Source organism: Andrographis paniculata, unplaced genomic scaffold (assembly GCF_009805555.1).
Source record: "Andrographis paniculata isolate CXL003 unplaced genomic scaffold, ASM980555v1 Contig51END, whole genome shotgun sequence".
NCBI lineage: Eukaryota > Viridiplantae > Streptophyta > Magnoliopsida > Lamiales > Acanthaceae > Andrographis > Andrographis paniculata.
Genome location: NW_026137586.1, coordinates 3,492,909 through 3,596,370, shown reverse-complemented (window position 1 = coordinate 3,596,370; position 103,462 = coordinate 3,492,909). Strand labels below are relative to the sequence as shown.

The window sequence follows — 103,462 nt, the reverse complement described above, 5'->3', positions numbered from 1 at the left end:
AGAACAAGGCATTTTCAATTGCTATTTTTGTCTCTTTTGGGAGATATACGGTAGCTTTTCCTGAGCCTTCACTCATTTTCGATGCACCACTGATAGTAACAATTGTGTTCTTTCCCATATTCAAATGGGAGAAATAAATTTTATTTTTCAAAATGCTCTGAGTCGTAGAACTGTCGATAAGGCAGATATTGTCATCGGCTCTAAAAAATTTGGCATCCATATCTTGCAGAAATAAAACATATAATCGTATTGATAACCTGTTGTAATATTATTATAGGAATAACCAATATAAATATTAATTATTTCTACCGTTAACCACTATTTTATATATATTGTATTATATTATATATATTGTGTATATAAATATATGTAAATAGATATAAGTGTGCGTGTGGCACTGTGTATGCTTTAATATATATATGTGATGTGTGTATGTTAGTGTATTGATATATGTATATATAATATGCTATGCTTCTTAATTTGTAATTATTTTTTATTTTGAAGTTAAACATAACATAAATAATGAGAAAGTATTATTATTTGTAAAATAACAGTGTATTTAAAAAATAATAGACGAATTAGATTTTTCAATGAAGCCACTTAAACTCGCATTTTTACATAAAATGCGACTTCCAAGAATAATGAAGTACTAATAGCAGCGACAATGGCTTTTGCATAGAAACTCTTCTTGTCAATTTAGAGGTTTCGTAGAAAAAAAAATTTCAGACACTAACTCTAATATCGATTGAAAATCGATTGTGCCTCGTGTAATCGAGACACAGTTGAGGCAAATTTTTTCTTCTGCTCTCCTCGCTGCTTCGTTCTCTACTCTTCTTCCCCAAATCCAATCCTTTTTCCGCTGACTTCCTCCCTCTTCTTCTCATTTCACGGAGATCGCCAGCCTGCCTTCATCGACCCACTTTTTCTCTCTCTCTCTTCTTCTCCTCCCTTGGCATATACCAAAATAGAAGGAGACAAGCGGACATGGAGAAATAAGAAACAAGAACTCACTGGAGATTGTTTTGAAAAAAACTTTTCCATAACCAATTTTTCCGACACCGAAAATCGCATGTCCGGTAGAGGTTGTTAGAGATTCGTGGGCTGAATTTTGATGAAGAAAGTAAAGGTATTGAGCAAATTATGGTAAAGAAATGATAAGTGTGCAAAAGGGGATTCTTGGGGAGTATAGGAGAGCCACTGCGATCATTAAATTGAAAGGGACCTTTACACATAAGCAATAAGGGTAAAATGGAAGTATTTTTTTATTTTGGTCATTGTGCGTACAAGAAGAATCTGAACTCACCAAGGAATGGCAATGGACCAACGGTCGTGGGTTTCTCTTGGAATATACTACGGCCTCGATGTTAATAACGCGTTCGAATTAAAAATTTTATATTTTGGTGTGGATTATTATGAATTTTGATATTTCAAAATTGATCATGTTCAAGATGAATTAAAATTTGATTAAAAAAGTATATATTATCTATGAAGTCCAATCATATTCTAGATGCACTTAAATTAATAATTGTGAAAATTAATATCATATATTTTGATGATTATTATAAATCATAATTTTATACTTCTACTTATCTTTAATTTTTATTTTTAAATTTCAAATTTTTACAATTTTCATTGTTTTATTTTCAACAGTACTATTATTTTTTCCAATTAGACGGAGATTCAAATTTTGAATAAATTTAACAATAATAAAAATATGGTTAATTGTTGATAATTTCCTAAATCCTCTAAAACCCCTTTATTTTTAGTTTTTTACCCCTAAAACTCCCTATAAACATATTTACATTAATTTTTAACTTAAAATATCATTTTTATTCTCCTACAAAATACCAATTCACAAAATTATCAAACCCTTTAAAAATCAAACAACCCTTCTTTATTTAGCCCCCAATCACCTTAGTACTCATGTTCTCATTTGACCTAATCCGCAACTACACTCTACACTCAAAGTTATTCCCACTAGCTCGCGGAAATATGTTTTGTTTCTGCTGAGAATAATATATTTTAGCCAAGAAAATACATGTTTTGCCAGAAACACAATATGTTTTTGCGAGTTCGTAGAAACATGTTGTGTTTTTTCTAAAAACAAGTATTTTCAAAATAATAACTTATTTGATTTTGAAGTAAAAGTTTCTTCTAATATATGTAATTTGTGGGGTACGCATTCTTTATTGAAGTATACATATACATTTTTTCTAGTACAGGTACAAGATTATGAAAAGCCAAGTGCAATGTGATTACTATGTATGTACAACTTTGAACTTGCCGGTGCAAATTGTCTTGTATTGTAGGTATAACTTTTTTGTACCATTTTTTCGAGATGATTACACTGTCTTATCGTGCTCGACCAATGATACATGTTGAAAATAGTTTCTTCTGATGTCCCACATGAAAAGTGTGGCAATAGATGTGGGTTTTTGGATTGTGAAATGCATTTGATATGAAAAAGGACAATGTATTGCCATGGGTTTTTCTTGTAATTTAAGGTATGTGTTCTCCTTGTTGAAGTATATGTACAATTCCATTAGAATATGATGACAAAATATAAAAATACAAACTTTGATCTCAAAGTACAAAGTTTTCTTTAGTAAAAGTCTATGATTGGGAAGAGTCAAGTGCAACTTAATTCCTATAGATGTACAACTTTGAGTTTATATGAGTACAAATATCTTATAATATAGACACAACCTTCAGCGTACCATTTTTCGAGACGATTAAAATATATGTACATATATGTATACATTAATATATTATCGTATATACAATACTTATAAACAAATTTTACCAATAGATATTCATTTGTATATATATTTACATTTATACTTCACTAACATCTATAAACAACAATTACATTTACATTTATATATAATTGCAACATATATATATTTACACTTGGCATGAAAGACAATATTGTATTGTCGAAGATTTTTCTTATAATTTGTATAATATGTGTGTTGATGTCGATTTTCAATAATAAAAAGTAAAATTCGAAAATATATTCCAAACTTGAAATAACAGAGTGTCAGAGATCAAAAATCCCTAAAACAAAGTATATAAAGAACTAGAAAATGCGCTAAAAATGAGAATTTAAAGGAGTGATCTCCAATAAGATTCTTCATAAGATGATTGAAGATCCCCTGCTCATTCTCCATTGGATCGTTTAAATAAAATACAACCCGAACCGTCCGAAACTGTTTCTTAGTCGGTTATCAAAATTGTGTACTGAACCGTCGTTGGTTACCCCATCCACATATTGTCGGTTTCCTTTTCGATACATTCTTCCGACACGTGAAAATTGTAACCACATACAACCAATCCAACAGTCTTCAGTCGGTTCCTTCAAAACCACCCAACCCAGCACTCGAATTTGGATAGGCCCCTCATCTGATGAATTGACCAAACAAACCTGATGGTCTGTTGGGTTCCGTCAGTCAGCCCGACTGAAATTCACTCTTGGCCCACCACTGGGCCCACACCTTTTTCCCTTTGTTTGGCCAAAACCCTAATTTTTAAAGTTTGTGCTCAACAACTTGCCTCTCCCCTCCTGACTTCCAAATGTCATACATTGATCGTTGTGAGATGGGAAGTTTGAAAGTCTACGACTCGAAACAATAGTGCAATCATTACGCCTTTTCGAGTTAAATCATAGGGTTTTACAAAAAAATTTTCATCACAACAAACTACTTCTTCGTCATTTGTAAAACCCAGTTCTTCGTCTTCCTCATCGTAAATCACTTTCCTCATCATTTATTTTTATCCTCATGGTCAACCAATACGTTCATGCTCTTCCTTTCGATGTCTTTGATCCGGAAACCCCTTTCGTTTGTTCCAGAGTTCTAACCACCACCATTCGTCCCTACTGTACAACCATCGAAGATGTGTCCCGAACGAGAGATATTCTAGAACTAGAAACACCCCTAACCATCAAGAATGCTGCTTTCAACCCCTCTCGTTTTTTAGACACCATTAAAACTCATCTATTTGACCCTAAGGATAACTTCCGCACCTGGCATTCCAGGCTACTACCCCACTTCCATGAGCAATGGAAACGTCAGGGGATTGACAAGGCCATTCTTCTTTCCACCAAAGCACTTCACTGCCATGATAAAGTTTTGCTAGCCATGGCTGCTTCTGGAATCAAGAAATTGGCGCCTTTCTCTTACATGCTGGTCCCATAGGTCCAACACTGATGGATGTGGCTATGATCGCCCATCTCCCCATCGTGGGTGAAGACCCAGTGGTCAGCTCCCTTAATGGTTAGGAACCCGCATCTGACCACGTTGGCCGGTCGTTGTCCAACCTTCAGGACAGATGATGGACCAACTTCCTAACCGACTACCAGGGCGAATCTTGCGCTCTTGTGAGCGACCGCGAACATACTACTTTCATACTATGTTGGCTCTGTAGGTATGTCATTCTTTCTTCCTCTAAGTGCATTCTTCCTTCCCACTTGGACCTAGCTATCCATATTGTTTCCGGTCGGTTCTCCTCGATTGGAATCTTTTTTTTTTGCCAACCTTTTTGAAGGTCTATCCAGAGTTAGCGACAGTCTTTCTGATGTCAAAAAATTAGATACGGCCCCCTTAGGCTCTTTTGGTTTCTCGAACTTTGGCTTTGTCTATACTTCACAACCGTCTTCTATGGCCGTCCGCCCATAAATCTAGGACCCGAATGTTTACTTGGCCTGATCCTTGCTTCCATGTCCCTAAAGAGATCCGATTTAAAATCTTCCGACCCAATTATTCAACAAACTACTTCCAAAAACCGTAGAGACTCTCACTTTTATGCCTATTAAATTTTTGTGCAATATGCTCCCAAACTCTTTTGGCCATATCCAGACTCTGATTACCCTTTTCCATACCCGGATCCAATACCTCATCCGACCTACCTCTTTTCCTAGGATGCTGCCTTAAAACCGAGATCTTTTTTTCCTAGCAAAAGAATGGACAAAAAGGAAATAAGTCCTTCTATACCTTTAACTACCAACCTCAATATATGGCATGTCAGTTCGGCTGCTGGCAAGGTCTTCCCGGTCAGCTTGCCCGTCCTCATCTAATAAACCAAAGGCGAGACAGCCTTGTCATCCCTGAACTCATACAACCATACCTAACCCAACTCTCAATCTATATTAGCGCTAATTCCTATCTCCTTTTCAAAACTCAACCTCAAACCATTGAACCCTTCAGAGAATGGTGGTCGACCACATGGGCTTTGATTGCCCCTTCATCCGGCCAAATACTGCCCACTCTTATACTAACACCAGCGTTAGTCTTAGCCCGCCCCTTGCCCGCATTGCAAAAAAGACGGATGGCTGGCGCCGAAGCCAGCTTCAGCATCCCAAAAAAGAAAAAGACGAAAGCAACCGCCCAATTCAAACCAGCGGATCGTCAGGTAGTGGAAGACTATTTGGTTTCTTTGCTCACTTACACACAATGGATGCCTCCCATATCCGAAGCGGCTCCAGTAAGTCCCAATTCCGTATGTTTGTATCATTACATTTATTTTTTTTTCTAACAAACTGTATTTGTAGTTGTCATGTCTCTGCCTCCTCACTCGACTCCTACACCAACTACTCAACCAATCGGACCAACCGACAATCCACATCCTAATCCTGAATCAACGGTACTTTACGTCCTTCTTTTGCAAGATCTTCAATAATTCAAATATCCATTCTCACAAATTTATTATGTAGGTACCTGCACTGATAATCCAAACTATCGTACCAGAAACAACTCTTGCTCTTTCGCAAAGGGAATTGTCAATGATCGGTTAAGTAGATGAACTAACCGAGAGGCAGACTCCTCCTCTATTGACGAATCTTGAAACCCCGATTGTCACATCGCCGAACACAATGAGTATTACTTTGATCGTTAATTTCAATATTTTGAATTTATCTAATCAATTCTTTTGGCAACGTCTTATAGACCCAAAACATCCCTGATACTACAGCTGTTAGAGCAACTACTGTCGTTGACCCACCTCGTGTGGCCGACCCTTCCGAGATCGGCCCCCTTGCGGTCGTCCCTTCGACGGTTGTCCCTCCAACGGTTGGCCCTTCGGCAGTTGCCCCTTCGTTGATCGGCTGACCAGCGAAGGGTCCACCCGTAGCTGACCGCCTTGAGATTTTCATTGAAGAACTATATTATTCCGAATCGGGGCAAGCTTCCATCAATAAAAAACTTGAAAGAAGTTGTGGAGTGAAACTTTACTTTTGAAAATTTCTAATTTCCACAAGTCTCATAGTCCTTAACCATCCGTGCATACAGGGCCCCGAACCAGTTTCCGCTGACCCAAACTGACGTCCAGCAGGGAGAAGTCCGGTGTCGGAGCTTGGGCATTCTGGGGTCCACCCCCACGGGTACTCCAACAAATTTCTTCAATTTTGGCCCCTTCCGAAGCGACCTCTGTCCCGGGTTAGGTAAACATTCCCAAAGATTTCAATTTGTTTACGAAATTTCAAACCTTATTCACCATTTGTCAATTTGATAGAACAATCTCGATTTGTCCTTTCTCTCCCGAGTGGCAATTCCAGCAACCGTCCGACCAATGGTGACCCATTGTGCCACGTTATCCTTTGTCAACCTGAAGTCTGAAGACCTTCAAGCTTTGGCTCAAGTCACAATCAATTTTCCAATTCAACATCCCGCTGAGTCGGTGGCAACTTCAGTTCTCCACCGACTGATGTAGCGAATTACTGACCTTCAACCCGACCTTCCAGTGATTTGTACTCCAGCATGTGGCCCGTCTTAACCTCCGTCTGTGACCAAATCAAATGCACTTGAGGCAACCTTGTCAAAAACAAACGAGGACCTCAAACAAGCCGACATGAGACTGAGCAGCCTCTTTCAAGCACAAAGCTTCATAACCAAAGACATCAATAGAAGGCAAAAAGAACTTTAGCGTCTTAAAAAAGAGCTGGAAAATCTACAGAGGGTGCAGACCCCCTTGGACGGCTGCATCGAGAAGGAGAGGTGTTTGATTTCCGATTATAGCCAAAGCTGATCGAACCTGTACCAAGAGTTGCAAGCATCCATTCGTTCGTGGCTAATCCATGAACATCAGATAGCCTACCAACAACGATGGGCGGCTGGGTCCGAACAAAAATGGACGGACCTTCGAATTGCCCTCAATGCTTTGTTATCTCGTCTGTAACTTTTATTAATTAAATAACATTTGTTTTGGCCCAACAAACATGTTTATCTTCACGGATCAAAACATGATTTGCACACTTAATAACCACAAAAAAAATAAAATAAAATATGAACTTCAAACTTTTCACCCATAAATAAATCAAGCCTGATCAAATGAAATTTACCAAACATTTTTCAACATGATTTACCAAATAAAATCCCCGTGCATCCATGTTTCATCCAGGAATTGGGAAAATTCCCTGCAGCCTTTCTTCATAGAGCAACATCCCATTGGTGACCATGCTGAAGACCTTATATAAGTGCTCAAACAACTGGATTTCAAATTCAAATTTTCCCAAGAGGCAGAGGGACAACGCATCGTGTAATTTGCCTAATGGAACGTGTCTCCATTGGGTACGAAACACTAAGCGATATCCTCAGTTGCATCCCTTGCCTCGATCAGCAGATGAAGCTGATAGAACACCATGTTATGGCGATTCTACCTGATCTTAGTTGGAACAATGTATTTTTCTCAACAAAGAGCATCATTCGCACGATTGAGTAATCTTGTGGATCGAGAACGCCAATCCTTACGAGACATGAAAGTCATTACTGAACAAGATCTAGAAGAAATGTAGGAATAATGGGACCGATATCGATCCGACCTTGAAGATCTCCTGAATGAGGAACTAGAACTGGTCTCCACTAGCTGGGATAAAGATTCCGAATCGGAGAGAGAAAACCACCCTTGGATCACCCTTTCAGATGATGAATAAACCCTTCAAAGGGTTTGAACCCTTGACGGGTTTCAAAATAATTTTACTGGATAATTATTCACTATAACCTGAAAATGCAACATAATACCTTTTCAGATACTTCATGTTAATGTTATCATATACCACCTTCCCTTCTTGTTCCATAATAATAAATGCTCTATTTCCAATTTCTTTGCAAACTACGAAAGGTGCCTCTCAATTAGGGGACCATTTTCCTAACTGATCAAATTTTTTATAAGTTGGCAAAATGGTGTTCCAAACCATATCTTCTTTCTTAAAAGTCTTGTAAGGAAATTTTTTTTCCATAATGTCTGGCCAGCATTTCACTTTGTTTGACCATCTGGTCAATCACCTTTAATCGGGTAATGCCAGATCCTCTAACTGTTGTATCATACCTTTATGACATTCTTTGTTAATATCTAATGTGGTGTTAGCAGTATGAATCAATGGTACATGAAGCTCGGTTGGTAGCACTGCATCTTGTCCAAACGTGAGCTGATATGACGAAAATCCCGTGGCTGAATTTCTGCTATTGTGATGTGCCCAGAGAGCTTGAGGCAACAACATATGCCATTTCCTTGGATTCTCACCAATCATTTTCTTGATAATACCAATCATAATATTATTTTCTGCTTCTACTTGACCATTTGCTTGTGGATAATAAGGGGAAGAATGATGTAATCGAATATTAAAACCGTTCAAAAAATTGACGAACTTTTCCCCAGCAAAAGCTAAACCATGATCCATAATAATAGTGTGAGAAACCCCAAATTGGTAAATAATTTGATTTCAAAAAAATTCAATTACCTCTTTATGTGTCGTATTCTTCAGAGGGATAGCCTCAACCCACTTGGTGAAATAATCTGTTGCAACTAGAATGAAACAATGATGCTTTTAAGAAACCGGATGAATCTTACTAATAAAATCCATTGCCCAAACCTTGAATGGCCATAGTTTGACTGAAGTCTAGAGGTCAATAGACGGCAGATGATTCAACGGCCCATGGCAATGACATTCTTGACATTTTTTGGCGAACTTAATACAATCCTAAAGTATTTTTGGCCAAAAGAATCTCAAGCGTTGAATGGCCCACCTCATATGTAAACTTGCTCGATGGGCCCCGCATATCCTACTATGAACTTCCTGCATAACCTCTAATGACTCTTCTAGCCCCAAACATCTTAGTAACATACCGTCAAAGGTCCTCTTGTACAGGATTCCTTCAATTAACTGAAATCGTAATGCCTTCAACTGAACACCCACGGGTACAACCAAACTAGGCTATTTAAGATATCAATGATATATGTCCTCCAATCGGTTAAGACTTCCACCCCAATGCTGACGTCACAAACAGCCGCACTTAACACCTGCTTATAAGCATCTTGAGCTAAATCATCCGCATGACGATTCTCCGTCCTTGGGATATGTTCAAAAAGGACTTATGAAATTCTTGACAAAAGTCGATGCACCAAAGCCCTATATCATCGTAAATGAGGAAAATTGCAAGCATAACGTTTTGTTACCTGATTGATTACCAATTGCGAATATCTTTGGATCACAAACCTTCTTCGCAACCAAAGCCTCAAGTCCTAAAATCAAAGCTTCATACTCTGCAGAATTATGAGTCATTGCTTCCAACTGTAACTGTAAGTTAACCTTCTGACCGTCAGGTCCTTTCAAAATTACTCTTGCTCTCGATCTTTCATTTGCACTTGATTTATCAAAAAACATATGCCAAGTCCTAGTACCTATGTATGACGTAGGCTTATCCTCGGCGAATTCTGCGAGAAGATCAACAACTGTTTGTCCATTCACAACCTTTGGAGGTCTATATTTTAATGAAAATAAAGCTAACTTAATGGCTCATTTCATTAATCTTCCATGCATGGTGGGTCTATGCAGGATCAACTTGATCAAATCTACCTTGGATATGACTTCTGTCTCTCTGGGGAGGATATAATGTTCCAGCTTGGTACATGCAAATACTAGTGTGTAACACATCTTTTCAAGCATGGTTTAATTCAATTCAGACCCGGCAAGAGTCTTGCTCAAGTAATAAATTGCCTCTCCTTACTATATTCCCAATCCTATGGCAACAAACAGCTTACCACATCATGAGTGTTTGACGAGTAAAGCTTAAGGGGTCGGGGCTCCCTATTGAGGCATTAAAACGGGTGGTTCGGCCAAAGCCATTTTGATGGCTTCCAAAGCCTCTTATTGTTCGGCTCCCCAAACAAAGTCTGATGTTTTCTCCCATTAAAATTTTGTAATTGGATTTATTTTCCCAATGGCATTGGTGATAAACCTTCAAAAATAATTTACGTTCCCAAGTAGACTTTGAACCTCTTTGACCGACTTAGGGGAACAAATCGTCAGAATCGCCTGGGCCTTGTTTGCATCGATCTCTATCCCTCTTTCATGCACCATAAAACCCAAAAAGTTTCCCGCGGACACTCCAAAAGCACACTTAGTTGGATTCATCTTTAGGTTGTAATTCTTCGTCCGCCGGAATGCCGGACTAATGCAGATCCTCAAGCCTCAATGGAATGGACCTCTTCAAATCATCCAAATGACTTTCGAATAAACTAACTTGGCAACCACATCATCAATATAAACCTCCATGGATTCACCGATAAAATCATGGAAAATTGCATTAATTGTCCTTTCATATGTAGCTCGTGCGGTTTTAACCCAAAAGGCATTACTGTCCATTCGTAAATTCCTAGAGCCCCAGGACATCTGAAAGCCTTTTTGGGAATATCTTCCTCTGCTAGAAAGACTTGATTATAACCAGCATATTCATCTATAAGAGTAAGGATCCCGTGCCCTGCCATTGAGCCAATTAACATGTCAACTATAGGCATCACATACTCATCCTTAGGGGTTGCTAATTGAGATTACGAAAATCAATACATATTCGAATCTTTTCATTCTTCTTGGTAACTGGTACTATATTTGCTAACCATTCGGTGTATCGACACGGCCGAATAAATCCCACTTTCAAGAGCTTCTTAATCTTTTCTTTTATTTGGGGCATCAATTTGGGACTGATACGCTGAGGCGGCTGCTTGTATGGCCAAAAACCGGATTTGATAGACAATCTATGCTCGATCAAAATCTTTTCAAATCTTGGAATTTCTGAATAATCCCATGCTAGACAACCCATGCTATCTCTTATCAAATCAACAATATGCTCTTGTTGTTGTTTAGACAATAGACTGCTTATCCTGACCATCTTTGGAACCCGATTGGTTCCCACGTTATACTCAATAAAAGGATCTTGTGTTGTAATGATGGCTCTGTCTTCTCGAACAAATCTGGCCACCGAAATTGTCCAACTTCGACATCTTCCATAACTCTAACTTCTTGCAACCTATTTAATAATTTTCCTAAATAATACTAATTAATTATCATACTAAATTCATTCACATTGGTACCTTCCATAATAACTCTAATTAGAACAGTAATAATGTTCTGGCTGTCAATGAGTCATAAACACATACCCTTGGCTGGTGAGCTTATAGCTCTACCACGGGTATTCGCTAACTAAAGCAGTTTGCGAGATTAGAGGAATATGCCCTGAGTAAAGTACAGACTCCTCCACAATTTCTGAAACACCAAACGGATTATCACTAGCTTCCATTTTAAAAACTTGATTTCCCTCCCAGAACATTAATTGCTGATGTAATGACGAAGGTACGCATTGAGACACATGAATTCAGTCTCTCCTCAGTAACACTGAATAAGTGGTATCCACATCTACCATAAAGAAAACCGTAGATATCAATTTCTGCTAATAAAATATCGAAGATCTCATCTGATTTAGAACTGTCAAATGTCGGCTGATCCTTTCCTTATATTCTTGGAATTGGTTTCAGCTTTGGACAAACATACGGCTTCCCACTGACTATCTCTGCCGCCATTTCTTTTGTTTCTACCATCGGGTCCATTTCTGGAGTATATAATTCTATTTGTATACTGGCCATCTGTTGGACGTTGTTGCGCCGAAAATTTTGATCTTTTTCTTTGAACAACGATTTTAAACGTCCAACCTTAGATGCTAGACTGGCCAGATCCTCTACATCGTGGACGGTTAGCGCCTCATGTAATATCCATGCATATTTCGGACCACGAAATTGGTCATTTCTTTCTCCTCTATCACATAAGTGCCTCACTTAATCATCCATGCAAATTTTGGACCATGAGATTGATCATTTCATTCTCCTTTATCATAGTCGGGCACCTACCATTCATTATAGAACTCCTCTCTATAAACTGTGTAGAAGATTCCTCTGGCATTTGTATAATTTCAAACAAATCAGTCAAAAACACTGTTGGAACATGATAGAAAAACCTGGCATGAAAAGCTGCTTCCAACCTTTCCCAGTTATGAATTTGCCCTGGCGGCAGATTGACGAACCAAGATAATTCCGTTCTGGTCAAAGATAAACCAAAAAATTGTAGCTTGTAAAAAGAGTTGTTGCCGATTTCTCCCATTTGAGCCGTGAAATGACCTACGTGCTCAATAGTAAACGAACCATCCTCTCCGGAAAATGCATGAAAATCAGGTGGCTGATAATTCCTTAGGAGAGGATGTTTATTGATGATTCTCTCTGGAAATGGTCGTTCAAATATGGGTCGGTTGGCAACCTAGGAAGTCATACCAAAATGGACCCTCAGGATGTGTGTTACATCTTCTGGGTCCAATCTGAACGGATGGTGATTCGGCACCGGGATAGGATGATGTGCTTGCCCCCCCGGTCGCTTATCTTTCTGCACATTTGCAAAAGGATCAGTCTTTCATCCCAAAGGAATATTGTTAGCGTAGGTAAGAGAAGATTTTCCCATTTCTGCCCTACTAGGGGCGGCATCACTTGGAATGGTGTTGTCCACAAAAGATGGCCCTGCAAAATTTGTATGTAGACGCGAAGGTGACATTCTTGGAGGCGTAGGCACGAAATGCAAAGTGATCCCCGAAAGGGCATGATATAGCATATTCTGCATTAATTTTTGTTGATTATGCAACATTGTCTGCATGGCTGTTATTTGTTGGTTGTTCATTTGTTGAACATACGTTAAACATTATGCTGGTACTTATGTTGGTATCTGAAAAACACCTCTGTAGTCGGGATAGACGACGAAATCCTTGTGGTGGCTCCGACGGCCGCGCTGACTTAGGGACTGGGAACTTGTCATTAGGTTCCTTGCAACAATTCGACCATATCGGAGTCGTATATAGTTTTTGTTGGATATAGGATCAAAAATTTTGCCTCGTCTCCCACTGTGGTCGCCAAATTGTTGATGTCGATTTTCAACAATAAAAAATTAAATTCGAAAATATATTCTGAACTTGAAACAAAAGAGTGTCAGAAATCACAGATCCCTAAAACAAAGTACATAAAAAACTAGAAAATGTGCTAAAACTAAGAATTTGAAGGAGTGATTTCCAATAAGACTTTTCAATAAATGATTCAAGATCCTCTGCTCATTCTCCATCAGATCGTTTAAATAAAATCCAATCCGAACCGTCCGAAACCGTTTCTTAGTCGGTTACCAAAATCGTGTACTGAACCATCGTCAGTTACCCTGTCCACACGATTTTCGTTGCCTTTTGGAGAACTTATGCCAATACGTGGTCAATTGTAACCACAAACGACCTATTCAACAGTTTTAAGTCGGTTCCTTCAAAATCATCCGACCCAACACTCAAATTCGGATGGGCCCCTCATATGATGAACTGACCAAACAAACCTGATGGTCTATTGGGTTTCGTCAGTCGGCCCGACTGAAATTCACTCCTGACCCACCACTGGGCCCACATTTTTTCCCTTTACTGGGCCAAAACCCTAATTTTTAAATTTTGTGCTCAACAATGTGATTTTTGTTGAAGTATATATAGGGTTACATCCAAGTAGGTAAAATATAAAAATATAGACTTTGTATTTCACTTTGATTTCAAAGTATAAGTTTCTTTTAATACAGGTACAAGATTACGAAGGATCATGTGCAACATGATTCCTGTGGAAGTACAATTTTAAGTTTGTGTATGTACAACCTTCCGTGTACTATTTTTTCGAGGCGGTTAAAATATATATATGTATGTATACATTAATATATATAATCGTATATACAATATTTATAAATAACTTTTACGGATAGATATTCATTCATATATATTTATATTTACATTTGACTAATATTTATAAATAACACTTATATATACATTTATATATACAATTACAACATTTATATTTACACTTGGCATAAAATAAGACATTATACTATCTAGGTTTTCTTGTAATTTATGAGATATGTACTCCTTGTTGAAGTGTATGTACGATTGTATCTGAATACAGTGAAAAATACAAAAATATCGACTTTGCTCTCGAAATACAAGTTTTTTGTAGTACAAGTACAAGCTTAGGAAAGGCCACATGTAACATGATTCCTATGCACAATTTTGAGTTTGTGTAGGTACAACTGTCTTTTAGTGTAGGTGCAACCTTCTGCATACTATTTTTTCGAGGCGGTTACAACATATATATATATATAAATTAATGTTTACATTAATATAAATAATTGTACATACAATATCTATAAACAACTTCTATGGATAAATATCCATTTCCATATATATACATTTACACTTGACTAACGTTTATAAACAATAATTACATATACATATATAATTGTAATTCTTACATTTACATATACATTTACACTTGATATAAAAAATAACATTGTATTGTCGAGGATTTTCTTATTTGTGGGATATATGCGCTCCTTGTTAAAGTATATGTACAGTTGCATCCGAATACGGTGGCAAAACTCAAAATATTATTATTTTTTTTATCTCGAAGTGCAAATTTCTTCTAGTACAAATACAAGTCTAGGAAGGACCAAGTGCAACCCGGTTCTTATATAGATATAACTTTGAGCTTGTTTAGGTACAACCGTCTTCTATTGTAGGTATAACTCTTTTTAAAATTCACTATTTCTCTCGAAAATATACAATTTTTCCGCAAGAATATATCATCCTGGATAAAAAAAAAAAAATTCCAGGTTTCTGTTGAAAATATGTATTTTTTTACTCGCGAAAACATCTCTAGTTTATGCCAAGAACATGTATTTTTTGGCATGGAAGATAAAAGTTTTGGATTACACACTTTCTTCATTTTTTTTTTATTGACATTACAATGATCTTTTTACCAATAGTTTTTTATATATTGCTATATCACGATAAAAATATCAACAATGTATTAGAACACATTAACTCTAAAAATTTTATCAATAACAAATAAATAGTATAAAATTTATCAATAATTTACATTTTCAAGTGTAGAAAATATCCGGTTGATGAGAAAAAAGTCGAGCTATGAATTTCAAATGAAAACCAAGTGCAAAACGGCGACCTTACGTGTGACTATGCTCGATGAGAACAGTAGAATAATATTTTTGTGTTTGTTTAAATTTAAAATTCTAAGGGCGTATAAGTCTTTTAATATGTTAGGAGTACTTAACTCTTTTTAGTAATAATAAGAGTTGAAAAAATAAGTAATTTAAAATAAAGTTAATGAGAAGAAAATCAGTAGTTGAGAGTAGAAAATTAACTTGGTCAAAGGAACTTATACAAAAGTATTCCATAAAAATATAGAAATTAATATGGCGTCGGTGAAAAAAGAATAAATATTCAATGGAATGTCTTTTTTTTATTATTATATTTAAATACTGTGATAGATAATATTCCATCCATCTTGTCCAATTATGCCATATTTTTTTTAGTTGTTCCATTCCATTATGTCATTTTTCTGAAAAAATAAAAAATAATTTTTTTTTATTACAATTAAATCTTAACTAATTCAAATTAATGTATTTTTTTTTTACTCACAATTATTTCAAGAATTTATTTTTAATAACGTTTAGTTAAAATTGATAAAAATAAACATACCATAAAAGTATAAAAATTCAACTCGGGCATGATATGAAAACTATGGCATAGGCATACTTATCTGAATTTTTTTAAAAGTAAAAATAATTTAAATTTTTATATTTTTTAGAAAATATTTCATAATAATAAAAGTTTATAGTTTAAATATGTTGTTTGATATAATATAAATATGTATTTGGATAATATTTTGAATGTAAAATATATTTTTAATATAATATAAAAATATAAAAATAAAAATTTAATTTGATATTTTGGATCGAAAAAATCAATGAATAAAATTTACCGGTGTATTTCATTGGAGATTTAGATTTGGGTTTGAATTTTGAGTAGTATGATTTTTAAATTTAAATAATTTTTTATGTTATATAAATAATTATTGATGTAATATTTTAAATATGAAATTTATTTTTGTATGATATAAAAAATAAAAAATAAAAGTTTGAATTGATTTTTTTTTTTTTGGAGAAAAATCGTTGAATAAACTTACCAATGTGTTTGGTTGGGATTCAAATTTTTTATTTAAGTATTGATAGCAAATTTTTTCAATTTGATTAATTATTAGATGTTACATGAATAGATATTAATGTGATAGTTTGATATGAAATTAATTTTTAATACTCCCTCCGTTTCATAACAAAGTATCCATTTTTCCATTTTAGTCCGTTCTATAACAAAGTATCTATTTCTTTTTTTAGTAACTGTACTATACCTAAAATTACAAATACCTTTACAATTTACAATATATTACACAAATGCTATTACATTTATATCACACCGTACTAATAAGGTAATTTTAGTCATTTCTACTTTATTCCTACTATATTCCAATATAATACTAATATTTCTAAAACTACGTGCAAAAAGCAAATGGATACCTAATTATGGGACGAAGGGAGTAGTATAATATAAAAAATAAACAATAAAAGTTTTATTTGATTTTTTTAGAAGGAAAAACTATATGAATAAACTCTAATACCGTGTTTGGTTTGGATTTTAAAGTTTGAATGTTAAAAAAAAATTAATTTAAAAAATTATTTGATATTATATAAATATGTATTGATGTTATATTTTTTAATGTAATTTTTTTAAATATAATATAAAAATAAAAATATAAGTTTTATTTGATATTTAAAAAAAATAAAAAAATTGGTGAATAGTAGATTCCAAAAAAAAAAAATTCAACGAAACACAATTTTTTTAATTTATAGTTTAAATAATTATAAATAATTTTTGATAAATAATTTATTTATTTATATTAAAAAAATAGTATTATTACAAAAATTACAGAAATTATTTATGTCAAAATTATTTAAAATTTATTTCACTCATAAAATATTAAATAAATATATATTATAACTATTAAATCAACTAAACTAAACACAATTAACTTCATAATACACATATTTTTAATGTTAAAAAGGCTAATTTTATTAATGGTTAATTTAGTATTACTTTTATCATATAATTAAGGGTATTTTAGGAAAAATTTATAATATTATATTTCATCCGTCCAATTAAAAGGTTGTTGTTTACTTTTTGCACGTAGATTTAAAATATTAGTATTATATTTGATTGTAGTAAAAAAACAAAAATATCCGTATTACTATTGTGTAATATAAAAGTAATGAAATTTATGTAATATATTGTAAGTTGAAATAGTATTTATTATGTTAGTTAGGTAGTACAATTATTAAATTAGGAAATGATAACTTTGTTTTGGGACGAACAAAAATAAAAATAACAACCTTTCAATGGGATGGAGGGAGTACAATAATCCATTAAAGGAAACATCGTATTATTTTATCCTATGATTACATAATTCATTAAAAAAAATACTATGTATTATAATCCTATCTCGTAAAATAAATGCACCCATAGCATATTACAAAATTAACACATTAACTTGAAACAATTAGCAAACACAAAAAAAATAGCATATATTGTGTTATATGGAAATATATATTGCGTAGGTTATATTTCGTATTGAAATTTGCATATATTATTCTAGGCGAAATTTCTCATAACTCATCCGTGGTTTGAAAACTCCGTGTAATTCTTCCAAATATTACATCAAACCCCCTCTGTCTACACTTAACACAATGTACGCGACACACGTCAATAATGTAATGACACGGCTCCGGATCACCCGAACCCGAACTTAGACGGACCGATTGCAACCCGAACCCGGTCGAAGCTACTTGTTTGCTTGGAGATTGTGATCCTTTGATCTTAATCAAAATGTGTGGTTTAGATTAGCTTGCCATTTAAGATGTGTGGCTTAGATTAATTTGTCATTTAGTATATATAGCCTTGTTTATTTTCTTGATGGACACAACTTAGATGAGAACATTTTTTAGAGAGGGTTAACCTAGCTTTGGAGAGATTCCTTAGAGTTGGAGTGATTCCATCCGCCGAGAGCGCAATTCGATTGTTGAGCTTCGGATGCAGTTGCGTGAGAGACGGAAGATGCATCGGCAGCCTCGGACAGTCCGTGGATTCTCGAAAGTGCTTGCTCGAATATTAGATACTTGTCTTCGAGTTTGATTCATGGAGATGATCCTAATCCATGTCATAAATTGGTATAAGAGCGGTTGTTGATTTGATCATAAGATTTCGTAGCAATTTTGTTCACAACATGTTCGATAATATGTCTCTATGTCCTGTTTGATCAAATTTGTGTTAGAACATTGGTTTAGTTCATGTTATTTGGAGATAGTTCATAGTTTCTGGAAATAGCCATTTCGTTGCTGCAAAAATTCCCTCTCTAGTGGAAATGATAACTAGTTCCAATCCATTGTTAGTTGCCAAACATGAGTTGCGTTGTTGAATTTGTCTCTCAAGAAACACAAGTAGTAGTGATTATTGGCCGGCGCTAACAAGCTTTGTTCGTAGTTTTCTAAGTGTTCTTAGACCTTGATTGAGTAATATGGTTGGTTTTGAGCCTAAACACATCAAATGATCATGGAAATGAGTGAATTGAGGGCTTAGAAGTGTGTTTTTGTGAGTTTTGTCGGTAAATCGTATTTTGGCCGTAACTTTTGTATACGAACTCCGATTTACTATTGTGAGGAGGTTTCGGAATCGGCATCGAGTCCTCTATACAGTAGGCACAACTTTTCTGTGCTGTGATCTCAAAATCGTCAAAAAACACTTGGAAGACAGTTTTTGGTCAGTCTGAAAATCTTGGGTCCGGCATTCTGCTTTCTGTTTTGAGCAGTCGAATTGTTCGATTTACTGCTCTCAATTGGCTGGGAATTATTGAGTGATTCTTTTCTTTCCTGTTAGGTAAATCCTTGAATTTGATTGAAATTTTTGGAATTGTGAGATTTGGTTTTGAATAGCTCTCTGAAATAGCATTTGAATTTGGTTATAGTGCACTGTGTCCTGTTTTTGAGAAGTGTGGAAAAAGTGCAATAAAAGAGCCAAGATGGTAATATAAATTAGAAAAAGGCACACTCTAAACATTAAGTAAAAGCCTAGAGCATTAAAAAAACAAAAAAAAAAAAAACAAATTGAGCAGCACACTTTCTCTTCTTTTTATAGTGCTTTGTCGATCATTTAGATAATTATAGTTGAGAGTCACTAAACCAGTTTTGAGGAAGTAGTTCTATCCTTCTGTGGGGGTTCTTTTGAGTTAGGAGAGATTGTCATGATCAAATGATGTGCTAGGGATTTCGATTCTAGCTTGTTGCTTAATTTTGGAATAAGAACTTGTGTCACACTTTCTTTACATTCTGCGATTATAGTTTGGCGTCGAATCCTCTAGTTTGGTTCCTAGTTGATGCGCTTGTTTTTGTCTGACATTACATCTCCTTGAGTATTGCATTTGAAGAAATTCCGACGTACTGTTTGAGGTATTTGCAAAACGCTTCTTCTGTTTTGATTGTGGTTGCTTCTGATTTTCCTTTCTGAGAGTTGTGAGAGAGAGTGAGAGCACTTACCTTTCGATATACATATATATAGTTTGTCTTTGTATGCAGGATGGCCACTTTCGAACAATTGAAGGAGCTGTTGGAATCGAGTATGCAACAATTGGAGGCCAAAATTGAAAAAACTTTATCCATGCAACAAAGGGCAACTTGGGATCATGTAGAGTACACCGTGAATAAGAAAATGGAGGACTTCAATCACAGGTTGACATCTTTGGAGACGGCACGGACTGAGGTTCCTTCTGGAGTAGCTGATATTCGGGGTAGATATGATGCAGCTGAAGCTTCTCGTCATCATGATGTGAGTCCTTCAATGAGGTCAGACACACACAATAGTCGTAACTCAGAGCACTCATTCCATGAACGAGACCGAACTTATCATCGACGTGGTGAAGTGGATGACGATCTTTCTACCATTAGGATTACCCTTCCCACGTTTGGAGGATTAAGAGGGGCAGAGGAATTTTTGGATTGGACAACGAAGTGTGATATGGAATTTGACTGCCATAATTACTCGGATGACAAGAAATTCCGAATGGTGATTTGTGAATTCAGGGATTATGCATTGACTTGGTGGGAGAAGGAGAGACGTTATAGAGAACGGTATCAACAAAATCCGATTGATACTTGGCCCCGGTTGAAGGAAATCATGAGGAGGCGTTTTGTGCCACAAAGTTATGAACGAGATATGAATATCAAGTTGCAGTCCTTGGTGCAAGGTTCGAAATCGGTGGAGGAATATTTTAAGGAATTGGAGATTTTGATGATGCGATTGGATATTGATGAGAGCGAGTCATTGAAAGAAGCTCGGTTCATTAAGGGTTTGAGGCGTGAGATAGCTGATACGGTTGAGCTGCATCGTTTTCGTTCTCTTCGGGAAGCTGTGGATTTGGCTATCAAACGCGAGGAGCAGCTTAAGAGACCAACCTCAACTGGATTCTCATCTCAAAGGAAGTTTCCAACCAGTTCTGTAGCTCCGGTTGTATCTTCTACCGGATCTAAAGGAATTGTTTTCGCTAAGCCCTTCGATAAAAATATGGATAAAGGCAAATATAAAATAATTGATAAGAAGGATGAGACTGCGAAGTTCAAAGGAAAGGATTTTGGACAGCAAAAAGAAAAGATTGTAACGTGCTATAAGTGTCATGGACAAGGGCACTATGCAGGTCAATGCCCCAATAAACGAACCGTTATGATTTTGGAGAATGGCGAATGGGGATATGTCGATGATGGTGAGGGCGATAAGGTAGTAGAGGCTGAAGCAGAGGCTGGAAGTGATGAAGACGTTGAAGAAGTGTGTGATGAGGATCCATTAAGTTTAGTAGTCATGCGTTCCTTGACATCTTTACCGCGCTAAGATAAGGATGCGGGACAGCGAGAAAATCTATTCCATTGTCATTGCAAGGTAGCAGGACATACTATATCCATGATAGTGGATTCGGGTAGTTGCACCAATATTATTAGTTCCTATGTGGTCGAGAAGCTGAGTTTGAATACCACCCCACACCCGAAACCATATAACCTACATTGGATGAGCGATGAAGGAGCTGTCCGTGTCGATAGACGAGCGATTGTTACCTTTTCGATTTGTGGTTTCAGCGACGATGTCCTTTGTGATGTGTGTCCCATGACTGCATCCCACCTTCTTTTGGGACGACCATGGCAATTTGATAGACGTGTTTTGTACGATGGATATAAGAATCAAATATCGTTCACTAAAGGTCACAAGAAGCTGAGCATTTCCGCCCTTCCACTCGAGACCGTCCGTCGTGATGTTGAACATTTACATAGGACTATGTGAGATGCGGAAAAATCAAAAGGGGCTGCTGTTACCGTTTCGGCGAAACCTTCCAAGGGAGACGATAGCAAGCTGATGCTTAGTCTCAAAGAGTTCAACAAAGAAGTTCGCCAAAACAGTAACCAAGATGAGGGAAGTTACTTTTATATTCTCTTACTAAAAGAAGTACTTGTTATTGACGATAATTCTTTTTCTCACTCGTCTCGTCCTTTTGTAGACTTGCTTAAAGAGTTTGAGGATGTTTTTCCGGATGATATACCATATGGATTACCACCATTGCGAGGCATCGAACATCGTGTTGATTTTGCACCGGGTTCATCAATCCCCAATAGGCCAGCTTATAGGTGTAATCCAAAAGAAAGTGAGGAAATTCAAAGACAAGTCCAAGAGCTTCTTGATAAGGGATGGGTTCGAGAATCTTTATCTTCTTGTGATGTACCTGTTTTACTTGTCCCTAAAAAGGATAATTCATGGCGTATGTGTGAAATACCGACATCCAATCCCTCGATTGGATGATATGCTTGACGAGTTGAATGGAGCACGATTGTTTACAAAAATTGACTTAAAGAGTGGGTACCATCAAATTCGTATGCAACCCGGAGATGAGTGGAAAACAACTTTTAAAACTAAGTTTGGGTTGTACGGGTGGCTAGTCATGCCATTCGGGTTGACAAACGCGCCCAGCACTTTCATGCGGTTGATGAACCATGTGTTGAGAGAATTTATTAGAAAGTTTGTGGTGGTATACTTTGATGACATACTTGTCTATAGTACTTGTTTGGAAGACCATCTAGGACATGTTAGGCAAGTTTTTCATGCATTAAGAAATGCTAAATTGTATGGTACGTTAAAGAAATGCATTTTCTGCACTAATGAAATTATTTTCCTTGGCTTTGTTGTAGGTGCAGATGGTCTTAAGGTTGATGAATCTAAGGTTGCTGCAATCCGGGAATGGAAAAAATGTACAAGTGTGGCCGATGTCCGGAGGTTCCTTGGAATGTGTGGATTCTTTAGGCGATTCGTACCACACTTTAGTGTGATAGCAGCCCCATTGACCTCCCTTTTAAAGAAGAATGTTTCATTTAAGTGGGAGGCAAGTCACGAAGCATCCTTTGAGAAGCTTCGGGATAGTTTGACACATGCTCCGGTTTTGGCACTACCCGATTTTGAACGAGCTTTTGAAGTCCAATGTGATGCTAGTGGAGTTGGTATAGGTGCAGTACTATTACAAGAAGGACGACCGATTGCTTATTATAGTGAGAAATTCAATGGAGCAGCCCTTAATTACTCAACATACGACAAGGAATTATATGCGGTTGTGCAAACCCTGAGAGTTTGGCAACATTACTTGCTGCCAAAGGAGTTCGTGATTCACACGGATCATGAGACCCTCAAGCATTTGCGTGGGCAGCAGCAACTCAATCAGCGTCATGCTCGGTGGGTAAGCTTTATTGAGCAATTTCCATATGTGATTAAGTATAAACAAGGGAAAGAGAACGTAGTTGCTGATGCACTCTCTCGGAGGTACGTTTTACTTAATCATACTCGTACACATTTGGTTGGATTTGCACATATTCGTGAGTTGTATGAGCATGATGTAGATTTTGGTGATATATTTAGGAAGTGTGAGAAGCATGGTTTTAATGATTATTATAAGCATGATGGCTATTTGTTTCATGGTGATAAATTGTGCATTCCTAGATGTAGCATTAGAGATGTTTTGATTGAGGAGAGTCATGGTAGTCATATGCTTGGACATTTTGGTAGACATGCTACATTTGATGTTCTTAGCGTTCACTTTTACTGGCCTTATATGTGTAAACATGTTGATTCTTTTGTTGATAAGTGTCTTGCATGTAGAGTGGCGAAGAGTACTTTGAAGCCCCATGGTATGTATACTCCTCTTCCCACTCCGGAAGGCCCTTGGTTAGATATTTCTATGGATTTTGTTCTTGGTTTACCTCGGACACCGCGTGCTAAAGACTCAATTTTTGTTGTGGTTGATAGATTTTCCAAGATGGCTCACTTTATACCTTGTGCGAAAACGACAGATGCTAGTTATGTGGCAAAGCTTTTCTTTCGAGAGGTTGTGAAATTGCATGGGTTCCCAAAAACTATTGTATCTGACAGGGATGTAAAGTTCGTATCTTATTTTTGGAAAAGTCTTTGGCATGAAATTATGACGCGCTTACTTTTCTCTACCACGTGTCACCCCCAGACTGATGGCCAAACGGAGGCGGTCAATCGTACCTTAGGTAATCTTCTACGTGCCATGGTACATGATAGTGGTCGAACATGGGATGAATGCCTACCACATGTTGAATTTGCTTATAATAGGAATGTTAGTACTACTACTAAATTGTCCCCGTTTGAGGCTGTTTATGGTTTTAATCCTTTAACTTCTACCGATATGTTGCCACTACCTAGTAGCGAGCATTTGAATTTTAGTGACAGGGATCGAGCTACATCAATCAAGGAATTAAATTGATAAGGCGGCCGCGACATACGCACGCTATGCCAATCGCGGAAGAAAACGCGTGATATTTCGACCCGGAGATTGGGTATGGGTACATTTGCGTAGAGAACTCTTTCCGGAGCTGCAGCGTGGGAAACTTTCTCCTCATGGAGCTGGTCCATTTCGTGTGTTGGAGCGCATAAACGATAACGCATACCGGATTGCACTTCCAGAAGACTTGGGCGTGAATGCGACTTTCAACGTTGCCGATTTGAGCCTTTTTGATCATGCTGAAGATGCTACTTGCCTTGAGTACAAGGCAGCCGAAAATGCTACTACTAGCCTTGAGGACAAGGCAGCCGAAGGGGGAGAGGATGACACGGCTCCGGATCATCCGAACCCGAACTTAGACGGATCGATTGCAACCCGAACCCGGTCAAAGCTACTTGTTTGCTTGGAGGTTGTGATCCTTTGATCTTAATCAAAATGTGTGGTTTAGATTAGCTTGCCACTTAATGTGTGGTTAGATTAGCTTGCCACTTAAGATGTGTGGCTTAGATTAATTTGTCATTTAGTATATATAACCTTGTTTATTTTCTTGATGGACACAACTTATATGAGAACATTTTTTAGAGAGGGTTAACCTAGCTTTGGAGAGATTCCTTAGAGTTGGAGTGATTCCATCCGCCGAGAGGGCAATTCGATTGTTGAGCTTCGGATGCAATTGCGTGAGAGACAGAAGATGCATCGGCAGCCTCGGACAGTCCGTGGATTCTCGAAAGTGCTTGCTCGAGAGGAGTGATTGCTTTTGGAATTCAACTTATCCTATTTCTATTTCAATTTTCGATTCAGCATTTGTAAGTTCTCGAATACATATTAGATACTTCTTTTCGAGTTTGATTCATGGAGATGATCCTAATCCATGTCATGTAAATTTTAAAGTTGACACACTTCATCGATACAATATTATTGATGTCGTATACATTTTATTAAGTGTAGACGGTGGGGGATTGATGCAACATTTTATAGAACATGAAGGAGTGTCACACAAGTTTTATACCACAAGGTAGAATTACATAGAGCTACATACAATTAGCAATTTTTTTATTATTCTATAGACAATTATATAATATATTATATTGTATATTGTATTAATATTTTTTGTGTGTGTTATATATTTTACTGTATTGTATAATATGCTGTGTTGATATTTTGCTACATATAGCTATATAATTTACTATTAAAATACTTAATAGATACAAAAATTTAGGTAAAGTATAATTAGTAATTAATTAAAAAATATATTAATAAAAATAATGATTGTATAATAAAATAATTATAGATTAAAATTAAGAGAACTAAATAGTTTAATTAAGATTAACAAAATTATAAATTATAAAATTTAAAATATTATTAAAGTGTATAATCATATTTTTAAAAAAGAAAAGGACATTATATGAGACGAATCGAAATAAAAAAAAAGTAGACATATTTTGTGAGATTAAGGAAATATTAAAATATATGATATTTTCTTTATAAATATTTGTTGATTTTATCAAACAAGCAAGCACTATGCCAAATCAAAATTAATTTCGCTACATGCAAATATATAATTTACTATACAAATATTGACTATAAATTATATTGATATATGCTACTTTTTTTACAAGGATTTGCTGATAGAGTCAATCAGTTTAAATAGTGTTGATGTTCGATTTGAATCTTTATATTGTACTATATAACTTATTATTTATAAATGATATAATATAGAGATTCAAAAGGATGAAAAATATGAAAAAGGAATTATGACTCGAAAAAATTACCTCTATAAAAGTAAAGACTAATGGCCTCTTCTCACTCACTTTCTTCTTTTTATCTCACTCATTATAGATACTCACGCTTAGATACTTTACTATAGCAAACAGGGGAATTTTAAATTCGAATGGTATACTTTATTCCGATATCACTACTGTTAGGTCTGGCAGACGGAAAATATAATACAAAGAAGATCTCTAATGTTCTTACAGGTTTTTTCTCTCAAATATCTACTCAATATGGTGTCTCAGTCAAAAAATTCAGAACTGACAATGGGGGAATTTATTGGTACAACTTGTCAAGTTCTTTTGCATAAACTTCATGTTATCCATCAACACTCATGTCCTTATAGTCCTCAACAAAATAGCCGTGTAGAAATCAAGCACAAACACCTATTACAAATCACTAGAGCACTTTTTTTTCAAGCCAACTTACCTAATCGTTTTTTTAGGAGAAGCTTTGCTTTATTCTTCTTGTTTACTCAAAAGATTACCCTCCAAAACCTTAGGATGGATCTCACCTTATGAGAAACTTCATAATAAATCACCTGATCTTATCATTTTTCAAATCTTTTGGCTGCCTAGCATATGTTGTGAATCTCTCACCCATAAGAATAAACTCAGTCCTAGATCAGCTAAATGCATATTTCTTGGCCTACAACAAGGGCTTAAAGGTTTCAAATTGTACAATCTGGATACTGATAAAGTATTCATCACTGGAGATGTACTCTTTATGAAAATATATTCCCATTCTCTTATCCCTCATTTGCTTCAAAGTTACCAATACATTCCAATCCTCATCTCATTTCTTACTCCAATCCACCTCATATCCCTTCACTTCAGCAAACTCTCTCCATGACCTTTTCCAATTCCCTGCCTCTTTCAGCTACTAATCCTGAGGTGTCCACCCCTATTGTGCTTACTTCTCCCACCTTCACTTCTCCTTCCCAATCTAATATTTCCCCTATTCCTGCAGACCTCCAAAATAGGCCTGTAAGACAAACAAGAAAACCAGAATGGCTAAATGATTTTATATGTTCCACAGTTCATCCCTTATCTCATACTCCTTTGTACTTGTGGCATGGTGTTTCCTCTGTTGATTTGCAAGTACCCTCAATATATTCTCAAGTTAGTAAGGAAAAACACTGGAGGAAAGCAATGGATGATGAATTACAGGCCTCTATGCCAATCAAACTTGGGAGTTTGCACCCTTACCTGAATGTGTCAAACCAATATTGTGCAAGTGGATTTATAGAATAAAAACCAATGCTGATGGATCTTTTCAACACTGCAAATCCTGACTAGTAGCTAAAGGTTTTCTCCAAGTTTCGGGGAAAGATTACACCGATTCTTTTTCCCATGTGGCAAAACCAGTAACTGTGCGAATATTACTCACCCTTGCCGCTGCTAGAAAATGGAGAATCCACCAACTTGATGTCAACAATGCATTCTTACATGGTTGGTTGGATGAAGAATTGTATATAGTACCTCCCCACGGATGCCCAACACCCCCTGGTTCGGTTTGCAAGATTAAACGTTCTTTTTATGGCCTAAAACAGGGCCCTCATCAATAGTATAAGGAATTTTCGTCAAAGTTGATATCTTTTGGCTTCATCAGATCATCTCATGATCATTGCTTATTCACTCTCAGTTCCAGTGCCCATTTCACTATTTTTCTGGTATATGTTAATGATATCCTCATTACAGGACACTCGAAAATCATTAACCAGGTTCTGCATTTACTTGGGTGATTGCTTAATCTCATGGAAATCAAAGAAGCAACCAACTGTATCTCGCTCCTCAACTAAAGCAGAATTTTGCGCGCTGGTTGACTCTGTTTTTGAACTTCTTTGGATCACATATCTGCTCCAGGATTTTCACATCTCCATTATCACTCCAATACCATTACATTGTGATAACCTTTCTACTATCCATTTGGTCCAAAATCTGGTTCACCATGAGCGATCGAAACATATTGACATTGATTGTCAGTTTGTTCGACAACATTTCACTCAAGGACTCCTACACTTAGTAAACTAGGGCCCATTACTTGTGTTATAGCCCATCTAATATTATATATATGCATAGTTAGAAAACTGTAAAACCAATTCAATTCAATTATATTCTGAAAGCCTGAAAGCCTAACTGTATTCCTTTGGTTCTTCTTCTCTTTCGAGAAATTCAACAACTTCTTCAATTATCTCTACTTATATAAAGAAGGAAAAAAAAATGGCTAACTAATGTATGCTTAAGTAATGAATATCATTTTTCTGTTATTGAATAGTTTGATTTTATAACACAATTACCATTAACATTTACTGCTAAATGTTGTATATAACGCATATAGAACATCATGTTCGCCTCATAAATAACATAGAGTGAAAATACACTGCTCAAACACATTAGGAATACATGATATATGCATATGAACAAAACACACACTGTCAAACTTACAACAAGGAGCTTGGATTTGTTATTCCATCCTCTTTGGAGAGTCATTTGGCTCAACTTCAGACCCAAGACCGATTTCAATTAATTGAAGCTTGTTCAATTTATAAACCGAAAGGTAATTCATAAACAAATTTTAAAAGGTAAACTGTTTTCATTGTACAATAACTGGACCTTTATCATTTTAGTCTCATAATTGAAAATTGTCTTAAAATAGTCATGTAAGTGAAAAATTTTCACACATGTAGTTCCCCGGCGTCGAAAATGCCTGCTTAGCATGCCAGATGATATGCGTCCGTCAGCGCCATCCAGCGGCATGGATATTTTTTTATTATTATTATTTTCTATCTTATTTTTTAAAATATAAATTTTTTTTTATTTTTTTAAAAATTAATTTAATTTTTTATTTAATTTTAAATTTATTTTATTTAATTTTATTCATTATTTATTTTTATTTTATTTTAATTTTTTTAAAAAATAAAATAAAATAATAAAAATAATAATAATTACGGCAGACACATATTCTCCGGCCTATTATGCAGGCATCTTCGACGCCAAATGACTAAATGTGCACAAATTTTCTACTTACTAAACTATTTTAAAACATCATTTCAGTTACGAAATTAAAAAAAATAAATTGATTCAATTAGACTAAAAGACAGTTTATCCAAATTTAAAACAGGTCATCACTTTCCCAATAAATTCTAAAAGTTCATTGTTAGCTGCTTCTCGTGCTGCAGTAACTCACTCGAGCATCATCAGTATTTACTCTTGCGGTTAAAGTGAAATATATAAAAATAAATAAGTGATGACTTATTAACAAAAGCTATCATGTAATAGTTATGTAATAGAGTTGACCTTAATCCATCATAGTAACCCAAAATTGGTAAAATATGTTATATATATATATATCAAAAAAAAAAAAAACAAAAACCAGTAACATGATAATTGAACTATTTTTTTTTTCTTTTCTTTTTTCTTTCGGATGTCTTAAAAAACCCTTAATAGATACCCTCTCCCATGAGTGGCATATAAAATACAAAAATATATGAAGAGAATGAATGCAAAGACGAACATCACTCTACCGAGAAAGGGAGTGAATGCCATTGTAGTCCAGCAAGCTTCTCATCTCCGATAATTCAAGCATTAATCTAGCCATAATATTTTATATCTATAAACTAAAACAAAGCTAATGATAGTGTGCATACCTTTTGATGTAGAATCCTTGAATTTTGGTGAAGTGAAAAATCCAACGAAATTGGCTATGTGAGGAATTAGTGAGAGGTATTATCAATCGGTCAACAAGCCAATTCTAAAACTAAGATGCATTCAACCGAGAATTGGGCATCAGACAATTCTAGGCCGATTTTCATACCCGATCGGTCAACGCAGAATCAAATCGGCCAGTAGATTTGACAAATCGTTTTTGGCCGGTTGTTTTCGTTCGAATTGACGGTTTGTTGTTTTTTTAAGAAAAAATATATGTATTAATCTAATCGACATTAAGCAAAGGTGAGTGAAGTGGTGAAGAAGGAATAAAAGAAAAAAAAAAAAAAAAAGAATGGGAAAGAAGAAGAGAAGAGAGAGAGGAGAAGAACATGAACTACAACCCCTTTGTTGATGTGTGATGTTTTGATTTTATCAAAATGCAGTACAAATAAGTAGGGATGTCAACGGGGCGGGTTATGCAGGCCCCGAGACCCGCCCCGCTAGAAAATATTAGGCTCCCAGACCCGCCCCGCCCCGCTTCCACCCGGCCTCAAGACCCGCCGCCAACTCGGCAAACCTGTTTTTTTTTAAAATATATAATAATAAATATTTTTTTTAACAATTAAATATTAAAACAAATAGCATTAAAAGCACAAAGAAAAAATAATCTAAAAACAATCAAATATTGATTCATAAAAATAAGATAAATAAATAAATAGTATATTTTTATTATATAAATATACATATATTATGTATAATAATTTTAAAAAATTATTTGGAACAAACGACTAATTGAATTTTATATTTAAAATTTAAGTAAATAAATAATATATTTTTATTATATAAATGTACATATATATTAGTTATAATAATTTTAAAAAATATCCGGATTCGGATCCGGGTCCGGATTGAGGCGGGTTTTAGTAAAACCCGTAACCCGCCCCCAACCCGGCCGGGTTTAAAATTTTAAATCCACAACCCGCCCCGAAACATATTACTTAGACCCAAATTCGCCCCATTAAGAGCGGGTCCGGGGCTAATCCGTCCCATTTGACATCCCTACAAATAAAAAAAAAATTATAAAAAATATTTTTATAAGTGTCTTATAATAGTAATATAATGATATTTGTAAAAAAAAATATAAAAATATAAAAATATTTTAATGTTAAATATAATTATACAAAAAATAAATGTAACTCTTATATGCGGATTGAAAAAGTAATATAATACAATGTCTTTTGGCCATATAGTATTTTCGGGAATATAGTAGAATTTATTTAAATTATATAAATACTTTCATATGAATATATATACCGATCTCATGACAAATATCTTTATTTATCATTTTTTTTGCAAAGAATATTGTGGATGGACGATGCTGCTTTTACTTGTGTAAATCACATAAAATAGTTTATATGTCCTTTTGACGGACGAATTTCTTTAGGGACTTCCTTCACCCAAAACAAAAATACATATATTATTTTAAAATTAAAATAAAGAACTACATCAATATGCCCTTCTATAAAGAATTTTTTTTGCAATAATATAAAAATATATACTTCCTCTATTTCACATAATTTGTCCCTATTTTCGTCCATCTCACATAACTTGTCCTTTCTATTTTTGAAAATATAATTATGCACTTTAATCACATTTTAAATTTTATAATTTTTTTAATTTTAATTAAGCTATTTACTTATGTTAATTTTAATCTATAATTATTTTTACTAAATACTAATAATTATTTTTACTAATATACTTTTTAATTACCTACTAATTATACTCTACCTAAATTTTCATATCTACCGTAATAAGCCGAAAATATCTAGGACGGAGAGAGTATTTAAAATAACAAAAAAATATAAAAATTGTTTTGCACAACAACACATCAACAAATTTTATATACTCCCTCCCTCCCAGGAAAGATGATGCATTTGGCTATGGATACCGTATTTTAGGTAATTTAATTTAGTAAGTTATTAATAATAAATTATGATATTATTTTATTATTTTTTATATGAGTAGTGTTATTGGTATTTTAAATATTTTTAGTATTATATCTCAATAAAATATATGCAATATTGATATCATTTTGTAGATAATAAAAATTCTATATAATACAAATAAATAAAAAAATATATTTATTTATTTATAATTAACTTAAAAATAATATTATAAAAAAATGATAAGTTTTAAATATAGATAAAAATATTTGTTTATTGAGGATGAAGATAAAAATAAAAGGGTTTTGAGTGGATCCTAAGTTCATAAATTTAATTAAATTGATTTATATTTGTTAAGTATATTTAAAATAATAAATTTACTAAAACTAGAAAGTGATCATTTTTGTGGGATAGACAAAAAAGGAAAAAGGATCATTATGGCGGGACGGATGGAGTATTATTTAAAATATGACCGATAGCAATTGACCGATTGCAAAGATTGAAAGAAATCTGCATTGGGCGATTAGAAAGAGGTCTGCATTGGCCAATGAGAATTTAGCGCGAAACCTCACGTTACGTTTTACTCATCTCTTCAGCAAGAGTTGTTTAAGGGAAAAGGATGTACCTAATGATCCTGTTGACTGAACCATAAGTTTCTAACTCCATCAGATATATCTGTTGGAACCTAAAATTCAGAGGCTCTAAGACTGTTCTCAATTCCGTCGGTATGGGTTTCAGAAGTATTCCAAAGAACCTGTCTGTCGTCGGATTGGGGGCGGCTCCTTCGGTGGAGTCTGCACGGCTTCGAGCCTAAACAATCGATTTCAATGGAATTAACTAAAATTTACTAAAACTCGGATAAATCCAATGAAAACCGGATAAAAGCATGATGGAAACATAAACTAGCAAGAAATTAACAAAAAAAAAAGCATGAATTAGAACATAATTGGATAAACTATTGAAAGATATTAAAGATAAAGCAGATTTGGATAAGTCGGATATTCTTGTCGTGTGTGTTGTGTGTTTTACTAGATTTATGCTAACATAAGCAACCACCCCTAGATTCTAGGGAGAGTGGTGCAGTTATTCTTTCAAATTCCCTCCAACCGCCTGACAACTCCCTTCACTCAATTATCAATTGTTGGACTCACTTCAACCACCTGACAACTCCCTCTACTCAATTCTCAACCATTGGACTCACTTTGAACCGCTTCCATTGCACTTGAACCGGTCCACGACTCACTCCAAACCGTCTCCATTATACCTTAGCCGGTCTACGGGGTTTTATCCTCAACAACTTTGAGTTGTATGGAGTATTCAGTTCTTTCTTATGTCGGCCTATCTCCAGGGAGTCTTCTGAATAAAAGATGAAGGTGTGTGGATCTTCCACTGGGGTTCGGTATGGAACCGTTAACCTAGAGCCAATAGAGGTTGTTGTTTGTGGTTCCTCGAAGACAACAATCTTCGATTTCATGGAAGCACTGTTTCGATATGAGGGCGCAATAGTCCAAGGAGTTGCTGCCCCAAGGTTAATGGAGGTTGCTGCCCCAGGATCCGTGGAGGCTGCTGCTTTCGGCTCTGTGGAGGCAACGATCCTTTGCTTTGTGGAGGTATCACAGTCCAATGAAAGTTTTTGCTTTCGGCTCTGTGGAGGTAACAGTCTTTAGCTCCGTGGCCTGGGAGCTCCGACTCCGCTTTTGTCTTCGAGCCTTTTTTATGTTCGGATGCTTTTGGACCCATGTCCAACAATGCCCTCCTCAAAAGGGCTGGGCGATTGCTTCCATTGAGCCCATGTCCTTTTGCTCCGAGCCGTTCGCTTGCATCACATGTGGTCACTTCTGTTGACTAGGTATCCTTCTCAGCCTTCACTTCGTGGACTTCATCTCCATCCCAAAATATCAACTTTTGATAGAGTGTCGATGACACACACTAGCATGCATGAATCCATTTTCGTCCCAAGAGAACCAAATAGAATGGCCTACTATCGATCACCACGAAAGTTGATAGTATTTCCTTTGTCCCCACCTGCATATTAAAAGTGATAATACCTATTGATTTGTAAGAATTTTCCATAAAATCAGTAGGCCGTACAGATGTAAAAATTAAATCATCACTAGTCTTTCCGAACTTCCGTAGGGTTGCAATTGACAACAAATTCAAAGCGGCTCCTTTGTCCACCATAACATGATCAAGTGGATGGCCATTCATCGAGGCCCGAAAGCGCAAAGGCTAGACATGTTGGTTTTGGCCAGACCCGAGCCTCTTAAATTCGATCATGGTTGCCACATTATTCCATTTGACGATAGGCTCTTCGTCAACAACAATTCCCTCTAACTCTTGAAATTCTTTTGAAGCTTTGATATCTTCTGGAGGCTCATCAACTTGCTTCCTTTTCGGAAGAGGCTTCTCCATCTGCTTTCCTCTTAGAAGGGGCTCCTCCGCCTGCTGTTCTGTTAAAAGATGTTCCACAACCTGTTTTCTTAGCGGCTACACGGCCTGCTTACTTTTTGGAAGCAGCTCCACAACCTGCTTCCTTAACGGCTTCACAACCTGCTCTTTTTTTAGAAGCGGCTCCACAACCTAACTCTTTTTTTTTTTTTTTAAGGCGGCTCTTCCATCTAGTTTCTTTCATAGACGGCTCATGTGACCTTTCCTCCTTCATACGAGCATGAGACTTTCTTCTTTGAGCTCGCCTCTTTTGAGTCTTGTTGAGTCCTCTTATTGCCCCTCTGGTGGAAAGCTTCGGCTCATTCACAATCCATTTTTTTCATTCTCTTTCACTATAGAAGGCTTCTGTGTCGCCTTGGGAACGATTGTGATCTGGTAAGCAATGGTTACAGTCCAAATCCGTTTCCCATTCGCAACTTTCACTTATGCTACGATGGCGTCCGACTTGGATCCTTTGTATGCTTCTTTCTTTTCCAATCCTGAGGCTTTCAGACTTGGGATGGTGACACCGACAGTAGGCATCCTCTTAACCATCTTTGTCTTGCCTCATCCACGTTCAAACTTGAACCTTTACCAAATTTCATTATTTTGAAGACTGCTGATAGTTAGAAATCGCATACGTTAAATGTTCATATTATATGCGATATTTGATTGGTTTTGATTGGATTCTATCTAATTTATATGCGTATTGTTTATTTGTTGTATGCACAGGGAAAATATCAAATTTTGTGTAATTGGTAGAAAAAGTAATTAAAAATTCAGATTTGCACAACCTGGCTAGTCATAGCCATGACTAACTACACCCTCTTGACATGAAAATTTAATTAAAGGCCCAAAAGCCCAACTAAAAAATGATTAGGGCAAAAATTAAATAAAAAGAGGTGTAGACACGCAGAAGAGAGGGGAGAACGACCAGAGCAGATACGCACAAGAGCAGGAGACTGACAGACTCATAGATCGTGCAGCAGCAAATCGACATAGAAGATTTCCCCTCCCACTATGACTTTATCTTTCTCTATTGTTCTTTGTTATTTGATTATGGAGTAGATATTTTTCTAGTTTGAGGGATGATAATGTTTTGGTTCTTATGTTTTGGAGATTCTTGACTTTCTTTATAAAAGTTCTTTTTAATTATCAATATTTGTCTAATTCTGAAAATAACGTTTGTGATTGTTAGATTGATTGGATATTTTGGTACCGATATTTAAGTTAGTCTGATAATCTAAAGTCAATTCAGGTAGGATATCCGTAATTGTATTCGCACTTGAATAGGTGACAACTAGGTTGAATAGTCCCGTCTCGGGGGTTAAACAATCAAATCTAATTTCTCCTCTTAGGTAGTGATTGTTTTGAATTGGGTTTGTCTAGATTATAATGCGATTAGACAATATTTCCTATTGGCGTACCTAGGTTTATTAGCTTAATTATGGGTAGTTAACGGTCGTACCTTAATTACCTACACTGTAAGGAAAAATTGGTTGTCAAAGCTTATTGGTAACTATAACCAATTTATTGATACTTTAATAATAAATAACTTTATTGAATCAATGATAAAACACAAGTGTCATAACTGCATCATCCCTTGAGCCAAGCATCCCCTTGATAGCTTGTTCTTTGTTAATTTAATTGTTTTGTTATTGTCTTCATTAGATAATAAAAGAAAATTCTCCCATTTATTTACTGCATTAGAACACGAAAGAGTGAATCACACAATCCCTGTAGAGACGATCCATTCCCCTGTATTACATTAAATTGTGATCACGAAATAAGTGAATTATTTGATTGACCGCGCGACAAGTCAACGGCTTTTCTAGCAGGTGCCTTCAGTCCTAGACAGTCTTGAACCGAAAGCTTTGATGGCTGGGTGCCAAGCCATCTTTCATAGGCCATTTAGCCGACATGGTATTAGCAGTAGAAATAAGCCCTTTGGTCAGCTCCAATTCCGAACACAAATAAGTCTTTCCATTTGCTAATTTTGTGGCCAAAGCTTCTGCATCCGCAAAGCCCTTTTGGTCTGAAGTTGCTAGGTCTTCTGCCCGTGCAAACTCTTTTTTCGTATGGAGTCTTTGCCTTTGTAGACTTATTTTCATATGAAGTCTCCATGGTCTCTGGAGCATGTGTCGGGGTAGACTCCTCTTTGTCTGGAACCTTTATAGCCTCTGAAGTCTTTGCCCCTGTAGCCTCCTTTTCGTATGGAGCCTCAATGACCTCTGGAGCATGTTTCCCGGAAGACTTCGTTCGGAGCCTCTATGGCCTATGGAGACTCTGCCCCTATAGCCTCATTTTTATATGGAGCCTCCATGGCCTCTGGAGCCTGTGTCCCAGCAGACTCCTTTTCGTCCAGAACCTCCATGGCCTCTGGAGACTCTGCCCCTGCAGCCTCTTTTTCGTATGGAGCCTCCATGACATCTGGAGCATGTGTCCCGGAAGACTTCTTTTCGTCCGGAGCGTCCATGGCCTATGGAGACTCTGCTCCTGCAGCCTCATTTTCATATGGAGCCTCCATGGCCTTTGGAGCCTTTGTCCCGACAGACTCCTTGCTGTCCAGAGCCTCAATGGCCTCTTGAGACTCTGCCCCTGCAGCCTCATTTTCATATGGAGCCTCCATGGCCTTTGGAGCCTTTGTCCCGGCAGACTCCTTGCCATCCAGAGCCTCCATGGCCTCTGAAGCCTATGTCCCGGTAGACTTTTTTTTCGTCCAGAGCCTCCATGGCCTCTGAAGATTTTGCCCCTGCAGCCTCTTTTTCGTATGGAGGTAAATTTTCCGCGCTCAAAGTGTCAATAGACTTCTCTTCAAATCTTCTTTTGTAAAATGCTCTCATTATGCAATCTGCAATAATATCAACGTCCATAAGAGGCTTGGCCTCCTGTTAATTTGGTGACAGTGGCTGCACTCAAGCTGCCTGCTGTTGGAAGGTTGGCGGCGGTTGCATCTCTGCAACATGCCCTCTTTACTCCTATGTTTTGACGGTCCTCATCCATTGAAGATTAGCAAAGTACGGACCGTGACATCCCTATGGTGGTGTTGGCGCATTCCACAAAATTTTATTTTTATTTTAATAATTTTATTCTTATGTATTATTTTAAATGAATTAGTTTTAATATTATATTCTAATATTCTTTCGATTTGCGAAAAGTATTATACATAATATTTATATTTTCTTTCGCAAAAGTCAACAATTTAACCAAAAAAATTCTATTATTTTTTATATTATTGACACGGTTCTCCATACTTCATACAAAAAAAATATATGTTAAACAAAGAACTAAACAAAAAAATCCTTAGTTTTTAATTATCTATTGCATTATTTTTATTTTTTACTAATCAATTTCTTATGTGTTTTCTCAATTGATTTATTTTTTTAGCATTATATTTTTAAAATTTTATATTATGTTTAAATTTTGAATATTTTAATTTGAAAAAATAGAAAATTTATACATAAAATTATAATAAATTTTAATATATAGTAATTTTATTTTTATTTTAGTACATTCATTTGTATTATTTATGTACTTTTAAAATTATTTATTTTATAGTTTTTTTTACGATTTTTCAATATTTGTAAATTATGTTCCAATTTCGAATATGTTGATATGAAAAAATATTGAAAAAATTCATATAGAAAATTAATTTTTATTTTTATCGTAATAATTTCATTTTTATTGTACATGCATTTTATTATCTATCTATTTTGTTATTCTTATTTTTTACAAATTATTTTTTTAATTTTTTTTTATTGTTATGAAAATTTTGAAATTAATTTGATTCAAATAATATATTTTAATATCAAAATAACCGGCATAAATTACATGCTAAGTATATATATACATATTAAATTGGCCAAAAACTTAAATATGACTATATATTTTAAATATTTCTTGAGAAAAGCAAAGAATTTAAATCGGACCAAAACTTGAATACGTGGAAAGAACAAATGATGTGATTAAATGATAATTTTGGATACATGAAGTATAAATTACAAATCTGAAGAAATAAAAATAATACAATTTTATATTTGGAAGGGTGGAATTGTCTTTGGCGCTTTGGATTTTGAGTTGGGATTTGAACAGTAAAAATTTTGAATTTGAATAGTTGTATGATATGATATAAATAGGTGTTGATGTGATGTTTTGAATGTAAAATTGATTTTTAATATAATATAAAAAATGAAAAATAGGTGTTTGATTTGATGTTTTTTGGGGGAAAAAAATGAGATGAACAGTGGAAATCTAATCCAATCCCCCAAACAAACACACACTTGTGTATTCTATTTAGACTCAGTAAAATTTTGTTTGACTTTCAAAATCTAGGTATATTCAATCCAATCTTTTAAAATCTGAAGACATTAACAATTTATAGACTTTTAAAGTCTACTAATTGTGAAAATTTTGTACAAGATAAAATCTTTCATAATCAGATTTTATTTTGATGGATTTTTAAAATTATTATTATTACTATTGTATATGTGATAAATAATATAATAATATTTATTAATATTATTATAATTTTTAATAAAAATAATAATTTAAAACTATAATATATTAGCAAATTATTATGATTTTTTTAAATACATATTTTTATATTATAAATATAATTTAAAAAATATTATTATCATAATAAATATGTATTACTGTCTTATTTTCTTTTCAATTATCAAATATAATATATTGTCATTCCGGTTTAATTCTCATTTTTCAATTATCGAATACACTGTATTATTATTCTAATGAAGGTGAAATAGATATTTAAATATATATATTTTGTTGAACCTTTAATTTATATTTATTTATTTATTTATTTTAATATTTTTTCAAAATTCATAAATTATATTTTTTTATTTTATTTATATACGTATTTAATTTTTGTATGTAAAAAAGTTATATAAATAATAATAATAATAACTAATAAAGAAATATAAAACTAATTTGATATGTTATAGTAGTATTACAAATATTACCAAACTTCTACATTATTAATAATTATATATTATTTATTAATATTAAATTTTATTTTATAAAAATATAATAATTTAATTATAAATATATTATATTTATAAATGATGTGTTTGATATAAATTTCTATAATTAATATACATTTATAAAAAAATATATTTTACAATCCTACAAAATTGAATTCAATTAAATCAGTAAAAATCCTTCAAAATAATTACTAAAATCCACCAAATTTTGTAGAGTTTCTAAATTTACATAAATACTTAAACTTTATAAAATCCATTAAAATCTCAATTCAATAAACGTTATTGGTGTATATATAGAGGTATTATGATATATCAGGTATTGAAGACTGGCCCCAAGGCATGAATCCTGTTGACAGTGGAAGTGGAATCTCATCTCATATCTCTGCTACTGCTACTGCTACTACTACCGGGTAATCGGCAATTTACTCCTGCAAATCGCAGCCATTTGTTTACTTACCGCTACAACGCAATTCTACTCAATTTTGGATGCCATGGAGTCATGTCGCCTGTCATTTGGCATTTGCTGCTGTTTTGCCGTTGCCTTGCCTCGTCAAACAATAAGTTCTTAGGAGCATCGACGACATTAACGGTTTTGAATCTCTAAAAGTTTGAGATCGCAATAAGCTGTGGAGTCATGCATGTATGTAATTTTCAAGCAATTGGGTAAGAATGACTAGACCTGCGCCTCCCATTACAAGGGCGAGGGCGAATTTCCCTCCGGGCACTAGTGCGGGGATTTTCGGAGAATCAGATGATTCTGAGTACCGGTCCGACCATGCCATTGCACCCGGAACAACTCCAAACAGCACCAACACTACAAATCCACAAGAAAAGCAGAAAAATTGGTGAGTTGTAGGCAGAAATCACCGGATCTGGTATGAACAGATACAGTTGTACAATTAGTCAATATGTAAATGATCTTCAACATTCTTGACACATGATAACTTTGTACAGATTTATATTGCTACCTCCATAGGTCCCGGCGAAATCCAATGCTTTAAAGAAAATCTCAGGATCCAGTAAAGATAATATCAATGGTGGAAATAGAGTGAGCAAATACGGCAGAGGCCTGTTCTGCCCGGATGGAAGCTTGAAAACTGCAGATGATATTTTCAGGGAAACATCATGCGGCATGTCTTACACTGAGAAACAAATGTATAGACTTACAGTCAGCAAGGAAATCAGCGAGACCCAGAACAAATCCAATGTATGATGTGGCAATTGCAAGAACTGAGAAGACATCGACTATTGGCTGCAGAACAAGAGGTATAAAAGGTATATATTATACTCTTCGAATAATAACAGAAATCATTGCAAAGGTTGATCATCATGCTGACCCCAACAACTCCACTTGCTTCTCGCAATTGTTGCAGAGGATCCACAAATGGTCCTGAGCCCATGTCAGGAGTCGTAATGAAGCCAAGAATGACAGCGTTCCAGACAAGAAATAAGGCAAGTGGAATAGCTGTGCCGAGAACAATGGCAGTCCTGCAGATCAACGGAGTTAACAATAAAAGAAAACAGACAGCCTAGGGAAGTGTTCAGATCAATCAAAAGAAGGATCTGAGAGTTTCTGATGTCCAAAATATGCACCAGAAAGCCGACAAGCCTCTATCCGGATTTCAGCAATGAAAGTCTATCCATTGTGCAACATGATGACAAAGAACTATCACCTTACTTTCGACAAATCGCCTTCTAGATTTGTACAGAGCACCGGCACAACATTCTGCAGCAACAGAGTGTAATAAGAACACAGGTACATAATATAGAGTATTCATAAATTGGTGTAATAGTTTTGCCACCTGATAGACAAAGGAAAGGGCTATGATAGGTATACTGTGGGGTGCAGCTGCTAAGTTAGCTTTTAGAAGAGCATCCAAGTGTATGTCACCACTAGCGACCAACTAAGAATGTATGCATCAAATGTTAATTCGAAATACAAATCCAAAAGTTAATAAAATTGCATTATATTTCCATCCAATGGACAGTTTCTTTTCGGAAATGGATATCTTATCATAATGGAAAACAAAGTGAAAAATTTAATTCATCTTGGTCTAAAAGATGGGGAATTACCACAAGAGCTGCAAAAGATGTTATGATGCCAAATACTAGGACGCCGTTTACTGCTCCAATAACACGTTGACTGCGAAGAAATAGAACCCCTCAATGCTGCATAAAATGTCTAGAGAAGAAGAGAAATAATTGACAAAAAAGAAAGGTCAATTTAACAGTAAAACTCCAAAGTACAATGTTTGTTTATGGCGGTTCTATCATTGTTTACAGCCTACGATTTAATCAACATATATCTCATGATTATAAGATCAAACTAAGTTATAGTACATATTACATGTTCTTGAGCTTGGGATTGAAGGCATACAATGTAGATATCATGTCAATGTAATGAAAGTTCTGATTAAAAGAAAATGCGGAGGAAGATATAGTTACCTTCCAAAGTAACAAAGACCTCCAAAGAGCAGTGAAAACAGAGTACCAGTTTCCCATCTGCAATCATAATGGTCCCCATCAACACCTACATGAACTTACGCTTGATGTCGTCCATGTGTAGAGAAATAAATGGACAAAAGGCGAAAAAGATTGCTTTAACTAGTCTAGCTTGAAAATATATCTATTTAGTCACTCTAGGCTGATATGATACACAAACTGTGAGAAGTATGATATATTAATAGAAATGATGAAACTTGGCTATTGATTGTGTTAGATATTAAATAAGTGTTGTCGATGTTGTAGTCTGCTTATAAAGATCAAATAATAGATATTAAATAAGCACGAGGTGTTGTTAGGCATGATGTGTTCCTAAGCACAAGGTGGCCTTAAGTACGACGTGTCTCTTCTTTGTGAAGAAACCTTTAAGCAGGATGTGTTTTAAGCATGAGGTGGCGCAATTCTAGAAAGACATATCAAATACAATGTGACATGTGGAACAAGTGTCACATTGTGAACATGACACATCAAGCATGACGTGTCAAATCACATGCAAGCCAAGTGTTGTGCTATGAGCAATACACATCAGCGACGATGTGTCGCGATGCATGGAAATGACTTCACAATGAAGTATGCTTAGGTTTAAAGTATCTTGTACCAATAAATAGGAACAAATCCCACTTCATGCAATATGATTCTACCTATAAAAAACAAGAGCGAATGATAGCGAGCAGGATGAGGGGGACCAGCCCGTGGTCGAGGCTGCTACTGAGCCACGACCCCTGTTGATCTGTCGTCGGCAAAGTCGGGCTTGAGTCCACTTTCGTGGGCCGGTTGATTTAATTGTTATGTTTAATTAAGTGGACTATAGTGTTTTGTTAATTTCTATTTTTGGTAGTTAGTCTAGCATTTATATTGTTAAGATTAGGGTTATTGTTTATCATCACATCATTAAGTAAATTAGGAGCCCGGTGGCTTAGCATACGTCTGCTGCGTTTGATTGTTGTTGTTCATTATAATTGTTTCTAACAATTGGTCCGACCTGCCGGATTCCGACCCGTCGTAATCTCGACTACTCGTTCCGCCGCTGAGAGATTGGAGAAACTGGAATCTGATCAGGCTAATATGCTTCGCAGGATCATTGAAAATAACGAACAGATGTCGGAATTTACATCGGGGTTGGTGGAGAATACCACCCAATTGCAGGAGATGTCGACCACCCTGGCCGCGCTGTCCCGCGCGATTTTGGGCCCTGGTGGTGCGCCGGATCAGGCCGCTGACTCGCAGGAGGGGTCCGCATCACAACCCGCCCTGCCCTCAGCTTTTCCTGTGCCGCCGGCTGCCCGGGCAGAACCTGCCCTACCCGCTGTTGTGGTGTTGGACGTTCCCCCTGCACCGGTACAGTTACCCACGTTCGACGGCGTGGACCCGATCGCCTGGTTGGCCCGCGCCAATCAGCAGTTTGAGTAGCATGGGACGTTTGAGGAGTCTAAGATCTCGGCCGCTGTGGTGGCTATGGATGGTGCTGCGCTGCATTGGGTCACCTGGCTGCGCGCCCGGAAGCCCAACGTGACTTGGAACAAATTCTCGCAAGCCTTAATAGCGAGGTTTGACTCCCAATTCAAGGGAAGCTCGTTCGAAAGGTTAGCGAGAGTTCGTCAGACAGGGACAGTTGAGGATTATGTGAATGTGTTCATACAGCTCGCCGGACAGGTTCCGGGGCTGTCAGATGCCCATTATCTCGCTATTTTATGTCCGGATTGAAAACTGCTATCAGCAACTTTCTACGTCTGCTCCGACCAGCAGACTTGGAGACCGTGATGGAATTTCACGAGATATTGAGGAAAATCTGAATTGACCAGGAGGTGATAGGCAGTTCAGAGGTTTGAATAATTCCGGGCAACGGCCCTTTAATTTACTCGAGTCCGCTTAGCGCCGGAAAAACCAGCACAGTACCTGGACCATTTGGGGGTAATTCTGCTAGTCATCTGTCTCGACCGTCGGAAAAATCGGCAACAGCCACCCCGGCAGCCTCTGAACGATCGACTGCGCGTTCACGATTTACCCGCGTAACATCGAACGAGATGGCAGACTTAAGAGCAAAGGGTTTGTGTTTCAAGTGCCGCAAGACGTACACGTCGGGTCATGCAAGAGTTTGTCCACTTAGGGAGTTGCGGGTTTTATTTGTGGAGCCGGATGACAAAGTGGATTTGCAGAATCATGAATATTACGAACCTATCGGGTAAGAGGAGCTCGCGGAGGAGATAGGGTGCCTTACCTGTCTTTTCCATGGCTGAATTTTCGAATCCAGGCACTATGCGCATGCACGGGATAGTCCACGGATGTGTGGTAACCGTGTTAATTGATAGTGGTGCTAGTCATAATTTCATATCTTCATCGTTGGTTCCATTATTGCAGCTTAAGCCGGATGAATCAGTTAAATTTGGGGTGCAGTTGGGTGACGGACACCGGCAAAAGTCGGCGGATTTATGTCGTGGGGTGTCGATGACTTTGGCGGGGTGCGAGCTAACTGCAGATTACTTTGTGTTCACATTGGGTGGTGTCGATGTTATACTGGGAGTGGCGTGGTTGGTGACTCTTGGAGATGTAAGTGTTAATTGGGAACGAATGTCTATGTCGTTCCTCCAAGGGGATCAACGAGTCGTTTTACGGGGTGACCCCACCCTTAGTCGTAGTTCCGTTGAGCTGCGCACTTTGGTTCGCACCAGCAATGTGAAGCTTTGGGCAGTAGTAGTTGATGTCGATGTGGTGTGGTTTTCGGAGACGGAGCAGGAGCGAGTGAAAGTGATGTTAGAAGAGTATTCCGAGGTTTTTGTGGAACCGTCCGGTTTACCGCCACAGCGCTCCACTGACCACAGAATTGAGCTTATCCCAGGCTCACATCCGGTATTTGTACCGTACCGTTACGGCCATCTCTAGAAAGATGAAACAGAGAAACTGGTTAACGATATGCTTACAGCTGGGGTCATTCGACCGAGTTCCAATCCCTTCTCTAGCCCGGTACATGGTATGTAAGCTAAAAAGGTTAATCTTAACATTAGTTGCAAGCCTTAATTTGGATTTACATCAAATGGATGTAAACACAACTTTTCTCAATTGTGAGATAAGTGAATAAATCTATATGGCTCAACCTGAGGGTTTTGTCGAAAAAAGAAAAGAACACATGGTATATAAGCTAAAAAGGTCCATTTATGGGCTAAAGAAAGCTTCAAGGCAATGGTACTGAAGTTTCATCGTACAATTGTAAGGTGAGGCTTCCAAATGATGCATGAAGAACACTATGTTTATATCCTTAAAGAAGAAAAAGGTTTTGTACTTATGTCATTACATGTTGATGATATATTGCTTGCTAGTGATAACATGAGTTGTTTGACAACCATTAATGAATGTTTGTCCTCAACTTCGAAATGAAGGATTTGGGATAAGCTACTTATAACCTTGGGATTAAGATCCGGAGAGATAGAAAAAAGAAGGTTCTATGTTTAAACCAAGAACCATATATCGATAAGGTACTTGAAAGGTTCAACATGAACTCCAAACCCATGAATACCCCTTTAGCACACAATTGCAAATTGAGTTCATCAATGTCTCCAAAAAGTCCTCAAGAGAAGGAAGGAATGGAAAAGACTCCATACTTGAGTGTTATTGGTAGCCTAATGTACGCCATGTTATGCACAAGGCCAAAAATAAGCTATGCCGTTGGACTATTGGCAAGATCTTCATCAAACCCTGGAATTGAACATTGAAAGTGTGTCAAAAGAGTCTTATGATAACTTCGAGGTACAAAAGACTAGTGGCTATGTTACGAAGGTAACAACATTCAGCCCCTTGGATACACTGATGATGCTGATTGGGGTGGTGGTAAAAAAGATCACAAGTCCACATCAGGATATTTGTTACTACTGATGAATAATGGAGCAATCACCTGATGAAGTAAGAAGCAAACTTGCATAGCACTATTGACTATGGAGGCAGAATTTGTGGCCGGGTCTACAGCTATTCAAGAAGCTCTGTGGCTTAGAAATTTTCTTGAACACCTTGGGTTGCTCGAAAGAAACGTGAAACCCATAACTATTCTTAGTGATAGTATGGCTTCATTGGCTTACACAAAAGATCCCAAATATCATGGAAAGACCAAACATGTTGGGATCAAATACGGATTGTGAGATGCAATAGAGATGGTGATATCAAGTTAGATTATGTATCTACAAAAACCATGGTTGCTAACCCTCTTACAAAACCCATTTATCGGTATTTCTCAATCTACACTAGGCTCATGGGTACTAGATTCCGGTGCAACCGATCATATTTTTGGTAATCCGTATTTGTTTTCTACTTTTCATCAGTCAAATTCTCTAACACATGTCACTCTGGCTAATGGTGATAAAGCATATCCTGAAGCTATTGGTAGGGTTTGTCGGTCACTAATTTATCTCTTGAGTCTGTCCTTTATATACCACAGAGTCCATTTAACCTCATATATGTTAGTCGACTTACTAAAGATTTAGATTGTTCTATTTTATTGACCGGTAGTTCCTTTGTTATTCAAGATCGTAGCACAGGACGGACGATTGGTACCGGACATGAGTCTCATGGGCTATATTACCTAAATAAGTCTTCTTGGCTATCTTCTACTTTCGCAACTGCCTCTGTTTAGTCTCCTGAATTGTTCCATCAATAATTAGATTATCCCAATTTATCAAAATTAAAACGTATTCTTCCTAATTTTACATCACTGTCTACGTTACCATGTGAATCATGCAAGTTTGGAAAACAGTCTCGTACTACTTCTCCAAAGCGCGTCAATAATAGAACATCTGAATCTTTTGCATTAGTTGACTTAGATATTTTGGGTCCTTGTTGTTTTAAGTCAAGTCTAGGTTTTCAATATTTTGTTACTTTTATTGATGATTTCAGTCGGTGTACTAGGGTTTACCTATTGAAAAATAGGTCTGACTTACTTACTATATTCAAAAACTTTTGTGCTGAAATTCGTACACAATACCACACATCTATTAAGGTCTTAAGAAGTTATGGTAGAGAATATCTTTCACTTCTCAGGGGATTATTCATCAGTCGTCTTGCCTTTCCACCCCACAACAAAATAGGGTGGCTGAGCGCAAGAATCGTCATTTAGTAGAAATAGCTCGTACCCTTCTTTTACATTATAATGTCCCGTTTGAGTTTTGGGTTGATGTTATCCTTATGGCATGCTTTTGTATTAATCGTCTTCCATCTACTGCACTAGATCATAAGATTCCCATCATATGTGTTCAGCCTAATGTGTCAGCATACCCTTTACCTCTCTGTGTATTTGGTTGTACGTGCTTTGTTCATGGCCATTCTCCTAGTTTGGACAAAAGTACGTCCTCGATTCATCAAATGTGTTTTCCTTAGGTACTCTCGAGTTCAAAAAAGATACAAATGTTATTCTCTTCTCACTCGTCGATATTACCTTAGTGCAGATGTCACGTTCCTTAAGTCATCACCATACTTGACAGTAACATCATCTTCATCCTCAATACGTGTGACTCCTCTTCCTGTTGTCTCCATTACCAAGCCTCCACTTCAGGTCTATAGTCGTCATACATGGCAGCGTCAAAACATACCTACTTCACCATCACCTGCGCCTATTGATTACGGTTCCATCGTCTTTCCCGATTGCAACTCCTCAGTCACCTGTCGTCCTACGTCGCGGTACTCGGTCCACTCGTAATCCGAATCCTATTTATAATTTTCTTAGTTAATCACCGCTTATCTCCTTCTATGTGCAGTGTTGTGACTGGATCATTGTTCCTCGCTCTTGGCTTGAGGCTTGGATCATTCAGGGTGGTGTCAGGCTATGATGCAGGAAATGTCTGCTTTGCATGCTAACAATACTTAGTGTTGGTTCCGTTACGGCCAAGAAGAACACTTGTAGCTTGCTAATGGGTTTATGTAGTCAAAGTTGGACCTGATGGTCGCATTGATTGACTTGAAGCTCGACTTGTTGCAAAGGGCTTTACTTAAGTGTACGAAGGGGGCTATACAAATACCTTCTCTCCCGTTGCCAAAATGTCTTCTATTCGTCTTTTTCTTTCGATGGGAGCAGTGCGTAGTTGACTTATTCATCAGCTTGACATTAAAAATGTCTTTTTGCATAGTGAGCTTCAAGAAAAAATATATATGAAGCAACCTCCTAGTTTTGTTGCTCAGAGGGAGTCTGGTCTTGTATGTCGCTTTCGTCATTCACTCTACGGACGTGGTTTGGACGTTTTAGGCTTGCTATTAAAGAATTTGGTATGACATAATATTTTTCGAATCATACCGTATTTTTCAAGCATGATTTAGAAGGGCGATGGATGCATTTACTTAATTGTCTATGCTGATGATATTGTCATCACTGGAAGTGATATGGATGGTATTACAAATACCATTTCCATACCAAACACTTAGGACCACTACAGTAATTCTTAGGAATTGAGATTGCCCAATCAAAAAATGGTGTTATCTTTATCTCAGAGAAAGTATGTTCTTGATATGTTGGAAGAAACAGGTATGAATGAATTGAATGTAAGGTTGTGGATTCTCCCATCGATCCAAATACAAAATTGCTTCCAGGACATGGGTAGCCATTGATTGATATTGATGTTGGACGACATAAAAGGCTCGTTGGAAAGCTTAATTATCTCACTATCACCCGACCAGATATATCATTTGCAATAAATGTAGTGAGCCAATTCATGCAATCTCCATGTGACTCTCATTGGAAGACATTTATGCGTATTTTGTGGTATATTAGGTCTCCCGGAAAAGGATTACTTTATATAAATCATGGCCATTCTGAAATCGTTGGATATTCATATGCTAATTGGGCGGGGTCTCAAATCGATAGGCGTTCTACCTCTGGTTATTGCGTGTTTATTGGAGAAAATTTGATATCTTGAAGAAGTAAGAAATAAGATGTGGTTGCGCGCTCTAGTGCTGAGGCTAAATATCGTGCTATGGCTTTAGCTACATGTGAGCTTCTCTGTATTTAACAATTACTTTGTGAACTAAGTTATGTGATGTGACGAAGATGATGTTATGTTGTGATAACCAAGTAGCACATTGCATCAAATCCAGTATTTCATAAACGAACAAAACATATCGAAATAGATTGTCACTTTATCAGAGAGAGTGTTATCTGGATCTATAAATACGAAATGTGTCCTCAAATGATCAACTTGCAACGACATATTTACAAAAGCTCTTAGAGGTTCTAGACCCGAGTCCATCTGCAACAAGCTTGGATCGTTCGACTTGTACGCTCCAGCTTAAGGGGAGTGTTAGATTTGATAGATTCATATCTATATCGATATCCATATCCATCATATCATATCATATCTATGATTTAGTTTGTTAGCATAGATTTCTAAATACCTCCGTATATATGTTCTTCCCTTCTCTTTTATAATGGAATGAAATAATGTTTTCCTCTACTTCTCTACTCTATTTTCCCACAGGTCCGATATATTATTTCATTTGATAGTCAAATGCCAATTCAAATAGGGTAAGTATATAAAAGTATATCGTCAAAGAAAACCAAGACAAACTTCCATAAGAGTGGCCGAAATAGATTATTCATGGTAGCCTGAAATGTCACAAGAGCATAATGAGGCTAAATTGCATGACTAGAAATTCGTAATAGCTTTTGTGCGTCTGAAATGTTGTCTTTAGTATATTGGATAGTGCAACTCGAATTTGGTAATAGCCAGAACGTAGATCAATCTTTGAAAAAATCACTGCACCCGCAAGCTCATCTAACATCTCTTGAATGACATGGATCGGACAGGATCGGTCTATGCACAACATATCTTTCATTATTCTTTCGATTTGGTCTTCTGCACATGCCTGTAACCGTAGGGACGAACAAAAACCTGCTTTGCTCCATCCTGTAGGATGATACGGTGGTCCACTGATCTAGTTGGAGGGAGTTAACTGGGCTCACCGAACACTTTTGTGTATGTCTTTAGCAAGGTTTTGAGGCTACATCAATCTAAAAGGTTGTTGCACCCTCTTCGTAGCATCACACATTTCAAGTCCACTACAATGGCACACAATTCTGCCGGGGTAGTATGGAGCATGAATCAGATGGCTATCAGGGAAGGGTTAAGCATTGGGTCCCCTTTGTAAAGGGGTCGGCACCCCCATCTACTTTGAAAGATATTGACAACATATACCAATTTACCTGCACATTCCCTAATGTCTCCACCCATGAAACTCCCAAGATAACATCCACTCCCCCGAAGGGAAAAATGTAGCAATCAGCTTGGACCATGCATCCTTCCAAGGCAATCTGTAAGTTTAGACGTACTTCTCGGCATTCCAAATGTCACCCGTCCCCTCGTGTGACTTCAAACTTGCCTGTAGGCTCTGTCACTACTCACTAATCCATATTACGATAGAACGTGAGATGAAATTATGGCTTGCTCCGCTGTCGATCAACACAATCACACCTTTTACCGTGCAAAATTCCTATAATTCTTATAGTACGAGGTCTTGCAAAGCTTGTCATCGAGCATAAAGGTAAATCTCCCAAGTTTGATTCATCTTTAGCCGCAGCCCCTCCCCAGGATCCATGGCTACATCCTCCTTCATTTCCAGTAATTCTTTATCCCACGAATCTCCCTCTTCCATTAACAAAAACTTTCAAAGTGCTTCTGAGGACATTCATGTAAAGCAGGAAGATTACAACGGAAACAAAGACCCTTAGCTTATCGTTCATTATACTTCTGTTGTGATACGGAAATGTTTTTGTTATAAATTGCCCTATGCTTGCGGTTCGGTTCGATCCAACCTTTAAGACAATGGCTTCTCTTTTTCCTGGTAGCCTTTGGTTAGTGCCATTTGGTGGCTGGTCAACTCGAGATCCGGAGTAGGCTCTTTGCAATTCCTGCAAATCCAATTCCACACTTCGACTCACTCGAATGGTTGGTTCAAAGGCACGCAACTTATTACGAAGAGGGCGTTGGTTGCCGTTCAAGAAATAAATGATCATCGGCAAGTCCCGGCACCTGATTCACTAACTGTAAAAAGTTGCACGCATTGTAAACCCGCCACCCGATGTAAATTCAAATTGTTATTCTGCTCGTGCAATCCAACCAACGGGATCGGTGCCATCAAAACTCAATAAAGTGACATAAAAAAGGCGTACAAGTGCTTGATTATCTCTGACTTCCTCTTGTTGTGGGAGCGTATTCGCAGCCCTTCCAATTGATGCCGACAAAGATGGATCTAATGATAATGCCAAAGGATTTCCGCAGTATGCTTTTGCATCGCTTTTTGCTGTGTTGCAAAGGACACATTCAGCCTTCCAATTTCTTCCGAATGTCCAGCTGCTCCTCAAAGACCACACACAAAGTATTCTCTATTTCCACAATTTTTTAATCCCTTATAATCAACATCTTAGACTGATCCAGCAGGTTGGATCAATTTGGTAGTAACAAGAACACAATTTAATAGAAATAAGAACCAATTTATTACTCAGAATAAAAACTAATCTTCTTTGCCCATTGTTACGAAAATTTTCAGGAAATCAAGATGAGATAATAAAGACAAAAGAACACAAGAATTTGGTAACCCAGTTCGATCACAAAGAACTACGTCTGGGGGCGCTGCCAAACCAGGAATTTTACTATAAAGTACGCAGGCACATGTTAAAGTGAGAATACATTGATATTTATAGCCTAAGTTTTTTATAATAATATCCAAATCATATCTCTAAAATCTAAAATATAATATCCGAATCATATCCCTAGATTTTAGGATATAATCAGGCTTCATATCCCAACAATCTCCCACTTGAAGACTGATTTCATCTTCCACTTCAACATACCTCATCCAATCTCCACTCCCCACCATTCGGTGTTCTGATTCGAATTATTCCTTTACCTACAATTTTCAGTGTCTCATCATCTGCAAGATAGACAACAGCAAAATTACCTATGGTATAGGATTCCATGATTCCTGAATCACTGCATTAGTGGAATGACGCTCCTGAAACCAAAATCCATGACTTCATTGGACTGCTGACGCTCAAAATCAGCGCATCGGATATCTCCTCCGTTGCGTTTGCTGAACCCTGATCCTTCTCCGGCGCCCTGCACTGTTGTTTTAAGTGCTCCTTGCAGTCCCAACGTACCACCTGACTTGCATCTTCTTTGTCTTTATTTTTCGCCTTCAACTTTGACTTGATCTTCACCCTTTCCTTTTGCCTCAAATCTAAATTCAGTCGAGACATTCTCCAAAAAGGTTAGTCGAACCGCACTCATCGTCTTTCTGTCGATCTTCTTGTATTCGGCTTCATCCATGTCTTCGGATTTCTCCTTCAATACCGCATCTAGATCTTTACCATTCATGTAATCTTCTATCTGCATATTTCAGAAACCGAAGTTCATACCATCGAATACCTTGACAACATGACGATCACCCATCTTGACTCCCACAAACAAACATAAGGCTCACTTGATATGAGAGCACATCGGATATTCCGCTGCGTTTGCCGAAACCCTTATCCTTCCCTACCAACCTTGCACCGCCTATCACAAAGGGACTCGCTGCCTGACCTACCAGTCGGGACCGACCCAACACCGCCAGGAGACTTTCGACACAAGACACCTCCGCAGGTCACAAGGGATTCCCACAACGATTCACAAGGGATTCCCACAACGATCCAACGCCCGATTCCTCTCAATCCACCCTATCAACGAACTAGGCTCTGACACCACTTGTTACGAAAATTTTCAGGAAATCAAGATGAGATAATAAAGACAAAAGAACACAAGAATTTGGTAACCCAGTTCGATCACAAAGATCCACGTCTGGGGGCGCTGCCAAACCAGGAATTTTACTATAAAGTACGCAGGCACATGATAAAGTGAGAATACATTGATATTTATAGCCTAAGTTTTTGATAATAATATCCAAATCATATCTCTAAAATCTAAAATATAATATCCGAATCATATCCCTAGATTTTAGGATATAATCAGGCTTCATATCCCAACACCCAGCTATCTAATTATTTGGATAATACCCCCTAACCCTAATTACTATTTATTTATATCAACTCATAAATCTAATTATAGATAGGATTAAGGACTAATTTTCAAGCACAACAAATACTGAAAACACCAAATAATTGCCCATTTTACTAACAAATAACTAACACTACGGTAATACAACGAATAGAGAAAAGTGCCATTTTCCGCCCCGTGTATAGACACACAGCGCTATGGGGGCCATTGTTGCCGGTGCTTGCACTTGCACTTGTTCCATATCATCAACATCCTTGCATAGTTCCATGGTGGGGGCATTTTGGAAGTTTTCAATCATAGACCTAATATCAAGCAAAATTTGCTCACCCCAACGTTAACATCCTTCTGGTTGCGAAGGAATTTGGGCAAACAGAATAAGTAGACAACCTTGATCTTTGCTAGATGGGAGGTACGCATAATCCTCGAGAATGACCATTTCATCAGACTCCTGACTTCAACATTAATCGATTTCCATAGCAACTTCATTTGGTCGCTTTGCAAGGTTTTAACGAACACCAAGAATAGATTGCGCAGCTGCATTGGCTCATAGTTCTCAATTCTTTTGAGCTTTTTCTTCGTCTCTCTTGCATCAACCATTTGGTTCCCATGGCCTTATTTATATTATCCTCAAATGCATCCACGTACTTTCCTCAGAGAAAAATATCGATTGGATATATGGTAGTTGACGTAGAATTCCCTAACTAATTGAGTGTTTATGTCGTAAGTGGGGTTCAATATCAGCTTCTCTAATCCATTTCCTTTAGGCCATTTTCTAACTCTAAATCACTGCGAAGTCCCTGGATATCAGAATCCAAGTACAGCATTTCGAAATCCTAAGCTCTATGCTTTATGAGTCTTGGGGACTCAACCTCCTAGTTGGCAGTTGGATACCTTTGGTCTCTCTTTGTATTCGAAGCGAAGGTAATCCTAAGGAAACATGGGTTGGTCACTTATGTAATCAAATGTGTTCAACTTCCTTAGTTTTACCCAGTTGCCTATTCCCTTCAAAATGTTTCTTATAATGAAATACCCCTTAGGTGGTGCTGGCAAATCATCTTATGTCTTATCATCTTGTCATGTTAATATCTTGTTATGTTGCATTCTCATAAGCAATGTAGCGGAACTCAGTTAAATCTAATAAACTAACAATTTGCTTAAATTGGGTAGGTGGAATATCAAAATTGGCAAACTTCATACTAAGTGAGAACAACCTAAGGGGCATGTTCTTGAAGTGGGCGCCTTGCTCGCTAATTTGAGTGCAGAGGACTCGGAACCTTGGAAATATGATGTACTTGAGATACTTAATCATATATTTGGATCATTCGTAGGCAAAGCATTGGCTTCGACCTACTTGCTCATGTAATCCACATCAACTAAAATGTAGATTTTACTAAAAAGGTTCAAAAGGAGTCCCATAAAGTCTATTCTCCATACACAAGAAATGTCAATTATCAGAATTCCACTATGGGCCATCACATCTCTCTTTGAGATAGTTTTTAATCTTTGATATAGGTCGAATGATTTGGCAAAGGATTCAGAATCTTTGTGTAGGTCGTAGGGTAGGCCAATAAAAACTAGCAAATGGCCCCCTGCATGGGAACCATGGCATTCTTCTAGAATCTATAGGATTTCTGACTTTGTAACATATCGTCAAATAATCCAATCTAAACCATTGAATAGGAAAGGTTCTTCCCAATATAATCCTTCGCAAGGCTTGTTAGACGCTTTCACTCTTTAAAACTTGCTTCTGATGGAAACTTTCCCGTAGCTAGGTAGTTCTTTAAGTCAGCGAACCATGGGTACTTTGTTTGCATCATGAGAAAATTTTCATGACAAAATAATTTATATATACCTATTGTGGATGGCATGGGTCTATTAGCTTCTAGCCAGTTGCTACGACTTGCTACTATCGTTTCTATGATCTCCCTAGCTTTTGGCTACCCTGCTCATGATAGAGCTTTCATTTGTAGCATCAAGTGAAGCTCATAGTTGTTTGCTTATTCTCGTATAAGAAAATGTAAATTTCAAGATAATCTGGGATTTCTATGGGCAGTTCCTCAATAATTGCTTACATCTAAGCCACATGATCTCCATTCTTTGTTGGACTGTCTTAATTGTAGCATGAAATTTTGCAAGAAACTGTTGAACTACTTCTTGAAAGGTAGTTGAGCGAGTGATAAAGTTCATCCATTTTACAGCTTCCCTATACAGAGAAATCATCACAGCAGTATCTGAAGATTTGCTATAAAGGTGGAGCAGATTTGGAGATGTTTATGAGATTATCATGTGGGCTTTCTCACTTAAGTTCGCTATAAATGTTCTTCCCGATTAGCGAAACCAATGCGGGCTTCAATTCATAGTATCGATCTACATTTGAAGCGGCGTTAATAATGAGGGTACTATCAAGGCTTTGTAATGACCATCTATAGGGATCTCAACAGGTGAAGGTTTCCTCCTTTGCCCATTTAGATTCAAATTATGCCAGCTTGAGGGTTAGCAATAGGTTAAGGTGGAATGTTGTTGGGGAGTAGTTTGGGCGAGAATTACAGTTTGCTCCTAAATCAGTTGAGCTTGCAGGTTCTATCTTTGCTCTACCAGATGGATGTGCTCAAAGAAATAGTCACACATGGGTTCCTAATTGATCTATTTGACATGGATGCAGTGTTAACTTGAGCAGACTCTCTTTGAGCGACCATGATCCTTTTTTTTAAGTAGATTCTCTAAACACAGAAAATTTTGGTTCTCTCTAAATGGCTCGTTTCGCAAGTCCTTTACGCATAATAATCCACATTCATCAGAAAAGTTAGTAGACAGAATAGGAATCAAGAAATAAAGCGAAGAGAATAAGATTAAGGTCGCAAAGCTCAAACTAATTCGAGACAAGAAGTCTCAAAGTTAAAATCTCCAGTAGCACCACCAAATTATTATATAGTTTAGTGCAAGACACTAAAATTACTCTATAGACTGACTGTTAAAAGATAAAACTCAAATAGGACCAATTATTGACAGTATGAAGTCCTACTAGTAAATGAATCTGATAAAACACTAGGAAAGCAATATAAAGTTGGGTTCATACGATGGAATGCTGAAGAAGCTTGTTAAAATTTCTGAAGAACGAGCCACATAAGCAACTAGGAGTGCATAGTGTATGAAAATGTAACACCAACTGCAACAAAGAATATCATCGTTAGATGCATATAAACGATGAAATGTAGAATCCAGTTGAGCGAATCCTTACAGAAAGTAATAACACCAACAGATTGCATAACTCAAACTATTTGAGGGATGGAATACTCATTAGCAAGTTTCAATATGGTGTTATGGGAATGTTATACTAAAAACTAATAAAAACAAAAGTTCTACGTGCATCAGTTATTTAGTAAGTCATTTGGAGCACGTGTAGTGACCTTTTTGGCAATAATGGAAGAGGTTTGAATTTAGAGTAAATTATATAATACTCTCTTATATTTTAGGAAAAATGCACAAAACATCCCATATTTTATTTATTGCGTGAAACCCCCTTGTGTTAAATTAAAGTCACAGAACACCCTTTTTGTCCAAAGTTGATATTTGAGTGTAAATATAATGTCTTAAAAAAATATAAAATGAATAATTAATGAATTATTTATTATTTTTATTTTATTCAAAAAAAGACTATTTAATATATTCACCTCTTTTATTGGTATAAAACTTACATAATTAGATTCGTATTTACACTCAAATATCAGTTTTGGACGAAGACGGTACAAACTTTAATTCAACACAAGGGAGTTTGATAGAGAGCCAGAGCAAACACCCGAGAATGAAAAAAGACCAAGGCCCTTACTCATCTACAGAAGGCGGGGACGGGATTAAGCTTGCCTTTGCAAGCTTAGGATTTTAGTATTTTATTAATTATTAATAGTTGGACTTTTTTTATATTTGGGTTTTTTCATTTTATTGGGTCTGTTCTACCTACGGTATAAATAAGGTTAGGGTTGTTTTTTTTACATTTATTACGATTTCAATCAAGTTTTGTGATTTTAAGCCGTCGGCTATTTTGGACAAACGAGGTTTTTTCGTTTGATTATTCTTGGTTCTATCAATTGGTCCAACCTGCCGGATCCCGTTTCCGCAAGAATGACGAGATCGCAGAGCGAACGACTTGATGGGATAGAAGCCGACCAAGAAAAGATAAGAGCTAAGTTGGATGAAACCAATGCGCGACTAGTGGAAAACAGTGTGCAGTTAACTGAGATTGCAGTTTCTCTGGCCGCGTTATCATCAACACTCCATAAGGTGATATAAGATAGTTCTGTATCCACCGAATCCAAGGGTGTTTGTAGGTAGCTCCCGATTCCGATAATCCAGGAGATATCAGGATGCCTACAAACATCCTCAGATTACCGGGAGTTCAATAGCCACGGTGCCGGACAAGTACCCAATTCTGATAATCCAGGAGTTGGCAAGAGCGGTCGTGTTCTCCAAGATTGACCTCCGCTCCGTCTACCACCAGATTCGGATGGCCGCTTCTGACATCCACAAAACGGCAGTTCAAACTCACAACGGACACTATGAGTTCCTCGTAATGCCTTTCGAGTTGAAGAATGCCCCGACAACCTTTTAGTCTGTCATGAATGATTTTTTTCGTCCCTATTTGCGCCGGTTTGTGCTGGTTTTTTCCGATGATATTTTGGTGTACAGCCGTTCTTGGAAAGACCATTGTGATCAACTTCGGTTGGTCTTGCGCATACTATCAGATAATCGGTTTCGCACTAACCGAAAAAAAATGCGTTTTTGGATGCCTTCAGGTCGAGTATTTAGGTCACATCATTTCGCAGGCTGGAGTGGCGATGGATCTTGCTAAGGTTAGCGCCGTACTTGATTGGCCGCACCCTCGCTCCGTCCGTGAGGTTCAAGGGTTCTTAAGTTTGACGGGCTACTACAAGCACTTTGTGAAGGAATACAGCCTGATCGACCACCCTTTCACATCGCTCTTAAAAAAAAGGCGAGTGGTCCGTTTAGGTGGGCCCCGATGGCCGAGGAGGCTTTCCAGCGCCTCAAGACAACGTTGACGGAGGCGCCGGTCCTTGCCATGCCTTAGTTTGATCAAGAGTTTGTGTTGAGTGCGACGCCTTCGGTATTGGATTTGGTTCCGTGCTTATGCAGGAGGGGCGCCCTATAGCATATTTCAGCAAGTCCCTATCTAACCGCACCCTTTCTCGATCAGCTTACGAGAAAGAGTTAATGGAGTTAGCCTTAGCGATACTGACGCCCCCACCTGGTAGGCCGTCGATTCATTGTGCGCACAGACCATCGCAACCAGAAATATTTGCTGACAAAGCGCATTGGCACTCCATCGCAACAAGTTTGGGTGGCAAAGTTGTTGGGGTATGATTTTATGATCGAATACAAGTCGGACAGCTCCAACGCCCTTTCACGGCACGACGGGGAGCCTTCTCTAGCAGCCCTTAGCATGTCTGAATGGATCGGGCTGCCCGAGTTAAGGGAATAGCAGCAACGTGATGAGTTCGTGTGCGCCATCGTGCAAGCCCTGAACAACGATCCTGCCAGTAAGCCAGGTTTCGAGTTGGTCGGGGGACGGTTATTCTTCAAAGGGCGCCTTGTGCTAGCCTCTGATTCGCACTGGATCTCCATTCTATTGGCCGAATTTCACAACACGCCTTCAGGAGGGCATGCGGGCGCCTATCGTACTTATAGGAGGTTAGCGTCGAATGTCTATTGGAAAGGAATATTCAGGAGGGTGCAAAATTATGTCGCCCAATGCCTCACTTGCCAAAAGGCCAAGTACGAGACATTATCCCCAATAGGACTTCGTCAACCGTTGCCTATTCCCGATTTAATTTAGGAGGACATATCAATGGACTTTATCACTTGCCTCCCTAAGTCCAAAGGGTACACTTCAATCCTCGCTGTGGTAGATTGCTTGTCCAAGTACGGTCACTTCATTGCACTTAAGTCCCTACTATGGCTCACGCTATGGCAAAGGTATTCACTAGGAACCACAACCCATTATTTGTCAGTGCATTCTGGAAGGAACTGTTCGCAGTGTCCGGGTCACATCTGAAATTTAGCTTTGCGTACCATCCCGAAACCAATGGCCAGACGGAAGTCCTAAACCGCATCTTGGAGACGTACTTACGTTGTTTCACTTGCGAGCAACCAAAGCAATGGTTACGGTGGCTCCTGTGGGCTGAATTTTGGTACAATACTGCATTCCAGACAATAGCCCGCCTTACTTCATTCGAGGTGGTGTACGGCCAACCCCCACCCTCCATCCGGAGGTTCCTTCCTGGGGAATGCCAGGTGGCGGCTGTAGCCGAGGTTCTCCAAAGCCGGGATGTTATGATGGCTCAGCTGAAAGGTAATTTAGAGAGAACTAAGCAGAATATAGGCTAACAAGTATCGTCGGGAGGTGGTGTTCCAGGTAGGCAACAAGGTATTCCTGAAGGTACCCCCCATCGTCAATCTACCGCATTTCGCAGTAAGTCCCATAAACTATTGCCCAAGTTTTACGAGCCCTTCCTAGTTGGAGCACAGGTTGGCCCTTCGGCCTATAGACTTGCCCTGCTAGCCAGTAGTCGCATCCACCCCGTATTTCAAGTGTCGCAGCTGTGTTGCGTGGTAGGAGACCATCCAGTTAAGGCTGAACTACCGGAGAGCCTCGAACTTCCTGTGGAACCAACACTCGAGCCTGAAGAGGTACTAGCCTGGCATTCAAGAGACATGGCCACTACGCACAATGACCAACTCTTGGTGAAATAGATAGAACATTCTGCCGACGATGCCGCGTGGATGGACAAGGCTGACTTTTAGAGTCAATTTATGGATTTCAACCTTGAGGACAAGGTTGTTCCGGAGGAGGATGGAATCGATAGAGAGTCAAAGCAAGTACCCGAGAATGTAAAAGGGCCAAGGCCCTTACTCATCTACAGAAGGCGGGGACGGGATTGAACTTGCCTTCGCAAGCTTAGTATTTTATTAATTATTAATAGTTGGATTTTTATTATATTTGGGTTTTCTTATTTTATTGGGCATGTGTTCTACCTAGGGTATAAATAAGGCTAGGGTTGTTTTTTGACATTCATTATGATTTCAATCAAGTTTTGGGATTTTAAGCCATCTGCTAGTTTGGGCAAACGTGGTTTTCTTATTTGATTATTCTTAGTTCTATCAGAGTTTCATGCAATAAATAAACACAAGGTATTTTATGTATTTTTTATTAAACACAAGGGGGTGCTATATAATTTACCTTTGAATTTAAGTTGAACAAAATTTAAATTTATCTTCAACAAACCAAACTTCCTCTAGCCTCCAAATCCTTCATACAATGATATTGTTTACCTGGCAGCAGCTATTTATGTAATGTGGCCAATTGCATATGAAGACAATCAAGAAAACAAAATTTTGGAAACGTAGAACAAGGGGGACAAATTGCATCTTGAAATTCAAAACAAGTGATACTCATGACAAATGATTTCAGATTGTTATGAAGTTGGGTAAAGTCAAGGTCCGTATTAGAAGAGGGAGAAGCACCGCAATCACTTAAGATAATTATTATTATATTCCTTATTATTTCTCTTATTATTTATTTACCGTTTAATTGTTGATTATGAGTCTTGGGCTTGGTCTATATGTCCGCCTATATATAGGGCACATCTAGGTCATGTTAGGGTAGGCAGTCATTATTTTAATTTTGGTTACAGAGCGAATTGGTTTTCCTCTGTGGTACTCTATTTTTTTTTATTCGAATAAATTCTGTCTTCGATAACCCTAAGTCATAACACAGATCCTACCAGGCAACCTGCACTCCAGCATTTCCAAGGGTTCTCTTTGCCATTGACACCTGAAATTTTAACAGATGTAGAATGGATTAATGGATATATTATAGACCTTTCAATTGTTAATTTGGCAAAAAGATATGCAAATTCCCAGTCAAGTCTCAAGGACTCTTCGAAATTAATGTTAACATTAAGCATGTTCCTGTGAATATGAAATACTTCTCAGACATGCTCATGCACAATCAATAATCCTCATGCAAATTCCGATAAATAAATAATAATAATAATCCTCATGCGAAAAGTCAATTTCAATTACCAATGAAACACCGCCAGAACCAAGCTCACACATTGTGTTTACATTTACTTCTGCAATTAGCAGTCCCGTGACAACCTGCATCATACAGAGCATAACATATCATAGTTCCATCATTACAAAACAAATTATAGAGGAAAAAGGTCTATCTGTGGAGAAAGGAAGCAGCAAAAAAATAAAAAATAATAATAATAACAAAGTAGCATCAAAACTCATTTTCACCACAACAGAGTTAAGTGACCCTCTTCAATCAAGTTGGGAAAATCTTGCTTTGGAAGCAAATGCGAAGTAAGGAAACAAGTGAGAAACTCTATTCGATTGATTTGCAGTGTTCAGGATCCATAAGAGGCTCGTGGGATTGACGTGAGGGGGCAGGGATGGCTATATTTCTGGGAGCGAACAATGGCTGTTGAAAAACTTTTTTATAATGCTCAACATAATTAATATGATAATTAATCTATCCTCTAGCAACTATCAAACAATAAGCCACTGAAATAATGCTATGTAGTTCAAGGGTATTTCCGTGTAGTTCAAATGTATCTAGAAAAATCTTTTGGTGGATATATCTGGATGTACCCTAATTCATGAGGAAGGATGAAAAAATCTGTTCAACAAAAAATTACACAGCAGCAGCACACCCATTTTTATTCTGTAATTCTTCTCTACCATGTTCCTTGCCCAACAATGGCAACACCAGTATCATTTAAATCAATAGTTTGGGTTCTACTGATTCCTTTTTCTTGCAAGTTTCTAGTTTCAATGAAGAATGGTATCCATAAAAATATTTGATTCATCATTAACTGTTACACTTACCATAAATATCCAACATAAGATACAGATTAAAGCTGATGCTATAAAACCAGATTCTTGTGTCACTGCAGGAATGGCAAGTATTCCTGCCCCAATCTGTTCAGAAACATAGCAGCACCGGAAAACAATTGAATATGTTTGCATACTACTGCATGAGGGGGAATTAAAGACTAGTACATTAAAATTTTATAATTTAATGTATTACATAACTACATTAAAATTTTATTGCTAGTAAACATAGCTTGCTTGTAGAAAGTTAAGACAAACATACTGTGGTACCAGCAACAAGGAAAATTGCACTGCTTAGGCTTCCTGATAAAAGGTACATTAAAGAAGACACTCATTAATACAACATACATTGTTTGGGTATAACAAATGAAGTACAAGCTTCTTATACACTCCCTCCATCTATCAAACTTATGCAGTTGTGCTTACTTTTCATTTAAGTCTGTCCACAAAACTTATGCATATATCATAAATAGAAACTTTTTCCATCCACTTAAATATTAGTCGTACTTTATCACATAATAATAAATTTGTCACTGTCATGACATCATACATGCTCTAACAGTTAAACTCATTTCTTAATGAATTTCTCAAAATACCCCTCGTAGTTATAATCTTACATTAAAATAATATTGTATTTTAGTCTCTGTGACCAACCATAGAAGCATAATTTTGAGGGATGGATGGAGTAATTCACATCCCATTGTAACTTATCAAGTTGAATCATATTAATATGTATACACCATTACCACAGGTCATTGCTTAGATCATTTTACTACCAGTGTTTTCAAATCCATTTTTGTATCGAGTCCTAAAAGGCATCACATTCAATGCAAAGTTTCTAATGAAAACATTGAATCCAAAAACCTATTCTCCAATCAGAACATTTATAAATTTCAAATAGGAAACACAACAAAGCACACATACAATGAACAAATATTTAACATGATAGTAATTTCTATTAGTGACTTGGGTAGTTAGGAAAATCCCTCATGCACATACATCAAATTGTACTCAATCCAAGTTCTAGTTTAGCAATGTTATACAAAGAAAATACATACGCATATATGTAGACATGTATACAGATATGTGTGTGTGTGTTGATTAGATACGTTATGAGTACATACCAGGCTCCCTCTTTAATGTAGCTTGGTTGAGATTCGAGAACAGTCTCTCAAACTCATACCGCTCGTCCTCTGCTTCCGTTGGTTGTACCTGCTGCTGTGCTTCTTGTTCTGTGGAGGACGGCTCACGGGAGAAGCATTTAAACGACACCTTCAAAGGATTGCCAACAAAACGGCGACTGAGCAAAAACTGAGCTCCCGAGGCATTGAAATTCAGAGAGCTAAGTACTGCCTTGGGGCTATGGATATAATTAGCGAACGGATTCGGGTTACGACGCAGTGAAAAAGAAGCGATGGGAGTGTGGAGTAAAAACGATGATGATGGCGACGCTGATAAAAAGGAACAAGGCATCATTGTATGGCTATTCTCATGAATTCATCGATGATTTGTTAGGGTTTATGCAGATTGCCGGTTCGGTGCTCTGGGCGGGGCGATGTGGCTATGCAGCAGCGTACAGACGTCCCCAAAATGTAGGGAATGTGAAGATCATGTGGGCCCTGGGACGGAGTTTTCTGGCGTCAAATCCTGTGTGTTCCAAATTTCCTCTATACTCCCTCTTCATCCAATAATATTATTACACGCTAATAATACAGAGGAAAAAGAAGAAATCTATTTAGGGTGTGTTTGTTTTGGCATTTTGGATTTTGAGGTGGGATTTGAATAGTAAAAATTTTAAATTTGAATAGTGGTATGATGTGATATAAATAGGTGTTGATGTGATGTTTTGAATATAAAATTGATTTTTAGTATAATATAAAAAATGAAAAATAGGTGTTTGATTTAATGTTTTTAGGGAAAAAAAATGTGATGAATAGATTGGGGAATTGGATTTTAAATCCACTATTCATACATTGCACATCATACGAGACTGATTCAAACATGTGCAATGTCATTCTATCAAGTCAAGAAACCACTAGTTTGAATCTATGATATTTCGACTGTGAATGCTCACGCCATATGACGAACCAAAAGTATCTCTTAAAGAATTATGTTGACATATGTGATAAAGTGATATTTGAAGACGGATCCAAATGGAATATTATTGGCTATGTGATGACTCCAAATATGAGCATATTCTTAGCTTGACGAAATTATGTATTACTCGAATTTCTGTATAAAAACCATCATAATAACCCATTAATGACATACATTATTGATCTATATCGCTTGGCATGATCCAGATTTCGTTGTTGAGATTATTAACGATTCTTGTCCTTTTAAGTGGTAGTCTGGTACCAGAAAAGCTAAGGCATGCACCGCAAGCGACAACTGCCTCCGCTTGCAAGTGCCCAGAATATCTCCTGAAAAGACTAAGGCATGAGAGGCAAGCGGTAGTTTTCACCGTCCGCAAGCGACAACCTCTCCCGCCTGCAAACGACAGTCCAGACACCCACCGCTGTAGATTATCACCAGATTTCAACTAAGTGTTCCAACTGCAGCGGTACAGCTATTTCATTTCCAGCTAGCACAAGCGAGCCTAGCTGCGCTAATGCCCTCCAGCTCTCTGGCAAGCGAGGAAGATCTGAGCCCTTGCAATTCAATGCAATCAAGCAAGCGCCCTGGGAGTTACGGCCAGCAACTGCTTCAACAGAATAACTACTAGCAACCACCTAACTGCCCAGCGGTTGGAACCGCCAGCAACTGATTGCAACCGTCCCATTCAACCTGCTATAAATAAGGCCAGATATCTTTATGTAAAAAAAAGAGGAGAGAGATCGATTTTACTTCCATTTTAGAGTACTTCTAGCAATTACTGCATTCCAGTCGTCTTCCTGTCTCCGAGAGCTCCAACCCTGTAAGGGAGTTCTCCACAGGAATGGCCAAGGGAGTAGGGATTTCCCTTCTCCCTTGGCCAAGTCTTTACCGTTTTCTTAGATTAGATTATTGCTTTCTTTTACAGCTTTGTAGATCTAGTTTTTTCCAGCTTTAGTAGTAATTAATGAAATATCATTCATTTCTTCATACTCATTTCTTCCACACTTTATTCATACTTAGAGAACCTCATTTCACTGGTTTAGAGCATGAGAAGAATTGATTAATCTAAGCCTTGTTATTAGCCAGAAACGGTTTCAAGGTAGTTCAATGTAGTTAAGTACGCGGGAGCCTTGTCGACCTGCTTAACTACTGTTCTGAATTCAATTTTGATTAAAAAGAGGTAACAGAAGGGTAAAGCCACTAATGGGGCAGAAGTTGAGATAATTAATGGGGCATAGACGGTGGTCTATTAGGTCACAGAGATTCCTAGTGACAGTAGGGTTTCGTTCTTATAATATTCTAATTCTGGGTGTTATTGAAGTCTTGTTGTAAATCCCTTAAGGTCAAAATTCCAATGTTATGAATTCTTTATATTTCAGTTGATATAATTACATCATCCCTTTCTAACCGTTTCCGTAATATACATATATCTTCGATAACACACTTACATCGCTCGCTCATTACATACAGGGAAATCTATCCATTTAGTAACGCACAAGTCAAACACAACACATCTCCTTCACTCTCTGTCGCTCATCTATATACATATATATACATAATGTGCCATCCACTCATGTCCCGTTCACTCGGTAACCGCCATTCATTCATGTCCCATTAACTCGGTCCCCGCTCCCGCTGTCCCGATCATCTAGTTACCGCTGACACTTCATACTTCGCCCTTTGTTTGCTCGCCTCCGCTCATTCACTCTTACCGCTTTATTTACTGCTTTCAATAGATTAGACGTTTTGGATCCGCCTGCTATTTCCGTCGCTTTTTCAAAGATCTTCACATGTGAAATTCATGACTTAAAATCCTTGTGTTCGACCTGGAAACTCACCAGTAAAAAGAGTATAAATAATTGTGATAACTACTCAGGGTCTACAACCACATGATTTACTATATCTGATCGTTTTTCTATAAACATCACTCCCTGATTTTCGAATATAAATTCCTTGTGGATTTGTAACAAAATTACGAAATACAAATTATCGGTTATCACTATGGTTCTTTTGAAGCTACAGGAATACCAAAGATACCTAAGGTATACTTTGTTGAATGTTTAAGCACTAACCTTATTAGCATAAGTCAGCTGTGTGATGATGAACAACAAGTAAAGTTCACCAAGAATACATGTGAGGTGTATAACAACAAGAATGAATGTGTGATGACTGGAAAAAAAATCGAGGAACAATTGCTATCTTCTTGACAAGGCGATGGGTGTTTCTTTAATCTCTAAGAATGATAAAGCCTTGCTATGGCACACAAAATTTGGTCATGTCAACGAGCAACATCTGATAAAATTGAGAAGATTGGGAGCAATTAAATGATTGCCAAATTTTTCAAAAGTCCCTACCTTTACATGTGGTGACTATGCTCGTGGAAAGTATAAACATATCTCACTCCCGCAGTAAAAAATTAGAGTAGCAATGCATGTCTAGAATTGCTACACATGGATCTTATGGGTCCAATGGACACACCCAACCTCAGAGGTACAAAAAATATATTCTTTTCTAGAATGATGGCTTTTCAAGATATATATTGACGCAGCCCAAGTAACTAAACTATACTAACCAAAACTTAAAACTAAATTCAAATAAAAAAACTAAGTAAAAAAAGATATTACCGGTGTCCGATTCGTCAATCGATCGGATGTGAACCCAAGTGTTGCCTAGACCCAACACCTCTAAACCAATGGAGACTCGAACGATATGGCTAGAAACTCCGGTCGGTTTCGGAAGCCACGAACCCAATGAATCAACCCAAGGACCCGATTTGAGAATGATACGCGTATGCAAGGGTAACCCTCGCTCACACACTAATTCCAATAAAGTGGAATAAAGAGAAAAACTTTAATTGATATAAGTTTTAAGGTGTCTAACAAGTGAAGCCAAGTGCCCTATTTATAGGGGAGGCTAGTTTGGTAAAAGACTCTACAACCAATGTGGGACAAAAATATATATTATTTATATCCCACTAATTAAGTAATAAGAGATGTTCAATTAATTAGATTGAATGGACCCACCTTATTAAATAAAATAAAACACATCTTATCCCACATGGGTAATGATGTGAGTAGAAACTCCGATGGGTGTTATAAATTGTGGTCTTCAAGGGTGGATGCACTCCAATGTTGACAACGCTCTTCCCATTGGCCTCCATGCTTCAACTTTATGAATGTTCTCCTCTTCCAAATGTAGAACTAATGCCATAATATTAGTTTGATACTTTTTGGTATGGTTTCGAGTAATCGGACCTGGTGGTAGTGCAGGTTCATCGTCGCTTTTGACGACCTCACCATACATGGATTGATTTTATGAAGGCGAAGAGTGATACATTTGATGTCTTTGAAAAGTTGTGAACAAATTAATGAATGAGAAAATATTAAATGTGAATCAACTTCGTACCAGTCATGGAAATAGATTTGAGAATCAAAATTTTAATAGTTTCAATGATGATCTTGGAATACTTCATTAGTATTCAGCCCCGAAAACCCCTCAATAATATGGTGTTATGGAAAGGATAACCGAACGGTATAGGAAATAGCTAGATCGATGATGTAAGACAAATGTGTTGCGAATTTCTATGGGCTGAGGCAATCAACACTGCATGTTATTTGATCAGCAGAGTCTATTTGCCACCCCATACCGAGATCGTACCGTATAAGCTATTGCAATGAAGGAAGTTGAAGGTGTCTTGTTTTTATACTTTTGGATGTAGGTGCTACATCTTAAAGAATAGGAGCTAACTTCTGAAGTTTGATTCAAGATTCGATGAAGGAATATTAATTGGTTACCTTTACAGCAACAAAGCTTATCGATTATACAACAAGCACACAAAGAAGGTTATGGAATCAATAAACGTTACTTTCTATGGATCTTATGTGGAAAAAAGATCCACCAACTAAGATGCTGATGGAGTGTTAATACCTGATAACTCCAACTAACAACATATTTTTCGCTTGACAAAATTGTGTATTACTTGAATTTTTATGTGACAACCATTACAATATCAGATTTATGATATACTTTATTGATTTTTTTCGTTTGGTATGATCTAGATCTCATCTTTTGAGATTATTAACGTTTTTTGGCCTTTTTAAGCAATGTTTCTGGCCCAGAAAAACCCAAGTGTTGAAAGTCAAGCGACGGCACTCCGGCTTGGCAAGCGACGGTCTTACTGCTTGCGCCAGCACCAGCGACTAGACATCCACCGCTACAGAAGCGAGAGCGTGTACTCCAAAAATTTACTAACTATTCGTCTCTTAGCGGTCAAGCCATTTCACTACCAATCAACGGAGATAACATCGATTAAGCTTCATTGATGCCCTCCAGCCATCCAGGCAAGCATAGAAGATCTGTGCCCTTATATATTAGAGCGAGCACAACAACAACTAAGGAGTTATGACCGGTGCACCTGCTTCAACAGATTAACCGCCGCCAACCGCCTAACTGCCCAAGAAGTTTCAACTGCTGCTCAACTGCTTTGCAACTGTCGATCCCAGAGATCTATAAATAGGGCCAGATTCTTTTTGTAAAAAGAACTACGTGATACAGCGCATACATTACTTTATGTAGATTTTTGTATTTTCCGAGAGCTTCAACCTTGTAAGGGAGTTCTCTAGTTAGGAATGGTCAAAAAAGTTGAGATCTTCTCCTCCTCTGGTCGCTCACCTTACTGCTTTCTAGAATAGTTTACTACTTTTGATTTACTTCTTTGATTATTTCTTTTGTAATGTAGATCTTTACTGTTTTCTTTTAATGAAATATCAAGATTTTATAACATTCACTTCATCTTTTGCTTCATATTTTTGTCAAAATGTTAGGATTAGAATTCTATTTTGATGTGGAAGAACAGAGAAGAATTGGCTATCTAAGCCTAGTTTTGCGTCGTATTCATTAAAAAATTCTAGGTAGTCCAGTGTAGTTAAGTACGCGGGAGCCTTGTCGACCTGCTTAGTTGCTGTTCTGAATTCGATTATGATTAAAGAAAGGTAACATAAAGGTAAAACCACTAATAAGACAGAGATTAGGATAATTAATAGGGAATAGGCACTGTTCTATTGGGTCACAAAAATGTCCAGTGACAGTAGAATTTCTTGTTTATAATATTCTGATTCTAGGCGTTAGTGAAGTCTTGTTGTAAATCCTTTAAGGTCAAGTATTAGGGAAGTCAGTTTCTGTGTTAATCATTTTGCTCTACATCTAAAATTCTTGGGTCATAGAAATGTCTTGTATAAAATTCTTGATTAAATTTCACGACTTAAAATCCATGTGTTCGACCTGAAAACTCACCAGTAAAAAGAATATAAATAAATGTGATTCAGGGTCTACAACTTTATTTTCATTATCTATATCTGAACATGTCCAATAATGTACACTTCACTCAAGAAACTCAAAATAAATTCCCTATTTTAATTTCAAAAATCAAATTTCGCTTATCAATACCCCAACCAGAAGCTCATGATTCTCCTATTGAAATTCAAAACCATCCAAATCAGAATTCAGAACATATCTGTGATGAAAGCTTAATCCGATTCGATTGGAGAGAACCTGAGGAATTCATTGACGTTACAACTGCACCAAACAAATTTATGCTTTCCAATCAAATACTAAAGAAAGGAGATTGAGATTCAAAATTCCAAATCCTATCATATTGATATTTTAATTAAAGACCCACAATGAGGTTGTGTGATGAAAGAAAAACACATTAACTTCAAGGAGCTAGTAGGTATGAATTGCTTTGTATTCATCTATGATCCAAAGAGTGTTGAAGAAGCTTTTGAAATATAAATATTGAATCAATGCCATGCAAGATGAGTTGAACCAATTTGAAAGGAATAGAATCTAGACGTTAGTGGAGTGACCATATAAAATCAATGTTATTGGCACAAAATGGATACTCAAGGGTAAGTCTGATGAACAAGGGAATATTACAATAAACAAAGCTCGTCTTGTTGCTCAGGGATACACACAAATTGAAGGCATAGACTATGATGATACATTTGCCCCTGTGGCAACGATTGAAGCTATGAGGCTCATACTTTCTATTTCTTGCTTGCTTGGCTTTACACACTATCAAATCGACATCAACATTATTTTTTTGAATGGTTGGATTAAGGAAGAAATCTATGTAGATCAGCCCAAAGGATATAAAAATCCATATCATTTGAATCATGTGTACCGTTTGAGGAAAGTATTGTATGGTTTGAAACAAACCCCTCAAGCTTGGTAAGAATGTTTTTCAACCTTTCTGATTGGAAAGTATTATTCCAGATGATCCACATATAAGACATTGTTCATCAAACATAAAGGTACCAATATTACAATTGTTCAAATTTATGTTGATGAAATAGTTTTTGGATCAACGACGGAGAAATTAAATGATGAGTTTATTAAGTTCTGCACTTAGAGTTTGAAATGGGTATGATAGGGGAGTTGACATACTTTATTGGATTACAAATAATGCAAGTCATGATGGAATCTTTATGAGCCGACCAAGTATGCAAAGAACATAATCCAAAAATTTGATATGCAAGGTTCTAAGGTTGTTAGAATACCGAGATGACAAAAAAACTGTCAAATGATGCCAAAGAAAAACATATCTTAAGGATATCTATATAAGTATCATTGGAAACCTTTTTTATTTGACTGAAAGTGGTCTAGATATTACATTTAGCGTTGATGTTTGTGCTCATTTTCTATCAGTCCAGAATGAATCCCATTTGAAGGCCGTAAAAAGGATCTTGAGAGACATCTATAGAAACTCGGATCTTGGTTTATGGTATTCAAAGAGATTAAGTTTGGACTTGACTGGTTTCACAAATTCATATTTGGTTGGTTATTGTGATGACCGAAAGAGCACAACTAAAGGATGTTTTTATATTGATGATAATTTAATAAGTTGGAGGTTAATAAAACAAAATTATATAGTTCTCTCTACTTTTGAAGCTGAATATATCATAGCTGGAAGCTGGTGTTGCCAACTATTATGGATTAACCAGATGCTACGACATTATGGTATCGAAAAAAAGTCATTTGTGTTGTGTTGGGATAACACTGGTGTTATCAATATGTCAAAGAAACCGGTTCAACATAGAAAAATATGCATATTGACATCCGATATCATTTTATCCGAGAGCTTATGAAAGGTGAAATTTGCATCTTGCAACATGTGGGAACTGAATGTTAGAAGACGAATATATTCACTAAATCTTTGGATTCGAATAAGTTTGAAGAATTGAGAAGGAATTTAGGTATGTGTTCATATATAAACTAATTTGATTGGCTATATTTACTCCAGTATTTAAGGAATTATTTGGATAAAAAGAAACTTATGGAAATTTTCCATTGTCGGTCAACAAAAAAGAATTTTTAGCCTCTATGCAGTCTGCATACCTAAGGCAGAGAAATGTTGTGACAACTGTGTTATGATATTCCTGTGTGCATGTTTTCAAGGAGGGTAATGATGGTGGCGTGTTAATTTATCTGTTTCCAGGGTCTATATATATCGATAAGGGTACATTTGTTTATCATCATTAATCTTCATCTTTTTAACCCATAATTTCAATTGTAAGTTCAATTTTCAAAATAAAAATAGTGATTGCTTGTTTCGATTCCTGACCTATCTCAAAGAAGGCTGGAGGAAACTCGTCCTCCCGATGCAAGAAAGCCATGTCAAAGTCTGAAACTATTTACATATCATGAAGGAAAACCTAAGGAGGTCACTACTATTGTTGTTGACACCATAGTTGAGGAACCAGTTATGGAAACCAACTCCGAAGTCGAAGGAGAAACAACCACTGGTGAACACATCGTGGAAACTATGGATGTTGACCGCTAGAGGAGGGCCTATATTTGCAACCGATAGTGCTACTGCAGCAGAATAGTTCAAAGAAACTGTTGTTGCTTCTCAAATCAATCTGAATCTTGTTGCTCTTATGGATCCTAAAAATGTCAAACATGAGAAAGATAATAAAATCCTTGATCAAACTATTGATAAGGTCACTGCAAAAGCTGCTATTGATGATCGTGAAATAGAGGAAGCTGCTACTAGTGGTGAGAACGGTGTCGTGCCTACTGAGGAACCCTTTGTTGCTCTTGCTCATATAGAGGAGTCTTCATGTTAAGTTATTGGGGATGCTGCTCGAAACATTAAGGAGATTTAGGTCTTAACTAGAGGTGCTGAGGAGGCAGAGGATGATGATGAGGACTCTGTTTGTTTATCTACTGTAATGGAACGAATGTGGAAGAAGAAGTTTGGGAGCTCGTCCCGTACTTAACATAAAAAAGAAGCAAAAGTAATAAAGAGTGGAAACCCTCGTCACTTTGAGTAGAGAAACCCTTATTTGAGGCATACTACTATGCATCAAATTGCATGTATGCCCTTAATAAACTTTCCTTTTCAAAAATTGTTGCAGAAACTTAATTTACTAGGAATTTGTATACTAAGCTTGGATTTTGTTTGTATTTAGAGTAAAAACGCTTGTTTTTTTGGGCTACTAGACTGAAGAAGTACTGCCCCCGTCTGGTGATGGAGTTCTATGCTAATTTAAGCTCAAAGATCTACGATTCCAACTCTTTGTCATATCATAAAGTCTAGGCCCGAGGGTATTTGCTTGAATTTAGCCCTGTTCAACTTGTTGTTATGACTCCCAGATAATGATGCATGGAAAATACCATATGTTCTTCTTGAAAAGCCCACTAGCCAGATTGCTAGAACATTCACTTCAGGACAAACAACCTCGTTTGGACGTCTCCGAGAGGCCATGGACTTTGGGGAGGCCGATCTCCCGCTTACATATTTGGGAGCCCCACTTTATGTGGAACATCGAAGGAACATATTGTATGAGAGGTTCCTTGGCAAGCTCTGAAGGTATTTGACGAAATGAGATAGATTCGTCCTTTTGCATGGAGAGCGCCTCTAGTTGATCCCGAGTATACCATATTCCTTTCCGCTTTATTTACTATAGTTTCTTAGTCCGCTGCAGACAGTGCTCCAGTCGGTGAAGCAATTATTTGAAAGATTCTTTTAGGGATCTTAGAATGGTCATCGTCGGGGGCATTGGGTTTCTTGGGCGGAGATCGCACGACCGGTGGAGAAAGGTGGATTGGGTATTCGGAGATTGACGGATATGGTGGAGGCTTTATCATATAAGATTTGGTGAAGGTTTCGGGATGATTCGTCTTTATGGGCATGTGCTATGAGGCACAAATACTTTCGTGGTACTTTTTTGGAGACTGCTCCATGTAGGAGTTACGATAGTTCCGTATGAAAGTGTTTGTGCGGAGTTCGTGCGGAGGTGTAGTCCCGGATCTACTAGAGCATAAGTTAAGGAGATTATCAAAAAAGAAGATTATCAAGAGGAATATTAATTATGAAAGATTATAAAAAAAATTATCACTTATGTAAACTTTTAGAAGTTACCTTAACGTATATTTTTTTTTATTATAAGTTTTAATACAATATAATTCTATATATAGAGCTTTCTTTATTATTTATTTTGGCTAAATTGCACAAAATCTACATATAGTTTTATGAAATTGCGTCAAATCCCCTATACTTCTAAAACTGTGTGGTTTTATAAACTCTGTGTCTTACCCTCTCGGCGGTTCTTATTTAATGGTATTTGACCTAAATGCGCCCAAACTGCGAATAAATTTTAAAATCTCAATTTTTAAATCCCTAAAATTACAAATATATTCATTTTTCTTATATTTAACCTCAAAAAATAGTAAATATACTCAAAAATAGTTATTTTTCTCAGGTTTTAAGAGTTTATTTTTACTGTTTTTTTAGGCTAAATATAAGAAAAATAAATATATTTGTAAATTTAGGGGTTTAGAAATTGAGATTCTAAAATTTACTCGCAGTTTGGGTGCATTTATGTCAAATACCGTTAAATAAGGACCGCCAAAGGGGTTAGACGCAGAGTTTATGAAACCACGAGGGAGTTTGATGCAGTTTTAGAAATATAGGGGATTTGGCGCAATTTTGTGAAACCACAGGTAGATTTTGTGCAATTTAGCAATTATTTTATTATTAAATACTTTCTTATAGTTAGACTTACGCAAAATAAAATGATATTTATTGTAATTATTATTCTTTTATAATTTATTTATTATTATTTTGAAATATATAATAATTTGAACAACACATCTAATTTAATATGTAAGATACCCTTTATAGCTCAGGATACCTGCTAGTGTGTATATATATATATATTCAAAAGATTATTGAATCAATTAATTCAACAACTTATTATAATTTAACATTCAATTGTATTAATAATATGTATATGAATAGATTACTTCAATTCAACTATCTAATACTCCATTCATCATTCAAATTTATATTTATGTTTTCTATTAGTCAAATATTCTCATTTTTTTAGCAAAAAAATACATTACTTTTTGTACCATTTTATTATAAAAAACCAATATTTGCAATTATTACTTATTTTTATTAAAATTTGTATCTAAATATTTGAGCATACAAAAAGATGACGAAGGGGGTATATATAAGATTTGTTCTCGTTAAGTTTTATTAAGCTGTTTTTTTTTTTTTTTGAGCAGTGATAACTAACATACTCCCTCCGTCCCGCAAAAAGGTTGCCATTTAGTTTTTGCGTCATTGTACTTAACATTAAAAATATCCTTATATTTGAATAATTTACTTGACAAATATCATTGTATATGTATTATAAGATACTAATAAACTTATTTTTGTTTTCTTTTCTTGATTTGTACTACGTATTGATATCATAATTAATATTCAAATATCAACACACAAAAAGCCAATGACAACCTTCTTGCGGGACGGAGGGAGTATTATTTTTTTTATAAAATATCGGATTCAATCATTTTTTTAAGGGTAAATTTCAATACATACCTTTGTGTTACAGAAATTTTGCACGAAATACCTTATATTTAGTTTTTTGCATAATTAACCTTTATGAAATATAATAATACACACATTATCCCCATTCCGTCTGTATTTAACAGAAGGTTGGATATACGCGTTGTCTTTGCGTGCATAATGTGATAAAATTTATAATTTCAATGTAAAAGGACATTTATACCCTCGTTTAATATAGAGTTTAAGATAAAACTATACACACTATATTCTCATTCAGTTGTAGGTAAGAGTTCCTGGTCTGTGTCGACTCGAACAATTTCTCTTCTAGGTAAGAATTTTCTCTTCTTGGTAAAATTGTTCACGTTCTTCCCTGCCAATATGTTCTTACGTCTATTTCTCCTTTATTGTTTTCTAACTTCCCTCTCTTTCTTGTATTTTTGTTATATTTATTTCCTATTTTTCTCTCTTGTTCCTATGTCTTGGGTGTTTGTTTATTGGAGCCTAAAGGTTGGATGTTTTGTGTGAATGATTTTTTTCGTTGCGAGCTTTTGCTGAGGGTGAATATTTTGAGTAATCGATTTCCAATAGGTTTATGTCTAAGTTTGGGTGTAAATGAATTTTTGTTTGATTAGGTTATTAATGTTATGTTGTACTATTTAATAATTTTTCAAAATTAGTGGACATTGTATGAGATCGTTAGATGGTGAATTTTAGCAATTTTTGGAGTTAATGGATTCAATTGGTACATTGGCGCTGGATGGGTCTGTTTGTGAGCCTGGGTAAAAAAATTATGTTGTTTGGTTTTAAAATTTTTTTTACAATATTCGTTAACACATCGGTAATGGTTCTTTAATTTGGTTGGGTGTGAAAGTTTAGTAATATTGTTTTGGATGTTTATGTTTATGGTTCTTTAAAATTGAACATGTCTTGATTTCTCCCTTTGATGTTGGGTTTTTTGTTTGCAAATGTTAATCAATTTTATTAAATTAATTGGTTGACCTTAGTTGCGAAGTATAGGTGGTGCTAATGTCGACGACTTCGTCAAATACTAAGAAGAGTTTGAGAGGTGAAATATCGGATTTGCGATACAAAAATCCAATATGTAAATGTGGAAAATATGCTGCAATTTCGAGTAGTTGGCCCTACGAAAGACACCGAAGGTAAGTTGTTTTGCAATTGTAGAAACTAATAATGTGACTTTTTTTGTTGGTTAGATCCCTTGAGTGCACAAGAAAATGATCGGTCCAAATGTGTGATTGGTAGTTTTGAAGAAGAAGATGAAGAAATTTCAAAACCTGAATCCAATGTCAATGAAGTGCTATTTACCACGGTGAGGTCTGAAATCGAGATTATTGCTAAAGCAATAGAGTCAAACACAAAACGTGTTGAAAGAATTATCAACATGATTAAGTATCTTTGGGTTATTAATGTTATTGTTGTTGCAATTGTGGCAATGGCTAAGTAGACGATTATGTTGTTTATTTATATGGTTATCGTTGTTGCAATTATGGCCAAGTAGATATCCTTTTAATTTGATGATGTATTTAAGGACTAATAGTGCATCTACTTGTTGCTTTGCAGTAAAAGAATTAGTATTGTGTTTTGTTTGAATTAGTTCTGTTTGAATTTACTAAGTGTGCTTTGTCTAAATTTGTTCTGTTTTAATTTGTTCTTGTCTGCACTATCTTCATTCATCAAACCATACTCCTCTATGAGACAACATGATAATAATCAAAGCTAAAGACAAATCATTCACCTCCAAGGCATTATCAAAATATTATTACACTACACAATCAAAGCAACATTTAATAATAATAATAATAATAATAATAATAATAATAATAATAATAATAATAATAATAATATCTCCAATCATATACCATCACCATCCGAATTAAATTACATTGTGCTCATTGTTGATGTAATTTTTCAACAAAAATAAAGTAAAATTCAAAGATATAGAAAATATCCTTAAACTTGATTAATTAGTGCCTGAGATTAGGAATCTCTAAACACTGTATGGTACAGAAAATAAACTGGAAAAATAAAAGACTGAAATTTAAAGTGGTGATCCCCAAATCTGACTTTGCTTTGTTGAAGTTGATTGAAGATCCCCTGCCAAATGATGATCCAAATCCTTAAATATTCTTTGAAGAAAACGTTCAGAACCGTCGCACTGTTTCACCAACCGTTCCCACCAGTTACAGAACTCAGAACTGCCTCTTTCATTGACACATGTCTTTAACCGCCTCGCCAACCGCATAACCCAACGACCGACCAACCGACCAATCTAGATACATAATTGGTCGCCAGATCAAAAGACTCACTGGTCGCCCCATCAAACGACCACTATTTGGTCTCTTCAATCGTCTGACCTATCAACAGACCTTTCTTCGCCCGACTTCCTTTTTCGACCGACCCCCATAGCAGCCAACCTTTGTATCAACCGACCCATTTATCCGACTGCGGATAATCCAACCTGCTTGCCCGACCGCGGACCATCTGACTTGCTTATCTGATTGAGAACCAACCGACTGAGAACCCACCGACTGACTCTGGATACCTTATTATTATTATTATTATTATTATTATTATTATTATTATTATTATTATTATTATTATTATTATTATTTTTTGTGCGTAACACTCATAAATCATTTTATATATACATCAATTAAATATTCTCATAGGAGATTTAACATAATATGGAAATATGCCAAAAAGCCATGGCAATACAGCAACACTTTAAACTACAAATTCACAGTATATAAATAAATTGATTCATAAGCCAAAAAAATTTGGTATAACTGATGTTCGTTAAGTTTTATCACATCAACAATTCAACCCTTATCATCATGTTTGCTTCCAAAACAAAGTATTCCAAACTCACCTCCACACACCTAAACAACATAATGCCACCAAAAGCACCTTAGCAAAATGATGCATACTACATACAAAATGATAACCCAATATAGCAGCAACCCATCAATTTCTAATGACATGATCAATCCGAAAAAAGGATAAACACAACAAAACAAGACAAAGTGAGCAATCAAGCAAATCTACACAGATTATTTCTTTTGAGATCCTATTGCACAGGTTGTCTCGGCTTGTAAGAGAACCGCAAGGCTCGTAACCATAATGCAAGAGATGATCCGAGACGCTGATTAGAAGCCCGTAGACATGGCAAACCTATTGGAGCTTGGGAACTTTGTGGTTGGGTACCCTTTCTTCGCCTTTGAGAAGTTGTTTTCGGGGTGTTTAACTTTCGTGGCTGTTTTGATAGCTTCGCCTAGAAAGCTCAACTACATGAGACAAATTTATGTAGGAAAATAAACCAAAAATCGTTATTAGTGTAAATCAACAATGGACCTGCACAACACTTGGCTCAACATTAGTACATACATCAGCTGCAACTTCGGTACGGGCGGTTTGAGGAACATCGGGTATGCTATTTTGATGCCCCACCTGCCACAAAATTTATCTATTATTGTGTTGTAACAATAGAAAACTCCACAACTTAAATAATTTATGCATTGAATTTTTTAGTACCTGATCCATGGTCTGGGAAAAATTAGTCATATGTTGTGAACTGATGCGCTGTCTTTTTGCCCGACCTCCCTAAATGTTATTCAACTTCATGTAACTGGTAGAAAAATATTTATAAAAAACTGTAATGCATAATAAAACATTATTTATTTCATACCTCACCATTCACAGTATGACGACGATAAGAAGAAAATGAAGTTCTACAATCCTCATTTTGGCCCTACAAAGATAAATTAATTGATTAGTTGCACTAGACTAGATTATTGGCCTTAAAAGTTACAATACTCACCAGCCCGACAGTTTCATCGACTACTATGTTGCTTTGCATAGGATTATTGGCCCCACTATTGGTTGGATTTTCGGGTTGTGTCTACATAGAATTACAATTATTACCAAAAGTACGTAAATGTATTAGTACTATTAATCTAAAATTAAATTATTCCCTTATCAAACCTTGAATTGGGGTGTGGTGCATTCTTACAGCTCCTTTTATTATGCCCTTGTTGAAGGCATATAGCACATGTATGGGTTAAGCCTTTTCTTGAAGTTTTAGTTGAATCTTTCATATCATTTGCATCATGTCTGCGCACTTTTTTGGGCCTTCAAGCTCTTTTTTTTACAATAGGGGGAGCCACAATACCAAATTGAGACTTTTCATAGTCATGCATACTTGGTACAAGGCTGATCATGTGGTTGTACAGGTTGCTGTACAATTGCTTACTGAAGTAGGCATCCACAAACTCCAACGGATCTTGCCTATGCATATCTAGAGCAGAAATTGCATAGCAACACGGGTATCCAACCATTTGAAACATACCACATGTGCAACTTCTGGATTTCAAATGAACAACATGATTTGCTTGCCAGTGCATTATCTCGAATTTGTCCTCACCTGCCCAACTGGGGAAACAATTTCTACTCTCATTCCTTTGAACCTCAAATTTTTTCAAAATATTCGGACATACACAACTCTCAAATTTTTCAATTCCTTCATTTTTTACCTGAATTCGTGTCATGCATTTTCTTTTTATCCATTCAAACATCTCGATTATTGGAAGATCACGAGCAGACATAATATAATGGTTAAAAGACTCGCTGATGTTATTTACTAATGCATCGCACTTAGTTCTTGTAGGAAAAAAAGCTCTCGCCCACTGATGCTCGGGAATATCAACCAACCACTCAAAGGCATTCTTTGATTTATTCACCTTTGGATTGCATTTCAAGATCTCTTTCATTGTACGTTTGTGCTCGTTCAGATTGTAAGTCGAGGCAGCCTTCCAAAATAACCTTTTCAACTCCAGAACCTTATACTTCGTTTTGAAGTTATTGTGCATATGTCGCACACAGAAACGATGCTCGGCATTCGGTGCATGCGTAGCTACAGCCTCAATCAGACCTTTATGTCGATCAGATAAAAAAGACCACCGCCCATCATGTGCATCTTCAATATCTCAAAACAAAAAGTTCAAGAACCAATCCTAAGTATCAAATTTTTCGACCTCCACAAACGCCATAGCAATCGTGTAAATATTGTTATTCCCATCCATTCCGATCGCTGTTAAGAGCTGACCCTTGTATAGTCCTTTTAAAAAACAACCATCAAGTCCAATTATTGGCCTACACTCCACTTGAAATCCATTTGACAGTGGTTTCAAACATAAATACATCATCTGAAGCACCGGCGGAGATAGTTCTCGATCAACTTTCAAAATAGTTGAAGTACCAGGATTGTGTTTGCAAACTGTGTCACAGTAGTCATAGAGTCTATTATACTGCTCTTTCATATCACCCTTTAAAATCTCTATCGCATGTTGCTTTGCTCGGTACACCTTGTGTGTGCTTACATCAACTTCAACATCTCTTCTGATTTTCCTTCGCAAAGATTCTAAAGACTCCACAGGATTATCTTTCACGTAATTCTTAATCCTTTTTCCTAGATACCTGATGGAATAAACCAAAACAACATGCACTAAAATCATAACAGTAAGATCCCAGGATTAATATTTAATGGAACAACATAAAATTCTAATACCACACAATAAGTTGAAATCATATACAAATAATATCAGCACCCTATGGATCAGACTACAAAAATAACACCATAACCTTAAAAATCAGACTGTAAAAATAAGATCATAAGCATAAATCACAACATACTATAAAAGTTAGAACGTAACCAAAAATCAGACCATAAATATCATATCAAAACACTAGAAACACATAAAAAGTAACTATCAAATACATTTAAAATAGTTACCGAAAGTCAGCTTGTGAGTTTGTCGTCATATGTGCACATGTGTGTCTACCTTTTAGTGTTTTTATCTGAAATGTGGTCCCTCTCATGATTGAAGAAGCCCGAATAAACCATCCGCAACCTTTTTTGCAAGTAGTAGTCACGACATTCTTTTCTTTCTTAGGGTACTTCAAGTCCCACCCTTTTCTAACAGCCCAGTCCTTTAAAGTTTCATTGAATTTCTCCCTATTTGGAAATTTCATCCCTACGTCGAGATCATTTGTACCCATATCCATGTTTTCATCCCATTCGATATAACGAGGCCCCTCGGTTTCTTCATTAGACACCACATGTGCATCCAAATCCCCCTTTCTTTCTGAGTCCACATCACTGTACCATTCAGCTTCCTTATTCTTTATTCCTAATATGTCATCATTTACAGACTCTTGGTGATCTTTTCTTTTTGCATTATTTTTTTTCTCATTTCTTAATAATCGCAATTCCTTCATTAACTCTTTCATTCTTTCCCGTTCATTGTCTGGTTTTTCAACAAAAATATCATCTTCCAAAGGACCGTCAAAGCCATCATACATCCAAGATGGGTCATCCGAGTCAGTACCATCCCATTAAGTATTTGGATTTTCACTTTCAGCATCAGTGGCACCCCCACCACTCAATCCAGCAGCCACACCCTCATCCAAGTCCTCTCTTTCTGAACCAACTACATCACCTTCGGAAACCGTAACACCGTCTGTAAGTCCAACTGTTCCACAATTATCAACACCACAACCTTCATCGGCCTCCAAGACTCCCTCAGCCACCTCATTATCAATATCCCTCATATTATCCTTATAGTTACCAAAGACCATTACACGTTCCCAATTCTCCCACACTGCATCTCTAGTCCCATCATTTGCCATTTGTTGTTCTTGTGTCTTTTCATTATAGTGATATATCTCCTCTCTCTCTACATTACCCCCTCCTACATCATTACCCTCGTCAACAACCTCTGTGTCTTTCCAAGGCAAAAGTAAAACTTCATTGGACTTTCTAATTTCACTGCCTGATTTATCCAAACTCGTAAAGGGCCCTCTCAATTCCTCCACAAATATATGTATCACTGATTCATTCTTATATGTTCGCAGAAGGTTGATAATGTCAACATCGCTTCTGATGTACAACACGTTACTCTTCAATGTTTCACCCGGAAGAGAATAATAAAATTCTAAATTACTTCCCACCCCACCAGTCTTGACATACATATCAACTAATGTCCAATAATTAAACATATCCTTGTTGATATTTTCGAACTTAACCTTTCTACCTTCCACGTACTTACCAAATGGATACCAAATTAAATATCCATCCACCCATAAATAGACATCGAGAGAATTTGTCATCCACTATCTGCATGACCCACAACAATTATAAAAGAAAAAATGTCAATAAAGTAGTAGATAACCCTACATTCACGAATAAAGACAAAATAACTTTCAATACAATACTGAAAAAGACATAACACATGGACAAACATAACAATCATAACCCATGTGGAACTAAAGCAAAAAATTATCATTTTAAAATAATCAGCGCATAGCCCAAGAAGAACTTACGGGTCCCAAACATAAAAACAAATTGCGCACAACTTTCTTGAAACTATAATAATCCATAACTAATACGGGGCCTAGAAATATTGTTAAATTGAAATTCTTGACTACAAGTACTCAAATCCAAATGAAAACAAAAACCCTTTCATTCGTGACAAACAACAAATTGCGCGAACAAAAACAAAGTTGGATTGTATTAATCGATTCTTACCAGAAACTGTCGTCAGCGGACAAAGAGAATTGACTGGAAATGGCTACCTTCAGAGACGGATGAACAAAGAACTGTATGCACAACAAAGTTGAATTTCTGTCGGAGCCCTAATCGGTCAAGCTAGATTGAATCGAATTTGGGCGAGTTTGTTTTAATTTCATAATAAAAAAATAATACACAAATAAAATTTAAGTTTGTAAAGGGTAAAACGGTCATTTCTTATTTTTATTTAACGTTGTTAGTTTTAGTGGAGCGTAAGCATGTATTTTAAAACACAAGTGATTTTTAAAAGGTTTAACTAACATAGGGGATTTTATGCAAATATTTGATAACACAGGTGTAAGCGACGCAATTTACCCTTTTTTTAACTTAAAAGTATAATTTCAATAGTTATATTGGTTGGATGTAGTCACCCAGATCCCCTATTGATTAGGCCAAATACTATTTAACTCAATCAACATATATGTATATAATAAAAGTATACAACACATACTTACATGGTATGTTATAACATAGCATATCACTGTAAGGTAAAGATAGAATCGGCGGAGAAAGATTATGCGGAGTGGTGCCGTGGTAGCAAAGGAACAAAAGTCCATTTCATTACTAATAAAGTATTCTTTTGGCTCAGAAATTCGTGCCCCATTGATTATTTATTTAAAGAAATTGAAATAGAAACGTTAAATTTGATGTCTATTGCTTTTAATTTTTTTTAAAAAAAATTTAACCGCTAAAATAAGTGTCGATTAATTTATTTTTAAATAGTTAAAATACTTAATTTAGTACCTCTTATATTTACAGTCAATTGAAGATAAATATCTAAATTATCAAAAACTTCTTTAAAATTTCTCAATCTAATTTTTTTTTCCTAAAACTCCGTCTTCAGATAATTATATTTCTTTTAACTTCAAAGTTCTATTTTTACCCTCCTACAAAATACTAATTTACAAAATTATAACCTATTCAAAATCTTCAACATACGCGAATTCTCGTGCCCTGACTGGGTTTGTTTAACAGAAGCCACCACCGCTGTCATCGCTAACCGTTGTCGCCGTCACCACCTCGCCGTCTTCGCTAACCGTTGTCGCCGTCACCACCTCGCCGTCTTCGCCATTCACCTACTCCACCCACCCCCGCCCACAATTTATCACTGTCAAAAGTAAATGTGTGTTTTAAGTTAATGTTATTTTTTAATTTTAATTTTATTTTGTAGTATTATTTATTTATTTTTACTGTATTCTATTTATTTTTATTTATTCATATAGTTGTTTGATTTGATTATTTATGTTGAATATATTCAAAATGTTATCAAAATGTGTTTGTTTGTTTTCTTTATCTCGATTGTATTTTTCTGCATTGATAATAATTTTGTGTGTTTGTTAAATAGAATAGATTAGGTTTTTTTTTATGTTAAAAAATTTCAATTTGTTTAATACATATTGTCTTTTATTTGTAGGACTTCTATGGAGAAAGAAGATTGTAATCGAAGGAAAATAGAATAAATAGTTAATGATTATAGGGCAATCATTGCAATTCTGAGTGCTTCCAAGTCTTGTTAGTAGGGGTAAGTTTGGTGCATTGGTGGTATAGTGTTTATCATTGTATATCTTGTAAATATTTTGTTCTCGTTGATTAATTATTAGATCTAAATTTGTCACCGAATCTAGTAACAACTATGATATTACCTCTTAAAAAAATATGATGTTATAAGTTAAAAAGTCACAAATATCCACTCTTAAAATTTACTATGTTAAGAGGAAACACAATATGTTTCCGCTAAAAACAGCAGATATTAACCAAGAAAATACTTTTTTTTTTTTTGCGGAAACATGTTGTGTTTCTGCCAAAGACAGGTAGGTACAACTGCTATTGACGCATACCTATTTTTTAGGAACAACCAATTACATGTTGATGCCTATGTAGAACTTTGCACTTGTGTAGGTACAACTGTCTTCTATCGTAGGTACAACCTTCCGCATGCCATTTTTTTAAGAGATTTCACTGTCTTATCATGTTCGACCAATACTATATGTTCAAAGTATTTTTTTTCGTGTTCCATATGAAAGGTGACGATGGAAGTGGGTTTTGAGATTGTGTAGGCGCACTTGACAAAAAAAGGACGTTGTATTATCGGGAATAATTCTTAAAATTTCCGGAGTATGTGCTCCTTATTGAAATATATTTATGGTTTCATTTGAATACAATAAAACCCAAAAATATTAGTTTTGATATTGAAGTACATGTTTCTTCTAGTACATGTACGTGATTAGGAGGAGCCAAGTATAATGTGATTTTCTATATGGATACAACTTTGAGTTTGTGTAAGTACAACTTTCTTCTATTGTAGGTATAACATTCCACGTATTATTTTTTCAAGGTAGTTACACCGCCTTCTCGCACTCGATCAATAGTAGATGTTGAATATAGTTTCTTCTCGTGTCCCATGGGACAGGTTGCAACATAAGGGATTTTTTGGATTGTGAAGACGCATTTGGCATGAAAAAAGACGTTGTTTTGCCATGGATTTTTCTTATAATTTGTGGGATATATGATCCTTATTAAAGTATACGTACAATTGTATTTAAATACGATAAAAAAACCCAAAAATTTCAACTTTGATCTCGAAGTACAAGTTTCTTATAGTACATGTACAAATCTAGCGAGCGCTAAGTACATCTTGATTCCTATGAAAGTACAATTTTGACATTGTGTAGGTACAATTTTCTTCTATTGTAGGCACAATATTTCACGTATCATTTATTCGAGGTGGTTACAACATATATGTAATTATGTATATATTAATATATATAATTGTATATACAATACTTATAAATAACTTTTACCAATAAATATTTATTTACATATACATTTGCATTTACATTTATACTTGCCTAATATTTATAAACAACACCTATATATACAATTACAACATTTACATTTACATATATATTTACGCTTGGAATGAAAAATGACATTGTATTGTCGGGAACTTTTTTTATTATTTGTAGGATAAGTGCATCTTGTTGAAGTATACGTACAGTTGCATCCGAATACAGTGGAAAAATTTTAAAATATTGAATTTGATATCGAAGCATTAGTTTCCTCTAGTACAGATAGATGCCTAGAAAGGCCAAGTGCAACCTGGTACTTATCTAGGTACAATTTTGAGCTTGTGTAGATACAACTTCTTCTATTCTAGGCACAATCTTTCACATGCCATATTTTCAAAGCGGTTACAACATATATATACATTTATATTTACATTAATATATATAATACAATACTTATAAAAAAATTTTACGAATATATATTTATTTACATATACATATATATACATTTATAATTGACTAATATTTTTAAACAACACTTATCTATACATTTATATATACAATTACAATTTTTATATTTTTATCTATATATTTACACATTGCATGAAAAATGAAATTGTTTTGTCGAAAAATTTTCTTATAATTTGTGGAATATGTACATTTATATATACATTAACATATATAGGAAAAATTGCTCATAACTACTTTGTGGTTTCGAAACTCGGTGTAAATTCCCCCTTTACTTTAAAAATTATGTGGCGCCCCCTTATACTTTAACAAATGTTGCATGAAACCCCTCTGTGATTTCGAAACTCAGTATAAATATTCACTTTTACTTTAAAAGTTGCATGATATTCCCTTATACTTTAAAAAATATTGTATAAAATCCCCCACCATGCAAAATATATAGATGGAAAATCCTTTTCTTATCACACAAGGGAAGTTTCATAGCAGTGGGATTTTATGCAACGTTTTTTAAAGTATAAGAGAGTGCTATGCAATTTTGAAAGTACAAGGAGATTTTAGCTGAATTTTGAAACCACGGGGGAGTTATGAACAATTTTACCATATATATAATTGTATATACAATACATATAAAGAAATTTTACGAAAATCTCAAATCTAATCGTCGTCCGTCCATCCAAAAATTTTTTTAATGAATGGCATTTATAGTTCATAATTATAATTATTTTATTTTAGTGTTATTATTATTATTGGATCATTGTTTTTATAATAGTCAAAATATTGTTTATTTTTAACTGATGATAAATTTTGTACGTATGACCGTTTTTTGAATATATAATTAAAATAATTTTTACTTTTTTGAAATTTATTGTTATATTTGTTGGTGACATTATTTTGAAATATACATTTATTGTATATTTATAGTGCCCATAATTTAATTTTTGCTTAGGACCGTGAAAAAGTCCAAGACGGTCCTGCTAAAACCAATTGAAGACATGGTTGTTGGAAGTGTGTAATGTATTGCTATTGCTTATAGGATTTGTGAAGTGGAGAAAGTTCTAACCAGTGACGAGGAACTAGAAAACTAGAAGCTACCTGAGGGAGATCTCATTTTGTTAGTAATTGTTGGTATCAAGGTGCTTATAACAAGAAGGTGTAAAGTAGGGGATAGGTTTCGTTGAGGTGAATCAATGCATCATTCTTGATTATATAATCTTTTTTTTTTTTTATGTACTATTCAACATTTTCTTGTAGGCCTAGTATAACACATTTAAGTACCATATTTTAACATTTATGAAAGCATTATAGTGAATGTTTTCCAAAAATTATCCTAAAATGGCATAGCCAAGGTTTTGTGTGTTTTTCCAATTCTATATGTATTGTGAGCTTCCTAAAATGGTTGCTTTCCAATGTGAAGTATACCACTAGCGTGTAACTACCCAAGTTACCTACCAATTAGATGTCCTCAAGTTGAAGTTACTTGTTGAACCTGGATATAAAACAATGTCACAGGTAAGAAATTTGATCTTATTATTTACCAAGAAAGTGTTCGTAAGATGGAATCAGTGGCAAATCTTTTCCTATTGCAGGTTGTGTTGAACATATTGAAAGAAGAATGATTCATATAATTTTATAATGGTCTAGGGCTTTCTCTTATTGGGATTGCACCTTATATTGCAGGGAATTTTTGTATGTTTCACTACAAGAAAATATCATTTTTGTAACGTGGTTTTTTCTTCCCTAAATCCACTTTTTTCGTTATTGATGACATTAGAGACGAAATTATGGATGAACTTACGTTAGCTACATAAACGTTATGGACAGAATTTTGTTATAAATATACTATTTTTTTGTAGTGTTTGAATGTGGTCTAAATATCAGAGTGAAGAAGGCTCTCAGAGAAATACCAGAAGAGGACGGAAACATCCCTGGTAATAGCTCTGATATCTGCCATTGTTGCCACAGTTTTGTGTTTCCCTTTGGACACAATTAGACAGAAAATGTAGACTAGGGGTAGTCCTTATGCAATAGTTTGATGCCTTCCCAGGTAATAAGGGCAGCACTTTTGATAGAAAATGTTAAGTTTATCATGCATAGTCTTATATTTTATTATTGTATGGCATCAACTTTGGTGGAAAAAATATTTTAATTTTTTATTATGTTGGTGTCTCAGATTTTGGCGCCAAATGTTATATTTTATTTATTTTCTTGGTGCCAATGTATATTTGATTTTTCTTCTTTAGCGTCAATTTCGGTGCCTCAAAGTTTTTTCTAATTTTTTTCACAGGTTGTGGCCCCATTTTCGGTGCCTAGATTTTATATTTATATATATATTTCACTAAAAGTAGCGCCAACAAGCTTCTATTTTGGACTGGATAGCCGGTTCTAAGAAATAGGAGCCATGATTTCGTAACAGATGGAGGCCGTGATACATACCGCGTCATTTAGCTATTATATTATCGGCTTTGGCGTGGTTTCTTCTGCATCAATTTAACTTTTTTCTAGTGTTGAGATATTTTAAATATATAATTTTAGATTTAGTAGATTTATATTTAGATTTGGTCTTATCTATAGATTATATTACTTAGATTTGAGTCTATCGAGTCTGTTTTGTATTGTCATATATAGGCCCCTTATTTTGATAATCAATAAGACCATTTCACTATTTTCCCCAAAAATTTCTAACATGGTATCATAGCTAAATTCTCTCTGGGTACATCCATGACCCGTTATATCCCATATATATTTTTATATTTATTGATGTATTTACTTCTATCAACGATCATACTGTCATTTTCATGTCGTCTCCGTCTCTACTATTTCGATCTTCACTAACAGAGTTCTACTTTCAACTTTGACGCCGTTGAGAGTTCATTTTTTTACTTTAACTCTATTGAGAGTGAATGAGTTTTGTTTCCGTCTCTAACTCTGTTATGAGCGAGCGAGTCTTGTTTCCGACTCTAGTTCCATTGTGAACGAGTGAGTCATGTTTCCAACTCTAACGGTGTTGAATTCTGATTATGACTATGATTGAATGGATGACTACACCACTTTTTGTCAATGGCAACTTCAAGTTTGTTCGTGGAAGATCTCGGCTATATCTTTTTCGGTCACTTTTGACAAACTCAAGTTTGTTCAATCATATATTGAGTTTGGGGAGGGGTGTTAAAATATATTAAGAAGCAATACATTATATTTATGGTAGTTGTCTTATTTAAGAGATTCGTAGGATTCTTGTCTTATTTAGACGATTTGTATATCACTATAAATATGTACGTATTCTTATGATTTTAAAAAATGTTAAGATATTTTAAATATTCAATTTTAGATTTAGTAGATTTATATTTAGATTTGGTCTTATCTATAGATTATATTACTTAGATTTGAGTCTATCGAGTCTATTTTGTATTACTTATATATAAGCCCCTTATTTTAATAATCAATAATACAATTTCACTATGTTCTCCCAAAATTTCTCACATGGTATCAGAGCTAGATTTTCCAAAATCAAAACCCTAGCCATTGTCCGCCGTCCATCGCCGTTCTCTGGTCGACACCGCCCATACCATTGGAACAGCCATGTCCGGCGACCATGCCACCGAAAAATCTCAGCCAACGGCGGTGCGTGGGGCCTACACGCGCCTCCGATGCAAATAGTGGCGGAAAATACTTCCGTCGCTGTTGTCCTCGGCCGTGTGTGGCGGCGTGTCCGCCCTTTTTCTCCATTGTTTTTCGGCCGCAGCTTTCTGTTTTGGTTCCCTGTGTGGTTGGTTTTGTCATCGGAGTTGATTTTATTTTGCGACAGTTACCGGTTAGATTGTTCGATTTGGTTTCTTGATTTCGTGATTTATACCAGCGTGATTGGTTTTTTCATCGGAGTTGATTTTTCATGGCTTCCTCAATCCAAAATCACGTGACTCTCTTGCATTAGGTTCTTGTTTCCAATTCCTCTTCTGGTATGAAAAATTAGTGGTATTTTGATTCTGGTTGTTGCCATCATATGACACCTACACTTGGCTTCTTGAATGATGCGCATTATGTGTCTTCTTCATTGCCTATACATATTGCTAATGTGAGTCGCATGGATATCACTCATTCAGGATCTGTATCTCTACCATGTATATCTCTTTCTGATACTTACTGCATTTCTCAATTAACTTTAAATCTTGTATCAATTGGCCAACTAGTTGAGCAAGGACTTACTGTTACCTTTTCTTCTTCTGGCGTGCAGGTTTAGGATCCACGTACGGGTCAAATTCTTGGGACATGTCGAAAAGTGAGTCAACTATTTGAGGTACAATCTTCAAAACTTTCTCCAAATAATTTCTTTGCTGCCGCTACTCATACCCCTCTTAATACATTTTCTTCCCCCAGTCTTCAATGGCAACTTCGTATTGGTCATGCGTCTTTCTCTAAAATTTAGTCTCTCGTTAGTAAGGGTCATTTAGGTCCTACTCGTTTTGAGTAATTTGATTACTTACATTGTCATATGGGAAAACAACCAGCCTTATTTTTTTAAAAAAATATGTCGGTCGCAAGTAAACCATTTTTCTTAGTTCATTATGATATTTGGGGTCCTTCCCCTGTTCCTCTGTAGGTGGGTGTCATTATTATGTCATCTTCATAGATGATTACTCCTATTTTTTACATGGATATATTTTTTGAAACACCGTTCAGAATTACCTCAAACATACATTCAATTTGCTCAAATGGTTCAAACTCAATTTTCTCTCTGCTCAAGATACACTGATTCAACGTTCATGTCTATACACCTCTCAACAGAATGGTCGCGCTGAGCACAAACATTGTCATATTCTAGATATTGTTCGTGCATCCTTTTTATATATCTCTTGTCCTGATAGGTTCTGGAGAGAAACCACCCTCACTGCTATCTATACCATAAATCGTATTCCATCATTTGTTCTCCATAGTAGCACCCCTTTCGAGCATCTATATGGCCAGCCACCCGATTATATTATCCTTCGTCCCTTTGGTTGTGTCAGTTTTGTCGTTATCCCTCCGCATGAACGTTTCAAATTGGAACCTCGTGCGCGTATATGTTGTCGTCTTGGTTATGGGTCAGAGCATAAAGGTTATATGCTTTGGGATCCGGTTTCTAAATGGTTGTGTATATATTGTCATGTTATCTTTTGGGAGAGTGTCATGTTTTCCACCCTGTCTAAATTTCATGTCTCATCTATTCCCGGTTCACCTTCCTTCCTGTCGGCATGTCCTCCCTTATGTCATGATCCTGATCCTATGGCTTCATCACCGCCTTCGGATTCTGTTCCAGTTGAGGCTTCTGATCCACCTCCAGTTGAGGCTTCTGATCCACTTCCGACCTTGTCTCCAAATGTTGATCCGTCTGCAGACCCTGGACCTATCATACATCGTCGATCATATAGAGTAAGTCACTCACCTCCTTACTTGCGTGATTATCATTGTTACTCTACCATATTATCTCATCATGAGTCTAGGTCATTTCGTTAGCCGAGTGCTGATCCATTATGACAACAAGCTATGACTCAGGAATTGTAGGCTCTGGCAAAAACTCACACTTGGGATTTAGTGGATTTGACTTCTAGCAAGACACCTATTGGGTGCAGGTTGGTTTTCAAAATCAAGACTAATTCTGATGGTTCCATTGAGTGCTACAAGGCTGATCTGATGGCCAAAGGTTATTCCCAATAGTATGGAGTTGACTATGAGGAGACTTTTGCTCTGGTTGCCCGTCTCACTACTGTTCATTGTCTTCTTTCAGTTTTTGCTGCTTGTCAATGATCTCTTCTTCAGTTAGATGTCAATAATGCATTCTTACATGGCTCACCTTTTGAAGAAGTTTATATGACTTTCGCTCCAGGTTTATCGTCCTTTGGAAAGGTTTGTCGCTTACGTCGCGCTTTATATGGGTTGAAGCAGGACCCTCAGGCTTGGTATGGCACATTTAGTATTGCACTATTGGAGTTTGGTTTTACCACATGCGCTTACGACTCTGGCCTATTTCTTCGTCGTTCTCCATCTAGGATAATTATACTCTTGCTTTGTGTTGATGATATGTTTGTCATGGGAGATGATGCATCTGGTATTTCTGATCTACAAACATATCTTAGCCAAAAGTTTGAGATGAAGAGCTTGGGCTCCCTTCGTTACTTCTTGGGGCTTGAAGTCTCTGATTCTCCCTATGGTCTTTCTCTTTCAGGCTAAGTATGCCTCCGATCTCTTTGCTCGAGCTGGTCTCACAGACTGTCAGGTAGCCTCTACACCACTTGCCTATGAAGTTTGACTTAATCCTCATGATGGTTTTCTTCTTGATGACCCTACCCTCTATTGTCAACTTGTTGGGAGCTTAATCTACTTGACTATCACTCGACCAGATATCGCTCATGCAATTCATATTGTGAGTTAGTTCATGGTCGGTCCAAGGACCTTTCACCACTCTGCCGTCTTACATATTGTTCGTTATGTGAAAGGTACTGTCCTGCATGGTTTACACTTTTCCTCTCACTTGTCTTTGACTCTCAGCGGTTACTCTGATGCTGATTGGGCTGGTGATCCTACTGATCGTCGTTCAACCGCTGGTTTCTGCTTCTTCTTGGGTAATTTTCTCATCTTTTGGCGCAACAAGAAGCAGACTTTAGTTTCTCGATCGAGTGCCGAGTCCGAGTATCGCGCCCTTACTGACTTTACGTCAGAACTTCTATGGCTTCATCGATTACTCACTGATCTTGGTGTTCCTCAGTCATATTCTACGGCTCTTCACCGTGATAGTCAGAGTGCTATGAAGATGGCCCACAATGATACCTTTCACGAACGCACCAAGAATATTGAGCTTGACTGTCACTTCATTCGACAGCATGTCGTCAGTGCTTGTGTCCATCTCGTTTCGGTCTCCTCCGCAGATCAGACAACATATATCTTCACCAAATCTCTTCTTCTCAGCCGTTTCCGATCGCTCTTGCACAAACTCAATTTGGTTTCTACAGCACCCATTTGAGTTTTAGGGGGGGTATTGAGATATTTTAAATATTCGATTTTAGATTTAGTATATTTATATTTAGATTTGGTCTTACCTATATATTATATTATTTAGATTTGAGTCTATTGAGTCTGTTTTGTATTGTCTATATATAAGCCCCTTATTTTGATGATCAATAAGATAATTTCACTATTTTTCTCCAAAATTTCTAACATCTAATAGTGTATATTTGTTATAAATACTTTAAATTGTATACAATATACTTATGTTGTCTATTTCTTATTGTATACTATGTTAATCGGGCAAAATTCACCTCTTATATTGGTGATATAATGAACTAAACATACGTGTTATTCTAATAAAATATTTTTGAGACATTTTTTAGTTAATATTATAAAAAATATATCCTCACACAAAACATATAATATATACTTTATCAATAAAATAATAATAATTTAATAATATTTTTTTATATCCAAATAAAAAATATTACAAACTAAAACACAATAGAAACACAGTAAAACAAATATTTGTTTACTTGGAGTTTTTTTTTTTTCCCTCCTTGTTTAGGTAAATAGTAAGTGAATATTATGTACTCTCTCCGTCTCGGGGCAATTAACACCTTTGATTTGAGGTACAATATTTAAGATGATGGCAATTAACACCTTTGATTTGAGGTACAATATTTAAGATGATAAAGTATAATTAGTTGATAATAAAGAATTATAATATTATTTTTTATTTTTATGTGAGTGGTATTATTTATAGTTTTAAAATAAGTTTAATATATATAATTTTAAAAAATCTAGAATATGTATTTAAATATTTTAAAAATTATATCTCAATAAAATATGTAATATGAATATCACTTTGTAGAAAATAAAATTTTATATAATACAAATAAATAAAAAATATTATTTATTTATAATGAACATAAATGAATTTTTTCTAAAAGAGAGTTTTAAATAGTGATAAAAATATTCGTTTATTGAGAGAGATAGAAATAAAAGATATTGAGTGGTCACATGATATATGATGTTATATATTATAGATTTAATTAAATTAATTTATATTCATTAAATATTTTTTTAGTTACTAAGTTTTATCAAATATAAAAATGTATCAAATAAAGTGGAAAAGATAAAAAATAAAAAAATGGATCAATTATTTTGGAATAGATGAATATATATAATATACTTAGAAAAAAAAATGTAGATGAGTGTATTCATTCAAGAGTATGTAGGATTTTAGTGGATTTTTAAAATCTTAGTGTATTTTAAACTTTTAAAAGTATTTTTAAAATTTGATAATATTCAATTTAGATTTGCAAAAGTCTTTTAAAATTTAGAAGTATTTAATTTAGAATTTCTAAAAAAAATTAAAATTTAAAGGTATTCAATAATCTATAACTTTGAAAGTTTGTACAGTTTATTGGATTTCAATGAAAAATTATGAAAAAAATTGTATGATATGTATAAAATATCTCCCCGGAAATTTTGATAGATTTTTAAAATATTATTATTATATAAGTGATAGTATTATAATAATAATATTATTATTATTATTATTATATTTTAATAAAAATTAATAATTTAAAACTAAAATATACTATAAAATTATTATCAATGATTTTTTTTATAAATATGTGTTTTATATTATATATAGATATATAATATTAGAAGAATACTATTATTTTATCATAATAAATATGTATTACTGTCATCCTCTATTTTCAATTATCAAATACATTATATTGTCATTCAGGTGAAAGTAAATTAGATATTTATATTTTCTTCGTTGAACTGTTAATTTAAATTTATTTTTAAATTTTTCTTTCTAATTTTTTTTTTTAATTTCAATTACTTTTTGAAAAAACTCGTAAATCCTGCCCTTAATTTTATTTATATGTAAATAATAATAATAAATATAAATTAAAATAAATTTATATATTGAAATCAAGATTTTCCATCTCTCGACATGGAAAGTGAGAAATTTTTTCTTAGAGTAAATGATAACAAATAACGGAAGTTAATGCGTGTAAATGGATATTGCTAATATTATGTGGCAAATGAGGCTGAAGTATAATGGAAATAAAAATGAAGAGAATGAAGATGAAAATAATTATAATGATGAATAATAATGTATTTTTTTATAAAAACTAATATTTTTTTGTATTTTATTTAATAATTTGTATAGTCTTTTTTTTTTTTCTTACATATGTGTTTCGTATAAATTTTATGAAGTTATATAAATCAATGAAAAAATTATTCTACAATCCTATCAAATTTATATAAATTCATTACTAATCCAATCAAATTCATAAAAATTCATTTAAATTCATTAATAAAATTCACAAACTCTTAGAATTTAAAAAATTTACATAAATCCATAAATTTTTTAAAATTCAACAAATAAAATTCCAAATAAATACACCCTGTATTATAATAATAATAATAATAATAATAATAATAATAATAATCGTCATCATCATCATCTTATATAAGCAAACCCTTGGAAAACTGCAAGATGCCGGGGATTAATATGCATTACTGGAGCCCTTGTTATTAGCATTCGAAAAAACATAATTAAAAATTGCTAGTTTAGATGTTTGTAGTGTGTTTGTTTGGAGTTTGAATTTTGAGTTGGGATTTGAATAGTAAAATTTTGAATTTGAATAGTTGTATAATGTGATATAAATAGGTGTTGATGTGATATTTTGAATGTAAACTTGATTTTTAGTATAATATAAAAAATAAAAATTAGGTGTTTGATTTGATATTTTTAGGAGAAAAAAATGAGATGAATAATGTATTTGGGAAGAATCCACCAAACAAACACACCCCATGAAGAGAGCTGAATAACCATGCATGATCTGCGTTATTCATATTTGAAATTGCCAATATATTTACACCAGGTCTATGAAGAAAATTGCTTGAAAGCTTTTGCAGAAAGCAACACACACGAGTTTGTTTCTTTAACTCCAAACCCCAAGTTTTTTACTATTTGTACTATACGTTTCCAAAAAAAAAAATATACATTTTTTTCTCTCACAAAATATCTTATCAAACATTATTAATATCAAACTCAAACTAATTTTTTTCAAACTCAACAAAAAGAAACACAATAGTTGTGTGAGAAAAAAATATATTTTTTTCAAGAAACACATAATTCAAATAGTAAAATTTGAAAAATTTTGACTAAAGAAACAAATCCAGTCCAAACTCATATATATAATAATAATAATAATAATAATATATACTTTCTGAATTTTGGTTTGATTAATGGAAAATCCACAAATTCAACAAAAACCAAAAGACATTTATTATTACATATGCTTTTTCTAAAAAAAAAATAAATATCATTATACATATTCATTATTTTTATATTATCTACATATTTTTCTATACATCAAATAAAAAAAAAATATATCTCTTCAAACAAACACGCATCTATATATGTATATACATCATTGTAACTTAAGGTGCTTTTGTTCTTGTTTTTTTATTATTTGAAATAAAAAATTTCACCGTTTATTTGCAAAATTTACAATAAAAGTAAATTATTATTTTTTTCATAAATTATCACCTCAAAATAATATTTAAATAATAATTCAAATCACCATCTTAATTTCAAATTAAAATCAAACAAAATCTTAATTATTTTTTTGATCGGACAAAGCAATTATTCCCTCTATGATTTGTAGTTTTCTACGCCAAGAAAAGGCATACATATATAACCTGCAAGACAATTTATTTATTCTTTACACAAATACTAAGGGCATTATACATAAATCAAAAGGTTTGATCAATTTGGGGAACCAAAACACAGTGGGTTTGTTTACTTTTAAGATTTTCGGTTTTGGATTTTAGTTTTAAATAGTAAAATTTTGAATTGAAACAATTATTTTGAATATGTATTGATGTGATATTTTAAATATAAAACTAGATTTTAGTACTCCATCCGCACATTGAAATGTTACCATTATTTATTTCCGTCCGTCCCAAAACAGGGTTAATTGTACCAGCTATCTAACATAATAAATACACTTTCAACTTATAATATATTACACAAATGTAATTACTTTTATATTACACTGTACTAATATAGATATTTTTGTCTTTTTTACTACAATCCAATATAAAAAATTTATTTGAAAAAACAAACGTTGTTCTTCCACTGAGATTAGAAGGAGTATAATAAAATAAAATAAAATAAGTCTTTAATTTTATATTTTTAGGTGAAAAAAAAGAAAAGGTTTGAAATATAAAATCAAAAATCAAATGCTAGTAAAGACACCCATTGTTTTTTTTTATTCTTTCTTCTTCACACAAATACACAGACACAGAGATATTGAAATTTTGTTCAGAAATTGAAATTATTTATTTATTTGGGGTAGAGTAATGGTGAAGAATCGTAGTCATAACTTGTACCTGAGCTCTGAGGCAGTTTATGTAATGAACGGTTTCCTTCAGCAATCCGCAGGAATCCATGGCGTCGCCGCCGGGGACGAGTCGCCGGAGATGGTTTTCCCTGGGGTTTCCGCCGCCGGCGACGGCCACTATTTTTCTGCTATTGGCCAGGAATCGGTGGGGACTGCGGGTTCTGAGAAGGGCCCGGCTCCAGGCTCTCGTCGGTCCCACTGCCGACGCCATGGATGCGCAGGCGGCAGCTCTGATGGTATGATATCTTCTGTACTTGTCGACGGATCTCGATGTGTTGGTGGTGTTCAATCTGTTGATTGCTCGGAGGAATTTGATTGCAAATCTAATTTTGATGAAATTAGGGTTTGTGTGTGGGTTCTTCTTCTTCTTCTTCATGGTGCCTGCAGATCTCTTTTCCATGGATTAATTAATTGAATAGAAATATAATTAAAGGCTGATCGAAGGGTTTATTTAATTTGATGGATCAGTGATGAATGATGCTCCAAATTTTAGGGTTTTGCAGTTCTTGATACGTAGAGAGAGAGAGAGAATGAAGGAAGATTTGGTTTCTGACATAAAGGGTGCCTGTTTTGAAACTGCAGTTTCAGAGTTCTGACACACAAGATCTCCTTTTATAGCCAATAGTGAATTAATATTACGAATTTGAGAGAGAGAATAAGAAGAGAGAGAAACATATATAGAGAGAGAGAGGAATATTGGACAAAAGAAAGCTAAAGGATTTAAAAATTGGAGGTACCAACGAGACTGACTACTCAAAGTATCGAATATATATATATATATCTATATATATACATCAACAAAGTAATATATTCAAAATTTATGTGGAGTTAGTTCATTATAGACACAACTAAGGAGAGTTAGATTATGATAACAATGCATATTGGCGGAGGCTACTCACTATTAGACAACACATTATATTATTACAAACAGTACTGTATATGTTAATACTACCTCCGTCTCACATAATTTGTTTTTATTTTTTATTTTCGTCCGTCCCACATAATTTGTCCTTTCCTTTTTTGGAAAATTAATTATACACTTTAATAATATTTTAAAATTTAAAATTTAATTTTTTTTAATCTTAATTAAACTATTTACTTTATCTTAATCTTAATTTATAATTATTTTTACTAAATAATAATTATTTTTACTAATACATTTCTTAATTATTTACTAATTATACTTTACCTAAATTCTCGTGTCTACAGTAATAGACCCATATTACATGGGACGGAGGGAATATAATACAAATATATCACATTAACTAACAGCATATGCTATAATCTCATACAGTACATACAACAGTTGATTTTATCACATGACATACTTGTATACAACGCATTTATTATTATTAAAAAACAGTGCATAACCTTTATTAATACAATATTTATTGTGTGTAATACTAATATGTATTGTTTGTATATAGCGTGTTGATATGAAAAATCTACCATGTTGCTGATTTTTTCAAATCAACACTGTAACCATTCTTATGCATATTATTATTACTATTATTATTATTATGTTGAGTGTCTTGAAGCATAATTTTCATGGGGTTTAGAATAGAGGGTTTAATTGGAAAAGAAATGAGAAAACGACATAGGGTGGGGTTGGATAAGGGCAAACCACCATATGAACGCACATGCTTGCACTACCCCCCACTTGTTTTCCCGGCCCCGCCATTCAATTTTGTTTTGTTCCTATGATATATATATATATATATATACTGATCTATCTTAATTCAACCGGCTAGCTTATATATTCTATGTATCTCACCTTGGAGGAGTTCTTGCTCTCGCTCTCCCTACTCTCTCTACATACATACCTATCGAATATTGATGAATAGCATATATATTAAATGGTGTTGTCATTCACATGCTTCAGTTAATAGGGGTGTAAAGTATATATATATGTTCAATTATTGTTATTATTATTATTATTATTATTATTATTATTATTATCATCATCATCATCGTTGTTGTTTACCATAACTGTTATGGGTTAAATGTAACTATTTGGACTATCAGTCCGATTAAGTCTATATTAAGTGATATATTAATTTATTGGGCTTATATGTATTTAGTAAGTACGGACCTCCTATGTGCAGAAACTCGGGCCTCCTATGTGCAGAAACTCGGTAACTTATTAATTGGGTGATGAGGCCAATTAATAATAAGGGATATAAATAGGGTTGTGATCCCAGGTCTAGACGCAACATCCAATACTTTTTATATCTCATCGTGATAGTAACGGTAGAAACCCAAGCGGTTCTCTCAGAAGGGATTGCGCCATAGACTTGAAGAATACGAAACCCTCTATCGAATTGTAGATCTGAATCCGACTATGCTGATGAATAAGGTTAGATCTTATTAGCTTTATTTTCTTATATCAATTATTACAATACGGTAAATCCTAGGCTTAAGGATAAGTTCCAACAATTGGTATCAGAGCCCAGTTAGATGGTGAAGTGGACTGGGTGGCATGGGCATTGGTGGTGGGCTCGCCTTCGTGACTTACGGATATGCCTTGTGTCGAAAGTCTCCTGGCAATGTTGGGTCGGTCCCGATTGAGTTGGTCAGGCAGCGGGTCCCTTTGTGATTGGCGATACAAGGTGGGCAAAGAAGGTCCATTGGTTGGCCCTTGGTTTGAGGGGAGGATTGTTGGGGTGCAAACCCAAGTCCCACATTGAAAGTTGTAAAGAAAACTACACACCTTATAAGTCCCAAGTGAACTCCACTAGTAGGCTTTTGGAGGAAATCCAAAAACAAATCCGTGCGGATTTAGCCCAAAACGGATAATATTATACTAATATTGAGTTGACTCAGTCCCAATATTGGTATCAGAGTCTTTCCGTGTTAAATTTTTATATAGGAAATGAATTAATCTGCAATCGGAATCTAATTTGTATAGTTCATGGTCTATCGATTGTCGTGTTTTTTATGCAACCGACTTCCACTGCATGCATGTTTATCAATTTAGTGAAATCAAACATGAATCACGAGCATTAAGGTCTTTGCTGCTTTGATGTCTAGATCTCGAATGACACCCGCTTGCAATCATTCAGACACATATATATATATAAATATCATAAGACATTGGGATCATATTGGATGAAAGTTCAATTAAATAATCAGAATATTAACTTTAATTCTGAATCATCCATGTCTGCTCGGTTTGTGTGCAATATTTATATATGAATTCCTTGCTATTATACCCGAGAAGTATTATTAGTTTGAAGTGTGTGGGCAGCCTCTGCTATGATTTCTCAGACTTCGATAAGTTCCTCAATATAATTGTTGGTGTTGGGATATGAAGCCTGATTATATCCTAAAATCTAGGGATATGAAGTAGATATTCTAGATTTTTAGAGATATGATTTAGATATTATTGATATAGGCTTAGCCTATAAATATCCATGTATTCTCACTTTAACATGTGCCTGCGTATTTTATAGTAAAATTCATGGTTTGGCAGCGCCCCCAAACGTAGATCATCGTGATTAAACTGGGTTACCAAATTCTTGTGTTCTTTTGTCTTTGTTATTTCATCTTGATTTCCTAGGAATTTCCGTAACAAGTGGTATCAGAACCTGGTTCGTTGGTATGGTGGATTGAGAGGAATCACATTGGTTCGTTGTGGGAATCCGTTGTGACCTACGGAGGTGCCTTGTGTCGAAAGTCTCCTAGCGGTGTTGGGTTGGTCCCGACTAGTAGGTCAGGCAGCAGGTCCCTTTGTGATAGGCGCTGCAAGGTTGGCGGGGAAGGATAAGGGTTTCGGCAAACTCAGCAGAGGAGATATCCGATGTACTCTCATATCAAGTGAACCTTAGGTTTGTTTGTGGGAGTCAAGATGGATGAAGTCGAGTAAAAGAAGATCTACAAGAAGACGATGAGTGCGGTTCGACTAACCCTTTGGGAGAATGTCTCGACTGAATTTAGATCTGAGGCAAAGGGAAAGGGTGAAGATCAAGAATGGTCAAAGTTGAAGCCGGAGAACACGGACAAGGAAGATGCAAGTCAGGTGGTATATTGGAACTGCAAGGGGCACTTTAAACGACAGTGCAGGGTGCTGGAGAAGGATCAGGGTTCGGCAATCGCAGCGGATGAGATATCTAATGCGCTGATTCTGAACGTCAGCAGTCCAATGGAGTCATGGATTTTGGTCTCAACAGCGTCATTCCACTCATGCAGTGATTCGGGAATCATGGAATCCTATACCGCAGGTAATTTTGGTATTGTTTATCTTGCAGATGATGAGACACTAAAAGTTGTAGATAAAGGGATGGTTCGAATCGGAACACCGAATGGTAGGGAATGGAGACTGAATGACGGAGACATGTCATGGGTCTAAAACGGAATCTGATTTCCGTGGGACAATTGGATGAGGTAGGTTACTCGACAGTTTTTTAAAACTAAGTTGTGGAAGGTAACTCAAGGATCCATTGTGGTGGCCCAATGGAGAAGAGATGGAACTCTCTACATGACGAAAACCATGCAAGACGGAATCAATTCCGTGGCCATAAATAATGACACAAATTTATGGCATTCTCGTCTCGGACACATGAGGAGAAGGGGATAGGGAAGCTCATGTCAAAGGGAAGATTGTCAGGTCTCAAGTCCGTCGATATTGGAGTATGCGAGGACTGTATCTTTAGGAAGCAACGAAATGTGGCGTTCTCAAAGGGTAAGAGAGACCTGGAAAAGGAAAAGTTGGAGTTGGTTCATACGGACCTGCGGGAACCAACTTTTGTATCGACCTTTGGAGGCTCACAGTACTACCCCGTGGTCATTGACGATGTTACAAGTGAGGTATAGATATATTTCCTTAAGTGTAATTATGATGCTTTTGATACCTTTAGGAGGTGGAAAGCATGTGCAGTTGGAGTAGTGAGCCGATTTATGAGCAGTCTTGAAAGACAATCTAAGGTGGTGACCTTAGATGAATTGAGGTTGTGTTCAACCTCAATGGGCCTCGATGAGTGAAGAAGGAGGCTTGGCGTTGTCATTGTGGATGAAGTAAAATGTTGAAGTGGAAGATGAAATCAGTCTTCAAGTGGGAGATTGTTGGGATATGAAGTCTGATTATATCCTTAAATCTAGGGATATGATATAGATATTATATTCTAGATTTTTAGAGATATGATTTAGATATTATTGGCATAGGCTTAGCCTATAAATATCCATGTATTCTCACTTTAACATGTGTCTGCGTACTTTATAGTAAAATTCCTGGCTTGGCAACGTCCCCAAACGTAGATCATCGTGATCGAACTGGGTTACCAAATTCTTGTGTTCTTTTATCTTTGTTATTTCATCTTGATTTCGTGGGAATTTCCGTAACAACTGGATTTATGTGATTCACGTTAAGATGTTGTGTTTACATATATATTATAATTTGAATTAGATGCATGTGTTTGTTGACACCAAAATAAATTATATCGGGGTGTCTATTTATTTATATATTCAATATTTGCATCTATGTTTATTTGACTGCAATCAATTGCATTTGGTGAGCAATTGCGAATTAATTGACTATTATTTATTTATATATTTTGGAATCAAGGATTATGTATTAATCTCTGCACCAATTTTGGCATTATGATTAGATTAATTTATTTATTTAATTCATTGTTTGGGTCGAGATTAACGTTTATTTGATATACATGCATTCAATTTAATAATTGCATAATTTATTAACTAATGTGTGTATGATATTGTATCTACAATTAGATTTAATAAGTGCAGAATTTGTTTATTTATTCATTATTACTAAATTATTTTTATGAAATTTAGATTATTTACACTAGACTAGACCATATTTATTTAATTTATTGTTGATTAGATTAATTATGATTCATTTGAGGATTAAATTAAATTTGGAATACAGTAACATGTATTTTCGACAATACTTATTTGTGCAAATTCGACTACAAATATTCATTTTATTAAATTTATAGTCTCTTTGGGTGGCATATTTTTGCCTATGTAATTCCGCTGCATTTAGTATTTTTTTGGACTACTTGATTATTTTAATGAGTCAAGAAATTAATTGTTGTTGTTATAGTTTTAATATGTATTAGACATGCATATATGATTTATTTAAGGTGAATTTATTTTGTGTAAATCAGTTTATTTTGTGTATTATAAAGTTGTGTTTGTGACTTATAAGGCTCCTGATTGACCCAAAGACAACTCAGTCATTAAGTAGTTACATACATGTTTAGTGACATTGAATGTGGTGATGATAATTTTAATTATTAGTATGTGAATAATATATTTGTCCAAAGATGGAGTGTTGTTTGACACGCTACTGTATTTTCAACATTCGATTGTCAAAATAAGTTTATCACTGGCAAGTCACTAATTTGTCCAACGATATTTGCTGATGTTGCTCGATAACTTGTGATATAATTGTTACTTTATTTTATAAATTCACATACGAAACATTCACTAGCTTATAGACATGTGCATTCAGTGCGAATAAGCATTCATTATTTTTTATGGAATCAGACTCGTATACATTGAACATGATTCTTATTATAATTTAGTTTAAGAAAATTATAAAATCATTAATAATGCTTGCTGCGTTTTGACGGTGAGAATCAAGTATTTGACGTTGCCAAGTAACCTCTCTTATATAAGATTTTTTTTTTTTTTTGATAACATAAGTGTTTATGTGTATTTTAATTCATGTGATTATTCTTCGGCCCAAAGGCAATCGGTAATTGACAGAATGAAATATACATCTGCGATAGTATGTATGAGACGATTATATGGATTTAACTTATGTGAATAGTGAATCAGTCCAAAGATTGGGTGTTGTTTGACATTACTTATTGTCCGTATATGATTATTGCAACAAGATGACTAAT

General features: G+C 35.7%; 3 protein-coding genes across 9 annotated transcripts; 1 reads left to right on the top strand and 2 right to left on the bottom strand.

Moving 5' to 3' along the window:
• Positions 1 to 39,055: 39,055 nt before the first annotated feature.
• LOC127253650 (uncharacterized) lies at positions 39,056 to 62,949 on the bottom strand. 3 transcript variants are annotated; one of them, XM_051278330.1, is made up of 15 exons: positions 62,453 to 62,949; positions 61,591 to 61,631; positions 61,323 to 61,415; positions 60,513 to 60,587; positions 60,212 to 60,261; positions 55,492 to 55,581; positions 41,341 to 41,397; positions 40,969 to 41,038; positions 40,698 to 40,799; positions 40,569 to 40,621; positions 40,233 to 40,383; positions 40,063 to 40,147; positions 39,864 to 39,992; positions 39,575 to 39,709; positions 39,056 to 39,495 (listed from the first exon to the last, which is right to left on the bottom strand). In XM_051278330.1, the coding sequence occupies exons 1-15, from the start codon at positions 62,802 to 62,804 to the stop codon at positions 39,479 to 39,481; spliced, it is 1,500 nt and encodes a 499-aa protein (XP_051134287.1). In that variant the 5' UTR covers positions 62,805 to 62,949; the 3' UTR covers positions 39,056 to 39,478. The 3 variants fall into 3 exon arrangements, with proteins under 3 accessions (XP_051134287.1, XP_051134286.1, XP_051134288.1); XM_051278329.1 differs by having other exon boundaries at positions 39,056 to 39,709; positions 62,453 to 62,947; XM_051278331.1 differs by lacking the exon at positions 61,323 to 61,415 and having other exon boundaries at positions 39,056 to 39,709.
• A 12,343-nt stretch (positions 62,950 to 75,292) lies between these two features.
• On the top strand, positions 75,293 to 75,852 carry LOC127253852 (uncharacterized). Its single transcript, XM_051278642.1, has 2 exons — positions 75,293 to 75,440; positions 75,544 to 75,852. Exons 1-2 carry the CDS (start codon positions 75,307 to 75,309, stop codon positions 75,743 to 75,745), a joined length of 336 nt encoding a protein of 111 aa, XP_051134599.1. The 5' UTR covers positions 75,293 to 75,306; the 3' UTR covers positions 75,746 to 75,852.
• A 2,134-nt stretch (positions 75,853 to 77,986) lies between these two features.
• Positions 77,987 to 97,318, bottom strand: LOC127253800 (transcription factor IBH1). 5 transcript variants are annotated; one of them, XM_051278570.1, is made up of 3 exons: positions 96,583 to 97,318; positions 81,884 to 81,954; positions 77,987 to 78,049 (listed from the first exon to the last, which is right to left on the bottom strand). In XM_051278570.1, the coding sequence occupies exons 1-3, from the start codon at positions 96,991 to 96,993 to the stop codon at positions 77,995 to 77,997; spliced, it is 537 nt and encodes a 178-aa protein (XP_051134527.1). In that variant the 5' UTR covers positions 96,994 to 97,318; the 3' UTR covers positions 77,987 to 77,994. The 5 variants fall into 5 exon arrangements, with proteins under 5 accessions (XP_051134527.1, XP_051134526.1, XP_051134530.1 ...); XM_051278569.1 differs by lacking the exons at positions 77,987 to 78,049; positions 96,583 to 97,318 and adding an exon at positions 79,283 to 81,472 and having other exon boundaries at positions 81,884 to 81,907; XM_051278573.1 differs by lacking the exons at positions 77,987 to 78,049; positions 81,884 to 81,954 and adding an exon at positions 84,224 to 86,665.
• Between the last annotated feature and the right edge of the window lie 6,144 nt (positions 97,319 to 103,462).

Bases quoted from the DNA above. Each gene is read 5' to 3' on its own strand.
- LOC127253852 (XM_051278642.1), top strand. From the start codon at position 75,307: ATGTCGACGACTTCGTCAAATACTAAGAAGAGTTTGAGAGGTGAAATA. The intron at 75,441-75,543 runs GTAAGTTGTTTT...TGTGATTGGTAG, and splicing joins CCCTACGAAAGACACCGAAG to TTTTGAAGAAGAAGATGAAG.
- LOC127253800 (XM_051278569.1), bottom strand. From the start codon at position 81,465: ATGACAAATTCTCTCGATGTCTATTTATGGGTGGATGGATATTTAATT.
- LOC127253650 (XM_051278329.1), bottom strand. From the start codon at position 62,804: ATGATGCCTTGTTCCTTTTTATCAGCGTCGCCATCATCATCGTTTTTA. The intron at 61,632-62,452 runs GTATGTACTCAT...ACCTTTTATCAG, and splicing joins TACATTAAAGAGGGAGCCTG to GAAGCCTAAGCAGTGCAATT. The intron at 61,416-61,590 runs GTATGTTTGTCT...GTTTCTGAACAG, and splicing joins TCCTTGTTGCTGGTACCACA to ATTGGGGCAGGAATACTTGC.